At 40.8% G+C, this 144,179-nt stretch overlaps 25 non-coding genes and 1 pseudogene across 25 annotated transcripts; 21 read left to right on the forward strand and 5 right to left on the reverse strand.

Annotated features, from left to right (window-relative positions):
* Positions 1 to 31,130: 31,130 nt before the first annotated feature.
* On the reverse strand, positions 31,131 to 31,204 carry TRNAN-AUU (transfer RNA asparagine (anticodon AUU)). The gene has a single exon. It is a non-coding gene; the product is annotated as a tRNA-Asn (tRNA).
* A 6,932-nt stretch (positions 31,205 to 38,136) lies between these two features.
* Positions 38,137 to 38,210, reverse strand: TRNAN-AUU (transfer RNA asparagine (anticodon AUU)). Its single transcript has one exon. It is a non-coding gene; the product is annotated as a tRNA-Asn (tRNA).
* A 6,944-nt stretch (positions 38,211 to 45,154) lies between these two features.
* On the reverse strand, positions 45,155 to 45,228 carry TRNAN-AUU (transfer RNA asparagine (anticodon AUU)). The gene has a single exon. It is a non-coding gene; the product is annotated as a tRNA-Asn (tRNA).
* A 6,930-nt stretch (positions 45,229 to 52,158) lies between these two features.
* Positions 52,159 to 52,232, reverse strand: TRNAN-AUU (transfer RNA asparagine (anticodon AUU)). Its single transcript has one exon. It is a non-coding gene; the product is annotated as a tRNA-Asn (tRNA).
* Positions 52,233 to 59,162: 6,930 nt separating this feature from the next.
* Positions 59,163 to 59,236, reverse strand: TRNAN-AUU (transfer RNA asparagine (anticodon AUU)). The gene has a single exon. It is a non-coding gene; the product is annotated as a tRNA-Asn (tRNA).
* A 5,153-nt stretch (positions 59,237 to 64,389) lies between these two features.
* LOC135031958 (U1 spliceosomal RNA) lies at positions 64,390 to 64,552 on the forward strand. Its single transcript, XR_010227538.1, has one exon. It is a non-coding gene; the product is annotated as a U1 spliceosomal RNA (small nuclear RNA).
* Positions 64,553 to 65,223: 671 nt separating this feature from the next.
* LOC135031948 (U1 spliceosomal RNA) lies at positions 65,224 to 65,387 on the forward strand. Its single transcript, XR_010227528.1, has one exon. It is a non-coding gene; the product is annotated as a U1 spliceosomal RNA (small nuclear RNA).
* Positions 65,388 to 65,539: 152 nt separating this feature from the next.
* LOC135031966 (U1 spliceosomal RNA) lies at positions 65,540 to 65,702 on the forward strand. Its single transcript, XR_010227546.1, has one exon. It is a non-coding gene; the product is annotated as a U1 spliceosomal RNA (small nuclear RNA).
* Positions 65,703 to 66,348: 646 nt separating this feature from the next.
* On the forward strand, positions 66,349 to 66,512 carry LOC135031954 (U1 spliceosomal RNA). The gene has a single exon (XR_010227534.1). It is a non-coding gene; the product is annotated as a U1 spliceosomal RNA (small nuclear RNA).
* A 152-nt stretch (positions 66,513 to 66,664) lies between these two features.
* LOC135031965 (U1 spliceosomal RNA) lies at positions 66,665 to 66,827 on the forward strand. The gene has a single exon (XR_010227545.1). It is a non-coding gene; the product is annotated as a U1 spliceosomal RNA (small nuclear RNA).
* A 671-nt stretch (positions 66,828 to 67,498) lies between these two features.
* Positions 67,499 to 67,662, forward strand: LOC135031949 (U1 spliceosomal RNA). Its single transcript, XR_010227529.1, has one exon. It is a non-coding gene; the product is annotated as a U1 spliceosomal RNA (small nuclear RNA).
* Positions 67,663 to 67,814: 152 nt separating this feature from the next.
* LOC135031960 (U1 spliceosomal RNA) lies at positions 67,815 to 67,977 on the forward strand. Its single transcript, XR_010227540.1, has one exon. It is a non-coding gene; the product is annotated as a U1 spliceosomal RNA (small nuclear RNA).
* Positions 67,978 to 68,648: 671 nt separating this feature from the next.
* On the forward strand, positions 68,649 to 68,812 carry LOC135031955 (U1 spliceosomal RNA). Its single transcript, XR_010227535.1, has one exon. It is a non-coding gene; the product is annotated as a U1 spliceosomal RNA (small nuclear RNA).
* A 152-nt stretch (positions 68,813 to 68,964) lies between these two features.
* Positions 68,965 to 69,127, forward strand: LOC135031959 (U1 spliceosomal RNA). The gene has a single exon (XR_010227539.1). It is a non-coding gene; the product is annotated as a U1 spliceosomal RNA (small nuclear RNA).
* Positions 69,128 to 69,798: 671 nt separating this feature from the next.
* LOC135031956 (U1 spliceosomal RNA) lies at positions 69,799 to 69,962 on the forward strand. Its single transcript, XR_010227536.1, has one exon. It is a non-coding gene; the product is annotated as a U1 spliceosomal RNA (small nuclear RNA).
* A 152-nt stretch (positions 69,963 to 70,114) lies between these two features.
* Positions 70,115 to 70,250, forward strand: LOC135031967 (U1 spliceosomal RNA; annotated as a pseudogene).
* Positions 70,251 to 70,948: 698 nt separating this feature from the next.
* On the forward strand, positions 70,949 to 71,112 carry LOC135031952 (U1 spliceosomal RNA). Its single transcript, XR_010227532.1, has one exon. It is a non-coding gene; the product is annotated as a U1 spliceosomal RNA (small nuclear RNA).
* A 152-nt stretch (positions 71,113 to 71,264) lies between these two features.
* LOC135031962 (U1 spliceosomal RNA) lies at positions 71,265 to 71,427 on the forward strand. Its single transcript, XR_010227542.1, has one exon. It is a non-coding gene; the product is annotated as a U1 spliceosomal RNA (small nuclear RNA).
* A 673-nt stretch (positions 71,428 to 72,100) lies between these two features.
* LOC135031947 (U1 spliceosomal RNA) lies at positions 72,101 to 72,264 on the forward strand. Its single transcript, XR_010227527.1, has one exon. It is a non-coding gene; the product is annotated as a U1 spliceosomal RNA (small nuclear RNA).
* Positions 72,265 to 72,416: 152 nt separating this feature from the next.
* On the forward strand, positions 72,417 to 72,579 carry LOC135031964 (U1 spliceosomal RNA). The gene has a single exon (XR_010227544.1). It is a non-coding gene; the product is annotated as a U1 spliceosomal RNA (small nuclear RNA).
* Positions 72,580 to 73,250: 671 nt separating this feature from the next.
* Positions 73,251 to 73,414, forward strand: LOC135031953 (U1 spliceosomal RNA). Its single transcript, XR_010227533.1, has one exon. It is a non-coding gene; the product is annotated as a U1 spliceosomal RNA (small nuclear RNA).
* A 152-nt stretch (positions 73,415 to 73,566) lies between these two features.
* On the forward strand, positions 73,567 to 73,729 carry LOC135031961 (U1 spliceosomal RNA). Its single transcript, XR_010227541.1, has one exon. It is a non-coding gene; the product is annotated as a U1 spliceosomal RNA (small nuclear RNA).
* Positions 73,730 to 74,400: 671 nt separating this feature from the next.
* LOC135031950 (U1 spliceosomal RNA) lies at positions 74,401 to 74,564 on the forward strand. Its single transcript, XR_010227530.1, has one exon. It is a non-coding gene; the product is annotated as a U1 spliceosomal RNA (small nuclear RNA).
* A 152-nt stretch (positions 74,565 to 74,716) lies between these two features.
* On the forward strand, positions 74,717 to 74,879 carry LOC135031957 (U1 spliceosomal RNA). The gene has a single exon (XR_010227537.1). It is a non-coding gene; the product is annotated as a U1 spliceosomal RNA (small nuclear RNA).
* Positions 74,880 to 75,550: 671 nt separating this feature from the next.
* On the forward strand, positions 75,551 to 75,714 carry LOC135031951 (U1 spliceosomal RNA). The gene has a single exon (XR_010227531.1). It is a non-coding gene; the product is annotated as a U1 spliceosomal RNA (small nuclear RNA).
* A 152-nt stretch (positions 75,715 to 75,866) lies between these two features.
* Positions 75,867 to 76,029, forward strand: LOC135031963 (U1 spliceosomal RNA). The gene has a single exon (XR_010227543.1). It is a non-coding gene; the product is annotated as a U1 spliceosomal RNA (small nuclear RNA).
* Positions 76,030 to 144,179: the final 68,150 nt, after the last annotated feature.

The raw sequence follows: 144,179 nt of genomic DNA on the forward strand, positions 1-144,179 counted from the left end.
ATTAGGGCAACTAAAATTGTGAATGGCCTACATCACAAAACTTACCTGGAAATACTAAAAAATGTTGATGTGTATAGTTTGGAGAAGGGAAGAGGGAACATACAGTAATAGAAACATTTAAATATATAGGGAGGAATGTAATAGGGTGTGAGAATCAGAAAGTGAGAGATTTTGTGTTTTTTCCTGTTGTTTTTTTTTTTTTTTATTGTTTGTTTTTTAAAGTGGCAATCCTTTACATGGCAAAACCAGGTTGATATTTGCCATGTAAAGGATTGCCACCGTGGGCATGTGTAGGAGGGGCACTGCTACTGTTGGCATTATGTGTGTAAGCTGCACTGATATGGTGGTTATGTGTATAAAGGGCACTGCGACTGTGGGTATTATTATTATTATTATTATTATTATTACATGCGGTGTAATGACAATAAGATAGTGCTACTGTGTGGCGTATTTTGATTTGGGGTGCTATTGTGTGGCCATGCCCCTTCCTTGTGATACCACACCTTCTTTTTTTAAGGAGCGCACTGTCCCTTTATTAAGTATTGGAGAGAGGGCCCAAATTAATAGTTTGCAGGGAGGCGCCAAACACCCTAGCACTGGCCCTTTGGTAGGGGACAGGATTTGCTTCTGCTTGTGCACATATGTTATGATTGCCAGCCAACAGCACTGGTTTTGCCTATAACACTAACTATAAATATTTTGAATTGGTCCTGGACCATCAATCCAAGGCACCCCTGCAAGTGTCCTGAGGCACCCCAGGGTGCAGTTTGAGAACCACTGGTCTAGTGAGTACCCAGGATAATTATTGTAGCTGGTCTGCGGGTAACAGCTCTCAGATCCACTTCTAGAAAAAATGCAGCAATGTAATTTGAGTGACAAACTGCAGAGATGAACCCTTTCTGTGACTGCTGCACAGGGATCACACAAACTCTATTCATAGGGCTGACTTCACTTAGGGGAGATGTTCTCACCCCGCAAAGAAGTGCGAGTATATACCGCACTTACGGTACCATTGGATTTACAGATATTTTCTTGCAATACACTATGGGGGTCATTCTGAGTTGATTGCTCGCTAGCAGTTTTTAGCAGCCATGCAAACGCATTGTCGCTGCCCACTGGAGAGTGTATATTCACTTTGGAGAAGTGCGAACACTTGAGCAGCAGAGCGCCTGCAAAATCGTTTCAAAATAAGACCAGCACTGTAGTTACACTTCGTGTGCGTTGATTCTAACAACCGAGGACGGCTTTTGATGTCACACACCCATCCAGCGAATGCCCAGCCACGTCTGCATTTCTTCTGCCACGCCTGCATTTTTCCAAGCACTCCCTGAAAACGGTCAGTTGACACCCAGAAACGCCCTCTTTCTGTCAATCTCCTTGTGGCCTGTTCTGTGATTGGAATAATCGCTAGAACTAGTGCAAAACCACAATGGACTTTGTACCCGTACGATGCGCATGCACATTACGGAGCATGCGCATGCACAGATTAGCCATTTTTTTTCAACTGATTGCTACGCAGCGAACAACGGCAGCAAGCGATCAACTCGGAATGACCCCCTATATACATAGAAACATGGATTTTTACTGCAGGAATTATGGTTAGTTTAGGGGTATCGGTTAGGGTCAACAGAGGTGTAGCTAGGGGTCCAAGCGCCCCTGGCAAAGTAAGGGACTGGCGCCCCCCCTTTCGATAAAGCATTGCAGTCCATTGGCGGTTACCATGTTGGAGCCACAGCAACTGACCCCCTCCCCCACACGCTGCCCTACATCATCGGCTGGGATTCACTGTTGGTGTGAAGCCACTGGGAACATTCTGGTAGCATTAGCAGCAGTCTGTGTCATAGATAGGGAAGGCAGAAGGATAACTAGCTAATAGCAGTCTGTTGGCAGCAGAGGCTGGGCGGGGGGCTGAGAATGAGCCAACGCTGATCAGTGTCCAGTCTGCTCAGACAAAAATATTTTGTGATCAAGGCTGGTTTCTAGACCAAAGGAGCCAATGGCAAAAATTTCCTTTGGCACCCCCCCCCCCCCCACACACACACATACACACACACACACACACACACACACACACACACACACACCAAAAAAGAACATATCCCAGTTTAACATAACGCTATGTGGTGCAAGGTGTGGAGCTGGTCACTTGTATCAGACCTCTGACATTTGCCTTTTCACCCATATTGCATACTTTTTCTTGCAGGTTGTGTCTTAATTCAAGAAGTGTTCTAAGTACTTCAGCTTAGTATCTTTACTGACCCCTCTTTACCCCACACTACATAACTGACCCCTCTATACCCTACACTACATCACTGACCTTTCTATAACCATCACTGCATTACTGACCCCTCTATACAGTACACTGACCTCTATATACCTGCTAGTACATCCCTGATGCCTATATTCCCTAAGCTAAATCCCTGACGCCTCTATTCCCTACGCTACATCCCTGATGCCTCTATTCCCTATGCTACATCCCTGACGACTCTATACCCTACGCTACATCCCTGATGCCTCTATTCCCTACGCTACATTCCTGATGCCTCTATAACCTACGCTACATCCCTGACGCCTCTATACCCTACGCTACATCCCTGACGCCTCTATACAGTACAATGCATTACTGATCCCTCTAGACCATACATCCTCATTACATCAGAGAGATAGTGAAACACTGGAAAAAATAAGGATAAAGTGGACTACAGAAACTGATGCTCTAAACAAAGGAGAGAGAGAGAAAAGCACAAGGGAAAGTGGGCAATCGGAACACCATAGAGAGAGGAGAGATAGAAATGCCTGAAAAAGTAAAGGGGGTTGGGTATGGCATCCGGCGCTCGGGATTCCAGCAGTCACATGATACCTAATCCTAATCCTAACCCTCTGGGGGGGTGGCGGATAGGGCTAACCCTCAGGGGGTGGCAGCTAGGACTAACCCCCCCCCTCCTAGTGCCTTCCCTAACACCCCCTCCCCCGGTCCTAACCCTCCCTCCAATACTCGCCTTCGGGATGTTGGCTGTCTGTGTGCCGGCACCAGTCTCCCAAGTGGTGTCAGGATTCCAACATCGGTCAAATGACCGCCGGTATACCGTCTGCCGGGATGGTAAATGTATCCTGAGGACAGGTAGTGAGTGTGGAGGGATAGGTGGTTCAGTAAAATGTAACAGCTCAAACTGCGATCATTCACTGATAAATTGATTTATAGCTCTCCCTTTTTAACCATTGCAGTCATAAAAGCAATGTTTTTTAAACTTTTAAATAAAGCTTGTTAGCATCCCCAGCACACTGTATATGCTGGGAGATGTAGTTCTCAATATGAAAACATTTAATTACTGTATGAACTCTAATTCCCCAACTGAAACCTCTCACAAACACACACTCCTAAATCTAGTACACACACACACACACACACACACACACACACACACACACACACACACATTTCCCCAGTACTGACAACTCTCATCACTTCCACACACTGACAACTCCCTCCTGCTCCTCTCCCCACTGACACTGACAGCTCCCTCACAGTCACACACATCCTCCACCCCCCCCCCCCGTCCCCACACACACACACTGATAGCACACATGCACAAATCCCCCCCTCCTCGACACTAACTGTCACGGACTGCTTGGGCAGCAGGGGGCAGGCTCTGACTTGAAGTGCTGAAATTCAACAGCTCTCTCGAACTTGCAAGGCATGGCTGTGCAGCTGTCTCCAGCCATCTCCTTGCCCACTGTGCAAAGGGGCAGAGCTAGGAGTGAAGCAGTGGACAGCAGTTGAGGGGCGTTTCAAACTGTAACAGGGTTGGGACAATTTCAGTATCCTTCCCTCACCGTCTAATTGGTCAGTCCCATGCTGATTGCCATAGCGCCCTTTCGAGACTGCAGTACTCTATCCCTTAGCCACGGTTGGCACAGCTGGATGGTGCCCCTGGCAAGTGCCATCCTGGCCAAGGGGTAGATACGCCCCTGAGGGTCAGGGCCAGAAACAGAAATCTCGGGGCCCAGTACACTGATATCTCTGGGGCCCCCTCAACCCCCCCTTAACTTGGCAGAGGGATCTTTAAAAAAAAATGGAGCCTTTGACTCGGACCGTCAGTGAGGCCGGCAGGTGGTTTTCATACTGGGCTATCCAGCTCTTCGGTGGCGGTGGCAGGGACATTCAGAAAAGGGCCAGCACAGCAACATGCATAATAATGGCAATACAGTATGGACCACAGGGACTGGACAAAGTGATGGGGTAAAAGGAGGGGGGAGGGTTTAGTTGGCCTGTTAATTGTTTTCCTGCTTAAATTGAGCAGTTGGTGGATACACTTTAAAAAGCAATATTGGCACTGTGGCCCCATTATTTCTGTTCTTAATACTTGGAGCCCTGAACAAGTGTCCCCTTTGTCCCCCCTGTCACCGGGCCTGTTCAGGCGTTACCTATGGAGAAGCTGCGACATGACATCCTAGGACACGATACTGCACCATGCATCACCATTATATTTCAGTGTGCCTTGTCAATATTTAAATCTTGTTCTGTGTGACGTGAGTTGTAAATGGTTGAAAATCTCTGTGCTACAGAATCGTCACCATGTAGTTATAACAACACCGCAAAACCACCAAAAGATGTGTTTTGGTAGAGGGACTGCTGGAGGGGCCCATTGGGGCCCCCAGTTTGCTACCCCACCCCAGTATACCTGTGCTGTAGCCAGTGGAAGGGGCACTATCTTCCCGGTGATCTCTTCGGGAAGATGGTGCCGCACATAGAAAGCAAAGACTCTGGCTGCACTCTCCTGCCCTCGCTCTAAGCAAGGTGATCGGGCCACAAAAGGACCCCTGTCGGACCCCTACCGGACCCCGGACTGTGGGCCACAAAAGGATGCATTGGGGGCGGCATGCGGCCCATGGGTTTGACACCCCTGCCCTAGAGTATCAAAATTTGTTTCACGGCACCCCTAGGCCAAAGTTTTTTTTATTGAGAAATTCAGAAAAAAATATAAAATTAAGTAAATTGTGTTTATAGCATGTCATCCTCAGGTTCAGTTATGTTGTGAGGGAATGGTTTTGCCAATTTAATAAAGTATAAATAATTTTAATTGGTCCTGGACCACCAAACTATGCTACCAGTGCAAGAACCCCAGTTTGGAAACTACTGCCATAAAATAAACCTTTTTTGTTTTTTTTAAACTACATGTAATACACCTTAGAGCTCAGTTCCTAAAAGGTTTTAAACCCTTGCATACAGTAAACTACACATATTTAAAAATCCTACACCGGGCACAAGTGCTCACGGGCCAATTTCATGGCAGTCTCGGATAGGAGGGCATTGTGGATTCACCAAGGGAATGCTGATGCTGACTCCAAGAAGAAAGGGAGTCTCTTCCCTATGAAGGTGAAGCCTTGTTTGGCGACGGCCTAGTTAATTTGATCTCGGCAGCTCCCGCAGGTAAGTCATCCTTCTTGCCCTATGTTCCCTCTCAACGGATGAAGACGCATCATTATCTGAAGCAGTCATTTCGGCCCAATAGATATGCAAGAAGTTAAGATTCCCCTTTCATTGCAGGTAGAGGAAGGAAAAGAGGGAAGAGGTCTGTAGCCTCTTCAAGATCGCAGGAGCAGAGATCGTCCTCTGCTTCTGCCAAATCCACTGCATGACGCTGGGGCTCTCTTGCAGGAGCCCGCACCAGTGGGGGGCACGTCTAAAACTCTTCAGTCAGTTCTGGATTCATTCGGACCTGGACTCGTGGGTTTTACAAATAGTGTCCCAAGGGTACAAACTGGGGTTTCAAGACGTTCCCCCTCACCGATTGTTCAAATCAGCCTTAGTCAGCAGGGAGAAGGTTTTTATTCAAGCCTCTTCGTGGTCCCGAAGCCGGACGGCTCAGTCAGACCAATCTTAAATCTGAAATCCCTTAATTTCTACCTAAAGAAATTCAATTTCAAGATGGAATCTCTCAGGGTAGTGATCTCCAGTCCGGGGGATAAAGGAGATTTCATGGTTTTGGTAGACATAAAGGATGCCTACTTATATGTTCCCATTTAGCCACTGCATCAAGCTACCTGAGGTTTGCAATTCAGGATTGTCATTACCAATTTCAGACGTTGCCGTTTGGTCTGTCCACGGCTCCGAGGATTTTCACCAGGGTGATGGCGGAAATGATGGTTCTCCTTCGCAAGCAAGGAGTCACAATTATCCCGTACTTGGATGATCTCCTGATAAAGGCAAGATCCAGGGACCAGTTGGTGCAAAACATCTACTCTCCCTGACAGTTCTTCAACAACATGGTTGGCTCCTAAACTTGCCAAAATCGCTGTTGGTCCCAATGACGCGGTTGTTGTTTTTGGGAGTGATACTGGACACAGAAGAGGTTTTCTTCTAGTGGAAAGGCTCTGGAGATCCAGAGTCTGGTCAAACAAATTCTGAAACCAGCAAGAGTGTTAATCCATCAATGCATTCAGTTGCTGGTGAAGATGGTTGCGGCCTACGAGGCCATTCAGTTTGGCAGGTTCCATGCCAGAGTGTTCCAGTGGGACCTGTTGGACAAGTGGTCCGGATCCCACCTACACATGCACCGGAGGATAATCCTGTCTTCCAAGACCAGAATCTCACTCCATTGGTGGCTGCACAGTTCTCACCACCTAGAGGGGCGATGGTTCGGGATCCAGGACGGGATCCTAGGGACCACGGATGCAACCCTCCGAGGCTGGAGAGCAGTCACACAGGGGGAAAACATCCAAGGAAGATGGTCAAGTCTTCCTTGGATGTTTTCATCTCCACATAAATGTTCTGGAGTTAAGGGCCATTTAATAACTGCAGACACAGTACGCACTGGGACGGGTGCCCAGCATCCTCTACGGACTAAGAGAAAAGGATTTACCGGTAGGTATTAAAATCCTATTTTCTCTAACGTCCTAGAGGATGCTGTGGACTCCGTAAGGACCATGGGGATAGACGGGCTCCGCAGGAGACATGGGCACTTTAAGAAAGACTTTAGTTCTGGGTGTGCACTGGCTCCTCCCTCTATGCCCCTCCTCCAGACCTCAGTTTGATACTGTACCCAGTGGAGACTGGGTGCTTTTCAGGAGCTCTCCTGAGCTTTCTGACAGAAAGTATTTTGTTAGGTTTTTCATTTTCAGGGAGCACTGCTGGCAACAGACTCCCTCATCGAGGGACTGAGGGGAGAGAAGCAGCCCTACTCTCTGAGTTGCAAGGTCCTGCTTCTTAGGCTACTGGACACCATTAGCTCCAGTGGGACTGGTACGCAGGATCTCACCCTCGCCGTCCGTCCCAGAGCCGCGCCGCCGTCCCCCTCGCAGAGCCGGAAGATAGAAGCCGGGTGAGTATGAGAAGAAAAGAAGACTTCAGAGGCGGCAGAAGACTTCATGATCTTCACTGAGGTAACGCACAGCACTGCAGCTGTGCGCCTTTGCTCCCATACACCTCACATACTCCGGTCACTGTAAGGGTGCAGGGCGCAGGGGGGGCGCCCTGGGCAGCAATATAAACCTCTTTCGCAAAAATATAACATATATACAGCTGGGCACTTTATATATGTATAAGCCCCCACCAATTTTACAGTTTAAGCGGGACAGACGCCCGCCTCCGAGGGGGCGGGGCTTCTCCCTCAGCACTCACCAGCGCCATTTTTTCTCCACAGCACCGCTGAGAGGAAGCTCCCCGGACTCTACCCTGCTTATACCACGTTAGACAAGAGGGTTGAAAAGAGGGGTGGGGGGGGCACATAATTCGCAAATTACATACAGCAGCACTACTGGGCAAACATTAAGTTACTGTTTTATTCCTGGGTTATATAGCGCTGGGGGGTGTGCTGGCATACTCTCTCTCTGTCTCTCCAAAGGGCCTTGTGGGGAAACTGTCTTCAGAAAAAGCATTCCCTGTGTGTGTAGTGTGTCGGTACACGTGTGTCGACATGTCTGAGGAAGAAGGCTATATTAGAGAGGAGCGGGAGCAAATGAATGTGGTGTCTCCGCCGACAGCTGATTGGATGGATATGTGGAATGTTTTAAATGCTAGTGTAAACTCATTGCACAAAAGATTAGACAAGGCAGAAGCTTTGGGACAGTCAGGGTTTCAACCCATGCCTGATCCTATGTTGCAGGGACTGTCAGGGTCTCATAAGCGCCCACTATCCCAGATTGTTGACACAGATACCGACACGGATTCTGACTAGAGATGAGCGCCTGAAATTTTTCGGGTTTTGTGTTTTGGTTTTGGGTTCGGTTCCGCGGCCGTGTTTTGGGTTCGAACGCGTTTTGGCAAAACCTCACCGAATTTTTTTTGTCGGATTCGGGTGTGTTTTGGATTCGGGTGTTTTTTTCAAAAAACACTAAAAAACAGCTTAAATCATAGAATTTGGGGGTCATTTTGATCCCAAAGTATTATTAACCTCAAAAACCATAATTTACACTCATTTTCAGTCTATTCTGAATGCCTCACACCTCACAATATTATTTTTAGTCCTAAAATTTGCACCGAGGTCGCTGTGTGAGTAAGATAAGCGACCCTAGTGGCCGACACAAACACCGGGCCCATCTAGGAGTGGCACTGCAGTGTCACGCAGGATGTCCCTTCCAAAAAACCCTCCCCAAACAGCACATGACGCAAAGAAAAAAAGAGGCGCAATGAGGTAGCTGTGTGAGTAAGATTAGCGACCCTAGTGGCCGACACAAACACCGGGCCCATCTAGGAGTGGCACTGCAGTGTCACGCAGGATGTCCCTTCCAAAAAACCCTCCCCAAACAGCACATGACGCAAAGAAAAAAAGAGGCGCAATGAGGTAGCTGACTGTGTGAGTAAGATTAGCGACCCTAGTGGCCGACACAAACACCGGGCCCATCTAGGAGTGGCACTGCAGTGTCACGCAGGATGTCCCTTCCAAAAAACCCTCCCCAATCAGCACATGATGCAAAGAAAAAGAAAAGAAAAAAGAGGTGCAAGATGGAATTGTCCTTGGGCCCTCCCACCCACCCTTATGTTGTATAAACAAAACAGGACATGCACACTTTAACCAACCCATCATTTCAGTGACAGGGTCTGCCACACGACTGTGACTGATATGACGGGTTGGTTTGGACCCCCCCCAAAAAAGAAGCAATTAATCTCTCCTTGCACAAACTGGCTCTACAGAGGCAAGATGTCCACCTCATCTTCACCCTCCGATATATCACCGTGTACATCCCCCTCCTCACAGATTATCAATTCGTCCCCACTGGAATCCACCATCTCAGCTCCCTGTGTACTTTGTGGAGGCAATTGCTGCTGGTCAATGTCTCCGCGGAGGAATTGATTATAATTCATTTTAATGAACATCATCTTCTCCACATTTTCTGGATGTAACCTCGTACGCCGATTGCTGACAAGGTGAGCGGCGGCACTAAACACTCTTTCGGAGTACACACTTGTGGGAGGGCAACTTAGGTAGAATAAAGCCAGTTTGTGCAAGGGCCTCCAAATTGCCTCTTTTTCCTGCCAGTATAAGTACGGACTGTGTGACGTGCCTACTTGGATGCGGTCACTCATATAATCCTCCACCATTCTATCAATGTTGAGAGAATCATATGCAGTGACAGTAGACGACATGTCCGTAATCGTTGTCAGGTCCTTCAGTCCGGACCAGATGTCAGCATCAGCAGTCGCTCCAGACTGCCCTGCATCACCGCCAGCGGGTGGGCTCGGAATTCTGAGCCTTTTCCTCGCACCCCCAGTTGCGGGAGAATGTGAAGGAGGAGATGTTGACAGGTCGCGTTCCGCTTGACTTGACAATTTTGTCACCAGCAGGTCTTTCAACCCCAGCAGACCTGTGTCTGCCGGAAAGAGAGATCCAAGGTAGGCTTTAAATCTAGGATCGAGCACGGTGGCCAAAATGTAGTGCTCTGATTTCAACAGATTGACCACCCGTGAATCCTTGTTAAGCGAATTAAGGGCTGCATCCACAAGTCCCACATGCCTAGCGGAATCGCTCCCTTTTAGCTCCTTCTTCAATGCCTCCAGCTTCTTCTGCAAAAGCCTGATGAGGGGAATGACCTGACTCAGGCTGGCAGTGTCTGAACTGACTTCACGTGTGGCAAGTTCAAAGGGCATCAGAACCTTGCACAACGTTGAAATCATTCTCCACTGCACTTGAGACAGGTGCATTCCACCTCCTATATCGTGCTCAATTGTATAGGCTTGAATGGCCTTTTGCTGCTCCTCCAACCTCTGAAGCATATAGAGGGTTGAATTCCACCTCGTTACCACTTCTTGCTTCAGATGATGGCAGGGCAGGTTCAGTAGTTTTTGGTGGTGCTCCAGTCTTCTGTACGTGGTGCCTGTACGCCGAAAGTGTCCCGCAATTTTTCTGGCCACCGACAGCATCTCTTGCACGCCCCTGTCGTTTTTTAAAAAATTCTGCACCACCAAATTCAAGGTATGTGCAAAACATGGGACGTGCTGGAATTTGCCCATATTTAATGCACACACAATATTGCTGGCGTTGTCCGATGCCACAAATCCACAGGAGAGTCCAATTGGGGTAAGCCATTCCGCGATGATCTTCCTCAGTTGCCGTAAGAGGTTTTCAGCTGTGTGCGTATTCTGGAAAGCGGTGATACAAAGCGTAGCCTGCCTAGGAAAGAGTTGGCGTTTGCGAGATGCTGCTACTGGTGCCGCCGCTGCTGTTCTTGCGGCGGGAGTCCATACATCTACCCAGTGGGCTGTCACAGTCATATAGTCCTGACCCTGCCCTGCTCCACTTGTCCACATGTCCGTGGTTAAGTGGACATTGGGTACAACTGCATTTTTTAGGACACTGGTGAGTCTTTTTCTGACGTCCGTGTACATTCTCGGTATCGCCTGCCTAGAGAAGTGGAACCTAGATGGTATTTGGTAACGGGGGCACACTGCCTCAATAAATTGTCTAGTTCCCTGTGAACTAACGGCGGATACCGGACGCACGTCTAACACCAACATAGTTGTCAAGGACTCAGTTATCCGCTTTGCAGTAGGATGACTGCTGTGATATTTCATCTTCCTCGCAAAGGACTGTTGAACAGTCAATTGCTTACTGGAAGTAGTACAAGTGGGCTTACGACTTCCCCTCTGGGATGACCATCGACTCCCAGCGGCAACAACAGCAGCGCCAGCAGCAGTAGGCGTTACACGCAAGGATGCATCGGAGGAATCCCAGGCAGGAAAGGACTCGTCAGAATTGCCAGTGACATGGCCTGCAGGACTATTGGCATTCCTGGGGAAGGAGGAAATTGACACTGAGGGAGTTGGTGGGGTGGTTTGCGTGAGCTTGGTTACAAGAGGAAGGGATTTACTGGTCAGTGGACTGCTTCCGCTGTCACCCAAAGTTTTTGAACTTGTCACTGACTTATTATGAATGCGCTGCAGGTGACGTATAAGGGAGGATGTTCCGAGGTGGTTAACGTCCTTACCCCTACTTATTACAGCTTGACAAAGGGAACACACGGCTTGACACCTGTTGTCCGCATTTCTGGTGAAATACCTCCACACCGAAGAGCTGATTTTTTTGGTATTTTCACCTGGCATGTCAACGGCCATATTCCTCCCACGGACAACAGGTGTCTCCCCGGGTGCCTGACTTAAACAAACCACCTCACCATCAGAATCCTCCTGGTCAATTTCCTCCCCAGCGCCAGCAACACCCATATCCTCCTCATCCTGGTGTACTTCAACACTGACATCTTCAATCTGACTATCAGGAACTGGACTGCGGGTGCTCCTTCCAGCACTTGCAGGGGGCGTGCAAATGGTGGAAGGCGCATGCTCTTCACGTCCAGTGTTGGGAAGGTCAGGCATCGCAACCGACACAATTGGACTCTCCTTGTGGATTTGGGATTTCGAAGAATGCACAGTTCTTTGCTGTGCTGCTTTTGCCAGCTTGAGTCTTTTCATTTTTCTAGCGAGAGGCTGAGTGCTTCCATCCTCATGTGAAGCTGAACCACTAGCCATGAACATAGGCCAGGGCCTCAGCCGTTCCTTGCCACTCCGTGTGGTAAATGGCATATTGGCAAGTTTACGCTTCTCCTCCGACAATTTTATTTTAGGTTTTGGAGTCCTTTTTTTACTGATATTTGGTGTTTTGGATTTGACATGCTCTGTACTATGACATTGGGCATCGGCCTTGGCAGACGACGTTGCTGGCATTTCATCGTCTCGGCCATGACTAGTGGCAGCAGCTTCAGCACGAGGTGGAAGTGGATCTTGATCTTTCCCTAATTTTGGAACCTCAACATTTTTGTTCTCCATATTTTAATAGGCACAACTAAAAGGCACCTCAGGTAAACAATGGAGATGGATGGATTGGATACTAGTATACAATTATGGACGGGCTGCCGAGTGCCGACACAGAGGTAGCCACAGCCGTGAACTACCGCACTGTACTGTGTCTGCTGCTAATATAGACTGGTTGATAAAGAGAAAGTATACTCGTAACTAGTATGTATGTATAAGGAAAGAAAAAAAAACCACGGTTAGGTGGTATATACAATTATGGACGGGCTGCCGAGTGCCGACACAGAGGTAGCCACAGCCATGAACTACCGCACTGTACTGTGTCTGCTGCTAATATATAGACTGGTTGATAAAGAGATAGTATACTCGTAACTAGTATGTATGTATAAGGAAAGAAAAAAAAACCACGGTTAGGTGGTATATACAATTATGGACGGGCTGCCGAGTGCCGACACAGAGGTAGCCACAGCCGTGAACTACCGCACTGTACTGTGTCTGCTGCTAATATATAGACTGGTTGATAAAGAGATAGTATACTCGTAACTAGTATGTATGTATAAAGAAAGAAAAAAAAACCACGGTTAGGTGGTATATACAATTATGGACGGGCTGCCGAGTGCCGACACAGAGGTAGCCACAGCCGTGAACTACCGCACTGTACTGTGTCTGCTGCTAATATATAGACTGGTTGATAAAGAGATAGTATACTCGTAACTAGTATGTATGTATAAAGAAAGAAAAAAAAACCACGGTTAGGTGGTATATACAATTATGGACGGGCTGCCGAGTGCCGACACAGAGGTAGCCACAGCCGTGAACTACCGCACTGTACTGTGTCTGCTGCTAATATATAGACTGGTTGATAAAGAGATAGTATACTCGTAACTAGTATGTATGTATAAAGAAAGAAAGGCTTTAAAAATGATTATACGATACATTATATATCATATCATTGTATGGTTGTAAAATACAACTTAAAAACTTTAATGAATAAATACATAAAGTAGCTTTTATGTAACCTTTTTAAACCTATTAGCATAGACCGAATCTCATCGTGTGTATAGGCCTTTAGTTCAACAACAGCATGGGACCAGTTAGTGTGTTTTGACCACTGCACAGCACCTGGTGTTATATAGTAAGCACCACTATGGCATAGTATACAGCATTATGGGCCTGATATGAGTGTGACCAGCGGTGATGTGGAATGCAGTAGGAGGTGCTGTTTAGCAAGCACCACTTCTATATTCACCATGCAGTATATTGTGTGAATATAGAAGTGTTGGCTGTGTTATGTATTAGAGTAATTATTGCAGCTCCCAGCTAAAATTGCAACAATGTAATTTAGTGACAAGCTGCAGAGATTAACCCTTTCTGTGGCTGCTGCACAACCTCTATTCATATCGCTGAATTCAATTAGGGAGATGTTCTCACCCCGCGAGCAAGCGCAGGTAAATGCCACACTTAAATGTATGGGTATGGTCTCCATAAAATGAGCGTAGCCTTGCAGGCAAAGACTACCTTACACCCCAGTTCTTGACCCTGCACCAACAGACCTCGGCCACCACAGGGAAAAAAGTACAGTAATTTCCACCATGTTAAGCCCCACACATTAATGCCCTTTGGAACATATTATGTCACTCACCACAATATCTGTGATACACTATGCCCTACAGTAAAGCTTCTAATTACTTTTACAAAAACTGCTCAACGCCAAGAGTTTCACGTGCTGGGTGTCATGCTCATTGCCAGGGGTTTCACTCTCTGGGTGTCATGCTCATTGCCAGGGGGAACGCAGTAGGAGGTGTTATATAGTAAGCACCACTATGGCATAGTATATAGCATTATATATATTGTGAGCACTGGTGATGTTGAGTGCAGTAGAGCTGCTGCTGGGTAATTACAATTTACTACAACCACCAATATATTCTGCTGCACTATATATATGCAAAGCTAATTCTGCTGGGTAATTACAATTGACTACAACCACCAATATATTCTGCTGCACTATATCTATATTTGCAAAGCTAATTCTGCTGGGTAATTACAATTGACTACAACCACCAATATATTCTGCTGCACTATATCTATATATGCAAAGCTAATTCTGCTGAGTAATTACAATTGACTACAACCACCAATATATTCTGCTGCACTATATCTATATATGCAAAGCTAATTCTGCTGGGTAATGCAAATTGAAACATTATTGCATAGTATGTGATTTTGAAGTACTTTTTTAAAGTTTTGAATGATATAGAACCAGTTTAATCTTTGTGGAATGCCTGGTTGTTGTTTTTAAGGTAATTTATTGCCTGGCATTTGAGGTGGGGGGGGTTTGGTTACAGATTTAAATTATTGGTTTTACTTGTAATAGTCTTCTACTTAAGTCCAATGGTGTAGGCTGTGCAAAGCCGTTTGGCTGTGCATTTATTGATCCAAGCGTGCATTTTTATCAAAGCGTGATAAAATTGACACATAACAGCAGCGTTCAATCAGCGTTAATTTATCTTCAGCTGATATCGATTGTGAATTGACGTTTCTTCTCTTCTTGTCACCTACAGTTAATTACAATTGACTACAACCACCAATATATTCTGCTGCACTATATCTATATATGCAAAGCTAATTCTGCTGGGTAATGCAAATTGAAACATTATTGCATAGTATGTGATTTTGAAGTACTTTTTTAAAGTTTTGAATGATATAGACCCAGTTTAATCTTTGTGGAATGCCTGGTTGTTGTTTTTAAGGTAATTTATTGCCTGGCATTTGAGGGGGTGGGGTGTGGTTACAGATTTCAATTATTGGTTTCACTTGTAATAGTCTTCTACTTAAGTCCAATGGTGTAGGCTGTGCAAAGCCGTTTGGCTGTGCATTTATTGATCTAAGCGTGCATTTTTATCAAAGCGTGATAAAATTGACACATAACAGCAGCGTTCAATCAGCGTTAATTTATCTTCAGCTGATATCGATTGTGAATTGACGTTTCTTCTCTTCTTGTCACCTACAGGTAATTACAATTGACTACAACCACCAATATATTCTGCTGCACTATATCTATATATGCAAAGCTAATTCTGCTGGGTTATGCAAATTGAAACATTATTGCATAGTATGTGATTTTGAAGTACTTTTTTAAAGTTTTGAATGATATAGACCCAGTTTAATCTTTGTGGAATGCCTGGTTGTTGTTTTTAAGGTAATTTATTGCCTGGCATTTGAGGGGGTGGGGTGTGGTTACAGATTTCAATTATTGGTTTCACTTGTAATAGTCTTCTACTTAAGTCCAATGGTGTAGGCTGTGCAAAGCCGTTTGGCTGTGCATTTATTGATCTAAGCGTGCATTTTTATCAAAGCGTGATAAAATTGACACATAACAGCAGTGTTCAATCAGCATTAATTTATCTTCAACTGATATCAATTGTGAATTGACGTTTCTTCTCTTCTTGTCACCTACAGGTAATTACAATTGACTACAACCACCAATATATTCTGCTGCACTATATCTATATATGCAAAGCTAATTCTGCTGGGTAATGCAAATTGAAACATTATTGCATAGTATGTGATTTTGAAGTACTTTTTTAAAGTTTTGAATGATATAGACCCAGTTTAATCTTTGTGGAATGCCTGGTTGTTGTTTTTAAGGTAATTTATTGCCTGGCATTTGAGGGGGTGGGGTGTGGTTACAGATTTCAATTATTGGTTTCACTTGTAATAGTCTTCTACTTAAGTCCAATGGTGTAGGCTGTGCAAAGCCGTTTGGCTGTGCATTTATTGATCTAAGCATGCATTTTTATCAAAGCGTGATAAAATTGACACATAACAGCAGTGTTCAATCAGCATTAATTTATCTTCAGCTGATATCGATTGTGAATTGACGTTTCTTCTCTTCTTGTCACCTCCAGGTAATTACAATTGACTACAACCACCAATATATTCTGCTGCACTATATCTATATATGCAAAGCTAATTCTGCTGGGTAATGCAAATTGAAACATTATTGCATAGTATGTGATTTTGAAGTACTTTTTTAAAGTTTTGAATGATATAGACCCAGTTTAATCTTTGTGGAATGCCTGGTTGTTGTTTTTAAGGTAATTTATTGCCTGGCATTTGAGGGTGTGGGGTGTGGTTACAGATTTCAATTATTGGTTTCACTTGTAATAGTCTTCTACTTAAGTCCAATGGTGTAGGCTGTGCAAAGCCATTTGGCTGTGCATTTATTGATCTAAGCGTGCATTTTTATCAAAGCGTGATAAAATTGACACATAACAGCAGTGTTCAATCAGCGTTCAATCGAAGTGAAAAAGAAGGAAAACAGAAGCACACCAATCTAACAAAACAAAGAAAACTGAAGAACTAATAACAAATGTGAGTCACTTACTCCTCAGATCACTCACCTCCTGATTGTTGCATCTGATTACATAGCACAGAACTACCTTACTTGGACATTTCATAAACCATCCATTTCACCTACAAATGCCTGTATCTGTATTATTGTAATTTTGTTTTTTAAGCACAGCTGCACCAATGCAATTTTACCTGCAAACACTTAAAACATCTAACATAATTACCATTGCTTCTTAAACCTCTCACAATCCTTTCATTTCTTACACTCCAAATACATTTCTGCACCCACTTTATCTACGCTTTTGACTCATTTCATACTAAATCTACACCCCTTGAGCCTACACTGCTTTTCTCACCTGCATTTCTGCAATTCTTCTGCTCGGATTGCCTTACTGTCTCCTCTCCTACTTCCACTACTTCAACCTATTTACCTACTTAACACTATGTCAAGGTTTTCTTATACTCCCCACATCACTCAGTGTCTACCTAATAATGTATCTTTATCCTTCCCCCACTAGTCTCCTCCACCTCCTCCTCTCTCCCCTCCTCTGTCTCCCCTCCATCCCTCTGTTTCCTTCCCCCACCTTTCCTGTTACCCCACTTTCATTCACCTCTGCCCCATGGTCCTGCTACCCCACAACTCAGCCCTGCTCCCTCTCTCCATTCCCTGTCACCTCCCCACACCCCCATCCACATCACACTGACCTCCCTCCCTGCCCACCTCCTGCAGTTTCCCCTCCTAGCTCAGGCACCCGTACCATCACTACTCTCTCATCATCCCTGCCCTCAAAGTTAATCCCACCTCATCGCTACAGCAACCATGAAAATCTAATTCACATCTCTCCCACAAACTCATACCCCCTATCCTGTGCCCTCTGGAATGCCAGATCTGTTTGTAACAAACTGGTCCCCACTCATGACCTTTTCATTTCCAACTCCCTACACCTACTAGCCATTACTGAAACTTGGATTACGCCCTCTGACACTACTTCTGCTGCTGCTCTCTCTGCTGGGGGCCTTACATTCACACACACACCCCGACCTGGGGGTCGCCATGGGGGTGGTGTTGGGGTCCTTTTACCTTCTAGTTACTCCTACCAACTCATACCACCAGAACCATCCCTTATATTCTCTACATTTGAGGTCCACGCCATATGCCTCTTCCAACCAGTCCATCTTAGAGTAGCTGTCATTTACCGCCACCCTGGCACTGCTTCCAAATTCATCGACAACTTTGCTTCCTGGCTTCCTCACTTCCTCTCTTCTGACATTCCCACCATTATCCTAGGCGATTTCAACATCCCTATTGACATCCCCACACAATCCCCTGCCTCTAAACTCCTTAACCTCACCTCTTCACTTGGTCTCTCCCAGTGGACCTCCTCACCCTCCCATGTGAATGGGAGCACACTGGATCTGGTCTTCACTCACCGCTGTGATATTTCTGATTTTTCCAACTCCCCATTTCCCCTCTCTGACCACCACCTGCTCTCCTTCAACCTATCTCTCTCGACTTCCCCATCTCTACCTCCTAAGGCTACCATCACTAAGCGTAACATTGAAGCTATTGACACCACATTCCTTTCCTCCCTGTTTGACTCACTTCTCTCTCCTATTCTCTCTCTCTCATGCCCTGAACAAGCCACTTCCACATACAATGCTTCCCTTACTTCTGCTCTTGACTCTGTTGCTCCACCAACGACTATTCACCCTTGCAAATTAACACCTCAACCCTGGCACACCAAATGCACCAGATATCTGCAAAAATGCTCATGTACTGCTGAGCGACACTGGAGGAAATCACGCTCTAAGGCAGACTTCCTCCATTTCAAACTTATGCTCTCATCCTTCAGTGCTGCCCTTTCTCTTGCTAAACAGTCATACTTCAAGAACCTAATCTCCTCCCAGTCTTCCAACCCCCGGCGCCTCTTTGCCACTCTCAACTCACTCCTCTGCCCACCTCCACCTCATCTCCCTTCCTCACTCTCTGCTCTTGACTTTGCCACTTACTTCACATCCAAAATTGACTCCATACGTCAGGACATCACATCACACCAGACTATCAGTAACCAGCCTTCTCCCATCCCTTACCAACCCTCCCCATCCCTCGCACCAACTCTGTCATCTTTCTCCCATGCATCTGGAGAGGAAGTCATGGCCCTCATTCGTTCCTGTCCCCTCACCACTTGACCCTATCCCCTCCCGCCTCCTTTGCCACCTCTCTTCTTCTGCTTGTTCCCATCTTTCCCACCTTCTCAATCTCTCCCTCTCATCAGGCACTGTCCCCTCTGCCTTCAAGCACGCTCTCATCTCTCCTATTCTTAAAAAACCTACCCTTGATCCAAACACTCTCTCCAACTACCGACCCATCTCTCTCCTCCCTTTTGCCTCCAAACTCCTTGAGCGTATTGTCTACAACCGCCTTACTTCCTTTCTTTCCTCACACTCACTGCTTGACCCATTCCAGTCTGGCTTCCGTCCTCTCCACTCCACTCCACTGAAACTGCCCTTACAAAAGTATGCAATGACCTCCATGCTGCTAAATCTAAGGGACACTACTCTCTACTTATTCTACTTGATCTCTCTGCTGCTTTTGACACTGTAGACCATCCTCTCCTACTGCAAATCCTTCACTCCATTGGTCTGCGTAACACTGCCCTCTCTTGGTTGTCGTCCTACCTTTCTGACCGTTCATTCTCTGTCTCCTCTCATGACTCCACCTCCCCCTCACTTCCACTAACTGTAGGGGTACCCCAAGGTTCTGTCCTTGGTCCTCTTCTCTTCTCTCTCTATACGTCCTCACTAGGTAAGCTCATTAGTTCTTTTGGTTTCCAATATCATCTCTATGCTGATGACACTCAAATCTATCTTTCCTCTCCAGACCTCTCCCCTACTCTCCTCACTCGTATCTCCAACTGTCTCTCTGCTATCTCTTCCTGGATGTCCCAGCGCTTTCTTAAACTTAACATGTCTAAGACCGAGCTGATCATCTTCCCTCCCTCCCGCATAATCTCACCTCCTACAATCTCATTATCTATTGATGGCACTACTATCTCCTCTACCCCCCAAGCGCGCTGTCTTGGAGTAATCCTTGACTCCTCCCTCTCCTTCAAACCACACATTCAGCACCTCTCACAAACCTGCCGTTTTCATCTAAAAAATATTTCCAGGATCAGACTTTTTCTGACCCAGGATGCTACTAAGACTCTTATCCACTCACTGGTCATCTCCAGACTGGACTGCTGTAATCTCTTCCTGACTGGCATTCCTGACAAATACCTCTCTCCACTCCAATCTATCCTCAATGCTGCTGCCCGGCTCATTTTCCTCACTGCAGCGGAGGCTCCGGTTTCTTCCTAAGGTCAGTCACACACACACCGCCCTCCGGGATCACGAGGCCGCTGATGAAAGGGAGGTAAGGGACTTCTGTGCCCACACTATACCGTGATCCAGCGTGGCTGTAGGGGGCGGGCCATGTGCGCACTGGCGTGGACACTGATTACTGGGCAGCCGCTCCACTAGCCACCAGGGACAGTTAAGGAGCACAGCTCTGGGGGGTTTTCTCTTATATTAACCCCATTTTGTACTACCCGCAGTGCATTGTGATAGGTAATAGAGCCTGATTCAGGTTGGATTGCAATCGCAATAAGCAGTCCAACTGCAAAAATTGCTAAGAGCATACGCATGCGCCTGCATTTTCTGCGGCACCCCGCAGTTAATGCAATCGCCTCTGACTGTCAATCGGTGCTGGGGGGGGGGGTCAGCAACACTCCATTTCCAAGTCGGAGATGGAGCGGTGCGTGGGCAGGGCTTCAAAATGGGGTCGGCAACGGAGAAACAGGAGGCGTGGTCAGAGCGGTTGCATGACATCACATGCAGCAGCTGCGATCACAAAAATGGTGGCGGCTTCCTGCGCACACATACAGTCTGCACCAACAGGAGGCTAACCCATTTTTTATGATCACGCTGAACTGCACTGCGACTGCAATTTCAGCGTGGTCAAGAAGGGAGGCGGCATGCTGGGTGGCCCCAGCATGCGAACCAAAGGATTGCAAATTCTGTTACTTAGCAGAATTTGCAATCCTTACTGAATTAGGCCCATTGATTACAAAATTTATTTGTAAATATTTGAAGTTTTTCTTCAGGGACTAACACAAAAGATGCTTGGGGCTACTAACACATGGGTAAGCCACGTAAAGCTTCCCATTGGTCAGTGGCATCACAACGGGGTTGCGGCCCACACCCGAGTGTCACCCGCCAAGGGGGGTGACACCAAAGTGCCGGCTCCTCTTCAGTGACAGAATATGGGTGTTTCACTGTGACATTACGTGCAACACCCAGTTTCTGTCACTGTGCAGGAGCCAGCACCACTCACACACTAGTCCCCGGGTACAAGTACAATAACTTTTACCATTTTAATTTGTTTTAATAGTATATTGACAGTATTGTTTTCTTTCAAAAATCCACTTCATTTTCTTTACCCTATTATTAAAATGGTAATTGACAAAAACAAACTACATTGTCACCAGAAGAGCAATACAAAATGTACAAGTGATATATTAAAATCATCTTTCCAGCTTGAATTTCAATGATGCATTGGGTCAACAATTTTGTGAGAAACATCTTCACCCTTAAATAAAGATTTTCTTAATTCCTTACCTGTGTGCTAATTAGATATCACCTTGTTTTCACATTAAACAGACTTCCACATGAGAAAGCAGCAAGGATGCAGTGGCGTTAATGTTTCCTGGTGTCAACCTGTATTATTTCAGTAGACATTGAAATGAGGATACATCTTGCTGCCTTTCCAATGAAGCAAGTTTAATTTAGTAATAGGTGAAAAACCATCCCTACAAAGGTGTTAATCAGAGACTTGGCTTTGTGGACACTTTTCAGAGAACAAATTTGTTAGCATAAAAATAAAGCCAGAAAATGAAGAGCTGTTTAATCACGCAATTTGATTTTTTTGCCAGCATATTTCTTTTTCTCTGCAACCCAATGCTAAATTGTGCTTCCTAGATGTTTTTATAAAATCACTGAATCAAATCTAACTCTGATTACATCAGAGAAGGCCAGGTACCCTACACCATAACAGGGGGTATGAAATTTGACTTGTCTACTTAAAGATCACCAAAATCTGATAACAAGGTCAATTAGGTCCCTGGGTGGGATTGAACCACCAACCTTTTGGTTAATAGCCGTACATACTAACTGATTGCACCACAGAGACACTTTGCAAAAGTCCATACTGACAAAGGCTAATAAGCATTCATCTAAAACGTTTCCTAGAAAAACTTTAAAAAGTCAATAATCTGGAGAGTTTTTGTAAGATGTTTCTTCCATCAACCAACGAAGAAACACATTGGTACTTTCCCATGATGAGTGAGTGCTTCAGGATCTCTTGAACTTACATGTGCAGCAGAGTACTGCAATGGAAGCATGCTGGGCTCATAACCGAGAGGTAGGCAGATTGAAACTATCCTCTGCTATATGCATTTTTTTTTTGTTAATTAAAGTAATCCAAAACTGGGATTGATATTTTGTCTCTTTTATTTTTACTTAAAGTACAATAACTTTTACCATTTTAATTTGTTTTAATAGTATATTGACAGTATTGTTTTCTTTCAAAAATCCACTTCATTTTCTTTACCCTATTATTAAAATGGTAATTGACAAAAACAAACTACATTGTCACCAGAAGAGCAATACAAAATGTACAAGTGATATATTAAAATCATCTTTCCAGCTTGAATTTCAATGTTGCATTGGGTCAACAATTTTGTGAGAAACATCTTCACCCTTAAATAAAGATTTTCTTAATTCCTTACCTGTGTGCTAATTAGATATCACCTTGTTTTCACATTAAACAGACTTCCACATGACCACATGAGAAAGCAGCAAGGATGCAGTGGCGTTAATGTTTCCTGGTGTCAACTTGTATTATTTCAGTACACATTGAAATGAGGATGCATCTTGCTGTCTTTCCAATGAAGCAAGTTTAATTTAGTAATAGGTGAAAAACCATCCTTACAAAGGTGTTAATCAGAGACTTGGCTTTGTGGACACTTTTCAGAGAACAAATTTGTTAGCATAAAAATAAAGCCAGAAAATGAAGAGCTGTTTAATCACTCAATTGGATTTTTTTGCCAGCATATTTCTTTTTCTCTGCAACCCACTGCTAAATTGTGCTTCCTAGCTGTTTTTTTATAAAATCACTGAATCAAATCTAACTCTGATTACATCAAAGAAGGCCATGTACCCTACACCATAACAGGGGGTATGAAATTTGACTTGTCTACTTAAAGATCACCAAAATCTGATAACAAGGTCAATTACATCCCTGGGTGGGATTGAACCACCAACCTTTTGGTTAATAGCCGTACACACTAACTGATTGCGCCACAGAGACACTTTGCAAAAGTACATACTGACAAATGCTAATAAGCATTCATCTAAAACGTTTCCTAGAAAAACTTAAAAAAATCAATAATCTGGAGAGTTTTTGTAAGATGTTTCTTCTATCAACCAACGAAGAAACACATTGGTACTTTCCCATGATGAGTGAGTGCTTCAGGATCTCTTGCACTTACATGTGCAGCAGAGTACAGCAATGGAAGCATGCTGGGCCCATAACCCAGAGGTAGGCAGATTGAAACTATCCTCTGCTATATGCATTTTTTTGTTTGTTAATTAAAGTAATCCAAAACTGGGATTGATATTTTGGCTCTTTTATTTTTACTTAAAGTACAATAACTTTTACCATTTTAATTTGTTTTAATAGTATATTGACAGTATTGTTTTCTTTCAAAAATCCACTTAATTTTCTTTACCCTATTATTAAAATGGTAATTGACAAAAACAAACTACATTGTCACCAGAAGAGCAATACAAAATGTACAAGTGATATATTAAAATCATCTTTCCAGCTTGAATTTCAATGATGCATTGGGGCAACGATTTTGTGAGAAACATCTTCACCCTTAAATAAAGATTTTCTTAATTCCTTACCTGTGTGCTAATTAGATATCACCTTGTTTTCACATTAAACAGACTTCCACATGAGAAAGCAGCAAGGATGCAGTGGCGTTAATGTTTCCTGGTGTCAACCTGTATTATTTCAGTAGACATTGAAATGAGGATGCATCTTGCTGCCTTTCCAATGAAGCAAGTTTAATTTAGTAATAGGTGAAAAACCATCCTTACAAAGGTGTTAATCAGAGACTTGGCTTTGTGGACACTTTTCAGAGAACAAATTTGTTAGCATAAAAATAAAGCCAGAAAATAAAGAGCTGTTTAATCACTCTATTGGATTTTTCTGGCAGCATATTTTTTTTTTCTGCAACCCACTGCTAAATTGTGCTTCCTAGCTGTTTTTATAAAATCACTGAATCAAATCTAACTCTGATTACATCAGAGAAGGCCAGGTACCCTACACCATAACAGGGGGTTTGAAATTTTGACTTGTCTACTTAAAGATCACCAAAATCTGATAACAAGGTCAATTAGGTCCCTCGGTGGGATTGAACCACCAACCTTTTGGTTAATAGCCGTACATACTAACTGATTGCGCCACAGAGACACTTTGCAAAAGTCCATACTGACAAAGGCTAATAAGCATTCATCTAAAACGTTTCCTAGAAAAACTTTAAAAAGTCAATAATCTGGAGAGTTTTTGTAAGATGTTTCTTCCATCAACCAACGAAGAAACACATTGGTACTTTCCCATGATGAGTGAGTGCTTCAGGATCTCTTGAACTTACATGTGCAGCAGAGTACTGCAATGGAAGCATGCTGGGCCCATAACCCAGAGGTAGGCAGATTGAAACTATCCTCTGCTATATGCATTTTTTTTTTGTTAATTAAAGTAATCCAAAACTGGGATTGATATTTTGTCTCTTTTATTTTTACTTAAAGTACAATAACTTTTACCATTTTAATTTGTTTTAATAGTATATTGACAGTATTGTTTTCTTTCAAAAATCCACTTCATTTTCTTTACCCTATTATTAAAATGGTAATTGACAAAAACAAACTACATTGTCACCAGAAGAGCAATACAAAATGTACAAGTGATATATTAAAATCATCTTTCCAGCTTGAATTTCAATGATGCATTGGGTCAACAATTTTGTGAGAAACATCTTCACCCTTAAATAAAGATTTTCTTAATTCCTTACCTGTGTGCTAATTATATATCACCTTGTTTTCACATTAAACAGACTTCCACATGAGAAAGCAGCAAGGATGCAGTGGCGTTAATGTTTCCTGGTGTCAACTTGTATTATTTCAGTAGACATTGAAATGAGGATGCATCTTGCTGCCTTTCCAATGAAGCAAGTTTAATTTAGTAATAGGTGAAAAACCATCCTTACAAAGGTGTTAATCAGAGACTTGGCTTTGTGGACACTTTTCAGAGAACAAATTTGTTAGCATAAAAATAAAGCCAGAAAATAAAGAGCTGTTTAATCACTCAATTGGATTTTTCTGCCAGCATATTTTTTTTCTCTGCAACCCACTGCTAAATTGTGCTTCCTAGCTGTTTTTATAAAATCACTGAATCAAATCTAACTCTGATTACATCAGAGAAGGCCAGGTACCCTACACCATAACAGGGGGTTTGAAATTTTGACTTGTCTACTTAAAGATCACCAAAATCTGATAACAAGGTCAATTAGGTCCCTGGGTGGGATTGAACCACCAACCTTTTGGTTAATAGCCGTACATACTAACTGATTGCGCCACAGAGACACTTTGCAAAAAGTACATACTGACAAATGCTAATAAGCATTCATCTAAAACGTTTCCTAGAAAAACTTAAAAAAGTCAATAATCTGGAGAGTTTTTGTAAGATGTTTCTTCTATCAACCAACGAAGGAACACATTGGTACTTTCCCATGATGAGTGAGTGCTTCAGGATCTCTTGCACTTACATGTGCAGCAGAGTACAGCAATGGAAGCATGCTGGGCCCATAACCAAGAGGTAGGCAGATTAAAACTATCCTCTGCTATATGCATTTTTTTTTTGTTAATTAAAGTAATCCAAAACTGGGATTGATATTTTGGCTCTTTTATTTTTACTTAAAGTACAATAACTTTTACCATTTTAATTTGTTTTAATAGTATATTGACAGTATTGTTTTCTTTCAAAAATCCACTTCATTTTCTTTACCCTATTATTAAAATGATAATTGACAAAAACAAACTACATTGTCACCAGAAGAGCAATACAAAATGTACAAGTGATATATTAAAATCATCTTTCCAGCTTGAATTTCAATGATGCATTGGGTCAACAATTTTGTGAGAAACATCTTCACCCTTAAATAAAGATTTTCTTAATTCCTTACCTGTGTGCTAATTAGATATCACCTTGTTTTCACATTAAACAGACTTCCACATGAGAAAGCAGCAAGGATGCAGTGGCGTTAATGTTTCCTGGTGTCAACCTGTATTATTTCAGTAGACATTGAAATGAGGATACATCTTGCTGCCTTTCCAATGAAGCAAGTTTAATTTAGTAATAGGTGAAAAACCATCCCTACAAAGGTGTTAATCAGAGACTTGGCTTTGTGGACACTTTTCAGAGAACAAATTTGTTAGCATAAAAATAAAGCCAGAAAATGAAGAGCTGTTTAATCACGCAATTTGATTTTTTTGCCAGCATATTTCTTTTTCTCTGCAACCCAATGCTAAATTGTGCTTCCTAGATGTTTTTATAAAATCACTGAATCAAATCTAACTCTGATTACATCAGAGAAGGCCAGGTACCCTACACCATAACAGGGGGTATGAAATTTGACTTGTCTACTTAAAGATCACCAAAATCTGATAACAAGGTCTATTAGGTCCCTGGGTGGGATTGAACCACCAACCTTTTGGTTAATAGCCGTACATACTAACTGATTGCACCACAGAGACACTTTGCAAAAGTCCATACTGACAAAGGCTAATAAGCATTCATCTAAAACGTTTCCTAGAAAAACTTTAAAAAGTCAATAATCTGGAGAGTTTTTGTAAGATGTTTCTTCCATCAACCAACGAAGAAACACATTGGTACTTTCCCATGATGAGTGAGTGCTTCAGGATCTCTTGAACTTACATGTGCAGCAGAGTACTGCAATGGAAGCATGCTGGGCTCATAACCGAGAGGTAGGCAGATTGAAACTATCCTCTGCTATATGCATTTTTTTTTTGTTAATTAAAGTAATCCAAAACTGGGATTGATATTTTGTCTCTTTTATTTTTACTTAAAGTACAATAACTTTTACCATTTTAATTTGTTTTAATAGTATATTGACAGTATTGTTTTCTTTCAAAAATCCACTTCATTTTCTTTACCCTATTATTAAAATGGTAATTGACAAAAACAAACTACATTGTCACCAGAAGAGCAATACAAAATGTACAAGTGATATATTAAAATCATCTTTCCAGCTTGAATTTCAATGTTGCATTGGGTCAACAATTTTGTGAGAAACATCTTCACCCTTAAATAAAGATTTTCTTAATTCCTTACCTGTGTGCTAATTAGATATCACCTTGTTTTCACATTAAACAGACTTCCACATGACCACATGAGAAAGCAGCAAGGATGCAGTGGCGTTAATGTTTCCTGGTGTCAACTTGTATTATTTCAGTACACATTGAAATGAGGATGCATCTTGCTGCCTTTCCAATGAAGCAAGTTTAATTTAGTAATAGGTGAAAAACCATCCTTACAAAGGTGTTAATCAGAGACTTGGCTTTGTGGACACTTTTCAGAGAACAAATTTGTTAGCATAAAAATAAAGCCAGAAAATGAAGAGCTGTTTAATCACTCAATTGGATTTTTTTGCCAGCATATTTCTTTTTCTCTGCAACCCACTGCTAAATTGTGCTTCCTAGCTGTTTTTTTATAAAATCACTGAATCAAATCTAACTCTGATTACATCAAAGAAGGCCATGTACCCTACACCATAACAGGGGGTATGAAATTTGACTTGTCTACTTAAAGATCACCAAAATCTGATAACAAGGTCAATTACATCCCTGGGTGGGATTGAACCACCAACCTTTTGGTTAATAGCCGTACACACTAACTGATTGCGCCACAGAGACACTTTGCAAAAGTACATACTGACAAATGCTAATAAGCATTCATCTAAAACGTTTCCTAGAAAAACTTAAAAAAATCAATAATCTGGAGAGTTTTTGTAAGATGTTTCTTCTATCAACCAACGAAGAAACACATTGGTACTTTCCCATGATGAGTGAGTGCTTCAGGATCTCTTGCACTTACATGTGCAGCAGAGTACAGCAATGGAAGCATGCTGGGCCCATAACCCAGAGGTAGGCAGATTGAAACTATCCTCTGCTATATGCATTTTTTTGTTTGTTAATTAAAGTAATCCAAAACTGGGATTGATATTTTGGCTCTTTTATTTTTACTTAAAGTACAATAACTTTTACCATTTTAATTTGTTTTAATAGTATATTGACAGTATTGTTTTCTTTCAAAAATCCACTTAATTTTCTTTACCCTATTATTAAAATGGTAATTGACAAAAACAAACTACATTGTCACCAGAAGAGTAATACAAAATGTACAAGTGATATATTAAAATCATCTTTCCAGCTTGAATTTCAATGATGCATTGGGGCAACGATTTTGTGAGAAACATCTTCACCCTTAAATAAAGATTTTCTTAATTCCTTACCTGTGTGCTAATTAGATATCACCTTGTTTTCACATTAAACAGACTTCCACATGAGAAAGCAGCAAGGATGCAGTGGCGTTAATGTTTCCTGGTGTCAACCTGTATTATTTCAGTAGACATTGAAATGAGGATGCATCTTGCTGCCTTTCCAATGAAGCAAGTTTAATTTAGTAATAGGTGAAAAACCATCCTTACAAAGGTGTTAATCAGAGACTTGGCTTTGTGGACACTTTTCAGAGAACAAATTTGTTAGCATAAAAATAAAGCCAGAAAATAAAGAGCTGTTTAATCACTCTATTGGATTTTTCTGGCAGCATATTTTTTTTTTCTGCAACCCACTGCTAAATTGTGCTTCCTAGCTGTTTTTATAAAATCACTGAATCAAATCTAACTCTGATTACATCAGAGAAGGCCAGGTACCCTACACCATAACAGGGGGTTTGAAATTTTGACTTGTCTACTTAAAGATCACCAAAATCTGATAACAAGGTCAATTAGGTCCCTCGGTGGGATTGAACCACCAACCTTTTGGTTAATAGCCGTACATACTAACTGATTGCGCCACAGAGACACTTTGCAAAAGTCCATACTGACAAAGGCTAATAAGCATTCATCTAAAACGTTTCCTAGAAAAACTTTAAAAAGTCAATAATCTGGAGAGTTTTTGTAAGATGTTTCTTCCATCAACCAACGAAGAAACACATTGGTACTTTCCCATGATGAGTGAGTGCTTCAGGATCTCTTGAACTTACATGTGCAGCAGAGTACTGCAATGGAAGCATGCTGGGCCCATAACCCAGAGGTAGGCAGATTGAAACTATCCTCTGCTATATGCATTTTTTTTTTGTTAATTAAAGTAATCCAAAACTGGGATTGATATTTTGTCTCTTTTATTTTTACTTAAAGTACAATAACTTTTACCATTTTAATTTGTTTTAATAGTATATTGACAGTATTGTTTTCTTTCAAAAATCCACTTCATTTTCTTTACCCTATTATTAAAATGGTAATTGACAAAAACAAACTACATTGTCACCAGAAGAGCAATACAAAATGTACAAGTGATATATTAAAATCATCTTTCCAGCTTGAATTTCAATGATGCATTGGGTCAACAATTTTGTGAGAAACATCTTCACCCTTAAATAAAGATTTTCTTAATTCCTTACCTGTGTGCTAATTATATATCACCTTGTTTTCACATTAAACAGACTTCCACATGAGAAAGCAGCAAGGATGCAGTGGCGTTAATGTTTCCTGGTGTCAACTTGTATTATTTCAGTAGACATTGAAATGAGGATGCATCTTGCTGCCTTTCCAATGAAGCAAGTTTAATTTAGTAATAGGTGAAAAACCATCCTTACAAAGGTGTTAATCAGAGACTTGGCTTTGTGGACACTTTTCAGAGAACAAATTTGTTAGCATAAAAATAAAGCCAGAAAATAAAGAGCTGTTTAATCACTCAATTGGATTTTTCTGCCAGCATATTTTTTTTCTCTGCAACCCACTGCTAAATTGTGCTTCCTAGCTGTTTTTATAAAATCACTGAATCAAATCTAACTCTGATTACATCAGAGAAGGCCAGGTACCCTACACCATAACAGGGGGTTTGAAATTTTGACTTGTCTACTTAAAGATCACCAAAATCTGATAACAAGGTCAATTAGGTCCCTGGGTGGGATTGAACCACCAACCTTTTGGTTAATAGCCGTACATACTAACTGATTGCGCCACAGAGACACTTTGCAAAAAGTACATACTGACAAATGCTAATAAGCATTCATCTAAAACGTTTCCTAGAAAAACTTAAAAAAGTCAATAATCTGGAGAGTTTTTGTAAGATGTTTCTTCTATCAACCAACGAAGGAACACATTGGTACTTTCCCATGATGAGTGAGTGCTTCAGGATCTCTTGCACTTACATGTGCAGCAGAGTACAGCAATGGAAGCATGCTGGGCCCATAACCCAGAGGTAGGCAGATTAAAACTATCCTCTGCTATATGCATTTTTTTTTTGTTAATTAAAGTAATCCAAAACTGGGATTGATATTTTGGCTCTTTTATTTTTACTTAAAGTACAATAACTTTTACCATTTTAATTTGTTTTAATAGTATATTGACAGTATTGTTTTCTTTCAAAAATCCACTTCATTTTCTTTACCCTATTATTAAAATGGTAATTGACAAAAACAAACTACATTGTCACCAGAAGAGCAATACAAAATGTACAAGTGATATATTAAAATCATCTTTCCAGCTTGAATTTCAATGATGCATTGGGGCAACGATTTTGTGAGAAACATCTTCACCCTTAAATAAAGATTTTCTTAATTCCTTACCTGTGTGCTAATTAGATATCACCTTGTTTTCACATTAAACAGACTTCCACATGAGAAAGCTGCAAGGATGCAGTGGCGTTAATGTTTCCTGGTGTCAACCTGTATTATTTCAGTAGACATTGAAATGAGGATGCATCTTGCTGCCTTTCCAATGAAGCAAGTTTAATTTAGTAATAGGTGAAAAACCATCCTTACAAAGGTGTTAATCAGAGACTTGGCTTTGTGGACACTTTTCAGAGAACAAATTTGTTAGCATAAAAATAAAGCCAGAAAATGAAGAGCTGTTTAATCACTCGATTGGATTTTTCTGCCAGCATATTTTTTTTCTCTGCAACCCACTGCTAAATTGTGCTTCCTAGCTGTTTTTTATAAAATCACTGAATCAAATCTAACTCTGATTACATCAGAGAAGGCCATGTACCCTACACCATAAGAGGAGGTTTGAAATTTTGACTTGTCTACTTAAATATCACCAAAATCTGATCACAAGGTTAATTACGTCCCTGGGTGGGATTGAACCACCAACCTTTTGGTTAATAGCCAAACACACTAACCGATTGCGCCACAGAGACACTTTGCAAAAGTCCATACTGACAAAGGCTAATAAGCATTCATCTAAAACGTTTCCTAGAAAAACTTTAAAAAGTCAATAATCTGGAGAGTTTTTGTAAGATGTTTCTTCCATCAACCAACGAAGAAACACATTGGTACTTTCCCATGATGAGTGAGTGCTTCAGGATCTCTTGCACTTACATGTGCAGCAGAGTACTGCAATGGAAGCATGCTGGGCCCATAACCCAGAGGTAGGCAGATTGAAACTATCCTCTGCTATATGCATTTTTTTTGTTAATTAAAGTAATCCAAAACTGGGATTGATATTTTGTCTCTTTTATTTTTACTTAAAGTACAATAACTTTTACCATTTTAATTTGTTTTAATAGTATATTGACAGTATTGTTTTCTTTCAAAAATCCACTTCATTTTCTTTACCCTATTATTAAAATGGTAATTGACAAAAACAAACTACATTGTCACCAGAAGAGCAATACAAAATGTACAAGTGATATATTAAAATCATCTTTCCAGCTTGAATTTCAATGATGCATTGGGTCAACAATTTTGTGAGAAACATCTTCACCCTTAAATAAAGATTTTCTTAATTCCTTACCTGTGTGCTAATTAGATATCACCTTGTTTTCACATTAAACAGACTTCCACATGAGAAAGCAGCAAGGATGCAGTGGCGTTAATGTTTCCTGGTGTCAACCTGTATTATTTCAGTAGACATTGAAATGAGGATACATCTTGCTGCCTTTCCAATGAAGCAAGTTTAATTTAGTAATAGGTGAAAAACCATCCCTACAAAGGTGTTAATCAGAGACTTGGCTTTGTGGACACTTTTCAGAGAACAAATTTGTTAGCATAAAAATAAAGCCAGAAAATGAAGAGCTGTTTAATCACGCAATTTGATTTTTTTGCCAGCATATTTCTTTTTCTCTGCAACCCACTGCTAAATTGTGCTTCCTAGATGTTTTTATAAAATCACTGAATCAAATCTAACTCTGATTACATCAGAGAAGGCCAGGTACCCTACACCATAACAGGGGGTATGAAATTTGACTTGTCTACTTAAAGATCACCAAAATCTGATAACAAGGTCAATTACGTCCCTGGGTGGGATTGAACCACCAACCTTTTGGTTAATAGTCGTACACACTAACTGATTGCGCCACAGAGACACTTTGCAAAAGTACATACTGACAAATGCTAATAAGCATTCATCTAAAACGTTTCCTAGAAAAACTTAAAAAAATCAATAATCTGGAGAGTTTTTGTAAGATGTTTCTTCTATCAACCAACGAAGAAACACATTGGTACTTTCCCATGATGAGTGAGTGCTTCAGGATCTCTTGCACTTACATGTGCAGCAGAGTACAGCAATGGAAGCATGCTGGGCCCATAACCCAGAGGTAGGCAGATTGAAACTATCCTCTGCTATATGCATTTTTTTGTTTGTTAATTAAAGTAATCCAAAACTGGGATTGATATTTTGGCTCTTTTATTTTTACTTAAAGTACAATAACTTTTACCATTTTAATTTGTTTTAATAGTATATTGACAGTATTGTTTTCTTTCAAAAATCCACTTCATTTTCTTTACCCTATTATTAAAATGGTAATTGACAAAAACAAACTACATTGTCACCAGAAGAGCAAAACAAAATGTACAAGTGATATATTAAAATCATCTTTCCAGCTTGAATTTCAATGTTGCATTGGGTCATCAATTTTGTGAGAAACATCTTCACCCTTAAATAAAGATTTTCTTAATTCCTTACCTGTGTGCTAATTAGATATCACCTTGTTTTCACATTAAACAGACTTCCACATGAGAAAGCAGCAAGGATGCAGTGGCGTTAATGTTTCCTGGTGTCAACCTGTATTATTTCAGTAGACATTGAAATGAGGATACATCTTGCTGCCTTTCCAATGAAGCAAGTTTAATTTAGTAATAGGTGAAAAACCATCCCTACAAAGGTGTTAATCAGAGACTTGGCTTTGTGGACACTTTTCAGAGAACAAATTTGTTAGCATTAAAATAAAGCCAGAAAATGAAGAGCTGTTTAATCACGCAATTTGGTTTTTTTGCCAGCATATTTCTTTTTCTCTGCAACCCACTGCTAAATTGTGCTTCCTAGATGTTTTTATAAAATCACTGAATCAAATCTAACTCTGATTACATCAGAGAAGGCCAGGTACCCTACACCATAACAGGGGGTATGAAATTTGACTTGTCTACTTAAAGATCACCAAAATCTGATAACAAGGTCAATTACGTCCCTGGGTGGGATTGAACCACCAACCTTTTGGTCAATAGCCGTACACACTAACTGATTGCGCCACAGAGACACTTTGCAAAAAGTACATACTGACAAATGCTAATAAGCATTCATCTAAAACGTTTCCTAGAAAAACTTAAAAAAGTCAATAATCTGGAGAGTTTTTGTAAGATGTTTCTTCTATCAACCAACGAAGAAACACATTGGTACTTTCCCATGATGAGTGAGTGCTTCAGGATCTCTTGCACTTACATGTGCAGCAGAGTACAGCAATGGAAGCATGCTGGGCCCATAACCCAGAGGTAGGCAGATTGAAACTATCCTCTGCTATATGCATTTTTTTGTTTGTTAATTAAAGTAATCCAAAACTGGGATTGATATTTTGGCTCTTTTATTTTTACTTAAAGTACAATAACTTTTACCATTTTAATTTGTTTTAATAGTATATTGACAGTATTGTTTTCTTTCAAAAATCCACTTCATTTTCTTTACCCTATTATTAAAATGGTAATTGACAAAAACAAACTACATTGTCACCAGAAGAGCAAAACAAAATGTACAAGTGATATATTAAAATCATCTTTCCAGCTTGAATTTCAATGATGCATTGGGGCAACGATTTTGTGAGAAACATCTTCACCCTTAAATAAAGATTTTCTTAATTCCTTACCTGTGTGCTAATTAGATATCACCTTGTTTTCACATTTAACAGACTTCCACATGAGAAAGCAGCAAGGATGCAGTGGCGTTAATGTTTCCTGGTGTCAACCTGTATTATTTCAGTAGACATTGAAATGAGGATGCATCTTGCTGCCTTTCCAATGAAGCAAGTTTAATTTAGTAATAGGTGAAAAACCATCCTTACAAAGGTGTTAATCAGAGACTTGGCTTTGTGGACACTTTTCAGAGAACAAATTTGTTAGCATAAAAATAAAGCCAGAAAATAAAGAGCTGTTTAATCACGCAATTGGATTTTTCTGCCAGCATATTTTTTTTCTCTGCAACCCACTGCTAAATTGTGCTTCCTATCTGTTTTTATAAAATCACTGAATCAAATCTAACTCTGATTACATCAGAGAAGGCCAGGTACCCTACACCATAACAGGGGGTTTGAAATTTTGACTTGTCTACTTAAAGATCACCAAAATCTGATAACAAGGTAAATTAGGTCCCTGGGTGGGATTGAACCACCAACCTTTTGGTTAATAGCCGTACATACTAACTGATTGCGCCACAGAGACACTTTGCAAAAGTCCATACTGACAAAGGCTAATAAGCATTCATCTAAAACGTTTCCTAGAAAAACTTTAAAAAGTCAATAATCTGGAGAGTTTTTGTAAGATGTTTCTTCCATCAACCAACGAAGAAACACATTGGTACTTTCCCATGATGAGTGAGTGCTTCAGGATCTCTTGAACTTACATGTGCAGCAGAGTACTGCAATGGAAGCATGCTGGGCTCATAACCGAGAGGTAGGCAGATTGAAACTATCCTCTGCTATATGCATTTTTTTTTTGTTAAAGTAATCCAAAACTGGGATTGATATTTTGTCTCTTTTATTTTTACTTAAAGTACAATAACGTTTACCATTTTAATTTGTTTTAATAGTATATTGACAGTATTGTTTTCTTTCAAAAATCCACTTCATTTTCTTTACCCTATTATTAAAATGGTAATTGACAAAAACAAACTACATTGTCACCAGAAGAGCAATACAAAATGTACAAGTGATATATTAAAATCATCTTTCCAGCTTGAATTTCAATGTTGCATTGGGTCAACAATTTTGTGAGAAACATCTTCACCCTTAAATAAAGATTTTCTTAATTCCTTACCTGTGTGCTAATTAGATATCACCTTGTTTTCACATTAAACAGACTTCCACATGAGAAAGCAGCAAGGATGCAGTGGCGTTAATGTTTCCTGGTGTCAACTTGTATTATTTCAGTAGACATTGAAATGAGGATGCATCTTGCTGCCTTTCCAATGAAGCAAGTTTAATTTAGTAATAGGTGAAAAACCATCCTTACAAAGGTGTTAATCAGAGACTTGGCTTTGTGGACACTTTTCAGAGAACAAATTTGTTAGCATAAAAATAAAGCCAGAAAATGAAGAGCTGTTTAATCACTCGATTGGATTTTTCTGCCAGCATATTTTTTTTCTCTGCAACCCACTGCTAAATTGTGCTTCCTAGCTGTTTTTTATAAAATCACTGAATCAAATCTAACTCTGATTACATCAGAGAAGGCCATGTACCCTACACCATAAGAGGAGGTTTGAAATTTTGACTTGTCTCCTTAAATATCACCAAAATCTGATCACAAGGTTAATTACATCCCTGGGTGGGATTGAACCACCAACCTTTTGATTAATAGCCAAACACACTAACCGATTGCGCCACAGAGACACTTTGCAAAAGTCCATACTGACAAAGGCTAATAAGCATTCATCTAAAACGTTTCCTAGAAAAACTTTAAAAAGTCAATAATCTGGAGAGTTTTTGTAAGATGTTTCTTCCATCAACCAACGAAGAAACACATTGGTACTTTCCCATGATGAGTGAGTGCTTCAGGATCTCTTGCACTTACATGTGCAGCAGAGTACTGCAATGGAAGCATGCTGGGCCCATAACCCAGAGGTAGGCAGATTGAAACTATCCTCTGCTATATGCATTTTTTTTGTTAATTAAAGTAATCCAAAACTGGGATTGATATTGTGTCTCTTTTATTTTTACTTAAAGTACAATAACTTTTACCATTTTAATTTGTTTTAATAGTATATTGACAGTATTGTTTTCTTTCAAAAATCCACTTCATTTTCTTTACCCTATTATTAAAATGGTAATTGACAAAAACAAACTACATTGTCACCAGAAGAGCAATACAAAATGTACAAGTGATATATTAAAATCATCTTTCCAGCTTGAATTTCAATGATGCATTGGGTCAACAATTTTGTGAGAAACATCTTCACCCTTAAATAAAGATTTTCTTAATTCCTTACCTGTGTGCTAATTAGATATCACCTTGTTTTCACATTAAACAGACTTCCACATGAGAAAGCAGCAAGGATGCAGTGGCGTTAATGTTTCCTGGTGTCAACCTGTATTATTTCAGTAGACATTGAAATGAGGATACATCTTGCTGCCTTTCCAATGAAGCAAGTTTAATTTAGTAATAGGTGAAAAACCATCCCTACAAAGGTGTTAATCAGAGACTTGGCTTTGTGGACACTTTTCAGAGAACAAATTTGTTAGCATAAAAATAAAGCCAGAAAATGAAGAGCTGTTTAATCACGCAATTTGATTTTTTTGCCAGCATATTTCTTTTTCTCTGCAACCCACTGCTAAATTGTGCTTCCTAGATGTTTTTATAAAATCACTGAATCAAATCTAACTCTGATTACATCAGAGAAGGCCAGGTACCCTACACCATAACAGGGAGTATGAAATTTGACTTGTCTACTTAAAGATCACCAAAATCTGATAACAAGGTCAATTAGGTCCCTGGGTGGGATTGAACCACCAACCTTTTGGTTAATAGCCGTACACGCTAACTGATTGCACCACAGAGACACTTTGCAAAAGTCCATACTGACAAAGGCTAATAAGCATTCATCTAAAACGTTTCCTAGAAAAACTTTAAAAAGTCAATAATCTGGAGAGTTTTTGTAAGATGTTTCTTCCATCAACCAACGAAGAAACACATTGGTACTTTCCCATGATGAGTGAGTGCTTCAGGATCTCTTGAACTTACATGTGCAGCAGAGTACTGCAATGGAAGCATGCTGGGCTCATAACCGAGAGGTAGGCAGATTGAAACTATCCTCTGCTATATGCATTTTTTTTTGTTAAAGTAATCCAAAACTGGGATTGATATTTTGTCTCTTTTATTTTTACTTAAAGTACAATAACGTTTACCATTTTAATTTGTTTTAATAGTATATTGACAGTATTGTTTTCTTTCAAAAATCCACTTCATTTTCTTTACCCTATTATTAAAATGGTAATTGACAAAAACAAACTACATTGTCACCAGAAGAGCAATACAAAATGTACAAGTGATATATTAAAATCATCTTTCCAGCTTGAATTTCAATGTTGCATTGGGTCAACAATTTTGTGAGAAACATCTTCACCCTTAAATAAAGATTTTCTTAATTCCTTACCTGTGTGCTAATTAGATATCACCTTGTTTTCACATTAAACAGACTTCCACATGAGAAAGCAGCAAGGATGCAGTGGCGTTAATGTTTCCTGGTGTCAACTTGTATTATTTCAGTACACATTGAAATGAGGATGCATCTTGCTGCCTTTCCAATGAATCAAGTTTAATTTAGTAATAGGTGAAAAACAATCCTTACAAAGGTGTTAATCAGAGACTTGGCTTTGTGGACACTTTTCAGAGAACAAATTTGTTAGCATAAAAATAAAGCCAGAAAATGAAGAGCTGTTTAATCACTCGATTGGATTTTTCTGCCAGCATATTTTATTTCTCTGCAACCCACTGCTAAATTGTGCTTCCTAGCTGTTTTTTATAAAATCACTGAATCAAATCTAACTCTGATTACATCAGAGAAGGCCATGTACCCTACACCATAAGAGGAGGTTTGAAATTTTGACTTGTCTCCTTAAATATCACCAAAATCTGATCACAAGGTTAATTACATCCCTGGGTGGGATTGAACCACCAACCTTTTGGTTAATAGCCAAACACACTAACCGATTGCGCCACAGAGACACTTTGCAAAAGTCCATACTGACAAAGGCTAATAAGCATTCATCTAAAACGTTTCCTAGAAAAACTTTAAAAAGTCAATAATCTGGAGAGTTTTTGTAAGATGTTTCTTCCATCAACCAACGAAGAAACACATTGGTACTTTCCCATGATGAGTGAGTGCTTCAGGATCTCTTGCACTTACATGTGCAGCAGAGTACTGCAATGGAAGCATGCTGGGCCCATAACCCAGAGGTAGGCAGATTGAAACTATCCTCTGCTATATGCATTTTTTTTGTTAATTAAAGTAATCCAAAACTGGGATTGATATTGTGTCTCTTTTATTTTTACTTAAAGTACAATAACTTTTACCATTTTAATTTGTTTTAATAGTATATTGACAGTATTGTTTTCTTTCAAAAATCCACTTCATTTTCTTTACCCTATTATTAAAATGGTAATTGACAAAAACAAACTACATTGTCACCAGAAGAGCAATACAAAATGTACAAGTGATATATTAAAATCATCTTTCCAGCTTGAATTTCAATGATGCATTGGGTCAACAATTTTGTGAGAAACATCTTCACCCTTAAATAAAGATTTTCTTAATTCCTTACCTGTGTGCTAATTAGATATCACCTTGTTTTCACATTAAACAGACTTCCACATGAGAAAGCAGCAAGGATGCAGTGGCGTTAATGTTTCCTGGTGTCAACCTGTATTATTTCAGTAGACATTGAAATGAGGATACATCTTGCTGCCTTTCCAATGAAGCAAGTTTAATTTAGTAATAGGTGAAAAACCATCCCTACAAAGGTGTTAATCAGAGACTTGGCTTTGTGGACACTTTTCAGAGAACAAATTTGTTAGCATAAAAATAAAGCCAGAAAATGAAGAGCTGTTTAATCACGCAATTTGATTTTTTTGCCAGCATATTTCTTTTTCTCTGCAACCCACTGCTAAATTGTGCTTCCTAGATGTTTTTATAAAATCACTGAATCAAATCTAACTCTGATTACATCAGAGAAGGCCAGGTACCCTACACCATAACAGGGGGTATGAAATTTGACTTGTCTACTTAAAGATCACCAAAATCTGATAACAAGGTCAATTACGTCCCTGGGTGGGATTGAACCACCAACCTTTTGGTTAATAGCCGTACACACTAACTGATTGCGCCACAGAGACACTTTGCAAAAGTACATACTGACAAATGCTAATAAGCATTCATCTAAAACGTTTCCTAGAAAAACTTAAAAAAGTCAATAATCTGGAGAGTTTTTGTAAGATGTTTCTTCCATCAACCAACGAAGAAACACATTGGTACTTTCCCATGATGAGTGAGTGCTTCAGGATCTCTTGCACTTACATGTGCAGCAGAGTACAGCAATGGAAGCATGCTGGGCCCATAACCCAGAGGTAGGCAGATTGAAACTATCCTCTGCTATATGCATTTTTTTTTGTTAATTAAAGTAATCCAAAACTGGGATTGATATTTTGTCTCTTTTATTTTTACTTAAAGTACAATAACTTTTACCATTTTAATTTGTTTTAATAGTATATTGACAGTATTGTTTTCTTTCAAAAATCCACTTCATTTTCTTTACCCTATTATTAAAATGGTAATTGACAAAAACAAACTACATTGTCACCAGAAGAGCAATACAAAATGTACAAGTGATATATTAAAATCATCTTTCCAGCTTGAATTTCAATGATGCATTGGGGCAACGATTTTGTGAGAAACATCTTCACCCTTAAATAAAGATTTTCTTAATTCCTTACCTGTGTGCTAATTAGATATCACCTTTTTTCACATTAAACAGACTTCCACATGAGAAAGCAGCAAGGATGCAGTGGCGTTAATGTTTCCTGGTGTCAACCTGTATTATTTCAGTAGACATTGAAATGAGGATACATCTTGCTGCCTTTCCAATGAAGCAAGTTTAATTTAGTAATAGGTGAAAAACCATCCCTACAAAGGTGTTAATCAGAGACTTGGCTTTGTGGACACTTTTCAGAGAACAAATTTGTTAGCATAAAAATAAAGCTAGAAAATGAAGAGCTGTTTAATCACGCAATTTGGTTTTTTTGCCAGCATATTTCTTTTTCTCTGCAACCCACTGCTAAATTGTGCTTCCTAGATGTTTTTATAAAATCACTGAATCAAATCTAACTCTGATTACATCAGAGAAGGCCAGGTACCCTACACCATAACAGGGGGTATGACATTTGACTTGTCTACTTAAAGATCACCAAAATCTGATAACAATGTCAATTACGTCCCTGGGTGGGATTGAACCACCAACCTTTTGGTTAATAGCCGTACACACTAACTGATTGCGCCACAGAGACACTTTGCAAAAAGTACATACTGACAAATGCTAATAAGCATTCATCTAAAACGTTTCCTAGAAAAACTTAAAAAAGTCAATAATCTGGAGAGTTTTTGTAAGATGTTTCTTCTATCAACCAACGAAGAAACACATTGGTACTTTCCCATGATGAGTGAGTGCTTCAGGATCTCTTGCACTTACATGTGCAGCAGAGTACAGCAATGGAAGCATGCTGGGCCCATAACCCAGAGGTAGGCAGATTGAAACTATCCTCTGCTATATGCATTTTTTTGTTTGTTAATTAAAGTAATCCAAAACTGGGATTGATATTTTGTCTCTTTTATTTTTACTTAAAGTACAATAACTTTTACCATTTTAATTTGTTTTAATAGTATATTGACAGTATTGTTTTCTTTCAAAAATCCACTTCATTTTCTTTACCCTATTATTAAAATGGTAATTGACAAAAACAAACTACATTGTCACCAGAAGAGCAATACAAAATGTACAAGTGATATATTAAAATCATCTTTCCAGATTGAATTTCAATGATGCATTGGGGCAACGATTTTGTGAGAAACATCTTCACCCTTAAATAAAGATTTTCTTAATTCCTTACCTGTGTGCTAATTAGATATCACCTTGTTTTCACATTAAACAGACTTCCACATGAGAAAGCAGCAAGGATGCAGTGGCGTTAATGTTTCCTGGTGTCAACCTGTATTATTTCAGTAGACATTGAAATGAGGATACATCTTGCTGCCTTTCCAATGAAGCAAGTTTAATTTAGTAATAGGTGAAAAACCATCCCTACAAAGGTGTTAATCAGAGACTTGGCTTTGTGGACACTTTTCAGAGAACAAATTTGTTAGCATAAAAATAAAGCTAGAAAATGAAGAGCTGTTTAATCACGCAATTTGGTTTTTTTGCCAGCATATTTCTTTTTCTCTGCAACCCACTGCTAAATTGTGCTTCCTAGATGTTTTTATAAAATCACTGAATCAAATCTAACTCTGATTACATCAGAGAAGGCCAGGTACCCTACACCATAACAGGGGGTATGACATTTGACTTGTCTACTTAAAGATCACCAAAATCTGATAACAATGTCAATTACGTCCCTGGGTGGGATTGAACCACCAACCTTTTGGTTAATAGCCGTACACACTAACTGATTGCGCCACAGAGACACTTTGCAAAAAGTACATACTGACAAATGCTAATAAGCATTCATCTAAAACGTTTCCTAGAAAAACTTAAAAAAGTCAATAATCTGGAGAGTTTTTGTAAGATGTTTCTTCTATCAACCAACGAAGAAACACATTGGTACTTTCCCATGATGAGTGAGTGCTTCAGGATCTCTTGCACTTACATGTGCAGCAGAGTACAGCAATGGAAGCATGCTGGGCCCATAACCCAGAGGTAGGCAGATTGAAACTATCCTCTGCTATATGCATTTTTTTGTTTGTTAATTAAAGTAATCCAAAACTGGGATTGATATTTTGTCTCTTTTATTTTTACTTAAAGTACAATAACTTTTACCATTTTAATTTGTTTTAATAGTATATTGACAGTATTGTTTTCTTTCAAAAATCCACTTCATTTTCTTTACCCTATTATTAAAATGGTAATTGACAAAAACAAACTACATTGTCACCAGAAGAGCAATACAAAATGTACAAGTGATATATTAAAATCATCTTTCCAGCTTGAATTTCAATGATGCATTGGGGCAACGATTTTGTGAGAAACATCTTCACCCTTAAATAAAGATTTTCTTAATTCCTTACCTGTGTGCTAATTAGATATCACCTTGTTTTCACATTAAACAGACTTCCACATGAGAAAGCAGCAAGGATGCAGTGGCGTTAATGTTTCCTGGTGTCAACCTGTATTATTTCAGTAGACATTGAAATGAGGATGCATCTTGCTGCCTTTCCAATGAAGCAAGTTTAATTTAGTAATAGGTGAAAAACCTTCCTTATAAAGGTATTAATCAGAGACTTGGCTTTGTGGACACTTTTCAGAGAACAAATTTGTTAGCATAAAAATAAAGCCAGAAAATGAAGAGCTGTTTAATCACGCAATTTGATTTTTTTGCCAGCATATTTCTTTTTCTCTGCAACCCACTGCTAAATTGTGCTTCCTAGATGTTTTTATAAAATCACTGAATCAAATCTAACTCTGATTACATCAGAGAAGGCCAGGTACCCTACACCATAACAGGGGGTATGAAATTTGACTTGTCTACTTAAAGATCACCAAAATCTGATAACAAGGTCAATTACGTCCCTGGGTGGGATTGAACCACCAACCTTTTGGTTAATAGCCGTACACACTAACTGATTGCGCCACAGAGACACTTTGCAAAAAGTACATACTGACAAATGCTAATAAGCATTCATCTAAAACGTTTCCTAGAAAAACTTAAAAAAGTCAATAATCTGGAGAGTTTTTGTAAGATGTTTCTTCTATCAACCAACGAAGAAACACATTGGTACTTTCCCATGATGAGTGAGTGCTTCAGGATCTCTTGCACTTACATGTGCAGCAGAGTACAGCAATGGAAGCATGCTGGGCCCATAACCCAGAGGTAGGCAGATTGAAACTATCCTCTGCTATATGCATTTTTTTGTTTGTTAATTAAAGTAATCCAAAACTGGGATTGATATTTTGTCTCTTTTATTTTTACTTAAAGTACAATAACTTTTACCATTTTAATTTGTTTTAATAGTATATTGACAGTATTGTTTTCTTTCAAAAATCCACTTCATTTTCTTTACCCTATTATTAAAATGGTAATTGACAAAAACAAACTACATTGTCACCAGAAGAGCAATACAAAATGTACAAGTGATATATTAAAATCATCTTTCCAGCTTGAATTTCAATGATGCATTGGGGCAACGATTTTGTGAGAAACATCTTCACCCTTAAATAAAGATTTTCTTAATTCCTTACCTGTGTGCTAATTAGATATCACCTTGTTTTCACATTAAACAGACTTCCACATGAGAAAGCAGCAAGGATGCAGTGGCGTTAATGTTTCCTGGTGTCAACCTGTATTATTTCAGTAGACATTGAAATGAGGATGCATCTTGCTGCCTTTCCAATGAAGCAAGTTTAATTTAGTAATAGGTGAAAAACCATCCTTACAAAGGTGTTAATCAGAGACTTGGCTTTGTGGACACTTTTCAGAGAACAAATTTGTTAGCATAAAAATAAAGCCAGAAAATGAAGAGCTGTTTAATCACGCAATTTGATTTTTTTGCCAGCATATTTCTTTTTCTCTGCAACCCACTGCTAAATTGTGCTTCCTAGATGTTTTTATAAAATCACTGAATCAAATCTAACTCTGATTACATCAGAGAAGGCCAGGTACCCTACACCATAACAGGGGGTATGAAATTTGACTTGTCTACTTAAAGATCACCAAAATCTGATAACAAGGTCAATTACATCCCTGGGTGGGATTGAACCACCAACCTTTTGGTTAATAGCCGTACACACTAACTGATTGCGCCACAGAAACACTTTGCAAAAGTACATACTGACAAATGCTAATAAGCATTCATCTAAAACGTTTCCTAGAAAAACTTAAAAAAGTCAATAATCTGGAGAGTTTTTGTAAGATGTTTCTTCCATCAACCAACGAAGAAACACATTGGTACTTTCCCATGATGAGTGAGTGCTTCAGGATCTCTTGCACTTACATGTGCAGCAGAGTACAGCAATGGAAGCATGCTGGGCCCATAACCCAGAGGTAGGCAGATTGAAACTATAATCTGCTATATGCATTTTTTTGTTTGTTAATTAAAGTAATCCAAAACTGGGATTGATATTTTGGCTCTTTTATTTTTACTTAAAGTACAATAACTTTTACCATTTTAATTTGTTTTAATAGTATATTGACAGTATTGTTTTCTTTCAAAAATCCACTTAATTTTCTTTACCCTATTATTAAAATGGTAATTGACAAAAACAAACTACATTGTCACCAGAAGAGCAATACAAAATGTACAAGTGATATATTAAAATCATCTTTCCAGCTTGAATTTCAATGATGCATTGGGGCAACGATTTTGTGAGAAACATCTTCACCCTTAAATAAAGATTTTCTTAATTCCTTACCTGTGTGCTAATTAGATATCACCTTGTTTTCACATTAAACAGACTTCCACATGAGAAAGCAGCAAGGATGCAGTGGCGTTAATGTTTCCTGGTGTCAACCTGTATTATTTCAGTAGACATTGAAATGAGGATGCATCTTGCTGCCTTTCCAATGAAGCAAGTTTAATTTAGTAATAGGTGAAAAACCATCCTTACAAAGGTGTTAATCAGAGACTTGGCTTTGTGGACACTTTTCAGAGAACAAATTTGTTAGCATAAAAATAAAGCCAGAAAATAAAGAGCTGTTTAATCACTCAATTGGATTTTTCTGCCAGCATATTTTTTTTCTCTGCAACCCACTGCTAAATTGTGCTTCCTAGCTGTTTTTTGTAAAATCACTGAATCAAATCTAACTCTGATTACATCAGAGAAGGCCATGTACCCTACACCATAAGAGGAGGTTTGACATTTTGACTTGTCTACTTAAATATCACCAAAATCTGATCACAAGGTTAATTACGTCCCTGGGTGGGATTGAACCACCAACCTTTTGGTTAATAGCCAAACACACTAACCGATTGCGCCACAGAGACACTTTGCAAAAAGTACATACTGACAAAGGCTAATAAGCATACATCTAGAACGTTTCCTAGAAAAACATAAAAAAATCAATAATCTGGAGAGTTTTTGTAAGATGTTTCTTCCATCAACCAACGAATAAACACATTGGTACTTTCCCATGATGAGTGAGTGCTTCAGGATCTCTTGCACTTACATGGGCAGCAGAGTACTGCAATGGAAGCATGCTGGACCCATAACCCAGAGGTAGGCAGATTGAAACTATCCTTTGCTATATGCATTTTTTTTGTTAATTTAAGTAATCAAAACTGGGATTGATATTTTTGCTCTTTTATTTTTACTTAAAGTACAATAACTTTTACCATTTTAATTTGTTTTAATAGTATATTGACAGTATAGTTTTCTTTCAAAAATCCACTTAATTTTCTTTACCCTGTTATTAAAATGGTAATTGACAAAAAAACTACATTGTCACCAGAAGAGCAATACAAAATGTACAAGTGATATATTAAAATCATCTTTCCAGCTTGAATTTCAATGATGCATTGGGGCAACAATTTTGTGAGAAACATCTTCACCCTTAAATAAAGATTTTCGTAATTCCTTACCTGTGTGCTAATTAGATATCACCTTGTTTTCACATTAAACAGACTTCCACATGAGAAAGCAGCAAGGATGCAGTGGCGTTAATGTTTCCTGGTGTCAACCTGTATTATTTCAGTAGACATTGAAATGAGGATGCATCTTGCTGCCTTTCCAATGAAGCAAGTTTAATTTAGTAATAGGTGAAAAAACATCCTTACAAAGGTGTTAATCAGAGACTTGGCTTTGTGGACACTTTTCAGAGAACAAATTTGTTAGCATAAAAATAAAGCCAGAAAATGAAGAACTGTTTAATCACTCAATTGGATTTTTCTGCCAGCATATTTTTTTTCTCTGCAACCCACTGCTAAATTGTGCTTCCTAGCTGTTTTTTTTTAAATCACTGAATCAAATCTAACTCTGATTACATCAGAGAAGGCCAGGTACCCTACACAATAAGAGGGGGTTTGAAATTTTGACTTGTCTACTTAAAGATCACCAAAATCTGATCACAAGGTCAATTACGTCCCTGGGTGGGATTGAACCACCAAACTTTTGGTTAATAGCTGAACACACTAACCGATTGCGCCACCGAGACACTTTGCAAACAGTACATACTGACAAAGGCTAATAAGCATACATCTAGAACGTTTCCTAGAAAAACATTAAAAAATCAATAATCTGGAGAGTTTTTGTAAGATGTTTCTTCCATCAACCAATGAATAAACACATTGGTATTTTCCCATGATGAGTGAGTGCTTCAGGATCTCTTGCACTTACATGTGCAGCAGAGTACTGCAATGGAAGCATGCTGGACCCTTAACCCAGAGGTAGGCAGATTGAAACTATCCTTTGCTATATGCATTTTTTTTGTTAATTTAAGTAATCAAAACTGGAATTGATATTTTTGCTCTTTTATTTTTACTTAAAGTACAATAACTTTTACCATTTTAATTTGTTTTAATAGTATATTGACAGTATAGTTTTCTTTCAAAAATCCACTTAATTTTCTTTACCCTATTATTAAAATGGTAATTCACAAAAAAAACTACATTGTCACCAGAAGAGCAATACAAAATGTACAAGTGATATATTAAAATCATCTTTCCAGCTTGAATTTCAATGATGCATTGGGGCAACAATTTTGTGAGAAACATCTTCACCCTTAAATAAAGATTTTCTTAATTCCTTACCTGTGTGCTAATTAGATATCACCTTGTTTTCACATTAAACAGACTTCCACATGAGAAAGCAGCAAGGATGCAGTGGCGTTAATGTTTCCTGGTGTCAACCTGTATTATTTCAGTAGACATTGAAAAGAGGATGCATCTTGCTGCCTTTCCAATGAAGCAAGTTTAATTTAGTAATAGGTGAAAAACCATCCCTACAAAGGTGTTAATCAGAGACTTGGCTTTGTGGACACTTTTCAGAGAACAAATTTGTTAGCATAAAAATAAAGCCAGAAAATGAAGAGCTGTTTAATCACGCAATTTGATTTTTTTGCCAGCATATTTCTTTTTCTCTGCAACCCACTGCTAAATTGTGCTTCCTAGATGTTTTTATAAAATCACTGAATCAAATCTAATTACATCAGAGAAGGCCAGGTACCCTACACCATAACAGGGGGTATGAAATTTGACTTGTCTACTTAAAGATCACCAAAATCTGATAACAAGGTCAATTTGGTCCCTGGGTGGGATTGAACCACCAACCTTTTGGTTAATAGCCGTACATACTAACTGATTGCGCCACAGAGACACTTTGCAAAAGTTCATACTGACAAAGGCTAATAAGCATTCATCTAAAACGTTTCCTAGAAAAACTTAAAAAATCAATAATCTGGAGAGTTTTTGTAAGATGTTTCTTCTATCAACCAACGAAGAAACACATTGGTACTTTCCCATGATGAGTGAGTGCTTCAGGATCTCTTGCACTTACATGTGCAGCAGAGTACAGCAATGGAAGCATGCTGGGCCCATAACCCAGAGGTAGGCAGATTGAAACTATCCTCTGCTATATGCATTTTTTTGTTTGTTAATTAAAGTAATCCAAAACTGGGATTGATATTTTGGCTCTTTTATTTTTACTTAAAGTACAATAACTTTTACCATTTTAATTTGTTTTAATAGTATATTGACAGTATTGTTTTCTTTCAAAAATCCACTTAATTTTCTTTACCCTATTATTAAAATGGTAATTGACAAAAACAAACTACATTGTCACCAGAAGAGCAATACAAAATGTACAAGTGATATATTAAAATCATCTTTCCAGCTTGAATTTCAATGATGCATTGGGGCAACGATTTTGTGAGAAACATCTTCACCCTTAAATAAAGATTTTCTTAATTCCTTACCTGTGTGCTAAATAGATATCACCTTGTTTTCACATTAAACAGACTTCCACATGAGAAAGCAGCAAGGATGCAGTGGCGTTAATGTTTCCTGGTGTCAACCTGTATTATTTCAGTAGACATTGAAATGAGGATGCATCTTGCTGCCTTTCCAATGAAGCAAGTTTAATTTAGTAATAGGTGAAAAACCATCCTTACAAAGGTGTTAATCAGAGACTTGGCTTTGTGGACACTTTTCAGAGAACAAATTTGTTAGCATAAAAATAAAGCCAGAAAATAAAGAGCTGTTTGATCACTCAATTGGATTTTTCTGCCAGCATATTTTTTTTCTCTGCAACCCACTGCTAAATTGTGCTTCCTAGCTGTTTTTATAAAATCACTGAATCAAATCTAACTCTGATTACATCAGAGACGGCCAGGTACCCTACACCATAACAGGAGGTTTGAAATTTTGACTTGTCTACTTAAAGATCACCAAAATCTGATAACAAGGTCAATTAGGTCCCTGGGTGGGATTGAACCACCAACCTTTTGGTTAATAGCCATACATACTAACTGATTGCGCCACAGAGACACTTTGCAAAAGTCCATACTGACAAAGGCTAATAAGCATTCATCTAAAACGTTTCCTAGAAAAACTTTAAAAAGTCAATAATCTGGAGAGTTTTTGAAAGATGTTTCTTCCATCAACCAACGAAGAAACACATTGGTACTTTCCCATGATGAGTGAGTGCTTCAGGATCTCTTGCACTTACATGTGCAGCAGAGTACTGCAATGGAAGCATGCTGGGCCCATAACCCAGAGGTAGGCAGATTGAAACTATCCTCTGCTATATGCATTTTTTTTTTGTTAATTAAAGTAATCCAAAACTGGGATTGATATTTTGTCTCTTTTATTTTTACTTAAAGTACAATAACTTTTACCATTTTAATTTGTTTTAATAGTATATTGACAGTATTGTTTTCTTTCAAAAATCCACTTCATTTTCTTTACCCTATTATTAAAATGGTAATTGACAAAAACAAACTACATTGTCACCAGAAGAGCAATACAAAATGTACAAGTGATATATTAAAATCATCTTTCCAGCTTGAATTTCAATGATGCATTGGGTCAACGATTTTGTGAGAAACATCTTCACCCTTAAATAAAGATTTTCTTAATTCCTTACCTGTGTGCTAATTAGATATCACCTTGTTTTCACATTAAACAGACTTCCACATGAGAAAGCAGCAAGGATGCAGTGGCGTTAATGTTTCCTGGTGTCAACCTGTATTATTTCAGTAGACATTGAAATGAGGATGCATCTTGCTGCCTTTCCAATGAAGCAAGTTTAATTTAGTAATAGGTGAAAAACCATCCCTACAAAGGTGTTAATCAGAGACTTGGCTTTGTGGACACTTTTCAGAGAACAAATTTGTTAGCATAAAAACAATGCCAGAAAATGAAGAGCTGTTTAATCACGCAATTTGATTTTTTTGCCAGCATATTTCTTTTTCTCTGCAACCCACTGCTAAATTGTGCTTCCTAGATGTTTTTATAAAATCACTGAATCAAATCTAACTCTGATTACATCAGAGAAGGCCAGGTACCCTACACCATAACAGGGGGTATGAAATTTGACTTGTCTACTTAAAGATCACCAAAATCTGATAACAAGGTCAATTAGGTCCCTGGGTGGGATTAAACCACCAACCTTTTGGTTAATAGCCATACATACTAACTGATTGCACCACAGAGACACTTTGCAAAAGTTCATACTGACAAAGGCTAATAAGCATTCATCTAAAACGTTTCCTAGAAAAACTTAAAAAAGTCAATAATCTGGAGAGTTTTTGTAAGATGTTTCTTCCATCAACCAACGAAGAAACACATTGGTACTTTCCCATGATGAGTGAGTGCTTCAGGATCTCTTGCACTTACATGTGCAGCAGAGTACAGCAATGGAAGCATGCTGGGCCCATAACCCAGAGGTAGGCAGATTGAAACTATCCTCTGCTATATGCATTTTTTTGTTTGTTAATTAAAGTAATCCAAAACTGGGATTGATATTTTGGCTCTTTTATTTTTACTTAAAGTACAATAACTTTTACCATTTTAATTTGTTTTAATAGTATATTGACAGTATTGTTTTCTTTCAAAAATCCACTTAAATTTCTTTACCCTATTATTAAAATGGTAATTGACAAAAACAAACTACATTGTCACCAGAAGAGCAATACAAAATGTACAAGTGATATATTAAAATCATCTTTCCAGCTTGAATTTCAATGATGCATTGGGGCAACGATTTTGTGAGAAACATCTTCACCCTTAAATAAAGATTTTCTTAATTCCTTACCTGTGTGCTAATTAGATATCACCTTGTTTTCACATTAAACAGACTTCCACATGAGAAAGCAGCAAGGATGCAGTGGCGTTAATGTTTCCTGGTGTCAACCTGTATTATTTCAGTAGACATTGAAATGAGGATGCATCTTGCTGCCTTTCCAATGAAGCAAGTTTAATTTAGTAATAGGTGAAAAACCATCCTTACAAAGGTGTTAATCAGAGACTTGGCTTTGTGGACACTTTTCAGAGAACAAATTTGTTAGCATAAAAATAAAGCCAGAAAATAAAGAGCTGTTTAATCACTCAATTGGATTTTTCTGCCAGCATATTTTTTTTCTCTGCAACCCACTGCTAAATTGTGCTTCCTAGCTGTTTTTATAAAATCACTGAATCAAATCTAACTCTGATTACATCAGAGAAGGCCAGGTACCCTACACCATAACAGGGGGTTTGAAATTTTGACTTGTCTACTTAAAGATCACCAAAATCTGATAACAAGGTCAATTAGGTCCCTGGGTGGGATTGAACCACCAACCTTTTGGTTAATAGTCATACATACTAACTGATTGCGCCACAGAGACACTTTGCAAAAGTCCATACTGACAAAGGCTAATAAGCATTCATCTAAAACGTTTCCTAGAAAAACTTTAAAAAGTCAATAATCTGGAGAGTTTTTGTAAGATGTTTCTTCCATCAACCAACGAAGAAACACATTGGTACTTTCCCATGATGAGTGAGTGCTTCAGGATCTCTTGAACTTACATGTGCAGCAGAGTACTGCAATGGAAGCATGCTGGGCCCATAACCCAGAGGTAGGCAGATTGAAACTATCCTCTGCTATATGCATTTTTTTTTTGTTAATTAAAGTAATCCAAAACTGGGATTGATATTTTGTCTCTTTTATTTTTACTTAAAGTACAATAACTGTTACCATTTTAATTTGTTTTAATAGTATATTGACAGTATTGTTTTCTTTCAAAAATCCACTTCATTTTCTTTACCCTATTATTAAAATGGTAATTGACAAAAACAAACTACATTGTCACCAGAAGAGCAATACAAAATGTACAAGTGATATATTAAAATCATCTTTCCAGCTTGAATTTCAATGATGCATTGGGGCAACGATTTTGTGAGAAACATCTTCACCCTTAAATAAAGATTTTCTTAATTCCTTACCTGTGTGCTAATTAGATATCACCTTGTTTTCACATTAAACAGACTTCCACATGAGAAAGCAGCAAGGATGCAGTGGCGTTAATGTTTCCTGGTGTCAACCTGTATTATTTCAGTAGACATTGAAATGAGGATGCATCTTGCTGCCTTTCCAATGAAGCAAGTTTAATTTAGTAATAGGTGAAAAACCATCCTTACAAAGGTGTTAATCAGAGACTTGGCTTTGTGGACACTTTTCAGAGAACAAATTTGTTAGCATAAAAATAAAGCCAGAAAATAAAGAGCTGTTTAATCACTCAATTGGATTTTTCTGCCAGCATATTTTTTTTCTCTGCAACCCACTGCTAAATTGTGCTTCCTAGCTGTTTTTTATAAAATCACTGAATCAAATCTAACTCTGATTACATCAGAGAAGGCCATGTACCCTACACCATAAGAGGAGGTTTGACATTTTGACTTGTCTACTTAAATATCACCAAAATCTGATCACAAGGTTAATTACGTCCCTGGGTGGGATTGAACCACCAACCTTTTGGTTAATAGCCAAACACACTAACCGATTGCGCCACAGAGACACTTTGCAAAAAGTACATACTGACAAAGGCTAATAAGCATACATCTAGAACGTTTCCTAGAAAAACATTAAAAAATCAATAATCTGGAGAGTTTTTGTAAGATGTTTCTTCCATCAACCAACGAATAAACACATTGGTACTTTCCCATGATGAGTGAGTGCTTCAGGATCTCTTGCACTTACATGGGCAGCAGAGTACTGCAATGGAAGCATGCTGGACCCATAACCCAGAGGTAGGCAGATTGAAACTATCCTTTGCTATATGCATTTTTTTTGTTAATTTAAGTAATCAAAACTGGGATTGATATTTTTGCTCTTTTATTTTTACTTAAAGTACAATAACTTTTACCATTTTAATTTGTTTTAATAGTATATTGACAGTATAGTTTTCTTTCAAAAATCCACTTAATTTTCTTTACCCTGTTATTAAAATGGTAATTGACAAAAAAACTACATTGTCACCAGAAGAGCAATACAAAATGTACAAGTGATATATTAAAATCATCTTTCCAGCTTGAATTTCAATGATGCATTGGGGCAACAATTTTGTGAGAAACATCTTCACCCTTAAATAAAGATTTTCGTAATTCCTTACCTGTGTGCTAATTAGATATCACCTTGTTTTCACATTAAACAGACTTCCACATGAGAAAGCAGCAAGGATGCAGTGGCGTTAATGTTTCCTGGTGTCAACCTGTATTATTTCAGTAGACATTGAAATGAGGATGCATCTTGCTGCCTTTCCAATGAAGCAAGTTTAATTTAGTAATAGGTGAAAAAACATCCTTACAAAGGTGTTAATCAGAGACTTGGCTTTGTGGACACTTTTCAGAGAACAAATTTGTTAGCATAAAAATAAAGCCAGAAAATGAAGAACTGTTTAATCACTCAATTGGATTTTTCTGCCAGCATATTTTTTTTCTCTGCAACCCACTGCTAAATTGTGCTTCCTAGCTGTTTTTTTTTAAATCACTGAATCAAATCTAACTCTGATTACATCAGAGAAGGCCAGGTACCCTACACAATAAGAGGGGGTTTGAAATTTTGACTTGTCTACTTAAAGATCACCAAAATCTGATCACAAGGTCAATTACGTCCCTGGGTGGGATTGAACCACCAAACTTTTGGTTAATAGCTGAACACACTAACCGATTGCGCCACCGAGACACTTTGCAAACAGTACATACTGACAAAGGCTAATAAGCATACATCTAGAACGTTTCCTAGAAAAACATTAAAAAATCAATAATCTGGAGAGTTTTTGTAAGATGTTTCTTCCATCAACCAATGAATAAACACATTGGTATTTTCCCATGATGAGTGAGTGCTTCAGGATCTCTTGCACTTACATGTGCAGCAGAGTACTGCAATGGAAGCATGCTGGACCCTTAACCCAGAGGTAGGCAGATTGAAACTATCCTTTGCTATATGCATTTTTTTTGTTAATTTAAGTAATCAAAACTGGGATTGATATTTTTGCTCTTTTATTTTTACTTAAAGTACAATAACTTTTACCATTTTAATTTGTTTTAATAGTATATTGACAGTATAGTTTTCTTTCAAAAATCCACTTAATTTTCTTTACCCTATTATTAAAATGGTAATTCACAAAAAAAACTACATTGTCACCAGAAGAGCAATACAAAATGTACAAGTGATATATTAAAATCATCTTTCCAGCTTGAATTTCAATGATGCATTGGGGCAACAATTTTGTGAGAAACATCTTCACCCTTAAATAAAGATTTTCTTAATTCCTTACCTGTGTGCTAATTAGATATCACCTTGTTTTCACATTAAACAGACTTCCACATGAGAAAGCAGCAAGGATGCAGTGGCGTTAATGTTTCCTGGTGTCAACCTGTATTATTTCAGTAGACATTGAAAAGAGGATGCATCTTGCTGCCTTTCCAATGAAGCAAGTTTAATTTAGTAATAGGTGAAAAACCATCCCTACAAAGGTGTTAATCAGAGACTTGGCTTTGTGGACACTTTTCAGAGAACAAATTTGTTAGCATAAAAATAAAGCCAGAAAATGAAGAGCTGTTTAATCACGCAATTTGATTTTTTTGCCAGCATATTTCTTTTTCTCTGCAACCCACTGCTAAATTGTGCTTCCTAGATGTTTTTATAAAATCACTGAATCAAATCTAATTACATCAGAGAAGGCCAGGTACCCTACACCATAACAGGGGGTATGAAATTTGACTTGTCTACTTAAAGATCACCAAAATCTGATAACAAGGTCAATTTGGTCCCTGGGTGGGATTGAACCACCAACCTTTTGGTTAATAGCCGTACATACTAACTGATTGCGCCACAGAGACACTTTGCAAAAGTTCATACTGACAAAGGCTAATAAGCATTCATCTAAAACGTTTCCTAGAAAAACTTAAAAAATCAATAATCTGGAGAGTTTTTGTAAGATGTTTCTTCTATCAACCAACGAAGAAACACATTGGTACTTTCCCATGATGAGTGAGTGCTTCAGGATCTCTTGCACTTACATGTGCAGCAGAGTACAGCAATGGAAGCATGCTGGGCCCATAACCCAGAGGTAGGCAGATTGAAACTATCCTCTGCTATATGCATTTTTTTGTTTGTTAATTAAAGTAATCCAAAACTGGGATTGATATTTTGGCTCTTTTATTTTTACTTAAAGTACAATAACTTTTACCATTTTAATTTGTTTTAATAGTATATTGACAGTATTGTTTTCTTTCAAAAATCCACTTAATTTTCTTTACCCTATTATTAAAATGGTAATTGACAAAAACAAACTACATTGTCACCAGAAGAGCAATACAAAATGTACAAGTGATATATTAAAATCATCTTTCCAGCTTGAATTTCAATGATGCATTGGGGCAACGATTTTGTGAGAAACATCTTCACCCTTAAATAAAGATTTTCTTAATTCCTTACCTGTGTGCTAAATAGATATCACCTTGTTTTCACATTAAACAGACTTCCACATGAGAAAGCAGCAAGGATGCAGTGGCGTTAATGTTTCCTGGTGTCAACCTGTATTATTTCAGTAGACATTGAAATGAGGATGCATCTTGCTGCCTTTCCAATGAAGCAAGTTTAATTTAGTAATAGGTGAAAAACCATCCTTACAAAGGTGTTAATCAGAGACTTGGCTTTGTGGACACTTTTCAGAGAACAAATTTGTTAGCATAAAAATAAAGCCAGAAAATAAAGAGCTGTTTGATCACTCAATTGGATTTTTCTGCCAGCATATTTTTTTTCTCTGCAACCCACTGCTAAATTGTGCTTCCTAGCTGTTTTTATAAAATCACTGAATCAAATCTAACTCTGATTACATCAGAGACGGCCAGGTACCCTACACCATAACAGGAGGTTTGAAATTTTGACTTGTCTACTTAAAGATCACCAAAATCTGATAACAAGGTCAATTAGGTCCCTGGGTGGGATTGAACCACCAACCTTTTGGTTAATAGCCATACATACTAACTGATTGCGCCACAGAGACACTTTGCAAAAGTCCATACTGACAAAGGCTAATAAGCATTCATCTAAAACGTTTCCTAGAAAAACTTTAAAAAGTCAATAATCTGGAGAGTTTTTGAAAGATGTTTCTTCCATCAACCAACGAAGAAACACATTGGTACTTTCCCATGATGAGTGAGTGCTTCAGGATCTCTTGCACTTACATGTGCAGCAGAGTACTGCAATGGAAGCATGCTGGGCCCATAACCCAGAGGTAGGCAGATTGAAACTATCCTCTGCTATATGCATTTTTTTTTTGTTAATTAAAGTAATCCAAAACTGGGATTGATATTTTGTCTCTTTTATTTTTACTTAAAGTACAATAACTTTTACCATTTTAATTTGTTTTAATAGTATATTGACAGTATTGTTTTCTTTCAAAAATCCACTTCATTTTCTTTACCCTATTATTAAAATGGTAATTGACAAAAACAAACTACATTGTCACCAGAAGAGCAATACAAAATGTACAAGTGATATATTAAAATCATCTTTCCAGCTTGAATTTCAATGATGCATTGGGTCAACGATTTTGTGAGAAACATCTTCACCCTTAAATAAAGATTTTCTTAATTCCTTACCTGTGTGCTAATTAGATATCACCTTGTTTTCACATTAAACAGACTTCCACATGAGAAAGCAGCAAGGATGCAGTGGCGTTAATGTTTCCTGGTGTCAACCTGTATTATTTCAGTAGACATTGAAATGAGGATGCATCTTGCTGCCTTTCCAATGAAGCAAGTTTAATTTAGTAATAGGTGAAAAACCATCCCTACAAAGGTGTTAATCAGAGACTTGGCTTTGTGGACACTTTTCAGAGAACAAATTTGTTAGCATAAAAACAATGCCAGAAAATGAAGAGCTGTTTAATCACGCAATTTGATTTTTTTGCCAGCATATTTCTTTTTCTCTGCAACCCACTGCTAAATTGTGCTTCCTAGATGTTTTTATAAAATCACTGAATCAAATCTAACTCTGATTACATCAGAGAAGGCCAGGTACCCTACACCATAACAGGGGGTATGAAATTTGACTTGTCTACTTAAAGATCACCAAAATCTGATAACAAGGTCAATTAGGTCCCTGGGTGGGATTAAACCACCAACCTTTTGGTTAATAGCCATACATACTAACTGATTGCACCACAGAGACACTTTGCAAAAGTTCATACTGACAAAGGCTAATAAGCATTCATCTAAAACGTTTCCTAGAAAAACTTTAAAAAGTCAATAATCTGGAGAGTTTTTGTAAGATGTTTCTTCCATCAACCAACGAAGAAACACATTGGTACTTTCCCATGATGAGTGAGTGCTTCAGGATCTCTTGCACTTACATGTGCAGCAGAGTACAGCAATGGAAGCATGCTGGGCCCATAACCCAGAGGTAGGCAGATTGAAACTATCCTCTGCTATATGCATTTTTTTGTTTGTTAATTAAAGTAATCCAAAACTGGGATTGATATTTTGGCTCTTTTATTTTTACTTAAAGTACAATAACTTTTACCATTTTAATTTGTTTTAATAGTATATTGACAGTATTGTTTTCTTTCAAAAATCCACTTAAATTTCTTTACCCTATTATTAAAATGGTAATTGACAAAAACAAACTACATTGTCACCAGAAGAGCAATACAAAATGTACAAGTGATATATTAAAATCATCTTTCCAGCTTGAATTTCAATGATGCATTGGGGCAACGATTTTGTGAGAAACATCTTCACCCTTAAATAAAGATTTTCTTAATTCCTTACCTGTGTGCTAATTAGATATCACCTTGTTTTCACATTAAACAGACTTCCACATGAGAAAGCAGCAAGGATGCAGTGGCGTTAATGTTTCCTGGTGTCAACCTGTATTATTTCAGTAGACATTGAAATGAGGATGCATCTTGCTGCCTTTCCAATGAAGCAAGTTTAATTTAGTAATAGGTGAAAAACCATCCTTACAAAGGTGTTAATCAGAGACTTGGCTTTGTGGACACTTTTCAGAGAACAAATTTGTTAGCATAAAAATAAAGCCAGAAAATAAAGAGCTGTTTAATCACTCAATTGGATTTTTCTGCCAGCATATTTTTTTTCTCTGCAACCCACTGCTAAATTGTGCTTCCTAGCTGTTTTTATAAAATCACTGAATCAAATCTAACTCTGATTACATCAGAGAAGGCCAGGTACCCTACACCATAACAGGGGGTTTGAAATTTTGACTTGTCTACTTAAAGATCACCAAAATCTGATAACAAGGTCAATTAGGTCCCTGGGTGGGATTGAACCACCAACCTTTTGGTTAATAGTCATACATACTAACTGATTGCGCCACAGAGACACTTTGCAAAAGTCCATACTGACAAAGGCTAATAAGCATTCATCTAAAACGTTTCCTAGAAAAACTTTAAAAAGTCAATAATCTGGAGAGTTTTTGTAAGATGTTTCTTCCATCAACCAACGAAGAAACACATTGGTACTTTCCCATGATGAGTGAGTGCTTCAGGATCTCTTGAACTTACATGTGCAGCAGAGTACTGCAATGGAAGCATGCTGGGCCCATAACCCAGAGGTAGGCAGATTGAAACTATCCTCTGCTATATGCATTTTTTTTTTGTTAATTAAAGTAATCCAAAACTGGGATTGATATTTTGTCTCTTTTATTTTTACTTAAAGTACAATAACTGTTACCATTTTAATTTGTTTTAATAGTATATTGACAGTATTGTTTTCTTTCAAAAATCCACTTCATTTTCTTTACCCTATTATTAAAATGGTAATTGACAAAAACAAACTACATTGTCACCAGAAGAGCAATACAAAATGTACAAGTGATATATTAAAATCATCTTTCCAGCTTGAATTTCAATGATGCATTGGGTCAACAATTTTGTGAGAAACATCTTCACCCTTAAATAAAGATTTTCTTAATTCCTTACCTGTGTGCTAATTAGATATCACCTTGTTTTCACATTAAACAGACTTCCACATGAGAAAGCAGCAAGGATGCAGTGGCGTTTATGTTTCCTGGTGTCAACTTGTATTATTTCAGTAGACATTGAAATGAGGATGCATCTTGCTGCCTTTCCAATGAAGCAAGTTTAATTTAGTAATAGGTGAAAAACCATCCTTACAAAGGTGTTAATCAGAGACTTGGCTTTGTGGACACTTTTCAGAGAACAAATTTGTTAGCATAAAAATAAAGCCAGAAAATGAAGAGCTGTTTAATCACTCGATTGGATTTTTCTGCCAGCATATTTTTTTTCTCTGCAACCCACTGCTAAATTGTGCTTCCTAGCTGTTTTTTATAAAATCACTGAATCAAATCTAACTCTGATTACATCAGAGACGGCCATGTACCCTACACCATAAGAGGAGGTTTGAAATTTTGACTTGTCTACTTAAATATCACCAAAATCTGATCACAAGGTTAATTACGTCCCTGGGTGGGATTGAACCACCAACCTTTTGGTTAATAGCCAAACACACTAACCGATTGCGCCACAGAGACACTTTGCGAAAAAGTACATACTGACAAAGGCTAATAAGCATACATCTAGAACGTTTCCTAGAAAAACATTAAAAAATCAATAATCTGGAGAGTTTTTGTAAGATGTTTCTTCCATCAACCAACGAATAAACACATTGGTACTTTCCCATGATGAGTGAGTGCTTCAGGATCTCTTGCACTTACATGTGCAGCAGAGTACTGCAATGGAAGCATGCTGGACCCATAACCCAGAGGTAGGCAGATTGAAACTATCCTTTGCTATATGCATTTTTTTTGTTAATTTAAGTAATCAAAACTGGGATTGATATTTTTGCTCTTTTATTTTTACTTAAAGTACAATAACTTTTACCATTTTAATTTGTTTTAATAGTATATTGACAGTATAGTTTTCTTTCAAAAATCCACTTAATTTTCTTTACCCTATTATTAAAATGGTAATTGACAAAAAAAACTACATTGTCACCAGAAGAGCAATACAAAATGTACAAGTGATATATTAAAATCATCTTTCCAGCTTGAATTTCAATGATGCATTGGGGCAACAATTTTGTGAGAAACATCTTCACCCTTAAATAAAGATTTTCGTAATTTCTTACCTGTGTGCTAATTAGATATCACCTTGTTTTCACATTAAACAGACTTCCACATGAGAAAGCAGCAAGGATGCAGTGGCGTTAATGTTTCCTGGTGTCAACCTGTATTATTTCAGTAGACATTGAAATGAGGATGCATCTTGCTGCCTTTCCAATGAAGCAAGTTTAATTTAGTAATAGGTGAAAAACCATCTCTACAAAGGTGTTAATCAGAGACTTGGCTTTGTGGACACTTTTCAGAGAACAAATTTGTTAGCATAAAAATAAAGCCAGAAAATTAAGAGCTGTTTAATCACGCAATTTGATTTTTTTGCCAGCATATTTCTTTTTCTCTGCAAGCCACTGCTAAATTGTGCTTCCTATATGTTTTTATAAAATCACTGAATCAAATCTAACTCTGATTACATCAGAGAAGGCCAGGTACCCTACACCATAACAGGGGGTATGAAATTTGACTTGTCTACTTAAAGATCACCAAAATCTGATAACAAGGTCAATTAGGTCCCTGGGTGGGATTGAACCACCAACCTTTTGGTTAATAGCCGTACACGCTAACTGATTGCGCCACAGAGACACTTTGCAAAAGTACATACTGACAAATGCTAATAAGCATTCATCTAAAACGTTTCCTAGAAAAACTTTAAAAAGTCAATAATCTGGAGAGTTTTTGTAAGATGTTTCTTCCATCAACCAACGAAGAAACACATTGGTACTTTCCCATGATGAGTGAGTGCTTCAGGATCTCTTGCACTTACATGTGCAGCAGAGTACTGCAATGGAAGCATGCTGGGCCCATAACCCAGAGGTAGGCAGATTGAAACTATCCTCTGCTATATGCATTTTTTTTTGTTAATTAAAGTAATCCAAAACTGGGATTGATATTTTGGCTCTTTTATTTTTTCTTAAAGTACAATAACTTTTACCATTTTAATTTGTTTTAATAGTATATTGACAGTATTGTTTTCTTTCAAAAATCCACTTCATTTTCTTTACCCTATTATTAAAATGGTAATTGACAAAAACAAACTACATTGTCACCAGAAGAGCAATACAAAATGTACAAGTGATATATTAAAATCATCTTTCCAGCTTGAATTTCAATGATGCATTGGGGCAACGATTTTGTGAGAAACATCTTCACCCTTAAATAAAGATTTTCTTAATTCCTTACCTGTGTGCTAATTAGATATCACCTTGTTTTCATATTAAACAGACTTCCACATGAGAAAGCAGCAAGGATGCAGTGGCGTTAATGTTTCCTGGTGTCAACCTGTATTATTTCAGTACACATTGAAATGAGGATGCATCTTGCTGCCTTTCCAATGAAGCAAGTTTAATTTAGTAATAGGTGAAAAACCATCCTTACAAAGGTGTTAATCAGAGACTTGGCTTTGTGGACACTTTTCAGAGAACAATTTTGTTAGCATAAAAATAAAGCCAGAAAATAAAGAGCTGTTTAATCACTCAATTGGATTTTTCTGCCAGCATATTTTTTTTCTCTGCAACCCACTGCTAAATTGTGCTTCCTAGCTGTTTTTATAAAATCACTGAATCAAATCTAACTCTAATTACATCAGAGAAGGCCAAGTACCCTACACCATAACAGGGGGTTTGAAATTTTGACTTGTCTACTTAAAGATCACCAAAATCTGATAACAAGGTCAATTAGGTCCCTGGGTGGGATTGAACCACCAACCTTTTGGTTAATAGCCGTACATACTAACTGATTGCGCCACAGAGACACTTTGCAAAAGTCCATACTGACAAAGGCTAATAAGCATTCATCTAAAACGTTTCCTAGCAAAACTTTAAAAAGTCAATAAACGGGAGAGTTTTTGTAAGATGTTTCTTCCATCAACCAACGAAGAAACACATTGGTACTTTCCCATGATGAGTGAGTGCTTCAGGATCTCTTGCACTTACATGTGCAGCAGAGTACTGCAATGGAAGCATGCTGGGCCCATAAACCAGAGGTAGGCAGATTGAAACTATCCTCTGCTATATGCATTTTTTTTTGTTAATTAAAGTAATCCAAAACTGGGATTGATATTTTGTCTCTTTTATTTTTACTTAAAGTACAATAACGTTTACCATTTTAATTTGTTTTAATAGTATATTGACAGTATTGTTTTCTTTCAAAAATCCACTTCATTTTCTTTACCCTATTATTAAAATGGTAATTGACAAAAACAAACTACATTGTCACCAGAAGAGCAATACAAAATGTACAAGTGATATATTAAATTCATCTTTCCAGCTTGAATTTCAATGATGCATTGGGTCAACAATTTTGTGAGAAACATCTTCACCCTTAAATAAAGATTTTCTTAATTCCTTACCTGTGTGCTAATTAGATATCACCTTGTTTTCACATTAAACAGACTTCCACATGAGAAAGCAGCAAGGATGCAGTGGCGTTAATGTTTCCTGGTGTCAACTTGTATTATTTCAGTACACATTGAAATGAGGATGCATCTTGCTGCCTTTCCAATGAAGCAAGTTTAATTTAGTAATAGGTGAAAAACCATCCTTACAAAGGTGTTAATCAGAGACTTGGCTTTGTGGACACTTTTCAGAGAACAAATTTGTTAGCATAAAAATAAAGCCAGAAAATGAAGAGCTGTTTAATCACTCAATTGGATTTTTCTGCCAGCATATTTTTTTTCTCTGCAACCCACTGCTAAATTGTGCTTCCTAGCTGTTTTTTATAAAATCACTGAATCAAATCTAACTCTGATTACATCAGAGAAGGCCAGGTACCCTACACAATAAGAGGGGGTTTGAAATTTTGACTTGTCTACTTAAATATCACCAAAATCTGATCACAAGGTCAATTACGTCCCTGGGTGGGATTGAACCACCAACCTTTTGGTTAATAGCCGAACACACTAACCGATTGCGCCACAGAGACACTTTGCAAACAGTACATACTGACAAAGGCTAATAAGCATACATCTAGAACGTTTCCTAGAAAAACATTAAAAAATCAATAATCTGGAGAGTTTTTGTAAGATGTTTCTTCCATCAACCAATGAATAAACACATTGGTACTTTCCTATGATGAGTGAGTGCTTCAGGATCTCTTGCACTTACATGTGCAGCAGAGTACTGCAATGGAAGCATGCTGGACCCATAACCCAGAGGTAGGCAGATTGAAACTATCCTTTGCTATATGCATTTTTTTTTGTTAATTTAAGTAATCAAAACTGGGATTGATATTTTTGCTCTTTTATTTTTACTTAAAGTACAACAACTTTTACCATTTTAATTTGTTTTAATAGTATATTGACAGTATACTTTTCTTTCAAAAATCCACTTAATTTTCTTTACCCTATTATTAAAATGGTAATTGACAAAAAAAACTACATTGTCACCAGAAGAGCAATACAAAATGTACAAGTGATATATTAAAATCATCTTTCCAGCTTGAATTTCAATGATGCATTGGGGCAACAATTTTGTGAGAAACCTCTTCACCCTTAAATAAAGATTTTCGTAATTTCTTACCTGTGTGCTAATTAGATATCACCTTGTTTTCACATTAAACAGACTTCCACATGAGAAAGCAGCAAGGATGCAGTGGCGTTAATGTTTCCTGGTGTCAACCTGTATTATTTCAGTAGACATTGAAATGAGGATGCATCTTGCTGCCTTTCCAATGAAGCAAGTTTAATTTAGTAATAGGTGAAAAACCATCCCTACAAAGGTGTTAATCAGAGACTTGGCTTTGTGGACACTTTTCAGAGAACAAATTTGTTAGCATAAAAATAAAGCCAGAAAATGAAGAGCTGTTTAATCACGCAATTTGATTTTTTTGCCAGCATATTTCTTTTTCTCTGCAACCCACTGCTAAATTGTGCTTCCTACTTGTTTTTATAAAATCACTGAATCAAATCTAACTCTGATTACATCAGAGAAGGCCAGGTACCCTACACCATAACAGGGGGTATGAAATTTGACTTGTCTACTTAAAGATCACCAAAATCTGATAACAAGGTCAATTAGGTCCCTGGGTGGGATTGAACCACCAACCTTTTGGTTAATAGCCGTACATACTAACTGATTGCGCCACATAGACCCTTTTACTTGCCTTATAGAGCAGCTCTGGAGCTGTTACAGTGCCCGGCTGCTGCAAGAAATCAGCTTGAATGCTTAAGCGGCTGGGGCATAGCCAACATGAGCCCCACACCGAAGGAGGGTGGAGGTGTTTAATGCGAACTAGGGGTCATCCAAGCGCCGCAAAAGGCCGCCATGCCCTGCACGCCCCTTTTCTCTTTTCATATGCAGACGAGGGTTGATGTGATGACATCACCATATGCAAATCCATCTGCTGCAGGCCTTCCCCCAGGAATGCTTGCACTAGTTGTTGCATTTGGTTTGTTGTTTGGGGGTGCTTCAGTATTAGGCAGCCTTCTGCCCTCCCATGTTCATCTGAAAATATGTGTTCTCCCTGCAGTTGTTGTCCCCAGATGAGAGTTCCCTTGTGCTGCCTCAGTTGGATCTCCTTCACTTGACAGGGGGGTACCCGAGCAGCAACCCTCCCCAGCTCTAGCCCAACTCCTACTTACCTGCCAGGTGAGATACTATGATCATGAAGGTGCTTCTCCCAGGGCAAGGCTCACCCATTGCACTCTGGGTGTGCTGCTCCTGCGATTTCCCCAAATGTGGGAAACTTGACTGCATAATTTGTGTTTCCCCTGGTCGGCTCTCGTATAATTCAGATCTCTTTGTCTCAGGTCTCTCTCCAGCCTAGTTTGCTGTCTGTTTCCACTTCTCTTTTCTTGAGCCGCTCCCTTCTATGCCCTTGCGCACTATCCTGACTTCTCCCGTCTGCTTACTTTGTGCTTTCCAATGCACAATGCAAACTACAGGTAGTACTCCAGGGCCCACACCCTTTTACTTGCCTTACAGAGCAGCTCTGGGGCTGTTACAGTGCCCAGCTGCTGCAAGAAATCAGCTTGAATGCTTCAGGGGCTGGGGCATAGCCAACATGAGCCCCACACCGAAGGAGGGTGGAGGTGTTTAATGCGAACTAGGGGTCATCCAAGCGCCGCAAAAGGCCGCCATGCCCTGCACGCCCCTTTTCTCTTTTCATATGCAGACGAGGGTTGAAGCCAACTTTGACCCACTGCTTGGATGGCATTACCATATGCAAATCAATCTGCTGCAGGCCTTCCCCCAGGAATGCTTGTACTAGTTGTTGCATTTGGTTTGTTGTTTGGGGGTGCTTCAGTATTAGGCAGCCTTCTGCCCTCCCATGTTCATCTGAAAATATGTGTTCTCCCTGCAGTTGTTGTCCCCAGATGAGAGTTCCCTTGTGCTGCCTCAGTTGAATCTCCTTTACTTGACAGAGATGTGCCTGAGCAGCGGCCCTCCCCAGCCCTATCTCAAATCATACTTATTTTGCATAGGAGATACTATGGTCATGAAGATTGTTCTCCCAGGGTGAGGTTCATTCATTGCATTCTGGGTATGCTGACCCCTGTGATTTCCCCAAATGTGGGAAACTCGACTGCATTATTTGTGGTAGTGGGGGACTGTGTTTGTGCTTTCCTCTGGTCAGCTCTGGTAAAAGTCAGATTTCTTTGTCTCAGATCTTCCTCTAACCTTGTTCTTCTTTCGAGAGTTCCCTTGTGCTGCCTCAGTTGGATCTCCTTCACTTGACAGGGGGGTGCACGAGCAGCGACCCTCCCCAGCTCTAGCCCAACTCCTATTTACCTGCCAGGTGAGATACTATGATCAGGAAGGTGCTTCTCCCAGGGCAAGGTTCACCCATTGCACTCTGGGTGTGCTGCTCCTGCGATTTCCCCAAATGTGGGACACTTGACTGCATAATTTGTGTTTCCTCTGGTCGTCTCTCATATAATTCAGATCTCTTTGTCTCAGGTCTTTCTCCAGCCTAGTTTGCTGTCTGTTTCCACTTCTCTTTTCTTGAGCCGCTCCCTTCTATGCAGTTGCGCACTATCCTGACCTCTCCCGTCTGCTTACTTTGTGCCTTCCAACGCACAATGCATACTACAGGTAGTGCTGCAGGGCCCACACCCTTTTACATGCTTTACAGAGCAACTCTGGAGCTGTTACAGTTCCCAGCTGCTGCAAGAAATCATCTTGAATGCTTCAGGGGCTGGGGCATAGCCAACATGAGCCCCACACCGAAGGAGGGGTCATCCAAGCGCCACAAAAGGACACCATGCCCTGCACATCCCTTTTTTCTTTTCATATGCAGACGAGGGTTGAAGCCAACTTTGACCCACTGCTTGGATGACATCACCATATACAAATCCATCTGCTGCAGGCCTTCCCCCAGGAATACTTGCACTAGTTGTTGCATTTGGTTTGTTGTTTGGGGGTGCTTCAGTATTAGGCAGCCTTCTGCCCTCCCATGTTCATCTGAAAATATGTGTTCTCCCTGCAGTTGTTGTCCCCAGATGAGAGTTCCCTTGTGCTGCCTCAGTTGACTCTCCTTTACTTGACAGAGATGTGCCTGAGCAGCGGCCCTCCCCAGCCCTATCCCAAATCATACTTATTTTGCATAGGAGATACCATGGTCATGAAGATTGTTCTCCCAGGGTGAGGTTCATTCATTGCATTCTGGGTATGCTGACCCCTGTGATTTCCCCAAATGTGGGAAACTCGACTGCATTATTTGTGGTAGTGGGGGACTGTGTTTGTGCTTTCTTCTGGTCAACTCTGGTAAAAATCAGATTTCTTTGTCTCAGATCTTCCTCTAGCCTTGTTCCTCTTTCGAGAGTTCCCTTGTGCTGCCTCAGTTGGATCTCCTTCACTTGACAGGGGGGTACCCGAGCAGCGACCCTCCCCAGCTCTAGCCCAACTCCTACTTACCTGCCAGGTGAGATACTATGATCATGTAGGTGCTTCTCCCAGGGCAAGGCTCACCCATTGCACTCTGGGTGTGCTGCCCCTGTGATTTCCCCAAATGTGGGAAACTTGACTGCATAATTTGTGTTTCCCCTGGTCGTCTCTCGTATAATTCAGATCTCTTTGTCTCAGGTCTCTCTCCAGCCTAGTTTGCTGTCTGTTTCCACTTCTCTTTTCTTGAGCCGCTCCCTTCTATGCCCTTGCGCACTATCCTGACTTCTCCCGTCTGCTTACTTTGTGCCTTCCAACACACAATGCAAACTACAGGTAGTGCTGCAGGGCCCACACCCTTTTACTTGCCTTACAGAGCAGCTCTGGAGCTGTTACAGTACCCAGCTGCTGCAAGAAATCAGCTTGAATGCTTCAGGGGCTGGGGCATTGCCAACATGAGCCCCACACCGAAGGAGGGTGGGGGTGTTTAATGCGAACTAAGGGTCACCCAAGCGCCGCAAAAGGCCGCCATGCCCTGCACGCCCCTTTTCTCTTTTCATATGCAGACGAGGGTTGAAGCCAACTTTGACCCACTGCTTGGATGGCATTACCATATGCAAATCAATCTGCTGCAGGCCTTCCCCCAGGAATGCTTGCACTAGTTGTTGCATTTGGTTTGTTGTTTGGGGGTGCTTCAGTATTAGGCAGCCTTCTGCCCTCCCATGTTCATCTGAAAATATGTGTTCTCCCTGCAGTTGTTGTCCCCAGATGAGAGTTCCCTTGTGCTGCCTGAGTTGAATCTCCTTTACTTGACAGAGATGTGCCTGAGCAGCGGCCCTCCCCAGCCCTATCCCAAATCATACTTATTTTGCATAGGAGATACCATGGTCATGAAGATTGTTCTCCCAGGGTGAGGTTCATTCATTGCATTCTGGGTATGCTGACCCCTGTGATTTCCCCAAATGTGGGAAACTCGACTGCATTATTTGTGGTAGTGGGGGACTGTGTTTGTGCTTTCCTCTGCTCAGCTCTGGTAAAAGTCAGATTTCTTTGTCTCAGATCTTCCTCTAGCCTTGTTCTTCTTTCGAGAGTTCCCTTGTGCTGCCTCAGTTGGATCTCCTTCACTTGACAGGGGGGTGCCCGAGCAGCGACCCTCCCCAGCTCTAGCCCAACTCCTACTTACCTGCCAGGTGAGATACTATGATCATGTAGGTGCTTCTCCCAGGGCAAGGCTCACCCATTGCACTCTGGGTGTGCTGCTCCTGCGATTTCCCCAAATGTGGGAAACTTGACTGCATAATTTGTGTTTCCTCTGGTCGGCTCTCGTATAATTCAGATCTCTTTGTCTCAGGTCTTTCTCCAGCCTAGTTTGCTGTCTGTTTCCACTTCTCTTTTCTTGAGCCGCTCCCTTCTATGCCCTTGCGCACTATCCTGACCTCTCCCGTCTGCTTACTTTGTGCCTTCCAACGCACAATGCATACTACAGGTAGTGCTGCAGGGCCTACACCCTTTTACATGCTTTACAGAACAGCTCTGGAGCTGTTACAGTGCCCAGCTGCTGCAAGAAATCATCTTGAATGCTTCAGAGGCTGGGGCATAGCCAACATGAGCCCCACACCGATGGAGGGTGGAGATGTTTAATGCGAATTAAGGGTCATCCAAGCGCCACAAAAGGACGCCATGCCCTGCACATCCCTTTTTTCTTTTCATATGCAGACGAGGGTTGAAGCCAACTTTGACCCACTGCTTGGATGACATCACCATATGCAAATCCATCTGCTGCAGGCCTTCCCCCAGGAATGCTTGTACTAGTTGTTGCATTTGGTTTGTTGTTTGGGGGTGCTTCAGTATTAGGCAGCCTTCTGCCCTCCCATGTTCATCTGAAAATATGTGTTCTCCCTGCAGTTGTTGTCCCCAGATGAGAGTTCCCTTGTGCTGCCTCAGTTGAATCGCCTTTACTTGACAGAGATGTGCCTGAGCAGCGGCCCTCCCCAGCCCTATCCCAAATCATACTTATTTTGCATAGGAGATATCATGGTCATGAAGATTGTTCTCCCAGGGTGAGGTTCATTCATTGCATTCTGGGTATGATGACCCCTGTGATTTCCCCAAATGTGGGAAACTCGACTGCATTATTTGTGGTAGAGGGGGACTGTGTTTGTGCTTTCCTCTGGTCAGCTCTGGTAAAAGTCAGATTTCTTTGTCTCAGATCTTCCTCTAGCCTTGTTCTTCTTTCGAGAGTTCCCTTGTGCTGCCTCAGTTGGATCTCCTTCACTTGACAGGGGGGTGCCCGAGCAGCGACCCTCCCCAGCTCTAGCTCAACTCCTACTTACCTGCCAGGTGAGATACTATGATCAGGAAGGTGCTTCTCCCAGGGCAAGGCTCACCCATTGCACTCTGGGTGTGCTGCTCCTGCGATTTCCCCAAATGTGGGACACTTGACTGCATAATTTGTGTTTCCTCTGGTCGGCTCTCGTATAATTCAGATCTCTTTGTCTCAGGTCTCTCTCCAGCCTAGTTTGCTGTCTGTTTCCACTTCTCTTTTCTTGAACCGCTCCCTTCTATGCCCTTGCGCACTATCCTGACTTCTCCCGTCTGCTTACTTTGTGCCTTCCAACGCACAATGCGAACTACAGGTAGTGCTGCAGGGCCCACACCCTTTTAGATGCCTTACAGAGCAGCTCTGGAGCTGTTACAGTGCCCAGCTGCTGCAAGAAATCAGCTTGAATGCTTCAGGTACTGGGGCATAGCCAACATGAGCCCCACACCGAAGGAGGGTGGAGGTGTTTAATGCGAATTAGGGGTCATGCAAGCGCCGCAAAAGGCCGCCATGCCCTGCACATCCCTTTTTTCTTTTCATATGCAGACGAGGGTTGAAGCCAACTTTGACCCACTGCTTGGATGACATCACCATATGCAAATCCATCTGCTGCAGGCCTTCCCCCAGGAATGCTTGTACTAGTTGTTGCATTTGGTTTGTTGTTTGGGGGTGCTTCAGTATTAGGCAGCCTTCTGCCCTCCCATGTTCATCTGAAAATATGTGTTCTCCCTGCAGTTGTTGTCCCCAGATGAGAGTTCCCTTGTGCTGCCTCAGTTGAATCGCCTTTACTTGACAGAGATGTGCCTGAGCAGCGGCCCTCCCCAGCCCTATCCCAAATCATACTTATTTTGCATAGGAGATATCATGGTCATGAAGATTGTTCTCCCAGGGTGAGGTTCATTCATTGCATTCTGGGTATGATGACCCCTGTGATTTCCCCAAATGTGGGAAACTCGACTGCATTATTTGTGGTAGAGGGGGACTGTGTTTGTGCTTTCCTCTGGTCAGCTCTGGCAAAAGTCAGATTTCTTTGTCTCAGATCTTCCTCTAGCCTTGTTCTTCTTTCGAGAGTTCCCTTGTGCTGCCTCAGTTGGATCTCCTTCACTTGACAGGGGGGTGCCCGAGCAGCGACCCTCCCCAGCTCTAGCTCAACTCCTACTTACCTGCCAGGTGAGATACTATGATCATGTAGGTGCTTCTCCCAGGGCAAGGCTCACCTATTGCACTCTGGGTGTGCTGCCCCTTTGATTTCCCCAAATGTGGGAAACTTGACTGCATAATTTGTGTTTCCCTTGGTCGGCTCTCATATAATTCAGATCTCTTTGTCTCAGGTCTCTCTCCAGCCTAGTTTGCTGTCTGTTTCCACTTCTCTTTTCTTGAGCCGCTCCCTTCTATGCCCTTGCGCACTATCCTGACTTCTCCCGTCTGCTTACTTTGTGCCTTCCAACGCACAATGCGAACTACAGGTAGTGCTGCAGGGCCCACACCCTTTTACTTGCCTTACAGAGCAGCTCTGGAGCTGTTACAGTGCCCAGCTGCTGCAAGAAATCAGCTTGAATGCTTCAGGGGCTGGGGCATAGCCAACATGAGCCCCACACCGAATGAGGGTGGAGGTGTTTAATGCGAACTAGGGGTCATCCAAGCGCCGCAAAAGACCGCCATGCCCTGCACGCCCCTTTTCTCTTTTCATATGCAGATGAGGGTTGAAGCCAACTTTGACCCACTGCTTGGATGACATCACCCTATACAAATCCATCTGCTGCAGGCCTTCCCCCAGGAATGCTTGTACTAGTTGTTGCATTTGGTTTGTTGTTTGGGGGTGCTTCAGTATTAGGCAGCCTTCTGCCCTCCCATGTTCATCTGAAAATATGTGTTCTCCCTGCAGTTGTTGTCCCCAGATGAGAGTTCCCTTGTGCTGCCTCAGTTGAATCTCCTTTACTTGACAGAGATGTGCCTGAGCAGCGGCCCTCCCCAGCCCTATCCCAAATCATACTTATTTTGCATAGGAGATACCATGGTCATGAAGATTGTTCTCCCAGGGTGAGGTTCATTCATTGCATTCTGGGTATGCTGACCCCTGTGATTTCCCCAAATGTGGGAAACTCGACTGCATTATTTGTGGTAGAGGGGGACTGTGTTTGTGCTTTCCTCTGGTCAGCTCTGATAAAAGTCAGATTTCTTTGTCTCAGATCTTCCTCTAGCCTTGTTCCTCTTTCAAGAGTTCCCTTGTGCTGCCTCAGTTGGATCTCCTTCACTTGACAGGGGGGTGCCCGAGCAGCGACCCTCCCCAGCTCTAGCCCAACTCCTACTTACCTGCCAGGTGAGATACTATGATCATGAAGGTGCTACTCCCAGGGCAAGGCTCACCCATTGCACTCTGGGTGTGCTGCTCCTGCAATTTCCCCAAATGTGGGACACTTGACTGCATAATTTGTGTTTCCCCTGGTCGGCTCTCGTATAATTCAGATCTCTTTGTCTCAGGTCTCTCTCCAGCCTAGTTTGCTGTCTGTTTCCACTTCTCTTTTCTTGAGCCGCTCCCTTCTATGCCCTTGCGCACTATCCTGACTTCTCCCGTCTGCTTACTTTGTGCCTTCCAATGCACAATGCAAACTACAGGTAGTGCTGCAGGGCCCACACCCTTTTACTTGCCTTACAGAGCAGCTCTTGAGCTGTTACAGTGCCCAGCTGCTGCAAGAAATCAGCTTGAATGCTTCAGGGGCTGGGGCATAGCCAACATGAGCCCCACACCGAAGGAGGGTGGAGGTGTTTAATGCAAACTAGGGGTCATCCAAGCGCCGCAAAAGGCCGCCATGCCCTGCACGCCCCTTTTCTCTTTTTTGATATGCAGACGAGGGTTGAAGCCAACTTTGACCCACTGCTTGGATGGCATTACCATATGCAAATCAATCTGCTGCAGGCCTTCCCCCAGGATTGCTTGCACTAGTTGTTGCATTTGGTTTGTTGTTTGGGGGTGCTTCAGTATTAGGCAGCCTTCTGCCCTCCCATGCTCATCTGAAAATATGTGTTCTCCCTGCAGTTGTTGTCCCCAGATGAGAGTTCCCTTGTGCTGCCTCAGTTGAATCTCCTTTACTTGACAGAGATGTGCCTGAGCAGCGGCCCTCCCCAGCCCTATCCCACATCATACTTATTTTGCATAGGAGATACCATGGTCATGAAGATTGTTCTCCCAGGGTGAGGTTCATTCATTGCATTCTGGGTATGCTGACCCCTGTGATTTCCCCAAATGTGGGAAACTCAACTGCATTATTTGTGGTAGTGGGGGACTGTGTTTGTGCTTTCCTCTGGTCAGCTCTGGTAAAAGTCAGATTTCTTTGTCTCAGATCTTCCTCTAGCCTTGTTCTTCTTTCGAGAGTTCCCTTGTGCTGCCTCAGTTGGATCTCCTTCACTTGACAGTGGGGTGCACGAGCAGCGACCCTCCCCAGCTCTAGCCCAACTCCTATTTACCTGCCAGGTGAGATACTATGATCAGGAAGGTGCTTCTCCCAGGGCAAGGCTCACCCATTGCACTCTGGGTGTGCTGCTCCTGCGATTTCCCCAAATGTGGGACACTTGACTGCATAATTTGTGTTTCCTCTGGTCGGCTCTCATATAATTCAGATCTCTTTGTCTCAGGTCTTTCTCCAGCCTAGTTTGCTGTCTGTTTCCACTTCTCTTTTCTTGAGCCGCTCCCTTCTATGCCCTTGCGCACTATCCTGACCTCTCCCGTCTGCTTACTTTGTGCCTTCCAACGCACAATGCATACTACAGGTAGTGCTGCAGGGCCCACACCCTTTTACATGCTTTACAGAGAAGCTCTGGAGCTGCTACAGTGCCCAGCTGCTGCAAGAAATCATCTTGAATGCTTCAGGGGCTGGGGCATAGCCAACATGAGCCCCACACCGAAGGAGGGTGGAGATGTTTAATGCGAATTAGGGGTCATCCAAGCGCCACAAAAGGACGCCATGCCCTGCACATCCCTTTTTTCTTTTCATATGCAGACGAGGGTTGAAGCCAACTTTGACCCACTGCTTGGATGACATCACCATATGCAAATCCATCTGCTGCAGGCCTTCCCCCAGGAATGCTTGCACTAGTTGTTGCATTTGGTTTGTTGTTTGGGGGTGCTTCAGTATTAGGCAGCCTTCTGCCCTCCCATGTTCATCTGAAAATATGTGTTCTCCCTGCAGTTGTTGTCCCCAGATGAGAGTTCCCTTGTGCTGCCTCAGTTGAATCTCCTTTACTTGACAGAGATGTGCCTGAGCAGCGGCCCTCCCCAGCCCTATCCCAAATCATACTTATTTTGCATAGGAGATACCATGGTCATGAAGATTGTTCTCCCAGGGTGAGGTTCATTCATTGCATTCTGGGTATGCTGACCCCTGTGATTTCCCCAAATGTGGGAAACTCAACTGCATTATTTGTGGTAGTGGGGGACTGTGTTTGTGCTTTCTTCTGGTCAACTCTGGTAAAAATCAGATTTCTTTGTCTCAGATCTTCCTCTAGCCTTGTTCCTCTTTCGAGAGTTCCCTTGTGCTGCCTCAGTTGGATCTCCTTCACTTGACAGGGGGGTACCCGAGCAGCGACCCTTCGCAGCTCTAGCCCAACTCCTACTTACCTGCCAGGTGAGATACTATGATCATGTAGGTGCTTCTCCCAGGGCAAGGCTCACCCATTGCACTCTGGGTGTGCTGCCCCTGTGATTTCCCCAAATGTGGGAAACTTGACTGCATAATTTGTGTTTCCTCTGGTCGGCTCTCGTATAATTCAGATCTCTTTGTCTCAGGTCTCTCTCCAGCCTAGTTTGCTGTCTGTTTCCACTTCTCTTTTCTTGAGCCGCTCCCTTCTATGCCCTTGCGCACTATCCTGACTTCTCCCGTCTGCTTACTTTGTGCCTTCCAACACACAATGCAAACTACAGGTAGTGCTGCAGGGCCCACACCCTTTTACTTGCCTCACAGAGCAGCTCTGGAGCTGTTACAGTGCCCAGCTGCTGCAAGAAATCAGCTTGAATGCTTCAGGGGCTGGGGCATTGCCAACATGAGCCCCACACCGAAGGAGGGTGGGGGTGTTTAATGCGAACTAAGGGTCACCCAAGCGCCGCAAAAGGCCGCCATGCCCTGCACGCCCCTTTTCTCTTTTCATATGCAGACGAGGGTTGAAGCCAACTTTGACCCACTGCTTGGATGGCATTACCATATGCAAATCAATCTGCTGCAGGCCTTCCCCCAGGAATGCTTGCACTAGTTGTTGCATTTGGTTTGTTGTTTGGGGGTGCTTCAGTATTAGGCAGCCTTCTGCCCTCCCATGTTCATCTGAAAATATGTGTTCTCCCTGCAGTTGTTGTCCCCAGATGAGAGTTCCCTTGTGCTGCCTCAGTTGAATCTCCTTTACTTGACAGAGATGTGCCTGAGCAGCGGCCCTCCCCAGCCCTATCCCAAATCATACTTATTTTGCATAGGAGATACCATGGTCATGAAGATTGTTCTCCCAGGGTGAGGTTCATTCATTGCATTCTGGGTATGCTGACCCCTGTGATTTCCCCAAATGTGGGAAACTCGACTGCATTATTTGTGGTAGTGGGGGACTGTGTTTGTGCTTTCCTCTGCTCAGCTCTGGTAAAAGTCAGATTTCTTTGTCTCAGATCTTCCTCTAGCCTTGTTCTTCTTTCGAGAGTTCCCTTGAGCTGCCTCAGTTGGATCTCCTTCACTTGACAGGGGGGTGCCCGAGCAGCGACCCTCCCTAGCTCTAGCCCAACTCCTACTTACCTGCCAGGTGAGATACTATGATCAGGAAGGTGCTTCTCCCAGGGAAAGGCTCACCCATTGCACTCTGGGTGTGCTGCTCCTGCGATTTCCCCAAATGTGGGAAACTTGACTGCATAATTTGTGTTTCCTCTGGTCGGCTCTCGTATAATTCAGATCTCTTTGTCTCAGGTCTTTCTCCAGCCTAGTTTGCTGTCTGTTTCCACTTCTCTTTTCTTGAGCCGCTCCCTTCTATGCCCTTGCGCACTATCCTGACCTCTCCCGTCTGCTTACTTTGTGCCTTCCAACGCACAATGCATACTACAGGTAGTGCTGCAGGGCCCACACCCTTTTACATGCTTTACAGAACAGCTCTGGAGCTGTTACAGTGCCCAGCTGCTGCAAGAAATCATCTTGAATGCTTCAGGGGCTGGGGCATAGCCAACATGAGCCCCACACCGAAGGAGGGTGGAGATGTTTAATGCGAATTAAGGGTCATCCAAGCGCCACAAAAGGATGCCATGCCCTGCACATCCCTTTTTTCTTTTCATATGCAGATGAGGGTTGAAGCCAACTTTGACCCACTGCTTGGATGACATCACCATATGCAAATCCATCTGCTGCAGGCCTTCCCCCAGGAATGCTTGTACTAGTTGTTGCATTTGGTTTGTTGTTTGGGGGTGCTTCAGTATTAGGCAGCCTTCTGCCCTCCCATGTTCATCTGAAAATATGTGTTCTACCTGCAGTTGTTGTCCCCAGATGAGAGTTCCCTTGTGCTGCCTCAGTTGAATCTCCTTTACTTGACAGAGATGTGCCTGAGCAGCGGCCCTCCCCAGCCCTATCCCAAATCATACTTATTTTGCATAGGAGATACCATGGTCATGAAGATTGTTCTCCCAGGGTGAGGTTCATTCATTGCATTCTGGGTATGCTGACCCCTGTGATTTCCCCAAATGTGGGAAACTCGACTGCATTATTTGTGGTAGTGGGGGACTGTGTTTGTGCTTTCCTCTGGTCAGCTCTGGCAAAAGCCAGATTTCTGTGTCTCAGATCTTCCTCTAGCCTTGTTCTTCTTTCGAGAGTTCTCTTGTGCTGCCTCAGTTGGATCTCCTTCACTTGACAGGGGTTTGCCCGAGCAGCGACCCTCCTCAGCTCTTGCCCAACTCCTACTTACCTGCCAGGTGAGATACTATGATCATGAAGGTGCTTCTCCCAGGGCAAGGCTCACCCATTGCACTCTGTGTGTGCTGCTCCAGCGATTTCCCCAAATGTGGGAAACTCGACTGCATAATTTGTGTTTCCCCTGGTCGGCTCTCGTATAATTCAGATCTCTTTGTCTCAGGTCTTTCTCCAGCCTAGTTTGCTGTCTGTTTCCACTTCTCTTTTCTTGAGCCGCTCCCTTCTATGCCCTTGCGCACTATCCTGACTTCTCCCGTCTGCTTACTTTGTGCCTTCCAACGCACAATGCGAACTACAGGTAGTGCTGCAGGGCCCACACCCTTTTAGTTGCCTTACAGAGCAGCTCTGGAGCTGTTACAGTGCCCAGCTGCTGCAAGAAATCAGCTTGAATGTTCTTCGTTGATTGATGGAAGAAACATCTTACAAAAACTCTCCAGATTATTGACTTTTTAAAGTTTTTCTAGGAAACGTTCTAGATGAATGCTTATTAGCGTTTGTCAGAATGTACGTTTGCAAAGTGTCACTGTGGCGCAATCAGTTAGTGTGTTCGGTTATTATCCAAAAGATTGGTGGTTCAATCCCACCCAGGGACGTAATTTACCTTGTTATCAGATTTTGGTGATCTTTAAGTAGACAAGTCAAAATTTCAAACCCCCTCTTGTGGTGTAGGGTACCTGGCCTTCTCTGATGTAATCAGAGTTAGATTTGATTAAGTGATTTTATAAAAAAAACAGCTAGGAAGCACAATTTAGCAGTGGGTTGCAGAGAAAAAGAAATATGCTGGCAAAAAAATCCAATTGAGTGATTAAACAGCTCTTCATTTTCTGGCTTTATTTTTATGCTAACAAATTTGTTCTCTGAAAAGTGTCCACAAAGCCAAGTATCTGATTAACACCTTTGTAGGGATGGTTTTTCACCTATTACTAAATTAAACTTGCTTCATTGGAAAGGCAGCAAGATGCATCGTCATTTCAATATCTACTGAAATAATACAGGTTGACACCAGGAAACATTAACGCCACTGCATCCTTGCTGCTTTCTCATGTGGAAGTCTGTTTAATGTGAAAACAAGGTGATATCTAATTAGCACACAGGTAAGGAATTAAGAAAATCATTATTTAAGGGTGAAGATGTTTCTCACAAAATCGTTGCCCCAATGCATCATTGAAATTCAAGCTGGAAAGATGATTTTAATATATCACTTGTACATTTTGTATTGCTCTTCTGGTGACAATGTAGTTTGTTTTTGTCAATTACCATTTTAATAATAGGGTAAAGAAAATTAAGTGGATTTTTGAAAGAAAACAATACTGTCAATATACTATTAAACAAATTAAAATGGTAAAAGTTATTGTACTTTAAGTAAAAATAAAAGAGCTAAAATATCAATCCCAATTTTGGATTACTTTAATTAAAAAAAAATGCATATAGCAGAGGATAGTTTCAATCTGCCTACCTCTGGGTTATCGGCCCAGCATGCTTCCATTGCAGTACTCTGCTGCACATGTAAGTGCAAGAGATCCTGAAGCACTCACTCATCATGGGAAAGTACCAATGTGTTTCTTCGTTGGTTGATGGAAGAAACATCTTACAAAAACTCTCCAGATTATTGACTTTTTAAAGTTTTTCTAGGAAACGTTCTAGATGAATGCTTATTAGCCTTTGTCAGTATGAACTTTTTGCAAAGTGTCTCTGTGGCGCAATCGGTTAGTGTGTTCGGCTATTAACCAAAAGGTAGGTGGTTCAATCCCACCCAGGGATGTAATTGACCTTGTGATCAGATTTTGGTGATATTTAAGTAGACAAGTCAAAATTTCAAACCCCCTGTTATGGTGTGGGTACCTGGCCTTCTCTGATGTAATCAGAGTTAGATTTGATTCAGTGATTTTATAAAAATAGATAGGAAGCACAATTTAGCAGTGGGTTGCAGAGAAAAAGAAATATGCTGGCAAAAAAATCCAATTGAGTGATTAAACAGCTCTTCATTTTCTGGCTTTATTTTTATGCTAACAAATTTGTTCTCTGAAAAGTGTCCACAAAGCCAAGTCTCTGTTTAACACCTTTGTAGGGATGGTTTTTCACCTATTACTAAATTAAACTTGCTTCATTGGAAAGGCAGCAAGATGCATCGTCATTTCAATATCTACTGAAATAATACAGGTTGACACCAGGAAACATTAACGCCACTGCATCCTTGCTGCTTTCTCATGTGGAAGTCTGTTTAATGTGAAAACAAGGTGATATCTAATTAGCACACAGGTAAGGAATTAAGAAAATCATTATTTAAGGGTGAAGATGTTTCTCACAAAATCGTTGCCCCAATGCATCATTGAAATTCAAGCTGGAAAGATGATTTTAATATATCACTTGTACATTTTGTATTGCTCTTCTGGTGACAATGTAGTTTGTTTTTGTCAATTACCATTTTAATAATAGGGTAAAGAAAATTAAGTGGATTTTTGAAAGAAAACAATACTGTCAATATACTATTAAACAAATTAAAATGGTAAAAGTTATTGTACTTTAAGTAAAAATAAAAGAGCTAAAATATCAATCCCAATTTTGGATTACTTTAATTAAAAAAAAATGCATATAGCAGAGGATAGTTTCAATCTGCCTACCTCTGGGTTATCGGCCCAGCATGCTTCCATTGCAGTACTCTGCTGCACATGTAAGTGCAAGAGATCCTGAAGCACTCACTCATCATGGGAAAGTACCAATGTGTTTCTTCGTTGGTTGATGGAAGAAACATCTTACAAAAACTCTCCAGATTATTGACTTTTTAAAGTTTTTCTAGGAAACGTTCTAGATGAATGCTTATTAGCCTTTGTCAGTATGAACTTTTTGCAAAGTGTCTCTGTGGCGCAATCGGTTAGTGTGTTCGGCTATTAACCAAAAGGTAGGTGGTTCAATCCCACCCAGGGATGTAATTGACCTTGTGATCAGATTTTGGTGATATTTAAGTAGACAAGTCAAAATTTCAAACCCCCTGTTATGGTGTGGGTACCTGGCCTTCTCTGATGTAATCAGAGTTAGATTTGATTCAGTGATTTTATAAAAACAGATAGGAAGCACAATTTAGCAGTGGGTTGCAGAGAAAAAGAAATATGCTGGCAAAAAAATCCAATTGAGTGATTAAACAGCTCTTCATTTCTGGCTTTATTTTTATGCTAACAAATTTGTTCTCTGAAAAGTGTCCACAAAGCCAAGTCTCTGTTTAACACCTTTGTAGGGATGGTTTTTCACATATTACTAAATTAAACTTGCTTCATTGGAAAGGCAGCAAGATGCATCCTCATTTCAATGTCTACTGAAATAATACAAGTTGACACCAGGAAACATTAACGCCACTGCATCCTTGCTGCTTTCTCATGTGGAAGTCTGTTTAATGTGAAAACAAGGTGATATCTAATTAGCACACAAGCAAGGAATTAAGAAAATCTTTATTTAAGGGTGAAGATGTTTCTCACAAAATCGTTGCCCCAATGCATCATTGAAATTCAAGCTGGAAAGATGATTTTAATGTATCACTTGTACATTTTGTATTGCTCTTCTGGTGACAATGTAGTTTGTTTTTGTCAATTACCATTTTAATAATAGGGTAAAGAAAATTAAGTGGATTTTTGAAAGAAAACAATACTGTCAATATACTATTAAAACAAATTAATTGGTAAAAGTTATTGTACTTTAAGTAAAAATAAAAGAGGCAAAATATCAATCCCAGTTTTGGATTACTTTAATTAACAAAAAAAAATGCATATAGCAGAGGATAGTTTCAATCTGCCTACCTCTGGGTTATGGGCCCAGCATGCTTCCATTGCTGTACTCTGCTGCACATGTAAGTGCAAGAGATCCTGAAGCACTCACTCATCATGGGAAAGTACCAATGTGTTTCTTCGTTGGTTGATGGAAGAAACATCTTACAAAAACTCTCCAGATTATTGACTTTTTAAAGTTTTTCTAGGAAACGTTTTAGATGAATGCTTATTAGCCTTTGTCAGTATTTACTTCTGCAAAGTGTCTCTGTGGCGCAATCAGTTAGTGTGTACGGCTATTAACCAAAAGGTTGGTGGTTCAATCCCACCCAGGTACGTAATTGACATTGTTATCAGATTTTGGTGATCTTTAAGTAGACAAGTCAAAATTTCAAACCCCCTGTTATGGTGTAGGGTACCTGGCCTTCTCTGATGTAATCAGAGTTAGATTTGATTCAGTGATTTTATAAAAACAGCTAGGAAGCACAATTTAGCAGTGGGTTGCAGAGAAAAAGAAATATGCTGGCAAAAAAATCCAATTGAGTGATTAAACAGCTCTTCATTTTCTGGCTTTATTTTTATGCTAACAAATTTGTTCTCTGAAAAGTGTCCACAAAGCCAAGTCTCTGATTAACACCTTTGTAGGGATGGTTTTTCACCTATTACTAAATTAAACTTGCTTCATTGGAAAGGCAGCAAGATGCATCCTCATTTCAATGTCTACTGAAATAATACAGGTTGACACCAGGAAACATTAACGCCACTGCATCCTTGCTGCTTTCTCATGTGGAAGTCTGTTTAATGTGAAAACAAGGTGATATCTAATTAGCACACAGGTAAGGAATTAAGAAAATCTTTATTTAAGGGTGAAGATGTTTCTCACAAAATCGTTGCCCCAATGCATCATTGAAATTCAAGCTGGAAAGATGATTTTAATATATCACTTGTACATTTTGTATTGCTCTTCTGGTGACAATGTAGTTTGTTTTTGTCAATTACCATTTTAATAATAGGGTAAAGAAAATTAAGTGGATTTTTGAAAGAAAACAATACTGTCAATATACTATCAAAACAAATTAAAATGGTAAAAGTTATTGTACTTTAAGTAAAAATAAAAGAGCAAAAATATCAATCCCAGTTTTGGATTACTTTAATTAACAAAAAAAATGCATATAGCAAAGGATAGTTTCAATCTGCCTACCTCAGGGTTATGGGCCCAGCATGCTTCCATTGCAGTACTCTGCTGCACATGTAAGTGCAAGAGATCCTGAAGCACTCACTCATCATGGGAAAGTACCAATGTGTTTCTTCATTGGTTGATGGAAGAAACATCTTACAAAAACTCTCCAGATTATTGACTTTTTAAAGTTTTTCTAGGAAACGTTCTAGATGAATGCTTATTAGCCTTTGTCAGTATGTACTTTTGCAAAGTGTCTCTGTGGTGCAATTGGTTAGTGTGTAAGGCTATTAACCAGAAGGTTGGTGGTTCAATCCCACCCAGGGACGTAATTGACCTTGTGATCAGATTTTGGTGATATTTAAGTAGACAAGTCAAAATTTCAAACCCCCTCTTATTGTGTAGGGTACCTGGCCTTCTCTGATGTTATCAGAGTTAGATTTGATTCAGTGATTTTATAAAAAAACAGCTAGGAAGCACAATTTAGCAGTGGGTTGCAGAGAAAAAAAATATGCTGGCAAAAAAATCCAATTGAGTGATTAAACAGCTCTTCATTTTCTGGTTTATTTTTATGCTAACAAATTTGTTCTCTGAAAAGTGTCCACAAAGCCAAGTCTCTGATTAACACCTTTGTAGGGATGGTTTTTCACCTATTACTAAATTAAACTTGCTTCATTGGAAAGGCAGCAAGATGCATCCTCATTTCAATGTCTACTGAAATAATACAGGTTGACACCAGGAAACATTAACGCCACTGCATCCTTGCTGCTTTCTCATGTGGAAGTCTGTTTAATGTGAAAACAAGGTGATATCTAATTAGCACACAGGTAAGGAATTACGAAAATCTTTATTTAAGGGTGAAGATGTTTCTCACAAAATCGTTGCCCCAATGCATCATTGAAATTCAAGCTGGAAAGATGATTTTAATATATCACTTGTACATTTTGTATTGCTCTTCTGGTGACAATGTAGTTTGTATTTGTCAATTACCATTTTAATAATAGGGTAAAGAAAATTAAGTGGATTTTTGAAAGAAAACAATACTGTCAATATACTATTAAAACAAATTAAAATGGTAAAAGTTATTGTACTTTAAGTAAAAATAAAAGAGCAAAAATATCAATCCCAGTTTTGGATTACTTTAATTAACAAAAAAAATGCATATAGCAAAGGATAGTTTCAATCTGCCTATCTCTGGGTTATGGGCCCAGCATGCTTCCATTGCAGTACTCTGCTGCACATGTAAGTGCAAGAGATCCTGAAGCACTCACTCATCATGGGAAAGTACCAATGTGTTTCTTCATTGGTTGATGGAAGAAACATCTTACAAAAACTCTCCAGATTATTGACTTTTTAAAGTTTTTCTAGGAAACGTTCTTGATGAATGCTTATTAGCCTTTGTCAGTATGTACTTTTTGCAAAGTGTCTCTGTGGTGCAATTGGTTAGTGTGTAAGGCTATTAACCAAAAGGTTGGTGGTTTAATCCCACCCAGGAACGTAATTGACCTTGTGATCAGATTTTGGTGATATTTAAGTAGACAAGTCAAAATTTCAAACCCCCTCTTATTGTGTAGGGTACCTGGCCTTCTCTGATGTAATCAGAGTTAGATTTGATTCAGTGATTTTATAAAAAAACAGCTAGGAAGCACAATTTAGCAGTGGGTTGCAGAGAAAAAAAATATGCTGGCAAAAAAAATCCAATTGAGTGATTAAACAGCTCTTCATTTTCTGGATTTATTTTTATGCTAACAAATTTGTTCTCTGAAAAGTGTCCACAAAGCCAAGTCTCTGATTAACACCTTTGTAGGGATGGTTTTTCACCTATTACTAAATTAAACTTGCTTCATTGGAAAGGCAGCAAGATGCATCCTCATTTCAATGTCTACTGAAATAATACAAGTTGACACCAGGAAACATTAACGCCACTGCATCCTTGCTGCTTTCTCATGTGGAAGTCTGTTTAATGCGAAAACAAGGTGATATCTAATTAGCACACAGGTAAGGAATTAAGAAAATCTTTATATTAGGGTGAAGATGTTTCTCACAAAATCGTTGCCCCAATGCATCATTGAAATTCAAGCTGGAAAGATGATTTTAATATATCACTTGTACATTTTGTATTGCTCTTCTGGTGACAATGTAGTTTGTTTTTGTCAATTACCATTTTAATAATAGGGTAAAGAAAATGAAGTGGATTTTTGAAAGAAAACAATACTGTCAATATACTATTAAAACAAATTAAAATGGTAAAAGTTATTGTACTTTAAGTAAAAATAAAAGAGCCAAAATATCAATCCCAGTTTTGGATTACTTTAATTAACAAAAAAAAAATGCATATAGCAGAGGATAGTTTCAATCTGCCTACCTCTGGGTTATGGGCCCAGCATGCTTCCATTGCAGTACTCTGCTGCACATGTAAGTGCAAGAGATCCTGAAGCACTCACTCATCATGGGAAAGTACCAATGTGTTTCTTCGTTGGTTGATGGAAGAAACATCTTACAAAAACTCTCCAGATTATTGACTTTTTAAAGTTTTTCTAGGAAACGTTTTAGATGAATGCTTATTAGCCCTTGTCGGTATATACTTTTGCAATGTGTCTCTGTGGCGCAATTAGTTAGTGTGTACGGCTATTAACCAAAAGGTTGGTGGTTCAATCCCACCCAGGTACGTAATTGACCTTGTTATCAGATTTTGGTGATCTTTAAGTAGACAAGTCAAAATTTCAAACCCCCTGTTATGGTGTAGGGTACCTGGCCTTCTCTGATGTAATCAGAGTTAGATTTGATTCAGTGATTTTATAAAAACAGCTAGGAAGCACAATTTAGCAGTGGGTTGCAGAGAAAAAGAAATATGCTGGCAAAAAAATCCAATTGAGTGATTAAACAGCTCTTCATTTTCTGGCTTTATTTTTATGCTAACAAATTTGTTCTCTGAAAAGTGTCCACAAAGCCAAGTCTCTGATTAACACCTTTGTAGGGATGGTTTTTCACCTATTACTAAATTAAACTTGCTTCATTGGAAAGGCAGCAAGATGCATCCTCATTTCAATGTCTACTGAAATAATACAGGTTGACACCAGGAAACATTAACGCCACTGCATCCTTGCTGCTTTCTCATGTGGAAGTCTGTTTAATGTGAAAACAAGGTGATATCTAATTAGCACACAGGTAAGGAATTAAGAAAATCTTTATTTAAGGGTGAAGATGTTTCTCACAAAATCGTTGCCCCAATGCATCATTGAAATTCAAGCTGGAAAGATGATTTTAATATATCACTTGTACATTTTGTATTGCTCTTCTGGTGACAATGTAGTTTGTTTTTGTCAATTACCATTTTAATAATAGGGTAAAGAAAATGAAGTGGATTTTTGAAAGAAAACAATACTGTCAATATACTATTAAAACAAATTAAAATGGTAAAAGTTATTGTACTTTAAGTAAAAATGAAAGAGCCAAAATATCAATCCCAGTTTTGGATTACTTTAATTAACAAAAAAAAATGCATATAGCAGAGGATAGTTTCAATCTGCCTACCTTTGGGTTATGGGTCCAGCATGCTTCCATTGCAGTACTCTGCTGCACATGTAAGTGCAAGAGATCCTGAAGCACTCACTCATCATGGGAAAGTACCAATGTGTTTATTCGTTGGTTGATGGAAGAAACATCTTACAAAAACTCTCCAGATTATTGATTTTTTAATGTTTTTCTAGGAAATGTTCTAGATGTATGCTTATTAGCCTTTGTCAGTATGTACTTTTTGCAAAGTGTCTCTGTGGCGCAATCGGTTAGTGTGTTCGGCTATTAACCAAAAGGTTGGTGGTTCAATCCCACCCAGGGACGTAATTGACCTTGTGATCAGATTTTGGTGATATTTAAGTAGACAAGTCAAAATTTCAAACCCCCTCTTATTGTGTAGGGTACCTGGCCTTCTCTGATGTAATCAGAGTTAGATTTGATTCAGTGATTTTATAAAAAACAGCTAGGAAGCACAATTTAGTAGTGGGTTGCAGAGAAAAAAAATATGCTGGCAGAAAAATCCAATTGAGTGATTAAACAGCTCTTCATTTTCTGGATTTATTTTTATGCTAACAAATTTGTTCTCTGAAAAGTGTCCACAAAGCCAAGTCTCTGATTAACACCTTTGTAAGGATGGTTTTTCACCTATTACTAAATTAAACTTGCATCATTGGAAAGGCAGCAAGATGCATCCTCATTTCAATGTCTACTGAAATAATACAAGTTGACACCAGGAAACATTAACGCCACTGCATCCTTGCTGCTTTCTCATGTGGAAGTCTGTTTAATGTGAAAACAAGGTGATATCTAATTAGCACACAGGTAAGGAATTAAGAAAATCTTTAATTAAGGGTGAAGATGTTTCTCACAAAATTGTTGACCCAATGCATCATTGAAATTCAAGCTGGAAAGATGAATTTAATATATCATTTGTACATTTTGTATTGCTCTTCTGGTGACAATGTAGTTTGTTTTTGTCAATTACCATTTTAATAATAGGGTAAAGAAAATGAAGTGGATTTTTGAAAGAAAACAATACTGTCAATATACTATTAAAACAAATTAAAATGGTAAAAGTTATTGTACTTTAAGTAAAAATAAAAGAGACAAAATATCAATCCCAGTTTTGGATTACTTTAATTAACAAACAAAAAAATGCATATAGCAGAGGATAGTTTCAATCTGCCTACCTCTGGGTTATGGGCCCAGCATGCTTCCATTGCTGTACTCTGCTGCACATGTAAGTGCAAGAGATCCTGAAGCACTCACTCATCATGGGAAAGTACCAATGTGTTTCTTCGTTGGTTGATAGAAGGAACATCTTACAAAAACTCTCCAGATTATTGACTTTATTAATTTTTTCTAGGAAACGTTTTAGATGAATGCTTATTAGCCTTTGTCAGTATGTACTTTTGCAAAGTGTCTCTGTGGCGCAATCAGTTAGTATGTACGGCTATTAACCAAAAGGTTGGTGGTTCAATCCCACCCAGGGACCTAATTGACCTTGTTATCAGATTTTGGTGATCTTTAAGTAGACAAGTCAAAATTTCAAACCCCCTGTTATGGTGTAGGGTACCTGGCCTTCTCTGATGTAATCAGAGTTAGATTTGATTCAGTGATTTTATAAAAACAGCTAGGAAGCACAATTTAGCAGTGGATTGCAGAGAAAAAAAATATGCTGGCAGAAAAATCCAATTGAGTGATTAAACAGCTCTTTATTTTCTGGCTTTATTTTTATGCTAACAAATTTGTTCTCTGAAAGGTGTCCACAAAGCCAAGTCTCTGATTAACACCTTTGTAAGGATGGTTTTTCACCTATTACTAAATTAAACTTGCTTCATTGGAAAGGCAGCAAGATGCATCCTCATTTCAATGTCTACTGAAATAATACAGGTTGACACCAGGAAACATTAACGCCACTGCATCCTTGCTGCTTTCTCATGTGGAAGTCTGTTTAATGTGAAAACAAGGTGATATCTAATTAGCACACAGGTAAGGAATTAAGAAAATCTTTATTTAAGGGTGAAGATGTTTCTCACAAAATCGTTGCCCCAATGCATCATTGAAATTCAAGCTGGAAAGATGATTTTAATATATCACTTGTACATTTTGTATTGCTCTTCTGGTGACAATGTAGTTTGTTTTTGTCAATTACCATTTTAATAATAGGGTAAAGAAAATTAAGTGGATTTTTGAAAGAAAACAATACTGTCAATATACTATTAAAACAAATTAAAATGGTAAAAGTTATTGTACTTTAAGTAAAAATAAAAGAGCCAAAATATCAATCCCAGTTTTGGATTACTTTAATTAACAAACAAAAAAATGCATATAGCAGAGGATAGTTTCAATCTGCCTACCTCTGGGTTATGGGCCCAGCATGCTTCCATTGCTGTACTCTGCTGCACATGTAAGTGCAAGAGATCCTGAAGCACTCACTCATCATGGGAAAGTACCAATGTGTTTATTCATTGGTTGATGGAAGAAACATCTTACAAAAACTCTCCAGATTATTGATTTTTTAATGTTTTTCTAGGAAATGTTCTAGATGTATGCTTATTAGCCTTTGTCAGTATGTACTTTTCGCAAAGTGTCTCTGTGGCGCAATCGGTTAGTGTGTTCGGCTATTAACCAAAAGGTTGGTGGTTCAATCCCACCCAGGGACGTAATTGACCTTGTGATCAGATTTTGGTGATATTTAAGTAGACAAGTCAAAATTTCAAACCCCCTCTTATTGTGTAGGGTACCTGGCCTTCTCTGATGTAATCAGAGTTAGATTTGATTCAGTGATTTTATAAAAAACAGCTAGGAAGCACAATTTAGCAGTGGGTTGCAGAGAAAAAAAATATGCTGGCAGAAAAATCCAATTGAGTGATTAAACAGCTCTTCATTTTCTGGCTTTATTTTTATGCTAACAAATTTGTTCTCTGAAAAGTGTCCACAAAGCCAAGTCTCTGATTAACACCTTTGTAAGGATGGTTTTTCACCTATTACTAAATTAAACTTGCTTCATTGGAAAGGCAGCAAGATGCATCCTCATTTCAATGTCTACTGAAATAATACAAGTTGACACCAGGAAACATTAACGCCACTGCATCCTTGCTGCTTTCTCATGTGGAAGTCTGTTTAATGTAAAAAAAACAAGGTGATATCTAATTAGCACACAGGCAAGGAATTAAGAAAATCTTTATTTAAGGGTGAAGATGTTTCTCACAAAATTGTTGACCCAATGCATCATTGAAATTCAAGCTGGAAAGATGAATTTAATATATCACTTGTACATTTTGTATTGCTCTTCTGGTGACAATGTAGTTTGTTTTTGTCAATTACCATTTTAATAATAGGGTAAAGAAAATGAAGTGGATTTTTGAAAGAAAACAATACTGTCAATATACAATTAAAACAAATTAAAATGGTAAAAGTTATTGTACTTTAAGTAAAAATAAAAGAGCCAAAATATCAATCCCAGTTTTGGATTACTTTAATTAACAAACAAAAAAATGCATATAGCAGAGGATAGTTTCAATCTGCCTACCTCTGGGTTATGGGCCCAGCATGCTTCCATTGCTGTACTCTGCTGCACATGTAAGTGCAAGAGATCCTGAAGCACTCACTCATCATGGGAAAGTACCAATGTGTTTCTTCGTTGGTTGATAGAAGAAACATCTTACAAAAACTCTCCAGATTATTGACTTTATTAATTTTTTCTAGGAAACGTTTTAGATGAATGCTTATTAGCCTTTGTCAGTATGTACTTTTGCAAAGTGTCTCTGTGGCGCAATCAGTTAGTATGTACGGCTATTAACCAAAAGGTTGGTGGTTCAATCCCACCCAGGGACCTAATTGACCTTGTTATCAGATTTTGGTGATCTTTAAGTAGACAAGTCAAAATTTCAAACCCCCTGTTATGGTGTAGGGTACCTGGCCTTCTCTGATGTAATCAGAGTTAGATTTGATTCAGTGATTTTATAAAAACAGCTAGGAAGCACAATTTAGCAGTGGGTTGCAGAGAAAAAAAATATGCTGGCAGAAAAATCCAATTGAGTGATTAAACAGCTCTTTATTTTCTGGCTTTATTTTTATGCTAACAAATTTGTTCTCTGAAAGGTGTCCACAAAGCCAAGTCTCTGATTAACACCTTTGTAAGGATGGTTTTTCACCTATTACTAAATTAAACTTGCTTCATTGGAAAGGCAGCAAGATGCATCCTCATTTCAATGTCTACTGAAATAATACAGGTTGACAGCAGGAAACATTAACGCCACTGCATCCTTGCTGCTTTCTCATGTGGAAGTCTGTTTAATGTGAAAACAAGGTGATATCTAATTAGCACACAGGTAAGGAATTAAGAAAATCTTTATTTAAGGGTGAAGATGTTTCTCACAAAATCGTTGCCCCAATGCATCATTGAAATTCAAGCTGGAAAGATGATTTTAATATATCACTTGTACATTTTGTATTGCTCTTCTGGTGACAATGTAGTTTGTTTTTGTCAATTACCATTTTAATAATAGGGTAAAGAAAATGAAGTGGATTTTTGAAAGAAAACAATACTGTCAATATACTATTAAAACAAATTAAAATGGTAAAAGTTATTGTACTTTAAGTAAAAATAAAAGAGCCAAAATATCAATCCCAGTTTTGGATTACTTTAATTAACAAACAAAAAAATGCATATAGCAGAGGATAGTTTCAATCTGCCTACCTCTGGGTTATGGGCCCAGCATGCTTCCATTGCTGTACTCTGCTGCACATGTAAGTGCAAGAGATCCTGAAGCACTCACTCATCATGGGAAAGTACCAATGTGTTTCTTCGTTGGTTGATAGAAGAAACATCTTACAAAAACTCTCCAGATTATTGACTTTATTAAGTTTTTCTAGGAAACGTTTTAGATGAATGCTTATTAGCCTTTGTCAGTATGTACTTTTGCAAAGTGTCTCTGTGGCGCAATCAGTTAGTGTGTACGGCTATTAACCAAAAGGTTGGTGGTTCAATCCCACCCAGGGACGTAATTGACCTTGTTATCAGATTTTGGTGATCTTTAAGTAGACAAGTCAAATTTTATACCCCCTGTTATGGTGTAGGGTACCTGGCCTTCTCTGATGTAATCAGAGTTAGATTTGATACAGTGATTTTATAAAAACATCTAGGAAGCACTATTTAGCAGTGGGTTGCAGAGAAAAAGAAATATGCTGGCAGAAAAATCCAATTGAGTGATTAAACAGCTCTTCATTTTCTGGCTTTATTTTTATGCTAACAAATTTGTTCTCTGAAAAGTGTCCACAAAGCAAAGTCTCTGATTAACACCTTTGTAGGGATGGTTTTTCACCTATTACTAAATTAAACTTGCTTCATTGGAAAGGCAGCAAGATGCATCCTCATTTCAATGTCTACTGAAATAATACAGGTTGACACCAGGAAACATTAACGCCACTGCATCCTTGCTGCTTTCTCATGTGGAAGTCTGTTTAATGTGAAAACAAGGTGATATCTAATTAGCACACAGGTAAGGAATTAAGAAAATCTTTATTTAAGGGTGAAGATGTTTCTCACAAAATCGTTGCCCCAATGCATCATTGAAATTCAAGCTGGAAAGATGATTTTAATATATCACTTGTACATTTTGTATTGCTCTTCTGGTGACAATGTAGTTTGTTTTTGTCAATTACCATTTTAATAATAGGGTAAAGAAAATGAAGTGGATTTTTGAAAGAAAACAATACTGTCAATATACTATTAAAACAAATTAAAATGGTAAAAGTTATTGTACTTTAAGTAAAAATAAAAGAGCAAAAATATCAATCCCAGTTTTGGATTACTTTAATTAACAAAAAAAATGCATATAGCAAAGGATAGTTTCAATCTGCCTATCTCTGGGTTATGGGCCCAGCATGCTTCCATTGCAGTACTCTGCTGCACATGTAAGTGCAAGAGATCCTGAAGCACTCACTCATCATGGGAAAGTACCAATGTGTTTCTTCATTGGTTGATGGAAAAAACATCTTACAAAAACTCTCCAGATTATTGACTTTTTAAAGTTTTTCTAGGAAACGTTCTTGATGAATGCTTATTAGCCTTTGTCAGTATGTACTTTTTGCAAAGTGTCTCTGTGGTGCAATTGGTTAGTGTGTAAGGCTATTAACCAAAAGGTTGGTGGTTCAATCCCACCCAGGAACGTATTTGACCTTGTGATCAGATTTTGGTGATATTTAAGTAGACAAGTCAAAATTTCAAACCCCCTCTTATTGTGTAGGGTACCTGGCCTTCTCTGATGTAATCAGAGTTAGATTTGATTCAGTGATTTTATAAAAAAACAGCTAGGAAGCACAATTTAGCAGTGGGTTGCAGAGAAAAAAAATATGCTGGCAAAAAAAATCCAATTGAGTGATTAAACAGCTCTTCATTTTCTGGCTTTATTTTTATGCTAACAAATTTGTTCTCTGAAAAGTGTCCACAAAGCCAAGTCTCTGATTAACACCTTTGTAGGGATGGTTTTTCACCTATTACTAAATTAAACTTGCTTCATTGGAAAGGCAGCAAGATGCATCCTCATTTCAATGTCTACTGAAATAATACAAGTTGACACCAGGAAACATTAACGCCACTGCATCCTTGCTGCTTTCTCATGTGGAAGTCTGTTTAATGCGAAAACAAGGTGATATCTAATTAGCACACAGGTAAGGAATTAAGAAAATCTTTATTTAAGGGTGAAGATGTTTCTCACAAAATCGTTGCCCCAATGCATCATTGAAATTCAAGCTGGAAAGATGATTTTAATATATCACTTGTACATTTTGTATTGCTCTTCTGGTGACAATGTAGTTTGTTTTTGTCAATTACCATTTTAATAATAGGGTAAAGAAAATTAAGTGGATTTTTGAAAGAAAACAATACTGTCAATATACTATTAAAACAAATTAAAATGGTAAAAGTTATTGTACTTTAAGTAAAAATAAAAGAGACAAAATATCAATCCCAGTTTTGGATTACTTTAATTAACAAAAAAAAAATGCATATAGCAGAGGATAGTTTCAATCTGCCTACCTCTGGGTTATGGGCCCAGCATGCTTCCATTGCAGTACTCTGCTGCACATGTAAGTGCAAGAGATCCTGAAGCACTCACTCATCATGGGAAAGTACCAATGTGTTTCTTCGTTGGTTGATGGAAGAAACATCTTACAAAAACTCTCCAGATTATTGACTTTTTAAAGTTTTTCTAGGAAACGTTTTAGATGAATGCTTATTAGCCCTTGTCAGTATATACTTTTGCAATGTGTCTCTGTGGCGCAATCAGTTAGTGTGTACGGCTATTAACCAAAAGGTTGGTGGTTCAATCCCACCCAGGTACGTAATTGACATTGTTATCAGATTTTGGTGATCTTTAAGTAGACAAGTCAAAATTTCAAACCCCCTGTTATGGTGTAGGGTACCTGGCCTTCTCTGATGTAATCAGAGTTAGATTTGATTCAGTGATTTTATAAAAACAGCTAGGAAGCACAATTTAGCAGTGGGTTGCAGAGAAAAAGAAATATGCTGGCAGAAAAATCCAATTGAGTGATTAAACAGCTCTTCATTTTCTGGCTTTATTTTTATGCTAACAAATTTGTTCTCTGAAAAGTGTCCACAAAGCAAAGTCTCTGATTAACACCTTTGTAGGGATGGTTTTTCACCTATTACTAAATTAAACTTGCTTCATTGGAAAGGCAGCAAGATGCATCCTCATTTCAATGTCTACTGAAATAATACAGGTTGACACCAGGAAACATTAACGCCACTGCATCCTTGCTGCTTTCTCATGTGGAAGTCTGTTTAATGTGAAAACAAGGTGATATCTAATTAGCACACAGGTAAGGAATTAAGAAAATCTTTATTTAAGGGTGAAGATGTTTCTCACAAAATCGTTGCCCCAATGCATCATTGAAATTCAAGCTGGAAAGATGATTTTAATATATCACTTGTACATTTTGTATTGCTCTTCTGGTGACAATGTAGTTTGTTTTTGTCAATTACCATTTTAATAATAGGGTAAAGAAAATGAAGTGGATTTTTGAAAGAAAACAATACTGTCAATATACTATTAAAACAAATTAAAATGGTAAAAGTTATTGTACTTTAAGTAAAAATAAAAGAGCCAAAATATCAATCCCAGTTTTGGATTACTTTAATTAACAAAAAAAAATGCATATAGCAGAGGATAGTTTCAATCTGCCTACCTCTGGGTTATGGGCCCAGCATGCTTCCATTGCTGTACTCTGCTGCACATGTAAGTGCAAGAGATCCTGAAGCACTCACTCATCATGGGAAAGTATCAATGTGTTTCTTCGTTGGTTGATAGAAGAAACATCTTACAAAAACTCTCCAGATTATTGACTTTTTTAAGTTTTTCTAGGAAACGTTTTAGATGAATGCTTATTAGCATTTGTCAGTATGTACTTTTGCAAAGTGTCTCTGTGGCGCAATCAGTTAGTGTGTACGGCTATTAACCAAAAGGTTGGTGGTTCAATCCCACCCAGGGACGTAATTGACCTTGTTATCAGATTTTGGTGATCTTTAAGTAGACAAGTCAAATGTCATACCCCCTCTTATTGTGTAGGGTACCTGGCCTTCTCTGATGTAATCAGAGTTAGATTTGATTCAATGATTTTATAAAAACATCTAGGAAGCACAATTTAGCAGTGGGTTGCAGAGAAAAAGAAATATGCTGGCAAAAAAATCAAATTGCGTGATTAAACAGCTCTTCATTTTCTGGCTTTATTTTTATGCTAACAAATTTGTTCTCTGAAAAGTGTCCACAAAGCCAAGTCTCTGATTAACACCTTTGTAGGGATGATTTTTCACCTATTACTAAATTAAACTTGCTTCATTGGAAAGGCAGCAAGATGCATCCTCATTTCAATGTCTACTGAAATAATACAGGTTGAAACCAGGAAACATTAACGCCACTGCATCCTTGCTGCTTTCTCATGTGGAAGTCTGTTTAATGTGAAAACAAGGTGATATCTAATTAGCACACAGGTAAGGAATTACGAAAATCTTTATTTAAGGGTGAAGATGTTTCTCACAAAATTGTTGCCCCAATGCATCATTGAAATTCAAGCTGGAAAGATGATTTTAATATATCACTTGTACATTTTGTATTGCTCTTCTGGTGACAATGTAGTTTTTTTTGTCAATTACCATTTTAATAATAGGGTAAAGAAAATTAAGTGGATTTTTGAAAGAAAACTATACTGTCAATATACTATTAAAACAAATTAAAATGGTAAAAGTTATTGTACTTTAAGTAAAAATAAAAGAGCAAAAATATCAATCCCAGTTTTGATTACTTAAATTAACAAAAAAAAAATGCATATAGCAAAGGATAGTTTCAATCTGCCTACCTCTGGGTTATGGGTCCAGCATGCTTCCATTGCAGTACTCTGCTGCACATGTAAGTGCAAGAGATCCTGAAGCACTCACTCATCATGGGAAAGTACCAATGTGTTTATTCGTTGGTTGATGGAAGAAACATCTTACAAAAACTCTCCAGATTATTGATTTTTTAATGTTTTTCTTGGAAATGTTCTAGATGTATGCTTATTAGCCTTTGTCAGTATGTACTTTTTGCAAAGTGTCTCTGTGGCGCAATCGGTTAGTGTGTTCGGCTATTAACCAAAAGGTTGGTGGTTCAATCCCACCCAGGGACGTAATTGACCTTGTGATCAGATTTTGGTGATATTTAAGTAGACAAGTCAAAATTTCAAGCCCCCTCTTATTGTGTAGGGTAACTGGCCTTCTCTGATGTAATCAGAGTTAGATTTGATTCAGTGATTTTATTAAAAACAGCTAGGAAGCACAATTTAGCAGTGGGTTGCAGAGAAAAAAAATATGCTGGCAGAAAAATCCAATTGAGTGATTAAACAGCTCTTCATTTTCTGGCTTTATTTTTATGCTAACAAATTTGTTCTCTGAAAAGTGTCCACAAAGCCAAGTCTCTGATTAACACCTTTGTAAGGATGGTTTTTCACCTATTACTAAATTAAACTTGCTTCATTGGAAAGGCAGCAAGATGCATCCTCATTTCAATGTCTACTGAAATAATACAAGTTGACACCAGGAAACATTAACGCCACTGCATCCTTGCTGCTTTCTCATGTGGAAGTCTGTTTAATGTGAAAACAAGGTGATATCTAATTAGCACACAGGTAAGGAATTAAGAAAATCTTTATTTAAGGGTGAAGATGTTTCTCACAAAATTGTTGACCCAATGCATCATTGAAATTCAAGCTGGAAAGATGAATTTAATATATCACTTGTACATTTTGTATTGCTCTTCTGGTGACAATGTAGTTTGTTTTTGTCAATTACCATTTTAATAATAGGGTAAAGAAAATGAAGTGGATTTTTGAAAGAAAACAATACTGTCAATATACTATTAAAACAAATTAAAATGGTAAAAGTTATTGTACTTTAAGTAAAAATAAAAGAGACAAAATATCAATCCCAGTTTTGGATTACTTTAATTAACAAACAAAAAAATGCATATAGCAGAGGATAGTTTCAATCTGCCTACCTCTGGGTTATGGGCCCAGCATGCTTCCATTGCTGTACTCTGCTGCACATGTAAGTGCAAGAGATCCTGAAGCACTCACTCATCATGGGAAAGTACCAATGTGTTTCTTCGTTGGTTGATAGAAGAAACATCTTACAAAAACTCTCCAGATTATTGACTTTATTAATTTTTTCTAGGAAACGTTTTAGATGAATGCTTATTAGCCTTTGTCAGTATGTACTTTTGCAAAGTGTCTCTGTGGCGCAATCAGTTAGTATGTACGGCTATTAACCAAAAGGTTGGTGGTTCAATCCCACCCAGGGACCTAATTGACCTTGTTATCAGATTTTGGTGATCTTTAAGTAGACAAGTCAAAATTTCAAACCCCCTGTTATGGTGTAGGGTACCTGGCCTTCTCTGATGTAATCAGAGTTAGATTTGATTCAGTGATTTTATAAAAACAGCTAGGAAGCACAATTTAGCAGTGGGTTGCAGAGAAAAAAAATATGCTGGCAGAAAAATCCAATTGAGTGATTAAACAGCTCTTTATTTTCTGGCTTTATTTTTATGCTAACAAATTTGTTCTCTGAAAGGTGTCCACAAAGCCAAGTCTCTGATTAACACCTTTGTAAGGATGGTTTTTCACCTATTACTAAATTAAACTTGCTTCATTGGAAAGGCAGCAAGATGCATCCTCATTTCAATGTCTACTGAAATTATACAGGTTGACACCAGGAAACATTAACGCCACTGCATCCTTGCTGCTTTCTCATGTGGAAGTCTGTTTAATGTGAAAACAAGGTGATATCTAATTAGCACACAGGTAAGGAATTAAGAAAATCTTTATTTAAGGGTGAAGATGTTTCTCACAAAATCGTTGCCCCAATGCATCATTGAAATTCAAGCTGGAAAGATGATTTTAATATATCACTTGTACATTTTGTATTGCTCTTCTGGTGACAATGTAGTTTGTTTTTGTCAATTACCATTTTAATAATAGGGTAAAGAAAATGAAGTGGATTTTTGAAAGAAAACAATACTGTCAATATACTATTAAAACAAATTAAAATGGTAAAAGTTATTGTACTTTAAGTAAAAATAAAAGAGCCAAAATATCAATCCCAGTTTTGGATTACTTTAATTAACAAACAAAAAAATGCATATAGCAGAGGATAGTTTCAATCTGCCTACCTCTGGGTTATGGGCCCAGCATGCTTCCATTGCTGTACTCTGCTGCACATGTAAGTGCAAGAGATCCTGAAGCACTCACTCATCATGGGAAAGTACCAATGTGTTTCTTCGTTGGTTGATAGAAGAAACATCTTACAAAAACGCTCCAGATTATTGACTTTTTTAAGTTTTTCTAGGAAACGTTTTAGATGAATGCTTATTAGCATTTGTCAGTATGTACTTTTGCAAAGTGTCTCTGTGGCGCAATCAGTTAGTGTGTACGGCTGTTAACCAAAAGGTTGGTGGTTCAATCCCACCCAGGGACGTAATTGACCTTGTTATCAGATTTTGGTGATCTTTAAGTAGACAAGTCAAATTTCATACCCCCTGTTATGTTGTAGGGTACCTGGCCTTCTCTGATGTAATCAGAGTTAGATTTGATTCAGTGATTTTATAAAAACATCTAGGAAGCACAATTTAGCAGTGGGTTGCAGAGAAAAAGAAATATGCTGGCAAAAAAATCAAATTGCGTGATTAAACAGCTCTTCATTTTCTGGCTTTATTTTTATGCTAACAAATTTGTTCTCTGAAAAGTGTCCACAAAGCCAAGTCTCTGATTAACACCTTTGTAGGGATGGTTTTTCACCTATTACTAAATTAAACTTGCTTCATTGGAAAGGCAGCAAGATGTATCCTCATTTCAATGTCTACTGAAATAATACAGGTTGACACCAGGAAACATTAACGCCACTGCATCCTTGCTGCTTTCTCATGTGGAAGTCTGTTTAATGCGAAAACAAGGTGATATCTAATTAGCACACAGGTAAGGAATTAAGAAAATCTTTATTTAAGGGTGAAGATGTTTCTCACAAAATCGTTGCCCCAATGCATCATTGAAATTCAAGCTGGAAAGATGATTTTAATATATCACTTGTACATTTTGTATTGCTCTTCTGGTGACAATGTAGTTTGTTTTTGTCAATTACCATTTTAATAATAGGGTAAAGAAAATTAAGTGGATTTTTGAAAGAAAACAATACTGTCAATATACTATTAAAACAAATTAAAATGGTAAAAGTTATTGTACTTTAAGTAAAAATAAAAGAGACAAAATATCAATCCCAGTTTTGGATTACTTTAATTAACAAAAAAAAAATGCATATAGCAGAGGATAGTTTCAATCTGCCTACCTCTGGGTTATGGGCCCAGCATGCTTCCATTGCAGTACTCTGCTGCACATGTAAGTGTAAGAGATCCTGAAGCACTCACTCATCATGGGAAAGTACCAATGTGTTTCTTCGTTGGTTGATAGAAGAAACATCTTACAAAAACTCTCCAGATTATTGACTTTATTAATTTTTTCTAGGAAACGTTTTAGATGAATGCTTATTAGCCTTTGTCAGTATGTACTTTTGCAAAGTGTGTCTGTGGCGCAATCAGTTAGTATGTACGGCTATTAACCAAAAGGTTGGTGGTTCAATCCCACCCAGGGACCTAATTGACCTTGTTATCAGATTTTGGTGATCTTTAAGTAGACAAGTCAAAATTTCAAACCCCCTGTTATGGTGTAGGGTACCTGGCCTTCTCTGATGTAATCAGAGTTAGATTTGATTCAGTGATTTTATAAAAACAGCTAGGAAGCACAATTTAGCAGTGGGTTGCAGAGAAAAAAAATATGCTGGCAGAAAAATCCAATTGAGTGATTAAACAGCTCTTTATTTTCTGGCTTTATTTTTATGCTAACAAATTTGTTCTCTGAAAGGTGTCCACAAAGCCAAGTCTCTGATTAACACCTTTGTAAGGATGGTTTTTCACCTATTACTAAATTAAACTTGCTTCATTGGAAAGGCAGCAAGATGCATCCTCATTTCAATGTCTACTGAAATTATACAGGTTGACACCAGGAAACATTAACGCCACTGCATCCTTGCTGCTTTCTCATGTGGAAGTCTGTTTAATGTGAAAACAAGGTGATATCTAATTAGCACACAGGTAAGGAATTAAGAAAATCTTTATTTAAGGGTGAAGATGTTTCTCACAAAATCGTTGCCCCAATGCATCATTGAAATTCAAGCTGGAAAGATGATTTTAATATATCACTTGTACATTTTGTATTGCTCTTCTGGTGACAATGTAGTTTGTTTTTGTCAATTACCATTTTAATAATAGGGTAAAGAAAATGAAGTGGATTTTTGAAAGAAAACAATACTGTCAATATACTATTAAAACAAATTAAAATGGTAAAAGTTATTGTACTTTAAGTAAAAATAAAAGAGCCAAAATATCAATCCCAGTTTTGGATTACTTTAATTAACAAACAAAAAAATGCATATAGCAGAGGATAGTTTCAATCTGCCTACCTCTGGGTTATGGGCCCAGCATGCTTCCATTGATGTACTCTGCTGCACATGTAAGTGCAAGAGATCCTGAAGCACTCACTCATCATGGGAAAGTACCAATGTGTTTCTTCGTTGGTTGATAGCAGAAACATCTTACAAAAACGCTCCAGATTATTGACTTTTTTAAGTTTTTCTAGGAAACGTTTTAGATGAATGCTTATTAGCATTTGTCAGTATGTACTTTTGCAAAGTGTCTCTGTGGCGCAATCAGTTAGTGTGTACGGCTATTAACCAAAAGGTTGGTGGTTCAATCCCACCCAGGTACGTAATTGACATTGTTATCAGATTTTGGTGATCTTTAAGTAGACAAGTCAAAATTTCAAACCCCCTGTTATGGTGTAGGGTACCTGGCCTTCTCTGATGTAATCAGAGTTAGATTTGATTCAGTGATTTTATAAAAACAGCTAGGAAGCACAATTTAGCAGTGGGTTGCAGAGAAAAAGAAATATGCTGGCAGAAAAATCCAATTGAGTGATTAAACAGCTCTTCATTTTCTGGCTTTATTTTTATGCTAACAAATTTGTTCTCTGAAAAGTGTCCACAAAGCAAAGTCTCTGATTAACACCTTTGTAGGGATGGTTTTTCACCTATTACTAAATTAAACTTGCTTCATTGGAAAGGCAGCAAGATGCATCCTCATTTCAATGTCTACTGAAATAATACAGGTTGACACCAGGAAACATTAACGCCACTGCATCCTTGCTGCTTTCTCATGTGGAAGTCTGTTTAATGTGAAAACAAGGTGATATCTAATTAGCACACAGGTAAGGAATTAAGAAAATCTTTATTTAAGGGTGAAGATGTTTCTCACAAAATCGTTGCCCCAATGCATCATTGAAATTCAAGCTGGAAAGATGATTTTAATATATCACTTGTACATTTTGTATTGCTCTTCTGGTGACAATGTAGTTTGTTTTTGTCAATTACCATTTTAATAATAGGGTAAAGAAAATGAAGTGGATTTTTGAAAGAAAACAATACTGTCAATATACTATTAAAACAAATTAAAATGGTAAAAGTTATTGTACTTTAAGTAAAAATAAAAGAGCCAAAATATCAATCCCAGTTTTGGATTACTTTAATTAACAAAAAAAAATGCATATAGCAGAGGATAGTTTCAATCTGCCTACCTCTGGGTTATGGGCCCAGCATGCTTCCATTGCTGTACTCTGCTGCACATGTAAGTGCAAGAGATCCTGAAGCACTCACTCATCATGGGAAAGTATCAATGTGTTTCTTCGTTGGTTGATAGAAGAAACATCTTACAAAAACTCTCCAGATTATTGACTTTTTTAAGTTTTTCTAGGAAACGTTTTAGATGAATGCTTATTAGCATTTGTCAGTATGTACTTTTGCAAAGTGTCTCTGTGGCGCAATCAGTTAGTGTGTACGGCTATTAACCAAAAGGTTGGTGGTTCAATCCCACCCAGGGACGTAATTGACCTTGTTATCAGATTTTGGTGATCTTTAAGTAGACAAGTCAAATGTCATACCCCCTCTTATTGTGTAGGGTACCTGGCCTTCTCTGATGTAATCAGAGTTAGATTTGATTCAATGATTTTCTAAAAACATCTAGGAAGCACAATTTAGCAGTGGGTTGCAGAGAAAAAGAAATATGCTGGCAAAAAAATCAAATTGCGTGATTAAACAGCTCTTCATTTTCTGGCTTTATTTTTATGCTAACAAATTTGTTCTCTGAAAAGTGTCCACAAAGCCAAGTCTCTGATTAACACCTTTGTAGGGATGATTTTTCACCTATTACTAAATTAAACTTGCTTCATTGGAAAGGCAGCAAGATGCATCCTCATTTCAATGTCTACTGAAATAATACAGGTTGAAACCAGGAAACATTAACGCCACTGCATCCTTGCTGCTTTCTCATGTGGAAGTCTGTTTAATGTGAAAACAAGGTGATATCTAATTAGCACACAGGTAAGGAATTACGAAAATCTTTATTTAAGGGTGAAGATGTTTCTCACAAAATTGTTGCCCCAATGCATCATTGAAATTCAAGCTGGAAAGATGATTTTAATATATCACTTGTACATTTTGTATTGCTCTTCTGGTGACAATGTAGTTTTTTTTGTCAATTACCATTTTAATAATAGGGTAAAGAAAATTAAGTGGATTTTTGAAAGAAAACTATACTGTCAATATACTATTAAAACAAATTAAAATGGTAAAAGTTATTGTACTTTAAGTAAAAATAAAAGAGCAAAAATATCAATCCCAGTTTTGATTACTTAAATTAACAAAAAAAAATGCATATAGCAAAGGATAGTTTCAATCTGCCTACCTCTGGGTTATGGGTCCAGCATGCTTCCATTGCAGTACTCTGCTGCACATGTAAGTGCAAGAGATCCTGAAGCACTCACTCATCATGGGAAAGTACCAATGTGTTTATTCGTTGGTTGATGGAAGAAACATCTTACAAAAACTCTCCAGATTATTGATTTTTTAATGTTTTTCTTGGAAATGTTCTAGATGTATGCTTATTAGCCTTTGTCAGTATGTACTTTTTGCAAAGTGTCTCTGTGGCGCAATCGGTTAGTGTGTTCGGCTATTAACCAAAAGGTTGGTGGTTCAATCCCACCCAGGGACGTAATTGACCTTGTGATCAGATTTTGGTGATATTTAAGTAGACAAGTCAAAATTTCAAGCCCCCTCTTATTGTGTAGGGTACCTGGCCTTCTCTGATGTAATCAGAGTTAGATTTGATTCAGTGATTTTATTAAAAACAGCTAGGAAGCACAATTTAGCAGTGGGTTGCAGAGAAAAAAAATATGCTGGCAGAAAAATCCAATTGAGTGATTAAACAGCTCTTCATTTTCTGGCTTTATTTTTATGCTAACAAATTTGTTCTCTGAAAAGTGTCCACAAAGCCAAGTCTCTGATTAACACCTTTGTAAGGATGGTTTTTCACCTATTACTAAATTAAACTTGCTTCATTGGAAAGGCAGCAAGATGCATCCTCATTTCAATGTCTACTGAAATAATACAAGTTGACACCAGGAAACATTAACGCCACTGCATCCTTGCTGCTTTCTCATGTGGAAGTCTGTTTAATGTGAAAACAAGGTGATATCTAATTAGCACACAGGTAAGGAATTAAGAAAATCTTTATTTAAGGGTGAAGATGTTTCTCACAAAATTGTTGACCCAATGCATCATTGAAATTCAAGCTGGAAAGATGAATTTAATATATCACTTGTACATTTTGTATTGCTCTTCTGGTGACAATGTAGTTTGTTTTTGTCAATTACCATTTTAATAATAGGGTAAAGAAAATGAAGTGGATTTTTGAAAGAAAACAATACTGTCAATATACTATTAAAACAAATTAAAATGGTAAAAGTTATTGTACTTTAAGTAAAAATAAAAGAGACAAAATATCAATCCCAGTTTTGGATTACTTTAATTAACAAACAAAAAAATGCATATAGCAGAGGATAGTTTCAATCTGCCTACCTCTGGGTTATGGGCCCAGCATGCTTCCATTGCTGTACTCTGCTGCACATGTAAGTGCAAGAGATCCTGAAGCACTCACTCATCATGGGAAAGTACCAATGTGTTTCTTCGTTGGTTGATAGAAGAAACATCTTACAAAAACTCTCCAGATTATTGACTTTATTAATTTTTTCTAGGAAACGTTTTAGATGAATGCTTATTAGCCTTTGTCAGTATGTACTTTTGCAAAGTGTCTCTGTGGCGCAATCAGTTAGTATGTACGGCTATTAACCAAAAGGTTGGTGGTTCAATCCCACCCAGGGACCTAATTGACCTTGTTATCAGATTTTGGTGATCTTTAAGTAGACAAGTCAAAATTTCAAACCCCCTGTTATGGTGTAGGGTACCTGGCCTTCTCTGATGTAATCAGAGTTAGATTTGATTCAGTGATTTTATAAAAACAGCTAGGAAGCACAATTTAGCAGTGGGTTGCAGAGAAAAAAAATATGCTGGCAGAAAAATCCAATTGAGTGATTAAACAGCTCTTTATTTTCTGGCTTTATTTTTATGCTAACAAATTTGTTCTCTGAAAGGTGTCCACAAAGCCAAGTCTCTGATTAACACCTTTGTAAGGATGGTTTTTCACCTATTACTAAATTAAACTTGCTTCATTGGAAAGGCAGCAAGATGCATCCTCATTTCAATGTCTACTGAAATTATACAGGTTGACACCAGGAAACATTAACGCCACTGCATCCTTGCTGCTTTCTCATGTGGAAGTCTGTTTAATGTGAAAACAAGGTGATATCTAATTAGCACACAGGTAAGGAATTAAGAAAATCTTTATTTAAGGGTGAAGATGTTTCTCACAAAATCGTTGCCCCAATGCATCATTGAAATTCAAGCTGGAAAGATGATTTTAATATATCACTTGTACATTTTGTATTGCTCTTCTGGTGACAATGTAGTTTGTTTTTGTCAATTACCATTTTAATAATAGGGTAAAGAAAATGAAGTGGATTTTTGAAAGAAAACAATACTGTCAATATACTATTAAAACAAATTAAAATGGTAAAAGTTATTGTACTTTAAGTAAAAATAAAAGAGACAAAATATCAATCCCAGTTTTGGATTACTTTAATTAACAAACAAAAAAATGCATATAGCAGAGGATAGTTTCAATCTGCCTACCTCTGGGTTATGGGCCCAGCATGCTTCCATTGCTGTACTCTGCTGCACATGTAAGTGCAAGAGATCCTGAAGCACTCACTCATCATGGGAAAGTACCAATGTGTTTCTTCGTTGGTTGATAGAAGAAACATCTTACAAAAACTCTCCAGATTATTGACTTTATTAAGTTTTTCTTGGAAACGTTTTAGATGAATGCTTATTAGCCTTTGTCAGTATGTACTTTTGCAAAGTGTCTCTGTGGCGCAATCAGTTAGTGTGTGCGGCTATTAACCAAAAGGTTGGTGGTTCAATCCCACCCAGGGACGTAATTGACCTTGTTATCAGATTTTGGTGATCTTTAAGTAGACAAGTCAAATTTCATACCCCCTGTTATGGTGTAGGGTACCTGGCCTTCTCTGATGTAATCAGAGTTAGATTTGATTCAGTGATTTTATAAAAACGTCTAGGAAGCACAATTTAGCAGTGGGTTGCAGAGAAAAAGAAATATGCTGGCAAAAAAATCAAATTGTGTGATTTAACAGCTCTTAATTTTCTTGCTTTATTTTTATGCTAACAAATTTGTTCTCTGAAAAGTGTCCACAAAGCCAAGTCTCTGATTAACACCTTTGTAAGGATGGTTTTTCACCTATTACTAAATTAAACTTGCTTCATTGGAAAGGCAGCAAGATGCATCCTCATTTCAATGTCTACTGAAATAATACAGGTTGACACCAGGAAACATTAACGCCACTGCATCCTTGCTGCTTTCTCATGTGGAAGTCTGTTTAATGTGAAAACAAGGTGATATCTAATTAGCACACAGGTAAGGAATTAAGAAAATCTTTATTTAAGGGTGAAGATGTTTCTCACAAATTTGTTGACCCAATGCATCATTGAAATTCAAGCTGGAAAGATGATTTTAATATATCACTTGTACATTTTGTATTGCTCTTCTGGTGACAATGTAGTTTGTTTTTGTCAATTACCATTTTAATAATAGGGTAAAGAAAATGAAGTGGATTTTTGAAAGAAAACAATACTGTCAATATACTATTAAAACAAATTAAAATGGTAAAAGTTATTGTACTTTAAGTAAAAATAAAAGAGACAAAATATCAATCCCAGTTTTGGATTACTTTAATTAACAAAAAAAAATGCATATAGCAGAGGATAGTTTCAATCTGCCTACCTCTGGGTTATGGGCCCAGCATGCTTCCATTGCAGTACTCTGCTGCACATGTAAGTGCAAGAGATCCTGAAGCACTCACTCATCATGGGAAAGTACCAATGTGTTTCTTCGTTGGTTGATGGAAGAAACATCTTACAAAAACTCTCCAGATTATTGACTTTTTAAAGTTTTTCTAGGAAACGTTCTTGATGAATGCTTATTAGCCTTTGTCAGTATGTACTTTTTGCAAAGTGTCTCTGTGGTGCAATTGGTTAGTGTGTAAGGCTATTAACCAAAAGGTTGGTGGTTCAATCCCACCCAGGAACGTATTTGACCTTGTGATCAGATTTTGGTGATATTTAAGTAGACAAGTCAAAATTTCAAACCCCCTCTTATTGTGTAGGGTACCTGGCCTTCTCTGATGTAATCAGAGTTAGATTTGATTCAGTGATTTTATAAAAAAACAGCTAGGAAGCACAATTTAGCAGTGGGTTGCAGAGAAAAAAAATATGCTGGCAAAAAAAATCCAATTGAGTGATTAAACAGCTCTTCATTTTCTGGCTTTATTTTTATGCTAACAAATTTGTTCTCTGAAAAGTGTCCACAAAGCCAAGTCTCTGATTAACACCTTTGTAAGGATGGTTTTTCACCTATTACTAAATTAAACTTGCTTCATTGGAAAGGCAGCAAGATGCATCCTCATTTCAATGTCTACTGAAATAATACAGGTTGACACCAGGAAACATTAACGCCACTGCATCCTTGCTGCTTTCTCATGTGGAAGTCTGTTTAATGTGAAAACAAGGTGATATCTAATTAGCACACAGGTAAGGAATTAAGAAAATCTTTATTTAAGGGTGAAGATGTTTCTCACAAAATCGTTGCCCCAATGCATCATTGAAATTCAAGCTGGAAAGATGATTTTAATATATCACTTGTACATTTTGTATTGCTCTTCTGGTGACAATGTAGTTTGTTTTTGTCAATTACCATTTTAATAATAGGGTAAAGAAAATGAAGTGGATTTTTGAAAGAAAACAATACTGTCAATATACTATTAAAACAAATTAAAATGGTAAAAGTTATTGTACTTTAAGTAAAAATAAAAGAGCCAAAATATCAATCCCAGTTTTGGATTACTTTAATTAACAAACAAAAAAATGCATATAGCAGAGGATAGTTTCAATCTGCCTACCTCTGGGTTATGGGCCCAGCATGCTTCCATTGCTGTACTCTGCTGCACATGTAAGTGCAAGAGATCCTGAAGCACTCACTCATCATGGGAAAGTACCAATGTGTTTCTTCGTTGGTTGATAGAAGAAACATCTTACAAAAACGCTCCAGATTATTGACTTTTTTAAGTTTTTCTAGGAAACGTTTTAGATGAATGCTTATTAGCATTTGTCAGTATGTACTTTTGCAAAGTGTCTCTGTGGCGCAATCAGTTAGTGTGTACGGCTATTAACCAAAAGGTTGGTGGTTCAATCCCACCCAGGGACGTAATTGACCTTGTTATCAGATTTTGGTGATCTTTAAGTAGACAAGTCAAATTTCATACCCCCTGTTATGTTGTAGGGTACCTGGCCTTCTCTGATGTAATCAGAGTTAGATTTGATTCAGTGATTTTATAAAAACATCTAGGAAGCACAATTTAGCAGTGGGTTGCAGAGAAAAAGAAATATGCTGGCAAAAAAATCAAATTGCGTGATTAAACAGCTCTTCATTTTCTGGATTTATTTTTATGCTAACAAATTTGTTCTCTGAAAAGTGTCCACAAAGCCAAGTCTCTGATTAACACCTTTGTAGGGATGGTTTTTCACCTATTACTAAATTAAACTTGCTTCATTGGAAAGGCAGCAAGATGTATCCTCATTTCAATGTCTACTGAAATAATACAGGTTGACACCAGGAAACATTAACGCCACTGCATCCTTGCTGCTTTCTCATGTGGAAGTCTGTTTAATGCGAAAACAAGGTGATATCTAATTAGCACACAGGTAAGGAATTAAGAAAATCTTTATTTAAGGGTGAAGATGTTTCTCACAAAATCGTTGCCCCAATGCATCATTGAAATTCAAGCTGGAAAGATGATTTTAATATATCACTTGTACATTTTGTATTGCTCTTCTGGTGACAATGTAGTTTGTTTTTGTCAATTACCATTTTAATAATAGGGTAAAGAAAATTAAGTGGATTTTTGAAAGAAAACAATACTGTCAATATACTATTAAAACAAATTAAAATGGTAAAAGTTATTGTACTTTAAGTAAAAATAAAAGAGCCAAAATATCAATCCCAGTTTTGGATTACTTTAATTAACAAACAAAAAAATGCATATAGCAGAGGATAGTTTCAATCTGCCTACCTCTGGGTTATGGGCCCAGCATGCTTCCATTGCTGTACTCTGCTGCACATGTAAGTGCAAGAGATCCTGAAGCACTCACTCATCATGGGAAAGTACCAATGTGTTTCTTCGTTGGTTGATAGAAGAAACATCTTACAAAAACTCTCCAGATTATTGACTTTATTAAGTTTTTCTAGGAAACGTTTTAGATGAATGCTTATTAGCCTTTGTCAGTATGTACTTTTGCAAAGTGTCTCTGTGGCGCAATCAGTTAGTGTGTACGGCTATTAACCAAAAGGTTGGTGGTTCAATCCCACCCAGGGACGTAATTGACCTTGTTATCAGATTTTGGTGATCTTTAAGTAGACAAGTCAAATTTCATACCCCCTGTTATGGTGTAGGGTACCTGGCCTTCTCTGATGTAATCAGAGTTAGATTTGATTCAGTGATTTTATAAAAACGTCTAGGAAGCACAATTTAGCAGTGGGTTGCAGAGAAAAAGAAATATGCTGGCAAAAAAATCAAATTGTGTGATTTAACAGCTCTTAATTTTCTTGCTTTATTTTTATGCTAACAAATTTGTTCTCTGAAAAGTGTCCACAAAGCCAAGTCTCTGATTAACACCTTTGTAGGGATGGTTTTTCACCTATTACTAAATTAAACTTGCTTCATTGGAAAGGCAGCAAGATGCATCCTCATTTCAATGTCTACTGAAATAATACAGGTTGACACCAGGAAACATTAACGCCACTGCATCCTTGCTGCTTTCTCATGTGGAAGTCTGTTTAATGTGAAAACAAGGTGATATCTAATTAGCACACAGGTAAGGAATTACAAAAATCTTTATTTAAGGGTGAAGATGTTTCTCACAAAATTGTTGCCCCAATGCATCATTGAAATTCAAGCTGGAAAGATGATTTTAATATATCACTTGTACATTTTGTATTGCTCTTCTGGTGACAATGTAGTTTTTTTTGTCAATTACCATTTTAATAACAGGGTAAAGAAAATTAAGTGGATTTTTGAAAGAAAACTATACTGTCAATATACTATTAAAACAAATTAAAATGGTAAAAGTTATTGTACTTTAAGTAAAAATAAAAGAGCAAAAATATCAATCCCAGTTTTGATTACTTAAATTAACAAAAAAAATGCATATAGCAAAGGATAGTTTCAATCTGCCTACCTCTGGGTTATGGGTCCAGCATGCTTCCATTGCAGTACTCTGCTGCACATGTAAGTGCAAGAGATCCTGAAGCACTCACTCATCATGGGAAAGTACCAATGTGTTTATTCGTTGGTTGATGGAAGAAACATCTTACAAAAACTCTCCAGATTATTGATTTTTTAATGTTTTTCTAGGAAACGTTCTAGATGTATGCTTATTAGCCTTTGTCAGTATGCACTTTTTGCAAAGTGTCTCTGTGGCGCAATCGGTTAGTGTGTTCGGTTATTAACCAAAAGGTTGGTGGTTCAATCCCACCCAGGGACGTAATTAAACTTGTGGTCAGATTTTGGTGATATTTAAGTAGACAAGTCAAAATTTCAAACCCCCTCTTAGGGTGTAGGGTACATGGCCTTCTCTGATGTAATCAGAGTTAGATTTGATTCAGTGATTTTATAAAAAACAGCTAGGAAGCACAATTTAGCAGTGGGTTGCAGAGAAAAAAAATATGCTGGCAGAAAAATCCAATCGAGTGATTAAACAGCTCTTCATTTTCTGGCTTTATTTTTATGCTAACAAATTTGTTCTCTGAAAAGTGTCCACAAAGCCAAGTCTCTGATTAACACCTTTGTAAGGATGTTTTTTCACCTATTACTAAATTAAACTTGCTTCATTGGAAAGGCAGCAAGATGCATCCTCATTTCAATGTCTACTGAAATAATACAAGTTGACACCAGGAAACATTAACGCCACTGCTTCCTTGCTGCTTTCTCATGTGGAAGTCTGTTTAATGTGAAAACAAGGTGATATCTAATTAGCACACAGGTAAGGAATTAAGAAAATCTTTATTTAAGGGTGAAGATGTTTCTCACAAATTTGTTGACCCAATGCATCATTGAAATTCAAGCTGGAAAGATGATTTTAATATATCACTTGTACATTTTGTATTGCTCTTCTGGTGACAATGTAGTTTGTTTTTGTCAATTACCATTTTAATAATAGGGTAAAGAAAATGAAGTGGATTTTTGAAAGAAAACAATACTGTCAATATACTATTAAAACAAATTAAAATGGTAAAAGTTATTGTACTTTAAGTAAAAATAAAAGAGACAAAATATCAATCCCAGTTTTGGATTACTTTAATTAACAAAAAAAAATGCATATAGCAGAGGATAGTTTCAATCTGCCTACCTCTGGGTTATGGGCCCAGCATGCTTCCATTGCAGTACTCTACTGCACATGTAAGTGCAAGAGATCCTGAAGCACTCACTCATCATGGGAAAGTACCAATGTGTTTCTTCGTTGGTAGATGGAAGAAACATCTTACAAAAACTCTCCAGATTATTGACTTTTTAAAGTTTTTCTAGGAAACGTTTTAGATGAATGCTTATTAGCCTTTGTCAGTATGGACTTTTGCAAAGTGTCTCTGTGGCGCAATCAGTTAGTATGTACGGCTATTAACCAAAAGGTTGGTGGTTCAATCCCACCCAGGGACCTAATTGACCTTGTTATCAGATTTTGGTGATCTTTAAGTAGACAAGTCAAAATTTCAAACTCTCTGTTATGGTGTAGGGTACCTGGCCTTCTCTGATGTAATCAGAGTTAGATTTGATTCAGTGATTTTATAAAAACAGCTAGGAAGCACAATTTAGCAGTGGGTTGCAGAGAAAAAAAATATGCTGGCAGAAAAATCCAATTGAGTGATTAAACAGCTCTTTATTTTCTGGCTTTATTTTTATGCTAACAAATTTGTTCTCTGAAAAGTGTCCACAAAGCCAAGTCTCTGATTAACACCTTTGTAAGGATGGTTTTTCACCTATTACTAAATTAAACTTGCTTCATTGGAAAGGCAGCAAGATGCATCCTCATTTCAATGTCTACTGAAATAATACAGGTTGACACCAGGAAACATTAACGCCACTGCATCCTTGCTGCTTTCTCATGTGGAAGTCTGTTTAATGTGAAAACAAGGTGATATCTAATTAGCACACAGGTAAGGAATTAAGAAAATCTTTATTTAAGGGTGAAGATGTTTCTCACAAAATTGTTGACCCAATGCATCATTGAAATTCAAGCTGGAAAGATGATTTTAATATATCACTTGTACATTTTGTATTGCTCTTCTGGTGACAATGTAGTTTGTTTTTGTCAATTACCATTTTAATAATAGGGTAAAGAAAATGAAGTGGATTTTTGAAAGAAAACAATACTGTCAATATACTATTAAAACAAATTAAAATGGTAAAAGTTATTGTACTTTAAGTAAAAATAAAAGAGCCAAAATATCAATCCCAGTTTTGGATTACTTTAATTAACAAAAAAAAATGCATATAGCAGAGGATAGTTTCAATCTGCCTACCTCTGGGTTATGGGCCCAGCATGCTTCCATTGCTGTACTCTGCTGCACATGTAAGTGCAAGAGATCCTGAAGCACTCACTCATCATGGGAAAGTACCAATGTGTTTCTTCGTTGGTTGATAGAAGAAACATCTTACAAAAACTCTCCAGATTATTGACTTTTTTAAGTTTTTCTAGGAAACGTTTTAGATGAATGCTTATTAGCATTTGTCAGTATGTTGTTTTGAAAAGTGTCTCTGTGGCGCAATCAGTTAGTGTGTACGGCTATTAACCAAAAGGTTGGTGGTTCAATCCCACCCAGGGACGTAATTGACCTTGTTATCAGATTTTGGTGATCTTTAAGTAGACAAGTCAAATTTCATACCCCCTGTTATGGTGTAGGGTACCTGGCCTTCTCTGATGTAATCAGAGTTAGATTTGATTCAGTGATTTTATAAAAACATCTAGGAAGCACAATTTAGCAGTGGGTTGCAGAGAAAAAGAAATATGCTGGCAAAAAAATCAAATTGCGTGATTAAACAGCTCTTCATTTTCTGGCTTTATTTTTATGCTAACAAATTTGTTCTCTGAAAAGTGTCCACAAAGCCAAGTCTCTGATTAACACCTTTGTAGGGATGGTTTTTCACCTATTACTAAATTAAACTTGCTTCATTGGAAAGGCAGCAAGATGTATCCTCATTTCAATGTCTACTGAAATAATACAGGTTGACACCAGGAAACATTAACGCCACTGCATCCTTGCTGCTTTCTCATGTGGAAGTCTGTTTAATGTGAAAACAAGGTGATATCTAATTAGCACACAGGTAAGGAATTAAGAAAATCTTTATTTAAGGGTGAAGATGTTTCTCACAAAATTGTTGACCCAATGCATCATTGAAATTCAAGCTGGAAAGATGATTTTAATATATCACTTGTACATTTTGTATTGCTCTTCTGGTGACAATGTAGTTTGTTTTTGTCAATTACCATTTTAATAATAGGGTAAAGAAAATGAAGTGGATTTTTGAAAGAAAACAATACTGTCAATATACTATTAAAACAAATTAAAATGGTAAAAGTTATTGTACTTTAAGTAAAAATAAAAGAGACAAAATATCAATCCCAGTTTTGGATTACTTTAATTAACAAAAAAAAATGCATATAGCAGAGGATAGTTTCAATCTGCCTACCTCTGGGTTATGGGCCCAGCATGCTTCCATTGCAGTACTCTGCTGCACATGTAAGTGCAAGAGATCCTGAAGCACTCACTCATCATGGGAAAGTACCAATGTGTTTCTTCGTTGGTTGATGGAAGAAACATCTTACAAAAACTCTCCAGATTATTGACTTTTTAAAGTTTTTCTAGGAAACGTTTTAGATGAATGCTTATTAGCCTTTGTCAGTATGGACTTTTGCAAAGTGTCTCTGTGGCGCAATCAGTTAGTATGTATGGCTATTAACCATAAGGTTGGTGGTTCAATCCCACCCAGGGACCTAATTGACCTTGTTATCAGATTTTGGTGATCTTTAAGTAGACAAGTCAAAATTTCAAACCCCCTGTTATGGTGTAGGGTACCTGGCCTTCTCTGATGTAATCAGAGTTAGATTTGATTCAGTGATTTTATAAAAACAGCTAGGAAGCACAATTTAGCAGTGGGTTGCAGAGAAAAAAAATATGCTGGCAGAAAAATCCAATTGAGTGATTAAACAGCTCTTCATTTTCTGGCTTTATTTTTATGCTAACAAATTTGTTCTCTGAAAAGTGTCCACAAAGCCAAGTCTCTGATTAACACCTTTGTAAGGATGGTTTTTCACCTATTACTAAATTAAACTTGCTTCATTGGAAAGGCAGCAAGATGCATCCTCATTTCAATGGTAAGTCAACCTTCTTGCCCTATGTTCCCTGTCAACGGATGAAGACGCATCATTATCTACCGCAGTCATTTTGGCCCAATAGATATGCAAGAAGTTTAGATTCCCCTTTCTTTGCAGGTAGAGTAAGGAAAAGGAAGAGGTCTGTAGCCTCTTCAAGATCGCAGGACCAGAGATTGTCCTCTGCTTCTGCCAAATCCACTGCATGACACTGGGGCTTTCTTGCAGGAGCCCACACCAGTGGGGGCACGTCTAAAACTCTTCAGTCAGTTCTGGATTCATTCGGACCTGGACTCGTGGGTTTTACAAATAGTGTCCCAAGGGTACAAACTGGGGTTTCAAGACGTTCCCCCTCACCGATTGTTCAAATTGGCCTTAGTCAGCAGGGAGAAGGTTTTTATTCAAACCTCTTCGTGGTCCCGAAGCCGGACGGCTCAGTCAGACCAATCTTAAATCTGAAATCCCTCAATTTCTTCCTAAAGAAATTCAATTTCAAGATGGAATTTCTCAGGGCAGTGATCTCCAGTCCAGAGGACGGAGATTTCATGGTTTTGGTAGACATAAAGGATGCCTACTTACATGTTCCCATTTAGCCACTGCCTCAAGCTACCTAAGGTTTGCAATTCAGGATTGTCATTACCAATTTCAGACATTGCCGTTTGGTCTGTCTACGGCTCCGAGGATTTTCACCAGGGTGATGGCGGAAATTATGGTTCTCCTTCGCAAGCAAGGAGTCACAATTATCCCGTACTTGGATGATCTCCTGATAAAGGCGAGATCCAGGGACCAGTTGGTGCAAAACATTGCACTCTCCCTGACAGTTCTTCAACAACATGGTTGGCTCCTAAACTTGCCAAAATCGCAGTTGGTCCCAATGACGCGGTTGTTGTTTTTGGGAGTCATACTGTTAGGCGCCGGGGTCCGCTTGATGGTCTGCGCGGCCCGGCGCCTAGCAACTAGAGACGCCGTGCACGTACACCTGCCGGCTCCCTAGCAACGCTAGACGCCGGGCGCGCTGAGCCGCACGGACCCTAGCAACGGGGACGCCACTGGCGGACCGCGTTCCCCGTTGCTAGGCTTTAGGAAATTAAGATATTCACCTGCTCTCTGGCCGTGCAGCAAGGCAGCTGCACGGCATTTATTCTAATCAGCCTTTAGCAGCTGATTGGAGGACTCCTTGTTAAATACACTCCCAGGGCTTCTCACAGACGCCGGTAATAGCTTCCTGCATGCTGCCTTTGTTTGCTGAGAGTCTGTTTCCAGTCCTGCTGTATCCGGTCATTCCAGTCCGCAGAAGTCCGGTATTCGGGAGTTGTCATCTCATCCCAAGAGGTCGTTTGGTTCCCTGGAGTCCTGACTGATCACCGTTTTATATCCAGTGGTGTTCGTGAGTTGCGGCTCTGCCGTGTGTTGCGGCTCAGCCGCTTTACCTTTTATATTTTGTGTTTGGAGCATTTGCGGAGGGTTCCGCTTCCACAAGTCCTCTCTGGTACTTGGCGGTGCCGGGTAGGAGAATTGGACAAGTGGATATTTTGGTTGTCCTTTTTCCTGGCGGTTTCTCTGCACATATTATAGTTTTGAGTTTGCTTAGCCCCTGGCCTGGTTGTTTAGTTAGAGGGCCTCTTGTTATCACCCTGTCTCAGGATTCCCTTTGTCTCTCATTAAGACCGGGGGGCATCGAAGTTGGGCAGACATAATCCGCCCTTCAAACGCGGCTGCCAAGGGCTCAAGAAACCATAGTCTCGCAGGGGATTTCTGACAACACGGGTGAGACAACAGAGTTAGGGCGCCAGGGGCTATTTTCCTGTCCTGCTCCCTTCCCCAGCATTCCGTTCCAGTGCTCCAGTCCTTGCCATAAGATCTTCTCTGACCAGAGTGCTGGAATCATAACATTATTACCGGCCATACCAAAACTTAAAATTAAACGGGGTTTAATTTTTTCTCATTCAGTTTTGTGAGAGTTTATCGGCCTCATGAATCCAACAGGTTTAGGGCCAAATCCTGGTCAGCTCTTAGTCAGCCAGATTCAAGAACTTACTCAGATGGTTCAGGATCTTTCTCTTCGGGTGAAGTCGCAGGAAGATCTTTTGCGGGCTTCCCCAAGGGTAGTCCCTGAACCAAAGATGCATTTGCCTGACCGTTTTTCTGGTGATAGAAAAGAGTTTTTTAATTTTAAAGAATCCTGTAAACTTTATTTTTGTTTAAGACCGACTTCCTCGGGTACTGAATCTCAGCGGGTCGGGTTTATTATTTCTTTGCTCCAGGGGGATCCTCAGACCTGGGCGTTTGGTTTAAGAGCAGAGGATCCGGCATTGTTGTCAGTTGACGCTTTTTTTGAGTCTTTAGGGCTCTTGTATGATGACCCTGATAGAGAGGCGTCCGCTGAAAGTCAGTTGCGCGCTCTCAGACAGGGTAGAAATCCTGCAGAGGTTTATTGTACGGAGTTTCGCCGTTGGTCGAACGACTGTGGCTGGAATGACCCAGCCCTGCGCAGTCAGTTTCGCCTCGGCTTATCAGAGTCTATAAAAGACAGTCTCCTTCAGTACCCCGCTCCTGAGACTCTCGATAAACTCATGGCGCTTTCTATTAAGATTGATCGTCGTCTTAGAGAGCGGAGGGCTGAAAAAGGAGCACCTGTAAGGTCAAGTCCGTGTGTATATTCCATTCCTGAAGACGTAGAGGAGACCATGCAGATGGGTCTCTCCCGGCTGTCTAATGAAGAAAGAGCCAGAAGGCAAAATTCTGGTCTTTGTCTGTACTGTGGGGGTAAGGGACATTTTGCTCGTAATTGTCCGAACAAGTCGGGAAACGCTTTGACCAGGTGAATTGTGAGGGGGTTCACCTAGGTCTGCAGCTTATCTCCTCGAATAACTCCCTTTTAGTCCCAGTTAAAGTTTCCTTTGGCAGCCTCAGTTCTTCGGTGTCGGCTTTTGTTGACAGTGGAGCTGCAGGAAACTTTATGGATTTAACTTGGGCTAAGGCCTTAGGCATTCCTCAGTTACCTTTGGGTAGGTGTGTCACCATGCATGGCTTAGATGGGAGTCCGCTGTCTAATGGGATTATTTCTCTCCGTACACCCCCTGTACTACTTACAGTAGGAGCTCTACATTCCGAGAAAATCGAGTTCTTTCTTACACATTGCCCAGCAGTTCCAGTTGTTCTGGGTCACCCTTGGCTGGCCTTTCATAATCCCACCATTGATTGGCGGTCGGGGGAGATTTCACATTGGGGTACTTTTTGTGATAAGGAATGTATCACGTTTCCAGTCAGAGTAGCAGCTATCATTCCAGAACTCATTCCGGTGGAATACCAGGAGTTTGCTGATGTTTTCTCCAAAGGCAATGCAGACATTCTGCCTCCCCATCGGCCTTATGATTGTGCTATTGAGTTAATTCCTGGTGCCGCATTGCCAAAGGGAAGATTATATGCATTATTCGGGCCAGAAACTGCGGCTTTGAATGATTATGTAAAGGAGAGCCTTGAGAAAGGATTTATTAGACCATCAAAATCTCCTTTAAGTGCAGGCTTCTTCTTTGTGGAGAAAAAGGATGGCTCGCTTAGACCTTGCATTGATTTTAGAGCCCTGAATAAGATCTCAGTTAAAAACACCTATCCTTTGCCGTTGATTTCTGTACTCTTTGATCAGTTACGTTCTGCTGTGATTTTTATCTAAAATTGACCTTAGAGGAGCGTACAACCTCATCCGAATTAAATCTGGAGATGAGTGGAAAACGGCCTTCAGTACTCAGTCGGGTCACTACGAATACCTGGTGATGCCGTTCGGCCTGTCCAATGCTCCGGCAGTTTTTCAAGACCTCATTAACGATGTGCTCCGTGACTTCCTAGGGAAATTCGTGGTCGTTTACTTAGACGACATCCTGATTTTTTCTAAATCAATGGAACAACATGTTACCCAGGTGCGTCTGGTTCTTCAAAAGTTATGTGAGAATCATTTATATGCCAAGCTGGAGAAGTGTGAGTTTCATGTCACGGAAGTATCTTTTTTAGGGTACATAATTTCCCCTCAGGGATTTTCCATGGAACCAAAGAAACTCCAGGCCATCCTTAGTTGGGTGCAACCCACCAATTTAAAAGCAATTAAGCGTTTTTTAGGGTTTGCAAATTATTATAGGAGGTTCATTCATTCTTTTTCTGACCTGGTTGCTCCCATTGTAGCTCTGACAAAGAAAGGAGCGGATCCTACCAACTGGTCGCGTGAAGCTGAGTTGTCCTTCCGGGCCTTGAAACAAGCCTTTGTCTCGGCTCCAGTCCTCAGACATTCTAATCCGGAATTGCCCTTTGTGGTGGAGGTTGATGCCTCGGAGGTTGGAGTGGGGGCTATCCTTTCTCAAAAGGATCCGGAGTCTCTGGAGTTACATCCTTGTGCCTTTATGTCCAGGAAATTCTCCTCCGCTGAATCCAACTATGACGTTGGTAATCGGGAGTTACTGGCGGTAAAATGGGCTTTCGAGGAGTGGAGGCATTGGCTGGAGGGAGCAAAACATACTATTTCGGTATTGACTGACCATAAGAACCTGCAATACATTGAATCGGCTAAGCGGCTTAATGCCCGGCAGGCACGTTGGGCATTATTTTTTACGCGTTTCAAATTTATAATCACTTTCAGGCCTGGTTCCAAGAATACTAAGGCTGATGCCCTGTCACATAGCTTTCTTCCGGTTCACAATAACAATCCTGTTACCCCCATACTTCCATCTTCGGTCATCTGGGCGGGCCTCACACAAGATTTATTTACCCAGTTAAAACAGCTTCAACACCAAGCTCCTAGAATTACTCCTGCTGGTCGTCTTTACGTCCCTGAGTTTTTGAGAGTTACTGTTTTAACGGAATTCCATGATAACAAAGTTTCAGGGCATCCAGGAGTCTCTAAGACATTGGAGTTAGTCTCTCGCTCAGTATGGTGGCCTGGTCTTTCTAAAGACGTCAAGGAATTTGTTTATTCATGTCAGGTTTGTGCACAGCATAAGGTTCCCCGTTCCTTGCCCATCGGGCAACTTATGCCCTTAAATGTTCCTCTCAGGCCGTGGTCTCATATTTCCATTGATTTTGTGGTTGACCTTCCCCTTTCAGCCGGATTCCGAGTCATATGGGTGGTAGTGGACCGTTTTAGTAAAATGGCTCATTTTATTGCTCTTCCCCGATTGCCTTTTGCCCAAGGGTTGGCAGTTTTGTTTCTCCGCCATGTATTCAGGCTTCATGGGTTGCCTACTGATATTGTTTCTGATCGGGGTCCACAATTCATCGCACAATTCTGGAAATGTTTTTGTGCCTCATTGAAGATGAAATTGTCGTTAACATCCGGTTACCACCCACAATCCAACGGGCAAACCGAACGAGTTAACCAATCATTGAAACAATATTTGCGCTTGTATTCAGCCAAACTCCAGAATGATTGGTCCGAGTTTCTTCCGTTGGCTGAATTTGCTTACAATAATTCTTGTCATTCCTCCACTAAAGAGTCTCCATTCTTTTCAGTTTTTGGTTTTCACCCCAGAGCTAATTCTTTTTTTCATCATTCCTCAGTCTCCTCGCTTACCTTAACCTCCCATCTCAGAGCCATTTGGAAAAAGGTGCACCTTGCTCTCAGAAAAGCGGCCTTTCGAGAGAAGAAATTTTCTGACAGGCTCCGACGTCCTTGCACTTTTAAGGTGGGAGATAGGGTGTGGTTGTCGACTCGCAACATCAGGCTTCGACAATCCTCAGCTAGACTGGGACCCAAATTTATTGGGCCATTTCTTATTATTAAAAGAGTCATCCCAGTTGCCTTTCGGTTACGTTTACCAAGATCTCTCAGGATTGGAAATACGTTTCATTGTTCCCTGTTGAAACAATACGTTTCTTCCAGTAGATTTCCTCGGAAGATCTCTCAGGGTAGATCTCCAGTGGATGTACAGGGACAACAGGAGTTCTTGGTAGAGAAGGTTCTCGATTCCAAATTGTCCCGGGATCGGCTGTATTTTCTGGTTCACTGGAAAGGCTATGGTCCGGAGGAAAGGTCTTGGGTCCTGGATAAGGATCTTCATGCCCCGAGGCTCAAGAGGGCATTTTTTCGGGAATTTCCTCAGAAACCTGGCTTTAGGGGTTCCTTGACCCCTCCTCAAGGGGGGGTACTGTTAGGCGCCGGGGTCCGCTTGATGGTCTGCGCGGCCCGGCGCCTAGCAACTAGAGATGCCGTGCACGTACAGCCGCCGGCTCCCTAGCAACGCTAGACGCCGGGCGCGCTGAGCCGCACGGACCCTAGCAACGGGGACGCCACTGGCGGACCGCGTTCCCCGTTGCTAGGCTTTAGGGAATTAAGATATTCACCTGCTCTCTGGCCGTGCAGCAAGGCAGCTGCACGGCATTTATTCTAATCAGCCATTAGCAGCTGATTGGAGGACTCCTTGTTAAATACACTCCCAGGGCTTCTCACAGATGCCGGTAATAGCTTCCTGCATGCTGCCTTTGTTTGCTGAGAGTCTGTTTCCAGTCCTGCTGTATCCGGTCATTCCAGTCCGCAGAAGTCCGGTATTCGGGAGTTGTCATCTCATCCCAAGAGGTCGTTTGGTTCCCTGGAGTCCTGACTGATCACCGTTTTATATCCAGTGGTGTTCGTGAGTTGCGGCTCTGCCGTGTGTTGCGGCTCAGCCGCTTTACCTTTTATATTTTGTGTTTGGAGCATTTGCGGAGGGTTCCGCTTCCACAAGTCCTCTCTGGTACTCGGCGGTGCCGGGTAGGAGAATTGGACAAGTGGATATTTTGGTTGTCCTTTTTCCTGGCGGTTTCTCCGCACATATTATAGTTTTGAGTTTGCTTAGCCCCTGGCCTGGTTGTTTAGTTAGAGGGCCTCTTGTTATCACCCTGTCTCGGGTTTCCCTTTGTCTCTCATTAAGACCGGGGGGCATCGAAGTTGGGCAGACATAATCCGCCCTTCAAACGCGGCTGCCAAGGGCTCAAGAAACCATAGTCTCGCAGGGGATTTCTGACAACACGGGTGAGACAACAGAGTTAGGGCGCCAGGGGCTATTTTCCTGTCCTGCTCCCTTCCCCAGCATTCCGTTCCAGTGCTCCGGTCCTTGCCATAAGATCTTCTCTGACCAGAGTGCTGGAATCATAACACATACTGGACACAGAAGAGGTTTTCTTCCAGTGGAAAGGCTATGGAGATCCAGAGTCTGGTCAAACAAATTCTGAAACCAGCAAGAGTGTTAATCCATCAATGCATTCAGTTGCTGGGGAAGATGGTTGTGGCCTACGAGGCCATTCAGTTTGGCAGGTTCCATGCCAGAGTGTTCCAGTGGGACCTGTTGGACAATTGGTCCGGATCCCACCTACACATGCACCGGAGGATAATCCTGTCTTCCAAGACCAGAATCTCACTCCATTGGTGGCTGCACAGTTCTCACCTCCTAGAGGGGCGATGGTTCGGGATCCAGGACTGGATACTAGGGACCACAGATGCAACCCTCCGAGGCTGGGGAGCAGTCACACAGGGGGAAAACGTCCAAGGAAGATGGTCAAGTCAGGAAAGTTGTCTCCACATAAATGTTCTGGAGTTAAGGGCCATTTAATAACTGCAGACACAGTACACACTGGGACGGGTGCCCAGCATCCTCAACAGACTAAGAGAAAAGGATTTACCGGTAGGTATTAAAATCCTAGTTTATCTAACGTCCTAGAGGATGCTGGGGACTCCGTAAGGACCATGGGGATAGACGGGCTCCACAGAGTTCATGATCTTCACTGAGGTAGCGCACAGCACTGCAGCTGTGCGCCATTGCTCCCATACACCTCACATACTCCGGTCACTGTAAGGGTGCAGGGCGCAGGGGGGGGCACCCTGGGCAGCAATATAAACCTCTTTTTGGCAAAAATATAACATATATACAGCTGGGCACTGTATATATGTATGAGCCCCCACCAATTTTACAGTTTAAGCGGGACAGAAGCCCGCCGCCGAGGGGGCGGGGCTTCTCCCTCAGCACTCACCAGCGCCATTTTTTCTCCACAGCACCGCTGAGAGGAAGCTCCCCGGACTCTCCCCTGCTTATACCATGGTAGAGAAGAGGGTTGAAAAGAGAGGGGGGGCACATAATTCGGCGCAAATTACATACAGCAGCGCTACTGGACAAACATTAAGTTACTGTGTTATTCCTGGGTTATATAGCGCTGGTGAGTGTGCTGGCATACTCTCTCTCTGTCTCTCCAAAGGGCCTTGTGGGGAAACTGTCTTCAGAAAAAGTATTCCCTGTGTGTGTGGTGTGTCGGTACACGTGTGTCGACATGTCTGAGGAAGAAGGCTATATTAGAGAGGAGCGGGAGCAAATGAATGTGGTGTCTCCGCTGACACCTGATTGGATGGATATGTGGAATGTTTTAAATGCTAGTGTAAACTCATTGTACAAAAGATTAGACAAGGCTGAAGCTTTGGGACAGTCAGGGACTCAACCCATGCCTGATCCTATGTTGCAGGGACTGTCAGGGTCTCATAAGCGCCCACTATCCCAGATTGTTGACACAGATACCGACACGGATTCTGACTCCAGTGTCGATTACGATGATGCAAAGTTACAGCCAAAATTGGCAAAATCCATTCGATATATGATTATGGCAATAAAAGATGTTTTGCACATCACAGAGGAACCCCCTGTCCCTGACAAGAGGGTACATATGTACAAGGGAAAGAAGCCTGAGGTAACCTTTGAGGGGGTCACACGAGCTGAACGAGTTATGTGAAAAAGCTTGGGAATCTCCAGATAAAAGACTGCAGATTTCCAAAAGGATTCTTATGGCGTATCCTTTTCCATCAACGGATAGGTTACGATGGAAATCCTCCCGTAGGATGGACAAAGCATTAACACGCACAGCTACAGTTGGAAAATCAAATTTTTTACCTTATGTTCCCTCACAGCATAAGAAAGCTCCGCATTATCAAATGCAGTCCTTTCGGTCACAAAGAAACAAGAAAGTGCAAGGTGCGTCCTTTCTTGCCAGAGGTAGGGGCAGAGGAATAAAGCTGCACAACACAGCTAGTTCCCAGGAACAGAAGTCCTCCCCGGCCTCTACAAAATCTACCTCATGACGCTGGGGCTCCACTGGCAGAGTCCGGCCCATGTGATGTCATGCAGCTGCTCTGACCACGCCTCCTGTTTCTCCGTTGCCGACCCCATTTTGAAACCGTGCCCCCACACTGCTCCATCTCCGACTTGGAAATGGAGTGTTGTTGACCCCCCTCCCCCCCCCCCTTCACCGATTCACAGGCAGAGGTGATCGCATTATCTGCGGGGTGCCGCAGAAAATGCAGGCGGATGCGTATGCTCTTAGCAGTTTTTGCAGTTGGATTGCGATCCAACCTGAATCAGGCCCCATTACCTATCACAATGCACTGCGGGTAGTACAAAATGGGGTTAATATAGGAGAAAAAACCCCAGAGCTGTGCTCCTTAACTGTCCCTGGTGGCTAGTGGAGCGGCTGCCCAGTAATCAGTGTCCACGCCAGTGCGCACACGGCCCGCCCCCATCAGCGGCCTCGTGATCCCGGAGGGCGGTGTGTGTGTGACTGACCTTAGGAAGAAACCGGAGCCTCCGCTGCAGTGACCCAGCAACCGGGGCACGGGAGTATACTGCGCCACTGGGAGTGATGGAGCTGCAGTAAAGAGGTCTATTAGACCTAGCCTGCTGCAGCCCTTGTAGATTCTTATAAAAAAAGTTCTTCTTTTCTTGCCAAAATTAATAGCTAAGAATAGGCTGCCTGAGGCAGCCCCCTGTTAAGTGGCCTGCTACTGAAGGCACCAACTACAAACTGAGCTCCCTGTTCATGGAAGCGAGGTTATAGAGCAGGGGGCGCTGAGCATCTTGGGAACAGTCAAAAGCTTTGAGCCTGTTGGTGCCTCAGATCAAGATCCTACTCTGGTGTACATATACAATGTGAATCCTTGTGGAGTCCAGTGTACCCCACAGAAGAAATGAATGCGTCACACCCATTGGCAGCAACATTAGAATAGCTGCTGATGGGCACAATTGAGAAAGGAAAGGGGGAAAACATTTGAATCCAGCACATATATGTAATTTGAATATGTAATTTGTACCTTCCTACTTTAAAATGTAATGGATGAACCTCACCCTGTGAGAACTATCTTCATGATCAAGAGATCTCATATGCAAGATAAGTATGTGTTGGGATAGGGCTGTGGAGGGCGGCTGCTCGGGCACACCCCTGTCAAGTTAAGGAGATTCAACTGAGGAAGCACAAGGGAACTCTCATCTGGGAACAACAACTGCAGGGAGAACACATTTTCAGACGAATGTGGGAGGGCAGAAGGCTGCCTAATACTGAAGCACCCCCAAACAACAAACCAAATGCAACAACTACTGCAAGCATTCCTGGGGGAAGGCCTGCAGCAGATGGATTTGCATATAGTAATGTCATCCAAGCAGTGGGCATAGTTCGCTGCAACCCTCGTCTGCATATGAAAAGAGAAAAGGGTCACGCAGGGCATGGCGGCCTTTGTGGGGTTGCGCTTGGATGACCCCTAAATCGCTTTATACACCCCCACCCCCCATCAGTGTGGGCTCATGTTGGCCATGCCCCAGCCCCTGAAGCATTCAAGCTGATTTCTTGCAGCAGCTGGACCCAGAAACAGCTCCAGAGTTGCTCTACAAGACAAGTAAAAGGGTGTGAGCCCTGCAGCACCACCTGTAGTTTGCATACACACATATATAGGACAGCATCTCTTATATGCCCCAGGGTCAATAAAATAGTATCCTTATCTAGGGTATCCATCCCCTCAGATAAGGTATCCGTCCATGCCGCTACAGCACTACACACCCAGGCCGACGCAATTGCCGGTCTGAGTAAGGTACCTGAATGTGTATAAATGGACTTCAGGGTAATCTCCTGTTTGCGGTCAGCAGACTCTTTGAGGGTAGCCGTATACTGGGACGGGAGGGCTACCTTCTTAGATAAGCGTGTTAATGCTTTGTCCACCCTAGGGGAGGATTCCCATCGTAACCTATCCATTGATGGGAAAGGATACGCCATAAGAATCCTTTTGGAAATCTGCAGTCTTTTATCTGGAGATTCCCAAGCTTTTTCACATAACTCGTTCAGCTCGTGTGACCCCCTCAAAGGTTACCTCAGGCTTTTTCACCTTGTACATATGTACCCTCTTTTCAGGGACAGGGGGTTCCTCTCTGATGTGCAAAAACATCTTTTATTGCCATAATCATATATCGAATGGATTTTGCCAATTTTGGCTGTAACTTTGCATCATCGTAATCGACACTGGAGTCAGAATCCGTGTCTGTATCTGTGTCAACAATCTGGGATAGTGGGCGCTTATGAGACCCTGACAGTCCCTGCAACATAGGATCAGGCATGGGTTGAGACCCTGACTGTCCCAAAGCTTCAGCCTTGTCTAATCTTTTGTGCAATGAGTTTACACTAGCATTTAAAACATTCCACATATCCATCCAATCAGCTGTCGGCGGAGACACCACATTCATTTGCTCCTGCTCCTCTCTAATATAGCCTTCTTCCTCAGACATGTCGACACACGTGTACCGACACACCACACACACAGGGAATGCTTTTTCTGAAGACAGTTTCCCCACAAGGCCCTTTGGAGAGACAGAGAGAGAGTATGCCAGCACACACCCCAGCGCTATATAACCCAGGAATACACAGTAACTTAATGTTTGCCCAGTAGTACTGCTGTTTGTAATTTGCGCCAAATTATGTGCCCCCCCCCTCTTTTCAACTCTCTTGTCTACCGTGGTATAAGCAGGGGAGAGTCCGGGGAGCTTCCTCTCAGCGGTGCTGTGAAGAAAAAATGGCGCTGGTGAGTGCTGAGGGAGAAGCCCCGCACCCTCGGCGGCAGGCTTCTGTCCCGCTTAAACTGTAAAATTGGCGGGGGCTCATACATATATACAGTGCCCCGCTGTATATGTGTTATATTTTTGCCAAAAAGAGGTTTATATTGCTGCCCAGGGAGCCCCCCCCCCCCCCTGCGCCCTGCACCCTTACAGTGACCGGAGTGTGTGAGGTGTATGGGAGCAATGGCGCACAGCTGCAGTGCTGTGCGTTACTTCAGTGAAGATCATGAAGTCTTCTGCCGCCTCTGAAGTCTTCTTTTCTTCTCATACTCACCCGGCTTCTATCTTCCGGCTCTGCAAGGGGGACGGAGGCGCGGCTCTGGGACGGACGGCGAGGGTGAGATCCTGCGTACCAATCCCTCTGGAGCTAATGGTGTCCAGTAGCCTAAGAAGCAGGACCTTGCAACTCAGAGAGTAGGGCTGCTTCTCTCCCCTCAGTCCCTCGATGAGGGAGTCTGTTGCCAGCAGTGCTCCCTGAAAATTAAAAACCTAACAAAATACTTTCTGTCAGAAAGCTCAGGAGAGCTCCTGAAAAGCACCCAGTCTCCACTGGGCACAGTATCAAACTGAGGTCTGGAGGAGGGGCATAGAGGGAGGAGCCAGTGCACACCCAGAACTAAAGTCTTTCTTAAAGTACCCATGTCTCCTGCGGAGCCTATCTATCCCCATGGTCCTTACGGAGTCCCCAGCATCCTCTAGGACGTTAGAGAAAATAGGATTTTAATACCTACCGGTAAATCCTTTTCTCTTAGTCCGTAGAGGATGCTGGGCACCCGTCCCAGTGCGTACTGTGTCTGCAGTTATTAAATGGCCCTTAACTCCAGAACATTTATGTGGAGAAAACTTTCCTGACTTGACCATCTTCCTTGGATGTTTTCCCCCTGTGTGACTGCTCCCCAGCCTCGGAGGGTTGCATCCATGGTCCCTAGGATCCAGTCCTGGATCCCGAACCATCGCCCCTCTAGGAGGTGAGAACTGTGCAGCCACCAATGGAGTAAGATTCTGGTCTTGGAAGACAGGATTATCCTTCGGTGCATGTGTAGGTGGGATCCGGACCACTTGTCCAACAGGTCCCACTGGAACACTCTGGCATGGAACCTGCAAAACTGAATGGCCTCGTAGGCCGCAACCATCTTCCCCAGCAACAGAATGCATTGATGGATTAACACTCTTGCTGGTTTCAGAATTTGTTTGACCAGACTCTGGAACTCCATAGCCTTTCCACTGGAAGAAAGCCTCTTCTGTGTCCAGTATGACTCCCAGAAACAACAACCGCGTCATTGGGACCAACTGCGATTTTGGCAAGTTTAGGAGCCAACCATGTTGTTGAAGAACTGTCAGGGAGAGTAGATGTTTTGCACCAACTGGTCCCTGGATCTCGCCTTTATCAGGAGATCATCCAAGTACGGCATAATTGTGACTCCTTGCTTGCAAAGGAGAACCATCATTTCCACCATCACCCTGGTGAAAATCCTCGGAGCCGTGGACAGACCAAACGGCAACGTCTGAAATTGGTAATGACAATCCTGAATTGCAAACCTCAGGTAGCTTGATGCAGTGGCTAAACGGGAACATGTAATTAGGCATCCTTATGTCTACCAAAACCATGAAATCTCCTTCCTCCGGACTGGAGATCCCTACCCTGAGAGATTCCATCTTGAAATTGAATTTCTTTAGGTAGATATTGAGGGATTTCAGATTTAAGATTGGTCTGACTGAGCCGTCCGGCTTCGGGAGCACGAAGAGGCTTGAATAAAAACCTTCTCCCTGCTGACTAAGGCCGATTTGAACAATCGGTGAGGGGGAACGTCTTGAAACCCCAGTTTGTACCCTTGTGACACTATTTGTAAAACCCACGAGTCCAGGTCCAAATTAATCCAGAACTGACTGAAGTGTTTTAGACGTGCCCCCACTGGTGTGGGCTCCTGCAAGAGAGCCCCAGCGTCATGCAGTGGATTTGGCAGAAGCAGAGGACGATCTCTGCTCCTGCGATCTTGAAGAGGCTACAGACCTCTTCCCTTTTCTCCTTCCTCTACCTGCAAAGAAAGGGGAATCTTAACTTCTTGCATATCTATTGCGACAAAATGACTGCGTTAGACAATGATGCGTCTTCATCCGTTGAGAGGGAACATAGGGCAAGAAGGTTGACTTACCTGCGGGAGCTGCCGAGATCAAATTAACTAGGCCGTTGCCAAACAAGGCTTCACCTTCATAGGGAAGAGACTCCCTTTCTTCTTGGAGTCAGCATCAGCATTCCCTTGGTGAATCCACAATGCCCTCCTATCCGAGACTGCCATGAAATTGGCCCGTGAACTCAAGAGTCCTATATCCCTTGCAGTCGTAAGTATGCTGCAGTGTCCTTGATATGATCCAACGTAAGGATTATCCCATCTCTCCAAGATATCTATATCGGAAGACAAGGTATTCGACCAATTCTTGAATACTACTACTCACCCATGCGCATGTAATGGCAGGTCTAAGTAATGTACCCGTGGTTACTTAACTAGAAATAATGTAGCTTCCTGCATATGATCCACTGGATTTGTGACAGGGCCCCGTGCAGAACAGGGGGTGACTCCCACTTTATTCTGTCCGCAGCAGGAAATGAATAAACAATCGGAAACCTTTTGGGGATTTGAAACCATCTTGTCGAGCTGGCCCAGACTTTCTCAAACAGAGATGGAGGAACGTTACATCAACTTTCATTATATATCTATATATACATACATATAGACCCCTTTGTAAGGAACAGCAGGGTCCTCAGTGATGTTAATATGTCCTTAATATCCACAATCATGTACTGAATGCTCCTTGCCAATATTGGATCTAATCAGGAAATATTATGGTCGACATAGGAATCAGTATCCGAGTCAGTATCAGTGTGTAGTAACATTTTTGCGGGCCTGAGGGAAAAGAAGCATAGCCATGAACATCACATCTATTCTCTACGTCTGTGTCTGGGACACAGATTTATCCAACCTCACTCTGATATTATTGAAACTTTCACCCAGTCAGTTATTGGTGGTGCCAACAGGGCCACCATCATATGTCTGCATTCCTAATATAGTTTCCTCTTGGGAAAAACATTCAGCCACCGACATGTTGACACACATGTACCAAGTACCCACAGACACATCGGCTTATGGGGGATAGACCTACAGTAAATCTGTCAGAGGGACAGAGAGGATTTTTCAGCTCACAACCCAGCGCCAAAAGTACACAGTCTGGGAAATAATAAACTCTATAGTGATAGACTTGTAACGCTCTATAGATGTGCTGGTGAGGTGAGGAAGAAGCCCCGCCGCTGTAATGGCACGCTTCTGTCCCGCTCAGAAACAAATAATTAATTACGCTGGCGGGGTAAGGACAGTGCCCAGGCACTAATGTCCACTTTTTCCAGCCTTTTGTGAGGAATTTATGCTGCCCAGGGTGCCCCCCCCCCCCCACCCACATGCCCTGCACCCTGCAGTGCCTGTGTTTGTGTGGAAGCATGGCGCACAGCATTCCGCTCGCTGCGTGGTACCTCAGAATGCCGTCACTGGAGAAGAAGTCTTCTGTTCTTCTGCTACTCGCCTGTCTTCTGACTTCTGGCTCTGTAAGGGGGTGATGGCAGGCTACGGGAGTGGGCATCTAGGCGTACCCAGCGATCAGCACCCTCAGGAGCTAATGGTGTCCTGTCAGCCAGAAGCAGAGCCATTGAACTCACTAGAAGTTGGTCATACTTCTCTCCCCTAAGTTCCACGAAGCAGGGAGACTGTTGCCAGCAGCCTCCCTGAAAATAAGAAAAACTAACATAAGTCTTTTCAGAGAAACTCAGTAGAGCTCCCCTGTAGTGCATCCAGTCTCACTGGGCACAATTCTAAAACTGGAGTCTGGAGGAGGGGCATAGAGGGAGGAGACAGTTCACACCCTTTGAAAGTCTTAAAGTGCCCATGTCTCCTGCGGATCCCGTCTATACCCCATGGTTCTTAATGTGATCCCAGCATCCTCTAGGACGTATGAGAAAACAAATAACGCACACACGAGGAGGAGAGAACAAAGGAAGCTATAAGGAGGGAGGGGAGGGGAGGGGAGGGGAGGGGGAGGGGAGGGGAGGGGGGGGGAGGTAAGGTAGTAAAGGGATATTGGATAAACTACAACCTTATACATATTCATTAATGTACCAGTAGTTAGAAGTAGAAGAGCTCTAACAGAAACCACAAAGCTTATCTAAAGCCACACCACACTGGATATGCCCAATCTCATTTGATCTTTGAAGCAAAGCAGTATTGGACTTTGTTACTACCAAGCAGTCTCCCATCCATGTATTATCAGATTCTTTAGGTGTTTTTAAACTACCAACACCCTTTTCTTGGTACTGTACATTTAATTTTTACACATATTCTTTTATGTACCAGAAGTTAGAAGTAGAAGAGCTCTAACAGAAACCACGAGCTCATCTACAGCCACAGCACACTGGATTTGCCCAATCTCTCCTGATCATGGAAGCTGAGCAGTGTTGGTCCTGGTTTTAGTACTTGGATGGGAGACCACCAGGAAATACCAGGAGCTGTGTGTATTTTTACAATACCAACACCGTTCTCTTGATGCATTCCATTTTGAAACATTGGGGCAGATCTATTAAGCCTGGTGAACTGATAAAGTGCAAGGTGATAAAGTACCAGCCAGTCAGCTCCTAACTGTCATTTTTCAAACCCAGCCTGTGACATGGCAATTAGGAGCTGATTGGCTGGTACTTTATCACCATGCAAATTATCATTTCACCAGGTTTAATAAATCGTCCGCTTATTCATTTATGTACGAGTAGTTAGAAGTAGAAGAACTTTAACAGAAACCACTAAGCTCATCTACAGCCACACCACACTGTATATGCCCAGTATCACCTGATCTTAGGCCTGGTTTGTTCTTGGATGTGAGACCACCTGGGAATACCAGGTGCTGTAGGTAGTTTTATACTACCAACACCGTTCTCTTGATGCATTCTATTTTGAAACTTATTCATTGATGTAGAAGTTAGAAACAGCAAAAATCATCTACAGCCAGCATCACACTGGATATGTCCAATCCAGTGGCGTAACTAGAAATTTTTCTCCCCCAAGCCAAAAAATTCTTCGGCGCCCCCCCCCCCTTCATGCTCCATAATTGGGAGCAAGAAAGGGATAAATATGCGCGTGCCTAAGGGGCGCGTCAAAAAAGGGGCGTGGTTTTGTTGGAGTGGGCGTGGTTTCGCATAAAGGGGCGTGGCATTGCAGGAAAAGACTACCTTATACCCCAGTTTGGCAACCTGCACGCCCATACGTTGGCCACCACAGGAAAGAAAAATAATCCTGATTCATGCCCCTTACATTATTTGTCATTTTTCCTCCTTATAGTAATGCCCAGTATACATTATGCCACATACTGCAATGGCCCTTAGACATTATGCCGCACACAATAATGCACGACACAATATGCACACACTGTAATGCCCCCGACACATTATGCCACACACCGTAATGTCTGTGACACATTATGCCACACACCGTAATGCCTGTGACACATTATGACAGGAATCGCAATGCCCGTTATACATTATGCTACACACTGCAATGCCCCTGATACATTATAGCACATACAATGTCTGTGACACATTATGACACACACCGCAATGTCCGTGATACATTATGCCACACACTGCAATGCCCGATACATTATAGCACATACAATGCCTGTGACACATTATGCCACACACTGCAATGACCTTGAGACATTATACCACAATGCCCGTGATATAGTATACCATACACCGTAATGCCTGTGACACATACCGCAATGCCCTGCCCGTTATACCCTATGCCACACATCGCAATGCCCGTTATGTATTATGCCACACTGCAATGACCCTGAGACATTATACCACATACCACAATGCCTGTGATTTAGTATACCACACACCGTAATGCCTGACACATTATGACACACACCGCAATGTCCGTGATACATTATGCCACACACTGCAATGACCCTGAGACATTATACCACATATCACAATGCCCGCGATATAGTATACCATACACCGTAATGCCTGCGACACATTATGACACACACCACAATGTCCGTGATACATTATGCCACACACCGTAATGCCCATTACACATTAAGTCCTACAGTAAGGCTTCTAATTACTTTTCAATTACCTGCTCGTTGTCAGGGGTTTCATGCACTGGGTGTCATGCTCGTTGCCAGGGGTTTCATGCTCTTGGTTCCATGCACGGTGCCAGGGGTTTTCATGCTCAGGGTGTCATGCTCGTTGCCAGGGGTTTCATGCACTGGGTGTCATGCTCGTTGCCAGGTGTTTCATGCACTGGGTGTCATGCTCGTTGCCAGATGTTTCATGCACTGGGTGTCATGCTCGTTGCTAGGAGGTAGTCCTTGTTGCTAGGGCTGTGCTCCCAGTGCCACATATGTCCCCAGTGCCAGATATTCCCCCACGGTGCCAGGTACTTACATGCCCCAGTGCCAAATATAGTCGTCCCCCCCATGTGCCAGGTACACATATGCCCCCAGTGCCAGATATTCCCCCCCAGTGCCATATATGCCCCCAGTGCCAGATATTCCCCCCAGTGCCATATATGCCCCCCGTGCCATATATGCCCCCAGTGCCAGATACCCCCCCCAGTGCCATATATGCCCCCAGTGCCAGATATTCCCCCCCAGTGCCATATATGCCCCAGTGCCAGAAATCCCCCCCAGTGCCAGATATGCCCCCAGTGCCAGATATTCCCCCCAGTGCCAGAAATGCCCCAGTGCCAGATATTCCTCCCTCCCCCCCCCGTGCCATATATGCCCCCAGTGCCAGATATTTACCCCCCCCGCCGTCGCTTTTTGGAGGGACACGGAGGGCACAGCTCGTCTCTCCTGTGTCTCTCCTGCTGCATCATCTCCGGCGGCCGCGGGTCTAATAGGGGGAAGTGCCGGTTCGTGAGCCAATTAGAGCTCACGGACGGCACTTCCCCCTATTAGACCCGCGGCCGCCGGAGATGATGCAGCAGGAGAGACACAGGGAGGCGCGCTGTGTGCCCTCCGTGTCCCTCCAAAAAGCGGCGGAGGGAAGGAGACTGCAGACTGACATGCGGACGCTCATCCGCATGTCAGTCTGCTGTAAATCAGTGGCGCCCCCGCAGCCCCTCGCCCCCAAGCCACCGCGAGGACTGCGGGGGCAGTAGTTACGCCACTGGTCCAATCTCATCTGATGATGGAAGCTAAGCAGTGTTGTGCCTGGTTTGTTTTTGGATTTCAAGTCCTGCCTTCTGGTTTGGCCACGGCACCTCGGATATTCACCAAGGTCATGGCCGTGATGACGACCCTTCACCATCAGAGAATCAGGATCCTGCCAAATCTGGACGACTTGCAGATCCTGGTGAACTCCCAAGAGGTTCTCCACAGTTATCTGGAACTGGCGGTCCAATTCCTAAAAGTCCACGGGTGGCTCATCAACTGAAAAAAGTCCTCGCTGGTCCCTGCTCGGAACATTGTGCACCTAGGGGCACTGCTGGACACACACAGCCAACAATTGTTTCTGTCTCCAGAGAAAGTCCTGAAAATTCAGGACAGTATCGTCCTCTCTCGCCCAAGAGTGTTGATACACACAGCGATGCAAGTACTAGACCTCATGGTGTCGGCTTTCGATATGGTAGAGTACGCTCAATTTCATTACCGCCCTCTGCAGAGGTTAATCCTCTCCAAGTGGGACGGCCTGCCTCATCGGATGATGTCTCAAATGATCTCCTTGACTCCGGAGGTTCGTCTGACACTGAGCTGGTGGCTACAGGACCAACAGTTGAGCAGGGGCCATCCCTTCTGGATCTCCAACTGTGTCCTCCTGACAATGGATGCCAGTCTTTTGGGCTGGGCCATGGTGTTGGAGCAACACTTTCTCCAGGGTCGGTGGACCAGGGAGGAATCTCTCCTCCTGATATACATTCTGGAATTGCAGGCAGTGTTCAATTAATTGACACTGGCCCTGCCTCTAGTACAGAACAGGCCTGTTCAAGTACAATCTGACAACGCCACCACGGTAGTGTACACAAATCATCAAGGCGGCACTCGAAACTGCATGGCAAAGCTGGAAGTATCAAAAATCCTCCGTTGGTTAGAAAGTCATCTGACAGCAATATCGGCAGTGTTCATTCCCGGAGTCCTCAACTAGGAAGCAGATTTCCTCAGTCGTCAGGACGTTCACGCTGGAGAGTGGAGAGGCCGCAGCAGAAATGTCTGCACTGGTGTCAGTAGGTGACTGAGGCAGGGATGACTGGGAGATAGTGGGTGACTGAAGCATGTATGAGTGGGAGATAGTGGGTGACTGAGGCCGGGGTGACTGGGAGATAGTGGGTGACAGGGAGATAGTGGGTTACTGAGGGAGGGGTGATAGGAAGGGGTTGGGTAAGTATGGGAAGAAAGTGGGTGACAGGTATAATAAATGACTAAGGCAGGGGTGATAGGGAGATAGTGGATGACTGTGGCAGGGGTGACAGGGACAGTAAGAGACTGAGGCAGGGGTGACAGGGATAGTGGCTGACTGAGGCAGGGGTGACTGGGAGATAGTGGGTGACTGAGGCAGGGTTGACAGGGATAGTGGGTGACTGAAGCAGGGGTGATAGGGTGACAGTGGGTGACTAAAGCAGGGGTGACTGGTATAGTGGGTGACTGAGGCAGGGATCGCAGATATAGTGGTTGACTGAGGCAGCGGTAACTGGGAGATAGTGGGTAACTGAGGCAGGGGTGACAGGGAAAGTGTGTGACTCAGGCAGGGGTGATAGGGAGATAGTGGGCTGCATATCTCTGCCTCACTGCAGCAGCACATTCCTGCTTCAATGACAGCAGCACATCCCTACCTCACTTATAGCAGCACATCCCTGCCTCGCTGACAGCAGCACATCCCTGCCTCGCTGACAGCAGCACATCCCTGCCTCGCTGACAGCAGCACATCCCTGCTTCGCTGACAGCAGCACATCCCTGCCTCGCTGACAGCAGCACATCCCTGTCTCGCTGACAGCAGCACAGCACTGCTTCGCTGACAGCAGCACATCACTGCTTCACTACCAGCAGCACATCCCTGCCTCACTGGCAGCAGCACATCCCTGCCTTACTGACAGCTGTATATAGGGCCTAATTCAGACCTGATCCCTGCTGTGCATATTCACACAACAGGAGATCAGGTCTGAAGTGCGTGTGTGCTGGTGCCGCAGTGCACCGGCACATGCCAGAGATGCGATCAGCATCTCTGCCCAGTGAGCGCCTCTGCCTGATTGACAGGCAGAGGCGGTCACTGGGCAGGAGGAGTCGGGCCAGCGGCGTTGTGCCGCCATTTTGGGGGCACAGTCAGGACAACGCAGACATGACCGGACCGTATGGGGGCGGGCCGTGACGGCTGCGTGACCCGGACAGCAACGGGCCTTATTTACTAAAATCTCAGATACATTTTATGGCATTTATGTGCAGTCTAGTTTGCACAGTTACAGAAAATTGTATTGAAAGCGCTGTCCAAATTTCAAGAGTATTTTATTAAAATTAATTTTTAAAAAACAAAAGTAAATACATCCACATTAAATATTAATCCAAAAGGTGTCACCTTTTGGATTAATATTTAATGTGGATGTATTTACTTTTGTTTTTAAAAAATTAATTTTAATAAAATACTCTTGAAATTTGGACAGCGCTTTCAATACAATTTTCTGTTTCTTGTGCTATAAATTATTGGGATTCAACACCCCAATTATTTGAGGGCAGCAGTCCATCTTTGGGAGGAATTAATTTATAAAGACCAGGAGGGTTGGATAACCGACACACACTATTCAGTGTAGCGCTTTCATACATATATTGTTTCTTAGTTTGCACAGTTGATAGAGTGTTGATCTTGCACTATCAATGTAAGCCTCATATAGGTTTGATACACATGTAAGTTTGTTTTTATTTTACTACATTGTGGTTTGTGGCTCTATACCATGTAATGCATGTCTTTTAACAGTAGTCAAGTCTTCCAATGTGCTTGTTAGTGAAACCCAATAGATAGCTTTATTTTATTTTGTTTCTTCAAATATTGAATGCATATGTCTTATAACTTTTTTTTTTTTCAATATACAGGTTGAGTATCTGTATATACATTTTTATTATAAGATTTTCAATGACACAAGTACATCCAAGTTGCAGATTATGGATTGTGAAGGACAAATCAACCATATAAACAATTTAAGCAATTTAAATTGCATGCAGGTAGTAGAATATCAAACTCCTTGGATGAGAGTTGGTCGTAATAAACTAGGATAGAAAAGAATAAAGTAGAAAATAAGATTTTAAACCTACCGGTAAATCTTTTTCTCGTAGTCCGTAGAGGATGCTGGGGACTCCGTAAGGACCATGGGGATAGACGGGCTCCACAGGAGACATGGGCACTTTAAGAAAGACTTTAGTTCTGGGTGTGCACTGGCTCCTCCCTCTATGCCACAGTTAGAGAAACTGTGCCCAGAGGAGACGGACAGTATGAGGAAAGGATTTTGTTAATCCAGGGCAAGATTCATACCAGCCACACCAATCACACCGTATAACTTGTGATAAACTACCCAGTTATCAGTATGAAAAAACAACATAGCATCAGTGCAGGACCGATGCAACTATAACATAACCCTTATTGAAGCAATAACTATATACAAGTATTGCAGAAGTAGTCCGCACTTGGGACAGGCTCCCAGCATCCTCTACGGACTACGAGAAAAAGATTTACCAGTAGGTTTAAAATCTTATTTTCTCTAACGTCCTAGAGGATGCTGGGGACTCCGTAAGGACCATGGGGATTATACCAATGCTCCAAAACGGGCGGGAGAGTGCGGATGACTCTGCAGCACCGATTGAGCAAACATGAGTTCCTCCTCAGCCAGGGTATCAAACTTATAGTATTTTGCAAAGGTGTGTGAACCCGACCAAGTAGCAGCTTGACACAGCTGTAGTGCAGAGACCCCTCGGGCAGCCGCCCAAGAAGAGCCCACTTTCCTCGTGGAATGGGCCTTGACCGATTTCAGTAACTGCAATCCAGCCATAGAATGCGCTTGCTGAATCGTGTTACAAATCCGGCGAGCAATAGCCTGCTTTGAAGCAGGGGCACCAATCTTGTTGGTTGCATACAGGACAAACAGCGCTTCAGTTTTCCTGACTCTAGCCGTCCTGGCCACGTAAATTTTCAAAGCCCTAACCACATCAAGTAACTCGGAATCCTCCAAGTCACGCGTAGCCACAGGCACCACAATAGGTTGGTTCATATGAAAAGATGAGACCACTTTTGGTAGGAATTGAGGACGGGTCTGCAATTCCGCTCTATCCACATGGAATACCAAATATGGGCTTTTATGTGACAAAGCCGCTAATTCCGACACTCGCCTAGCCGAAGCCAAGGCTAATAACATGACCACCTTCCATGTGAGATATTTTAACTCCACTGTTTTAAGTGGTTCAAACCAGTGTAATTTTAGAAAACTTAACACCACGTTAAGGTCCCAAGGTGCCACCGGAGGCACAAAAGGAGGCTGAATATGCAGCACTCCTTTTACAAAAGTCTGAACTTCTGGAAGAGAAGCCAATTCTTTTTGAAAGAAAATGGATAAGGCCGAAATCTGGACCTTAATAGAGCCTAATTTTAGGCCCAAATTCACTCCAGTTTGTAGGAAGTGAAGGAAACGGCCCAGATGGAATTCTTCCGTAGGAGCATTCCTGGCCTCACACCAAGAAACATAATTTCGCCATATACGGTGTAATGTTTTAACGTTACATCCTTCCTAGCCTTTATCAGCGTAGGGATGACCTCAACCGGAATGCTAGGATCCGGCATTCAACCGCCATGCCGTCAAACGCAGCCGCGGTAAGTCTTGGAACAGACAGGGCCCCTGATGCAACAGGTCCTGTCTTAGAGGGAGAGGCCACAGATCTTCTGTGAGCATTTCCTGCAGATCCGGATACCAGGTCCTCCGTGGCCAATCTGGAACAATGAGGATTGTTCTCACTCCTCTTTGTCTTATTATCCTCAACACCTTGGGTATGAGAGGAAGAGGAGGAAATACATAGACCGACCGGAACACCCACGGTGTCACTAGGGCGTCTACAGCTACTGCCTGAGGGTCTCTTGACCTTGCGCAATACCTCTGTAGCTTTTTGTTGAGCCGGGACGGCATCATGTCTATCTGTGGCAGTTCCCACCGACTTGTAATCTGTGCAAAGACTTCCTGATGAAGTCCCCACTCTCCCGGATGTAGGTCGTGTCTGCTGAGGATGTCTGCTTCCCAGTTGTCCACTCCCGGAATGAACACTGCTGACAGTGCGCTTGCGTGATTCTCCACCCAGCGAAGAATTCTGGTGGCTTGTGCCATCGCCACTCTGCTTCTTGTGCCGCCTTGGCGGTTTACATGAGCCACTGCGGTGACGTTGTCTGACTGGATCAGAACCGGTTGGTCGCAAAGTAAGGTCTCCGCTTGACGTAGGGCATTGTATATGGCCCTTAGTTCCAGGATGTTGATGTGAAGACAAGTCTCTTGACTTGACCAAAGACCTTGGAAATTTCTTCCCTGTGTGACTGCTCCCCAACCTTGGAGGCTTGCGTCTGTGGTCACCAGGATCCAGCCCTGAATGCTGAATCTGCGTCCCTCGAGAAGGTGAGCACTCTGCAGCCACCACAAGAGTGATACCCTGACCCTGGGGGACAGGGTGATCAACCAATGCATCTGTAAATGTGACCCGGACCACTTGTCCAGTAGGTCCCATTGGAAAGTCCTCGCATGGAACCTGCCGAATGGAATGGCCTCGTATGATGCCACCATCTTTCCCAGGACTCGAGTGCAGTGATGCACTGACACCTGTTTTGGTTTCAATAGGTTCCTGACAAGAGTCATGAGTTCCTGGGCCTTTTCTATCAGGAGATAAACCCTCTTCTGGTCTGTGTCCAGAATCATGCCCAAGAAAGACAGACGAGTAGTAGGAATCAACTGCGACTTCGGGATATTGAGAATCCAGCCGTGTTGCTGTAACACTTTCAGTGAAAGTGATACGCTGTTCAGCAACTGCTCTCTTGATCTCGCTTTTATGAGATCGCCCAAGTACGGGATAATTGTGACACCTTGCTTGCACAGGAGCACCATCATTTCCACCATTACCTTGGTGAAAATTCTCAGGGCCATGGAGAGACCAAACAGCAACGTCTGAAATTGGCAATGACAGTCCTGTACCGCAAATCTGAGTTACGCCTGATGAGGTGGATAAATGGGGACATGAAGGTATGCATCCTGTACACAAATGCGGACAACAGGTGTCAAGCCGTGTGTTGCCTTTGTCAAGCTGTAATAAGTAGGGATAAGGACGTTAACCACCTCGGAACATCCTCCCTTATACGTCACCTGCAGCGCATTCATCATAAGTCAGTGACAAGTTCAAAAACTTTGGATGACAGCGGAAGCAGTCCACTAACCACTAAATCCCTTCCTCTTGTAACCAAGCTCCTGCAAACCACACCACCAACTCCCTCAGTGTCAATTTCCTCCTTAGACAGGAGAGCCAATAGTCCTGCAGGCCATGTCACTGGCAAGTCTGACGAGTCCTCTCCTGCCTTGGATTCCTCCGATGCATTCTTGAGTGTAACGCCTACTGCTGCTGGCGCTGCTGTTGTTGCTGCTGGGCGTCGATCGTCATCCCAGAGGGGAAGTCGGAAGACCACTTGTACTTCTTCCAGTAAGCAATTGACTGTCCAACAGTCCTTTGCGAGGAAGATGAAATATCACAGCAGTCATCCTGCTGCAAAGCGGATAACTCAGGTCTGGGTGGTGAGAAACGTGGTTCCGGTATCCATCGTTAATTTAGAGGCAACTAGAGACTTGATTGAGGTACTGTGTCCCCGGTACCAAATACCCTCTAGGTTCCATTTCTCTAGGCAGGCGATACCGAAAATGTACACAGACCTCAGAAAAAGAGTCACCAGTGTCCTAAAAAATGCAGTTGTACCCAATGTCCACTTGTCTGTGGTTAAGTGGAGCAGGGCAGACTCAGGACTATATGACTGTGACAGCCCACTGGGTAGATGTATTGCCTCCCGCAGCAAGAACAGCAGCGGCGGCACCAGTAGCAGCATCTCGCAATTGCCAACTCGTTCCTAGGCAGGCTACGCTTTGTATCACCGCTTTCCATAAGAGGCACACAGCTGACAACCTCTTACGGAAACTGAGGAACATCATCGCAGAATGGCTTACCCCAATTGAACTCTCCTGGGGATTTGTGACATCGGACAACGCCACCAATATTGTGCGTGCATTACATCTGGGCAAATTCCAGCACGTCCCATGTTTTGCACATACATTGAACTTGGTGGTGCAGAATTATTTAAAAGACGACAGGGGCGTGCAAGAGATGCTGTCGGTGGCCCGAAGAATTGCGGGCCACTTTCTGCCTTCAGCCACCGCATGCCGAAGACTGGAGCACCACCAAACATTCCTGAACCTGCCCTGCCATCATCTGAAGCAAGAGGTGGTAACGAGGTGGAATTCAACCCTCTATATGCTTCAGAGGATGGAGGAGCAGCAAAAGGCCATTCAAGCCTATACATCTGCCCACGATATAGGCAAAGGAGGGGGAATGCACCTGACTCAAGCGCAGTGGAGAATGATTTCAACGTTGTGCAAGGTTCTGCAACCCTTTGAACTTTCCACACGTGAAGTCAGTTCAGACACTGCCAGCCTGATTCAGGTCATTCCCCTCATCAGGCTTTTGCAGAAGAAGCTGGAGACATTGAAGGAGGAGCTAAAACAGAGCGATTCAACTAGGCATGTGGGACTTGTGGATGGAGCCCTTAATTTGCTTAACCAGGATTCAATCTGTTGAAATCAGAGCACTACATTTTGGCCGCCGTGCTCGATCCTAGATTTAAAACCTACATTGTATCTCTCTTTCCGGCAGACACAAGTCTGCAGAGGTTCAAAGACCTGCTGGTGAGAAAATTGTCAAGTCAAGCGGAACGTGACCCGTCAACAGCTCCTCCTTCACATTCTCCCGCAACTGGGGGTGCGAGGAAAAGGCTAAGAATTCCGAGCCCACCCGCTGGCGGTGATGCAGGGTAGTCTGGAGTGAGTGCTGACATCTGGTCCAGACTGAAGGACCTGGCAACGATTACTGACATGTCGTCTACTGTCACTGCATATGATTCTGTCACCTTTGAAAGAATGGTGGAGAAAAAGAGGCAATTTGGAGGCCCTTGCACAAACTGGCTTTATTCTACCTAAGTTGCCCTCCCTCCAGTGTGTACTCCGAAAGAGTGTTTAGTGCGGCCGCTCACCTTGTCAGCAATCGGCGTACAAGGTTACTTCCAGAAAATGTGGAGAAGATGATGATCATCAAAATTAATTATAATCAATTCCTCCGTGGAGACATTCACCAGCAATTGCCTCCAGAAAGTACACAGGGATCTGAGATGGTGGATTCCAGTGGGGACGAATTAATAATCTGTGAGGAGGGGGATGTACACAGTGAAAGGGGTGAGGAATCGGAGGATGATGAGGTGGACATCTTGCCTCTGTAGAGCCAGTTTGTGCAAGGAGAGATTGATTGATTCTTTTTTGGTGGGGGCCCAAACCAACCAGTCATTTCAGTCAGTCGTGTGGCAGACCCTGTCGCTGAAATGATGGGTTCGTCAATGTTTTTCTTTTCAATCTAAGCCCCTGCAGTTTTCTGTAAGCATTTGCTTCGCTATGATGATCAACAAGTCACAAGGGAAAACACTCAGGGCTGGAGGCGTAGATCTTAGGACCAGCTGCTACAAGCATGGCAGAGGTGTCACTATCACTGGTGACACCCAGAGAGGCGGCGAGGGAGATTGTAATGCAGTGCGCGCAGATAAGCAGCGCAATGGTAAAAAGGAGGCATGGTCTCATAGGTAGGGGCGTGGCCTGAATCACCATTTTGTTGCTGCGGGTATCCCGGGGGTTGGGGGCTGTACCCGGGGACTAGTGTGTGAGTGGTGCTGGCTCCTGCACAGTGACAGAAACTGGGTGTTGCACGTAATGTCACAGTGAAACACCCATATTCTGTCACTGAAGAAGAGCCGGCACTTTGGTGTCACCCCACTTGGCGGGTGACACTCGGGTGTGTGCCGCAACCCCGTTGTGATGCCACTGACCCATGGGAAGCTTTACGTGGCTTACCCATGTGTTAGTAGCCCCAAGCATCTTTTGTGTTAGTCCCTGAAGAAAAACTACAAATATTGTTTACAATTTTGTAATCAATGGCCTAATTCAGTAAGGATTGCAAATTCTGCTAAGTAACAGAATTTGCAATCCTTTGGTTCGCATGCTGGGGCCACCCATCACAGGGCATGGCCACCCAGCATGCCGCCTCCCTTCTTGACCACGCTGAAATTGCAGTCTCAGTGCAGTTCAGCGTGATCATAAAAAATGGGTTAGCCTCCTGTTGGTGCAGACTGTACGTGTGCGCAGGAAGCCGCCACCATTTTTGTGATCGCAACGGCTGCATGTGATGTCATGCAGCCGCTCTGACCACGCCTCCTGTTTCTCCGTTGAAGCCCTGCCCCCGCACCGCTCCATCTCCGACTTTGAAATGGAGTGTTGCTGACCCCCCCCCCCCCCCCCGCACCGATTGACAGTCACAGAAAATGCAGGCGCATGCGTATGCTCTTAGCAATTTTTGCAGTTGGATTGCTTATTGTGATTGCAATCCAACCTGAATCAGGCTCTATTACCTATCACAATGCACTGCAGGTAGTACAAAATGGGGTTAATATAGGAGAAAACCCCCCAGAGCTGTGCTCCTTAACTGTTCCTGGTGGCTAGTGGAGCGGCTGCCCAGTAATCAGTGTCCACGCCAGTGCGCACACGGCCCGCCCCCTACAGCCATGCTGGATCACGGTATAGTGTGGGCACAGAAGCCCCTTACCTCCCTTTCATCAGCGGCCTCGTGATCCCGGAGGGCGGTGTGTGTGTGACTGACCTTAGGAAGAAACCGGAGCCTCCGCTGCAGTGACCCAGCAACCAGGGCACGGGAGTATACTGCGCCGCTGGGAGTGATGGAGCTGCAGTAAAGATGTCTATTAGACCTAGCCTGCTGCAGCCCTTGTACATTCTTATAAAAAAAGTTCTTCTTTTCTTGTCAAAATTAATAGCTAAGTATAGGCTGCCTGAGGCAGCCCCCTGTTAAGTGTCCTGCTACTGAAGGCACCAACTACAAACTGAGCTCCCTGTTCATGGAAGCGAGGTTATAGAGCAGGGGGCGCTGAGCATCTTGGGAACAGTCAAAAGCTTTGAGCCTGTTGGTGCCTCAGATCAAGATCCTACTCTACACCACAATGTGAATCCTTGTGGAGTACAGTGTACCCCACAGAAGAAATGAATGTGTCACACCCATTGGCAGCAACATTAGAATAGCTGCTGATGGGCACAATTGAGAAAGGAAGGGGGGAAAACATTTGAATCCAGCACATATATGTAATTTGAATATGTAATTTGTACCTTCCTACTTTAAAATGTAATGGATGAACCTCACCCTGTGAGAACTATCTTCATGATCAAGAGATCTCATATGCAAGATAAGTATGTGTTGGCAGAGGCGCTCACTGGGCAGAGATGCTGATCGCATCTCTGGCATGTGCCGGTGCACTGCGGCACCAGCACACACACACACACACTTCAGACCTGATCTCCTGTTGTGTGAATATGCACAGCAGAGATCAGGTCTGAATTAGGCCCTATATACAGCTGTCAGTAAGGCAGGGATCTGCTGCTGCCAGTGAGGCAGGGATGTGCTGCTGTCAGTGAAGCAGTGATCTGCTGCTGCCAGTGAGGCAGGGATCTGCTGCTGCCAGTGAGGCAGGGATGTGCTGCTATAAGTGAGGCAGGTATGTGCTGCTGTCAATGAGGCAGGGATGTGCTGCTGTCAGTGAAGCAGGGATGTGCTGCTGTCAGCGAGGCAGTGATCTGCTGCCCACTATCTCCCTATCACCCCTGCCTGAGTCACACACTTTCCCTGTCACCCCTGCCCCAGTTACCCACTATCTCCCAGTCACCGCTGCCTCAGTTAACCACTATACCTGCGACCCCTGCCTCAGTCACCCACTATACCAGTCACCCCTGCTTTAGTCACCCACTATCTCTGTCACCCCTGCCTCAGTCAACCACTATCTCCATATCACCCCTACCTCAGTCACCCACTATCCCTGTCACCTCTGCCTCAGTCACCCACTGTCACCCTATCACCCCTGCCTCAGTCACCCACTATCCCTGTCACCCCTGCCTCAGTCTCCTACTGTCCCTGTCACCCCTGCCACAGTCATCCACTATATCCCTATCACCCCTGCCTTAGTCACTGACTATCTCCCAGTCACCCCGGCCTCAGTCACCCACTATCTCCCAGTCATACATGCTTCAGTCACCCACTATCTCCCAGTCATCCCTGCCTCAGTCACCTACTGACACCAGTGCAGACATTTCTGCTGCGGCCTCTCCACTCTCCAGCGTGAACGTACTGACGACTGAGGAAATCCGCTTCCCAGTTGAGGACTCCGGGAATGAACACTGCCGATATTGCTGGCAGATGACGTTCTACCCAACTGAGGATTTTTGATACTTCCAGCTTTGCCATGCAATTTCGAGTGCCGCCTTGATGATTTGTGTACACTACCGTGGTGTCGTTGTCCGATTGTACTTGAACAGGCCTGTTCTGTACTAGAGGCAGGGCCAGTGTCAATGAATTGAACACTGCCCGCAATTCCAGAATGTTTATCGGGAGGAGAGATTCCTCCCTGGTCCACCGATGGTGAAGGGTCGTCATCACGGCCATGACCTTGGTGAATTTCCGAGGTGCCGTGGCCAAACCAGAAGGCAGGACCTGAAATCCAAAAACTAACCAGGCACAACACTGCTTAGCTTCCAACATCAGATGAGATTGGACATATCCAGTGTGATGCGGCTGTAGATGATTTTTGCTGTTTCTAACTTCTACTTCTAACTACTGGTACATCAATGAATAAGTTTCAAAATATAATGCATCAAGAGAACGGTGTTGGTAGTATAAAACTACCTACAGCACCTGGTATTCCCAGGTGGTCTCACATCCAAGAACAAACCAGGCCTAAAATCAGGTGATATTGGGCACATACAGTGTGGTGTGGCTGTAGATGAGCTTGTGGTTTCTGTTAGAGTTCTTCTACTTCTAACTACTCGTACATAAATGAGTAAGCAGCCGATTTATTAAACCTGGTGAAATGATAATTTGCATGGTGATAAAGTACCAGCCAATCAGCTCCTAATTGCCATGTCACAGGCTGGGTTTGAAAAATGACAGTTAGGAGCTGACTGGCTGGTACTTTATCACCTTGCACTTTATCAGTTCACCAGGCTTAATAGATCTGCCCCAATGTTTCAAAATGGAATGCATCAAGAGAACGGTGTTAGTATTGTAAAAATACACACAGCTCCTGGTATTTCCTTTTGGTCTCCCATCCAAGTACTAAAACCAGGACCAACACTGCTCAGCTTCCATGATCAGGAGAGATTGGGCAAATCCAGTGTGCTGTGGCTGTAGATGAGCTGGTGGTTTCTGTTACAGCTCTTCTACTTCTAACTTCTGGTACATAAAAGAATACATGTAAAAATTAAATGTACCAAGAAAATGGTGTTGGTAGTTTAAAAACACCTAAAGAATCTGATACTACCAAGCAGTCTCCCATCCATGTATTAACAAAGTCCAATACTGCTTTGCTTCAAAAATCAAATGAGATTGGGCATATCCAGTGTGGTGTGGCTTTAGATAAGCTTTGTGGTTTCTGTTAGAGCTCTTCTGCTTCTAACTACTGGTACATTAATGAATATGTATAAGGTTGTAGTTTATCCAATATGCCTTTACTACCTTACCTTTCAACCCCCCCTCCCTCCCCTCTTCTCCTTATAGCTTACTTAGTTCTCTCCTCCTCGTGTGTGCGTTATTTGTTTTCTCATACGTCCTAGAGGATGCTGGGGTCACATTAAGAACCATGGGGTATAGACGGGATCCGCAGGAGACATGGGCACTTTAAGACTTTCAAAGGGTGTGAACTGTCTCCTCCCTCTATGCCCCTCCTCCAGACTCCAGTTTTAGTATTGTGCGCAGTGATACTGGATGCACTACAGGGGAGCTCTACTGAGTTTCTCTGAAAAGACTTGTTAGTTTTTTTTATTTTCAGGGAGGCTGCTGGCAACAGTCTCCCTGCTTCGTGGGACTTAGGGGAGAGAAGTATGACCAACTTCTAGTGAGTTCAATGGCTCTGCTTCAGGCTGACAGGACACCATTAGCTCCTGAGGGTGCTGATCGCTGGGTACGCCTAGATG

Source organism: Pseudophryne corroboree, unplaced genomic scaffold (assembly GCF_028390025.1).
Source record: "Pseudophryne corroboree isolate aPseCor3 unplaced genomic scaffold, aPseCor3.hap2 scaffold_537, whole genome shotgun sequence".
Taxonomy (NCBI): Eukaryota; Metazoa; Chordata; class Amphibia; order Anura; family Myobatrachidae; genus Pseudophryne; species Pseudophryne corroboree.